The sequence below is a fragment of the Gopherus evgoodei genome, chromosome 3 (assembly GCF_007399415.2).
Source record: "Gopherus evgoodei ecotype Sinaloan lineage chromosome 3, rGopEvg1_v1.p, whole genome shotgun sequence".
Taxonomy (NCBI): domain Eukaryota; kingdom Metazoa; phylum Chordata; order Testudines; family Testudinidae; genus Gopherus; species Gopherus evgoodei.
Window position 1 is genome coordinate 208,899,280 of NC_044324.1, and position 144,179 is coordinate 209,043,458.

Sequence of the window (144,179 nt, forward strand, 5' to 3'; positions counted from 1 at the left end):
GTGCAGGTGGGCAATTCTGAGCAGGCACCACCACTGGCTGTACCTTTTGTTACATGTAGGAGGTGATTCTCTAGACCAGCAACACCTCATGTGGGCGTGCTGAAGTTGTGACTGTCAAAAAAAAAATTCTCTGTATCTCAAAAAAGACATTAAGAACAAAGAGTCCAGTGGCACCTTAAAGACTAACAGATTTATTTGGGCATAAGCTTTCGTGGGTAAAAAAACTCACTTCTGAGAGCCAGATTTCATGGGGGGAAATGGGCAAACATTCTGGTGAACAATGAGAAGTGGCCTGAACCTCCACTCAGATCTCTAACCAAACTGAACCCAAGATATTTTAGATTTGGGGGAGAAGGGGTGCTCAAAAGAGAGCCCTTCCATTGCTTCCTGACCCCGTATAGGCTGAATTCCATCTCAGGGCTGGTTATTTTTGTTTTGCTGGCTGCTCTCCTCAAATCTCATGAGTTTCAGGTTTTCAGAGACAGAGGGAGTGAGGTATAAAGCATTTTGGAGCACCCCTAACTAAGGGAAGCCCTGGAGCAGATGAGGTTTGACTGAAGCAACTAGAGTTCAATAGAGTAAATGCCAGAACTGAGACCCCTCCCCAAACCCTGCTGGATTATCACCAAAGGTAGGGAGCTTGCAAGGACTGGAGAGAAGGAGATGGGAGTCAAGAAACGGGATGTTGGGAACTGGTCTGTAGAGGGGTCACTCAAGGAGCTGTTAGACAACGGGAAGAGAAAACCTTGAGTTAAGGACAAGGAGAAAGTTCTTGGTGAGTTGGAAGGAAAGAGAAAATAAAACTGGATGTCATGAGAGGAGAGGGAGCAGGGTAAAGAAAGGCCCTCAGAAAATTTGGAAAGACTTAGGATGGAAGCAGAGGGGCAAAGAACTCAGCACGTGAATCTTTTGAAGTCAGAAAAAACTTGTACCTAATGAACTGGGATGGAGGCGTTCAACCTCCCACCCTAAGCAGGTCTTGGCATGTCCCCTCTTCGCTTACTCAGAATCCAGATCCCATCCTATCACTCCTAATATATAGCTGCTCACACAACACAACTAATATTTACACCTCATCGCCAAGGATTCCAAATAGCCATAACCCTTAACTAATCCCCACAACACTCCTGGGCAGGCAGTAAGTGTGATTATCTTCACATCACAAATAAGGAAACCAAGACACAGCAACTAAGCAGCTTGTTTAAAGTCACTCAGAAGATCAGGAGTGCTTGGTGTCCTGGCTGGTGCACTAAGAATACAGACACTTTCACCCAAGGACCTGATACCATTTTAAAAACAATCAAACCTCAAACCACTTCAGTGAGGTTACGGTAAATAGGAGTCCCGAAACATTTCCCTGCCCTAACTACTACAGCATACTCCCTTCTCGTGCAGAAGAAACTGAATAGGTGACATTCTACTTACCATGGCATAAGGTGCCAGAGTTATCAGCCTGGTACACAAAACAGATGGATTACGCTGCTGACAAGTTCTCTGTCAAGAGAGAAATTGGGACAGAGGTATCATTCCACTGCTTGGGCAACAGAGAAGCTGAGAGCCTGTTGCATCCCCTACTTCAGTGAATATCAGAGACTGAGACCCTGCCAACTTTCTGTCCTCAATTTCCCTTTCTCCTGCATTCTATTTGTGCCACAGCAAAATCTGCACTTCTGATGTAAAGATGCCCACGCACATTCAAAGAGTTCTTTTTATGAGACTGTATTATAGAGTTATCTCTGCATCTATTAAGGACTAGACAAGTCTGTTGCATTAACACTTGGAAAACAAGTCTTTAAGCTCTAATTAACCAAATCGTGAAAACTCTGCTTTAAGGATTTAGTAATCTGTAAAAAGCAAACCAGATTCTGAAATCAAATAGCAAAAAATTAACCAGAGTCAGAACCTAAATGTTCTATTGAATGTGTTAGAATTTTTTTCTTAAATATCCTCCCCACTCTCAACAATATATTTGAGTCCTCAGGGCTTAAACTCACAAATAAACCATTAAATGAAAACAGCATTATTGATGGTTAGAAATGGCAGCTGGCAGTAAGGTGATGTAATGTACAGGAATTAATAAATTCATAGAGTCTAAGACCAGAAGGGACCATTGTGATAATCTAGCCTGACCTCCGGTATAACACAGGCTATAGAACTTCCCCAAAATAATAGACCATATCTTTTAGAAAAACATCTAATCCTGATTTTAAAATGGTCCATGATGGAGAATCCACCACAACCTTTGAAAAATTGTTCCAATGATTAGTTACTCTCATCATTACACATTTACAACTTATTTAGAATCTAAATTTGTCTAGCATAAGCTTCCAGCCATTAGATTGTGATATACCTTTACTGCTAGATAGACCAGCACATTTTTAAATATTTGTTCCCCATGTACGTACTCTTGCCTGTAATCACCCCTTAACCTTTTCTTTGTTAAGTAAAATAGATTGAGCTCATTGAGTCTATCACTATAATAGGCATGCATTCTATATCACTTAATTTTTCTCAGAGCTCTTCTCTGAGCACTCTCAACATCTTTCCAGAGCTGTGGACACCAGAACTGGACACAACATTCCGGCAGCGGTCACCCCAGCACCACGTACAGAGGTAAAATAGCCTCTCTGCTACTCAAGATTCTCCTGTGTATGCATCCCAGGATTGCATGAGCATTTTTGGCCACAGCATCACACTGGGAGCTCATGTTCAGCTGATTATCCACCATGACTCCCAAATCTTTTTCAGGGTCATTACTTCCCAGGATAGAGTCCCCCATCATGTAAGTATGGCCTACAGTCTTTGTTCTCAGATGTAGGCATTCACATGTAGCCGTATTAAAAGGCATATTGTTTGCTTGCACCCAGTTTACCAAGTGATCGCTCTGAATCAATGACCTGTCTTCTTCATTATTTACTACTCCCAATTTTGTGTTATCTGCAAACTTTGTAAGTGATGATTTTATGTTTTCTTCCAGGTCATTGATAAAGATGTTGTATAGCACAGGGCCAAGAACCATTCCCTGTAGTACCCCACTGGAAACGGAGCTGCTTGATGACAATTCCCCATTTACAGTTACATTTTAAGACCTATCAGTTGAGTAAATAGTTTTGGAACTCTCTAATGGCCCTCACTAGCTAAGTTTACACTGTGCATTAAGCTGTCTGTCTGTGGGATCCAGGCTTGTGGATTTGGTGTTTCCAAGCTCATGCTTGAGCATCCACACTGCATTGTAAACCTGGGTTTACAAGTGCTGGACCCAGGTCTTACAGTTGTGCTAATACATCCATACTGCACTATGTAGCCCTTCTGACTTGGGTCTGCAGCTTCAGCTGCGTCCACACTGAAAATTTACAGGGCTTGGACCCGAGTCTCAGTGGAACGTGGGCTCTGACCCCTCCCACCCAGCAGGTCCTAGTACCAGGCTCCTGAGTTCTGCTGACCCAAGACTGATTTGTATGTGGATGGAAGGAGAGCTTGGACTCAAACCTGAGTCAGAGCCTGGAGCTTAGTGAGCAGTATAGACATATCCACTGTCTTCTGTATTTTGGAAGCCATCAGAACCCTGCCCAAGCAGCAATGTATACAGGCTTCGCCTGTTATTCATGTTTAGTAAACACAGTTATTTGGACCCCACCATGCCTTAGTGATTCCTTTGTATGATACAAGACACAACAGGAGACCTAGGTTCTATTTCCAGGTCTGTCCCAATGTACTCTGCGTTGTTAGGTCAAATAGAACCTGATTTTACAAAGACGCTGACCACATACAACGTTCATTGTAACTGGAGTTGTGGGCGCTGCTCAACTCTGAAAATCAGGCTCTTTGGCTTTCTAAGCCTAAGTTTTCAGTTAGGTGCTTTTTTTAATGTAACAGCTCTTTTATTAATCAGTCATACATACGTTTACCAATGGCTAAGGAATTAGTTCTGCCATCCCACTATAATTACATATATAAAAATCAAACTACCTACTCTTATGAGGGATTAAGCAGGCTATTTTTTCCCCCTGAACATAGACTTTTCTAACTCTATTAAGATCTACATCCAGCAAAATGTAAACTGAACATTTTTGACACTTAAAATTGCACTGTAAAAAGCCTTTGGAGATCAAAGGTTTTTGAAGTTCCTTGAAGTTGTACTTGAAATAAACAACTTAAAAAAAATCCTGCATCTTATTTGAGGATCAATGTTAGCTGATAGACTGTTTATTCTTAGTTGCAATGTGAGGTGTTGTTTTTGGTTTTTTTATAATTAAAAAAGGGTTCTTCTTAACCCCTTCACAGGCCGTTCTTGAGCAGCCTCTATGCAGCATTAGCATGGAACAAGATAGCTACCCAGGGCAGCACCAATGCTGTATGTTGCTCCCTGTCCCAGACACATGAGACAGCACTGAAATATAGGGTTGCCAACCCTCCAGGGTTGGCCTGGGGCCTCCTGGAATCAGCATTGATCTCCCAGTGACTATTGAAAGCAATCCGGGAGATTTTAATAAAATATGTTAAGAAAATGACATTATGTCATGTTGGGGAAAAAAAATCTCCCAGAATAGCTTCAGTCAGAGTTGGAAACCCTTCTGAAATAGTCAATAAAAATACTCTACTTTGCTTTTTTATGATTTATTTCCTTATGCTCTGAGGGCTACTCCCTCTCATGGCAGTCATTAATATCAGTTTCTTTCAGTAGCTCATCCTCAGACTGTAGACTGGAAGCCCTTTGGGGCAGGGATTGTCACTTACTATAGGTCTGGACAGCACCTAGCCCAGTGGGGCTGCAACTTGCTTGGTCTCTAGGCACTACTGCAATATAAATGTAAAAGAACATTGTTAAGGTTGTAAAGTCAAGCACTCAAAAGTTAGGAAATGCCAGAAGTAAGGTTGCCACCATGCAACTTTAGTTTGGCCTCCTTTATGTGTAAGCATTATTTTGCAGTCTTTAATTACATGATCACATACTAATTTTTTCCACCCAGCCCCTGTTGCAGACACTGCCATGGGAAATTTCATCCCAAATGATTTAAATTTGGCAAAGTTATAAGCAACTGAAAATAGCATATTGTTCTGAGAAGTACCAGACAACTTTAACCAAGGCAGCACTCTCAGCTCTGCCTATAACAATGATAATAAAAGTATAAGGACCACATAATTTTCCAGGGACTTCTGGTATGTACGTGAACAGACACCTCTTTGTGTGTACCAGACCTCAGCTCCTGCAGACTCTGTGCCAAGTTGAGCAAAGGGCACAATCTGCACATTCAAATATGGGTGTTTACCTGCACACAACATGGAAATTGTTTGTTTGAAAATTGGTGAAAACAAACCCTGCAAAGACAGAACATACAACCTCTGCAGTACTCTGCCACAGCAGGAGGCTATGACTGGCCAACAAACCTACCAGTGGGTTTCCTGCATGGTAGTACCGAGCACTAATAGGTCACTGAAATTCATTTAATAGCATAGTGTCTTTCCTGGGTCATAAACAAGTGCTGGGGTTAAAATGACATCAAATCACCTGCAAAACAATTTGCCATGTTTACTGGATGTTGTTTGTAGTGTTTTAGGCACATTGGTCCCAGAATATGAGAGAGGTAGGTGAATATGAGGTAGGTGAGGTAATATCTTTTACAGGACCAACTTCTCTTGGTGGAAGGGACAAATTTTGGAGCTTCACGGAGCTTCAGGTCTTGTCCCTTCCACCAACAGCAGTTGGTCCAATAAAAGATATTACATCACCCACCTGGTCTCTCTCCTTGTTATTGAATGGCCAGCGACATGGCTTCACAGAGCTAACAGTAGGTTTCATTAATCCTTTGTCATTTTGGCATCTTCCATTATCTTTTTGCCAGCATTACAGTTTGAAAGTGAAGAAGAGTTGAATCTGTCCTGCCGTTTGCCAGTGTTTACATAACAGTATTCTAAAATGTGAGCTTTGCCTCTTAGTGTAGATTTTTCCATTTAGGGAAGAATCCATTAAAGTCATTATGTGATACTTTATAAACCTCCATCTGCAAAGTCAAATAGTTAAGTGAGTGACATTTCTTAATACAACATATAATTACAATACCTATTTTTAAAATCAGACATCTGGTGATACAGGAGGAATGGATCTTTAGAAAATATTCTCAAAGCTAGGAATGGAATGATTTCCTTCATTCTTGGTAGGGACAGACACAGTTGTTTAGAAGCCGTAAGAACCTAAAAGCCATAAGAACAGTAAAAAACAAGACCACTGCGGCCAAGACTACTATTCTACCTGAACTGCTAAGATTCTTAGATGTTCCATTTTGGCTTTTGCTAGGTTGGGCTACAATAGCACAATGCTGGCTGCTCTGTGGGGCTTAAAATTTAGCCACCAAAGCAGCTTCATGCTTCATTTTTAGCTGTGATTTTTTCTGTACTAAATATATTGAACATTTTTTAGAAGGCTTATTGTTTTCCTCTTGCTTCTCTCTTGCGTCACTATTCTCTTTGGCCTGATCTACTCACAGCTTTTGCTGCAGTATAGTTATTTCATTTAGGGATATGGGTTTTCAACCAATATATTTACATTGGTACAACCCCAGTGTGGATGCCGTAACACCAGTATCAGCACTTTTATGCCAGTGTCACTGGTCCACCCAACCGGAGTATACTGCTTTAATCATACAAGTATAGTTAAAATGGTACAACTTTTGTGTGTAGGCAAGATCTTAGCCATTGTTTCTCCCATGAATCTGTTTTCCTTCGGAGTTTCTTATTGGTTCCCCCTCCCCTCCGCTTCTCTCCCCTTCCCATTCCCCATCCTGCCCCCAACCCCTCCTCCTTATCTTTTTAGTGTTTTCATTTTAGCTCTTAATGAGAGATGAACTTGATCAAAACCCTGGTTTCATCCCACTGGGCATTTGAACATGGAGCCATTCCATGTTTCACCTCTGACCCCTATCTGTATCATGGGCCAAACCGAAACCCAAGAGCCAAAAAAATCTCTCAATCTAGCTCCAGCCATCACAGGCTGACTTCATCCTTACTCTGAATTGTATTGCTTGGCTGGTATACACAATATCTCAGTTCTAGGCTGAGAGAGCAACATAGAAGGTTTGTGTTGGCGTCTGATGAACAAATGATTTTGGTGGCTCTGAGGTGGTTGGTTTGAGCAGCTGGATGGGGCAGAAACAGTATGTCCCCAAAGGTGAGGTGGAAAAAAGCAAGATCAGCGGTGGGTGACTTCTGGCTAAGGTGATCACAGAGCAGGGGGTAAAGAGTGTGGAAAGGTGACCAGACTGGTCACTCCTGCAGCGAATGGTGCAGTGTGGGATAGCAGTGGGACAGCGCTGGTTCCATTACCTCAGAGCTGGCCATAACCTCAGTGTGGCTTTGCTGCCACTGTGCAACCATGAAGTGAAGATTCCTTCCCTCCCTGCCCCACTTTTTGGGGAATGTCCCTGTGCCAAACCTGGGCTTAGCACGTGGGACAGGATTTCGTCCTGAGGCCCTGACCCTCCACTCTGTATTACAATGTGCGTTTTGCTTGAACACAGAAGGGCCTACACACTTGGACCCCTATCTGAACCAAACCTGAATTCCTGCCTTTTGAGGTTTGCCTGTCGCTAATTCTTAGCAATCCCGACTACCACAGAACACACTCTCCCAGAGTCCCACCCCGTTTGGGGTCAGTGAGGGCGACTGGTGTTGCAGATGTTCAACCTCTCAGGCTTTAGCCCTACATAGAATATCTGGCTGTTGCCACACACACACATACACCCGCATTGTGGCTAGTGGAGGAAGAATACAGAGGTTGGTCTAGTTATTTTAAAGTGGGGAAGGGGGGGTTGATGGGGGCCTGAAAGCTACATGGGGAGCTGCTTTTCTTGGAGGCCTTGGTGTCTCTGAGGTATCGCCTCTATGAAACAGAGATTATTTGGTATGGGTCAGTAATTCATAGTGCACATAAAGTAGGTGTAATGATATGGGGGAATGATGGGCGGACCATATCCTCTCTCTCTTTAAGTGGCCAATAGCAAGTTGGTTTCATTAAGACAATCACACAAAAGGAGCAAAATATGCAAATGTGGGTTGAAAATGTTTTCTAATTGTCTCCTTTAAAATATCTGGGCAGGATGGGGTGGGGCGGGTGGGGGGGAGAAGGGAGCTTGGATTGTGGCACTGGGTAAATTCTTACACACCAACCCAAAGGCAGAAAAACCACCTTGGCAAGGAAGATATCTACTGCTTTTCCTCACTTGGGTTCTCGGCAGAAGGGCCTGGAAAAATGAACTCCTCTGCTAGAAGGCATGCACTAGTGGGGCTGTGGTTCTGGTGGGCAGCCATGAGACTTCTCAGGGCCACACAGGAGAGATAAATAGGAGAGGTGACAGGCTATTAACAGAAAATATAATTAGCTCAGGATATATTAATCATCATAGTTAAAGTTATTTGTTACTCAAAAATAACAAGATCTAGAGAAGACCATCAACCAGAAAAGGCAGTCTGGAATGTTCTTCAGTTGTAGGTTGGTTTAATAGCTCAGGGGCTCATTCACCTGCACATCTACCAATGTGATACATGCCATCAGGTGCCAGCAATGCCCCTCTGCCATGTACATTGGCCAAACTGGACAGTCTCTATGCAAAAGAATAAATGGAAACAAATCTGACATCAGGAATCATAACATTCAAAAACCAGTAGGAGAACACTTCAACCTCTCTGGCCACTCAGTAACAGATTTAAAGGTGGAAATTTTGCAACAGAAAAGCTTAAAAACGAGACTCCAACGAGAAACTGCTGAACTTGACTTAATATGCAAACTAGATACTATCAATTTAGGCTTAAATAAAGACTGGGAATGGCTGAGCCATCACACACTGAATCTATTTCCCCATGTTAAGTATCCTCACACCTTCTTGTCAAACTGTCTGAAATGGGCTACCTTGATTATCACTACAAAAGGTTTTTTTTCCTACTGACAATAGCTCATCTTAATTAATTAGCCTCTTAGAGTTGGTAGGGGAACTCCCACCTTTTCGTGTTCTCTGTATGTATATATATCTCGTCACTATATGTTCCATTCTATGCTTTCAATTAAGTGGGCTGTAGCCCACGAAAGCTTATGCTCAAATAAATTTGTTAGTTTCTAAGGTGCCACAAGTACTCCTGTTCTTTTTGCAGATACAGAATAACATGGCTGCTACTCTGAAACCTTTAATAGTATTGTGTCCCTAGCCTCTGTTTGTCAGAACTGGGCATGATCGACAGGGAATGGATCATTTGATGATTACCTGTTCTGTTCATTGCCTCTGGGGCACCTGGCATTGGCCACTGTCAGAAAACACAATACTGGGCTAGATGGACCTTTGGTCTGACCCAGTATAGCCATTCTTATGTTCTTATTGCTTTGCTTTTTCAGGTAGAACTGTTGTGAAACAGTCTGTGGAGGAATATAAATATTCATCTCCATTATGATTTCTACACATGAAGAGCAACTGTATTCTTTCAGCCTGCCTGACCTATTCTTTTCAGTTAACCAACAACAAAACAAGAAAGAACAAAAGTAGGGTCTCCATGACAGAGCATGCCGTGTTTGCATCTCCAGCATCTCCGTCAGCTACCACAGTAGCAGTGACGGAACCCTCTCTCCATTTAAAGGCATAGGACCCAGAAAACAAGTCCTTGTAGATACAAGATCGATGCATGAACAAAAATCCAAGAACAATTAGCTGCCTACAGGGCTGTGGGAGTCTCCTTCTGCAGCCTTGCTAGCCCGGAGTGTTAGTTTCAGATGGTGTTAAGGTGGATGCTAGGATGTGAAAACATGATCAGATTTGCCATCTGAGAAACCAAAATGCTAATTTCCTAAAGTGCTTACTCACTTGTAACCACTTATTCATCAACTGTGCTGTGTGTTTATAAGTGAGTCATGCGAGAGGCACTATAGAAATGCAGAAGAAAAGAGCAGGGTGTTAAACAAAACTCAGATTTGCTGGCAAAATGAAGTTGGCACTAGTAGGAGCCTGTGGTATGTAACAATGGCATTATATTTTAAATGATATGATATAAGGATGACTGTTGGTGTAAAAGGCCAGTAAATGCTCATTCCTGTACCTCCTCAGCCTAACTAATGGCTCTGTCATTTTGTTAAGAGTCCAGAATTTAATCAGCAGGCGAGTCGCCCTCGTCCTACTTTCCAGCCCACAGAAAATAGTCCTGTATAAGAAAGATGTGACTCCCAGCTGAGTGTAGTTCCAGCTCCCACAGTCCCAGCCAAAGGGATGCTGCTTTGAGGCACACTAAACCTAAACGAGACAGCAAGCCCCTTGATTTATGTGGGGGAGCGGTACTGAATTGTATTGCAAGCTGGGAATTAGAAGACAGCGTGAGCTGATCACAAAATTGTTTGGTAAGCTACAGTCTTAAGCAGTGTCAGATTAACACACAGGCCCATAGGGCCTATGCCTAGGGGTCCTGGCAAGTCTGGGGGGTCCTGCAGGAGCTCCGGAACTGGTGTAGAAGTGGGGAAGGGCACTGGTGCTGAACACTGGCCCTGCCCCCTGTCCAGGCCAGAAGCTGGAGCCCGGCCGTGGTAAGAGCCACCCAGGGAGCCTGGGCTGCTGTGGGGAGCACCGGACCCTCCACTTCCTCTGGGCCGGGGGGCCTGAAAGCAGCTCCCAACCCATGTCTCCGCCCCCCAGGATGTGCTGCTCAGAGCAGGTAGAGGCTCTGTGAAGAGGCTGATCAGCTTATCAGTTCTCCCCTCCCACCCCCGCCATGAAGTGCAGCCCTTGCCTTTGCCACTCTGTGCCTGCCTGAGGCTACGACATCCATGTTAAAACAAGGGCAGGCATGGCCCTCCTGCCTCCTCCCCCTCCCCACCCCGAATTCCGGCACCCTTGGGCCCCTGGGGTGTGAGGGACCCAAGTGTTCTTTGTGCCCAGGGCCTCTGATCTTAATCCCCATGTAGGGGGCCTCATAGGTAACACGGCCACATGAGCGTGTACACACTAGCGTTCTCTGTGCCAACACAGCATACATAGGTTTCCAGAGAGTGCTGTGAGTGGGCTGGGACCTATGGGAGCTGCTCAGGGAGGATCTATGTTCACACAGCAGGCATTGCAATGGATGCAACTGGCATGCAGGAGATTGTAAACATCTGACTAGAATACAAAGCACCAATCCCATATCTACAGCGTGCACAAGGCTATAGCCCACTTAAGGACATGGCTCAGGTTCCAGCCCAAATTGCAAATTGGAATCATGTTGTAAGTGGGTCTCTGATTTTGTTGCAACTGTAGAATAGATGCAACTACCTCTGAAAAGAAAATAAGTAGCTACCTATCCAAGCTCAGCAACACTACAGAATGGTTTGCAGAAGGAAGAGTGTTTCATGGAATAGAAAACATGGAGGGAAAAGTAAATAATGACTCATTTGAAGTTTGGCCAAATCAGTGGTATTAAGACACCTTTACTGCTTTGTATTACTGTGTAGTAAAATAATAGAACGGAGTGGGAAATAAATCCTCAACTATTTGCTTTTTAAAATATGCAAGTGCTTTGCCATGCTCATGGCCATTGTGTGTTCACTTTCTGCAAACATTTTAGCAGGGCTGCCTGGGGTGGGGGGCAAGTGGGGCAATTTGCCCCAGGCCCCGCAGGGGCCCCGTGAGCCCTGACAGGGCAGCGGTCCGGGTCTTTGGCTGGCATTTTGGTGGCAGGAGGCCCTTCAGTGCTGCCGAATATGCAGAGTGACTGAAGGTCCCCCGCCACTGAAATGCCCTGTGAGCCCCGGCCTGGCAGTGGTCCAGGTCTTTGGCAGCATTTCGGCGGTGGGGGGCCCTTCAGTGCTGCTGAAGACACAGAGCGACTGAAGGGCCACCTGCTACCGAAATGCCGCTGAAGACCCGGACCACTGCCAGGTGAGTACAAGCGCCGCAGCTCCCCCACTTTGCCCCAGGCCCCCTGAATCCTCTGGGTGCCCCTGTGTTTGAGTGAGAGTGTTTTACTGCAAGGAATATTTGAGAGAAGTGAAACACATGCATGACTGATTGATGAAATCAAATTTTAAATTCACACAAGCAAGTATTTGTGCCAAAGGGCTTATATACACTTCCACTCAAAAACCAGAAACAATAACCATGTGATTTCTCTGACCAGTATCAGCTAAACAAAAAGCTTGAATTTCAAATGTCAGCAACTGATCCAGAAGGTAAAAGGAAAAGATAGTTGAACACTGAGTATATGTGAGCAGCTGCAATCTGTTTGGAGATCTCCAAGCAGAAAGAGGCTAAAATTGACCAGCTTTTCATTGGGAATTATTTGTTCAGCTCTAAATGTTCATGATTTCAGATTCAGATTTTTTTTAGGCTTAGTTTATTTTATTCTTAAAGTGCCCTTGGGAACTGTCTTAATCCCTACTGCTTTAGAATGGCATGTATCACTTTCCCCACTGTCCCACTGTCTGAGAACCTGTGCATATTCCAGCATCCAGATTCTCCACCTTGTATTTTTTCAGTGGAGGGAAGTGCAGCAATTGCATTTGAAGCTCAGTAGGATGGTTTGCACGTCTGCAGTCATCCTGAAGCTGGTTACCGTATAATCTTATATCTTTGAGAAGTTATGTACTGTGAAGGAAGACATTGGGGAAAAACAGTCTGTACACCTGCTTGCCTGGTCTTTATACTGGGCAGGATGTTTGAAACTCTAAACAAAACAGAAACAAGGGCACACAGTTAACAGAGAAAGGAGGAGAGTTAGCATGAAGCTGGAGCGCAGCATGTAGGGTGAGGAGCATCATGTGTTGCATTCTATTTACCCCTCTGGCTGACTTCAAAACCATTTCCCTTCCCCCTCCTCCCCTCCAGGTGTTCCCTCCCTGGGTTCCTGGAGAGATATACAGATTCAAGCTCCGTGAATCTAAACAAAGGGATTCCACCCTCTTTACCTCCTCCCAGATTCCCCCTCCCTGGGTACTCTAGGAGATTCCCTGCTTCAAGTCCTTGAAACACCACACCGAGAAACCAAATATTTCTCTCCCCTCACCCAGAGGTTATGCAAATTCAGGCTTACTCAATCTAACACAAAGAGATTCTTTCTCCCCCCCGTCTTCTTCCTCCCACCAATTCCCTGGAGAGCTGCAGACTCAATTCCCTTGAGCCCCCACTAAAAAAAAACCCACAGATCTTAAAAAGAAAGCTTTATATAAAAAGAAAGAAAAAGACATACAATGGTCTCTGTATCAAGGTGACAATATACAGGGTCAATTTCTTAAAAGAAAAAATGAATAAACAGCCTTATCCAAAAAGAATACAATTTAAAACATTCCAGCAACTACACACATGTAAATACAAAAAAACAATATAAACCTATTGTCTTACTATCCTTGTCCTTACAACTTGGAAACAGAAGAGTAGAAAGCCTGGAGATAGAGAGAGCACTCTCAGAGCCGAGAGGGTCACCGAAACAAGACAAAGAACAAAGAACTTACACCCAAACTTCCCTCCACCCAGTTTTAAAAGTATTTTATCTCCTGATTGGTCCTCTGGTCAGGTGTTTCAGGTCACTGTTTGTTAACCATTTTATAGGTGAAAGAGACATTAACCCTTAGCTATCTGTTTATGACAGAAGTGTTAATATTATTATACCAGGCACTGGTGAGACCTCATCTGGAACACTGTGTGCAGTTCTGGTCTCCCATGTTTAAGAAGGATGAATTCAAACTGGAACAGGTGCAGAGAAAGGCTACTAGGATGATCCTCCTTATGAGAGGAGACTCAAAGAGATTGGCTTGTTTAGCCTAACCAAAAGAAGGCTGAGGAGAGATATGGTTGCTCTCTATAAATACATCATTGGGATAAATACCAGGGACCTAAGTTCCCCCTAAGCTGCGTGGCTGCGCAGCTGCCTATTAAGCCCCGTACAGGAGCTCAGTGCTGTGGCGGGGACAGAAGCCTCTCCCCCAGCACTGACCTGCTGCGGCCAGGGGAGAGGAGCCCCTCGCCTAGCCCAGGCCTGCCGGAGCTGCTGGAGAGAGGAGCCCCTCCTCCCGCCCAGCCCCACCGGAGCCAGGAAGAGGCTCCCCTCCCCCGGCACCAAGCTGCTGCTGTGAGAGAAAGCTGGGGGGAGTCCTCTCTCCCTACCACAGCCCTGGGGCAGCCTGCACCCCAAACCCCTAATCCCTGGCCTCACCTCAGAGCCTGCACCCCAAACCTCTGCCCCAGCCCCTTCCCGCACCCTGAACCCCTCATCCCCAGCCTCACCCCAGAGCCTTCACCCCTAGCTGGTGCCCTCACCCATAGGCGCTGACTTCTGCTGGTGCCAGTGGGTGCTCGACCACCCCTCTGCCCCCAGCCCCACCCCAACTCCACCCCTGAGCAGACTCGTTTTTTATCTCTCTCTTTAAATGCTCTTGGTGCCACTAGATGGGACAGAACACCACAGCCAGAAGGTGTGTGGGTTACACAAGGTCATGGCTATCCCATGAGCAGGTGTGCCTGGTAGAAGAGAAGGCTACATACACTTTGTCCCCCGCCACTCCTTTCCCTGCCTTTCCTAGCTAGCCGTAATCTAGTGCATTGTATGCAGAAGCACTCTGAGATACCCATCTCCCCAACAGGATTCCTTGAGCCGGCATTATTAGTGTGTGGCAAGAGCAGTGCCAGTTACCTTTGGAGCTAGCTCCTCCTTATAACCATGCTTTTCAATGGTGCGCCTTTCCCATAACCACCACCACTTCCCCAAAATGAAACCTAGCACATAAATCAGCTGCCTGCCCTTGACTCTGAAAATGTTCCTCGTTTTTCTTTGGTGGAGGCTTGTGATTGGGCACATGGCCCTCACACTAAGTTTGGCAGACAATGAGTTAAGGAGTAGATCCAGTGGGGTGGGAATTGAGGAGGCCCTAGGTATTCTTTCTCTGTCCTGCCCAGGCCTGCAGTGTTCAGCAAGGAAAAGGAGTCAGCAGCTCCTTTGACAGGCAGCTAGGAAGAAGTAGGACACCGACTCGTCTTGCACACTTCTGTAGGTGCCTATATAGGGATTGAGGCCATGGTTACACTGGCGCTTTACAGCGCTGCAACTTTCTCACTCAGGGGTGTGAAAAAAACACCCCCCTGAGTGCTGCAAGATACAGCGCTGTAAAGCGTCAGTGTAAACAGTGCCCCAGCGCTGGGAGCACGGCTCGCAGCGCTGCAAGCTAAACCCCATGAGGATGTGGAGTACGTGCAGCGCTGGGAGAGCTCTCTCCCAGCACTGGTGCTGCAACCACACTCACACTTCAAAGCACTGTTGCGGCAGTGCTCCCACGGCAGCGCTTTGAAGTTTCGAGTGTAGCCATACCCTAAGATGCTTAACACTAGGCACTCCAGTTTGAAAATCCTACCCATTATGGTTAGACAATGTGAGCTGATGGGATATCCCTATAGGCCCAAGGTGGATGCAAGTGGCTAGTGCCGAGGGAAGAGTTCTGAATAAGACATTCCAATAATGTAGAATTTATGGCATGAGTGAAAGAGATGAAAAAATCTGGCTTTCAGCTGCCTCCATCTCCAACACTGCCTGTGATTTGCTAATCTAACCTTCAGTAAGCACTCTGGTATCCAATCAAATCTATTTAATATCTTAGGTTGGGGAAGGGGAGTGGAGTTTACAGGATGTTTCTATTTTCGAAGCGAGATTCTCAACTGCTCCTGTCTCACGCATTTACTCAAATATGAAAGCACTTAACATCTAGACACATCACCACAACTTTTTCTAAACTAGAGAGCCCCAGGAAGCTGAGAGGTCCTAACTTAATAAATGTAATAATCAAAACCACTTGGCAGTGACTTTAATGCAAATAAGCTGCTTGACTTTGCCCTTGAAAGTTTATGGTGTTTAAAACAATTGTAAACATGTCAGTATACATGGATACTGTTTCCATAGCAGCATAGCAACAGTTAGGGGCTTGCTCCCAAACATATCCAAAAGGAAACTAAAAATAGTTTATTGCATCAAAATATGCATATGTCTTCAGACAGTCCTACATGAAACAGGAGTTTGTGGACCGCCATCAACTTTCCTAAAAGGGCATCTGCAAATGGCTATTTTTATTAAATGCAACAACTTCAGAAGTAGTGGGCCTGATTCTCTGCTGCCCAGTATTCCATGTAGTCATTTCAATCAGTGCAAAGGGTGGGTGTCAAATGCTACCAGGTCAGAGTGGTAGTGAGGTTACACCCACTTTGCACTGGTGTAAATGACTTATGTAAAGTGCAAGGCAATGGAGAATCAGGCCCAATATGTGCTGAATGCCTCCAAGGTCCAGGCCAAGAGGCGATTCCAATACATTATTAGCTTAAAACTACTCTTCCTCCATCCCTCCCCCTTACTTTGACTCACAGTTTCTCATCTAAACCCACCATGGAACACTGGTTCCCACCTCAATTGACACAGCTATATGCTCTCCGCTGGTGACACCATATCAACCATAGACCTGAGCTACAGACTAGAGCCAAACCACAGGTAAAAGCCATGGGAGTTTTGCTCCTCTTCCGTGTGTGTGTGTTTTGGGTGGGGTGTGTGTGTATATATATGAGAAAAGCGAGGGGATCGGTTAAGGTTGTACAATTTTTTAAAATTTAAAATAACTCGGTATTTGATACCCTTTGGATCAGAAATTAATTTGAAATGTTTTATTATTAGTAAAGTGCTTTATTGACATGGGATGACAGAAACAAAAAGATTCTAAGAGCTTTGTTACGAAGGATCTGATCCTGCTCTCATTGGCCAAATGCCCATTGACTCCAATGAGTCAGGCCTGACATGATTTTTTACAGTTGTATATATAGTTGCTAAAGTTTATATAGAGGGGTGTGTGTAGGGCCTTGTGGTCTCCTCTTCTACATATAGCAGTGGGAGCAAAATAGAACAGCAAATTCGCCAGGTATGCAGTGGAGGAAAGTGCAGCCAGCCCTGCTTCTGCAGCGTGTCCTCTCTAGCTCCAGAGGTTGTGCAAGCCCATGCTTGTGGGAACTGTGCTGTCAGGGCTCTGTGGTTCTGGAGGGATTAGAGAATGGGCTGAGGCAGGAGGAGGTGAGACAAAGGAGACAGTCATTCTGCACCGCATCATCCCCATGAACTGGGCAGATGTTCCCCACTAAGATTATAACGACGACGTCAGCATTAACTTGTCCCGGTTGTTTCTGCTGTGGTTAAGAACTTCTCAGATGCTGCTGCTGGTTGTGTTCAGAGGCAACTACAAATGGGTAGGCTGTGTTAGCCATGATGCTGAAGGTATGAGCTGGAAACTAATTACAAGTCATTATGGCCTCTGAATGGATAGCTGTTGACTGTTTTCTGTTCCCAGAATAACTGGCCGGTTGCCCTGTGGGTGGCAGGTGTGTGTGTGGGGGAGCTGGGAAAGTTCTCTCCTACCTTTGAAGCATCACTCAGACAATTTTTAGAAGCAGGTTATTGGATTAGTCAGTGCTGTGCAGGCACTCCCTTTGCTCCTATGCAATTTGTCCCACTGTACTAAGTTGCACAGCCATTTTCTAGAATAGGTTCCCTATCTGCCCCTGCAATGAGGTCACCACAATTGCTTGGGAGCCATGAGCCAGCTTACACTCCCAAAACCAAGACATCCTTTGAAGCAGAGGGAACTGGATTAATGTGGTATTACAGCAGGATAAAGGTCTGGGAATGTGACATGTGCTTATCAAGAGGTCCTTTTTTAGACAAAAAAATTCTGGGATTAAATAAAGGATTTGCAGTGACAACATCTTTTTGGCAACTGTACAAAGTCTGTTGCATTGGACAGTCATTCCTAAGAGATAACGTGTTGCATGATGTCACAGCAAATAAATCACACACGGCAATGGGGCAATGCAGCATGCACAATAAGTGATTTTTGGAACCTGTCACAAATAAAAGCATGGAGTTGTGGTGACAAGTTGGGTGAGGTAATATCTTCCTAGACTTGAAGAAGACCTCTGTATAAGCCTGAAAACTTGTGTCTCTCACTAACAGAAGTTGGTCTAATAATAGATATTACCTCACCCACTTTGGCTTTCAATATCCTGGGACCAATATGGATACAACACTGCACACAACAATGGATGATATCAAATTTTGACTTGAGTCATATTGTTCATTTTTCATGCACATTCAGGGAACCGCTTGGTATTCAGGAAAATCTGTGGGAATGTTATAAATTCTAGGAAGAATTAAATCAGAAAATGTATACCTGAAGTGTTGTATTTATTCAGGGTTTCCTTTTTAAAAAGTGTCAGTCCTCTGATCACAAAGTAGAAAGGATACAGTGAGATGTAAGTAACCAACTATTTTACCATGAATAATGGATAGCAAATGGTCAAAGTGCCATTCACAAACAAAGCTAAATCTGATAATAATTCATCTGAACTCCTTGATAAATACTGAAAGAACAATAAATACAGTCAAAGAAAATGAAGATCTGTTCACAAAATATTCACTTGCTCCATGCACCAGGACCACCCTGCGGGGGGGGAGGCAAGTGGGGCAATTTTCCCCAGGCCCCCAGGAGAATATTCTATAATATTGCAAATTTTTTTTTATGGAAGGGCCACCCGAAATTGCTTTGCCCCAGGCCCCCTGAATCTTCTGGGTGGCCCTGACATACACAAGCCATTATTCATAAAAAGTATCTCAACCAGCTCTACTTAGGCTAAAGATTTGCCACTTTGACTATGTAAAAATGCATTTTGAGGTAGGAATGAGTAAAAATCATATACATCTCCACCTATATTTTAGTCAGTGACATACTGTAGTTGGAGAATAAATGGTCTTTGTTAGTAAAATCTGCACAGTAGATTTATTATGGAAATTCATTTACAAAACAATATATAGTATTCATAAAAGTAACATGTGAGGAAAAGATTTTCAATCATAACCAGTATTTGGGAAAATTGCTCACTAGTCAAGCTGAAATTATAGTACAATGTTCTTTCAAGCCTGTAGAGGATGATGATTGGGATCTCCTAGATAAGATTAACAAACATTACTTATTGTTGTGGCATCTTTAACTACAAATCAGCATCCGCCTACTTGTCCTTTCTTCTGCTTTTATTTGCAGCGTTAGCCCAGTATTCTGCTTTGACAAATATCATTGAAAGATTTCTTTCCATGTTTTCTGCATAACAGTGTAACTAGTAAAATGAGAATAGCAGCTTGTAAACAATAAAATAAACCATGAACGGGTTGAGGAGGAACCCTGAATCATAATATCTTACTATCTTTGTGTCTGTGATCTTACTGGGCATTTTTTCATAGTCTCCTTTTGTTGAGAGTAAATTGGATGGTAATGGGCCAGCTGGTCTCTCCTCTCAGGGCTAATCCATAGCCTGAGTAGGCTCATTACTATCCAGAATAAAGCTTTATTGGCTAACAGAGAATGGGCTTGATTCTTCTCACACCAATTTCACGCCAGTGTAACTCCATTAGCATTACTCCTAATTTACCATCCTTTAGTTATTTGTTGCACCGTGGGTGCATGGAGCTCATGACTTGAATAACTACTTGGAGTTTCCAAATAAATCTTGGTTCATTTCTTTAAAAAATCAGGTCCCTAAGGGTATGGCTACACTTACAGTTGTACAGCGCTGGGAGTTACAGCTGTCTTCGTACAGCTGTGTAGGGAAAGCGCTGCAGTGTGGCCACATTTGCAGCATTTGCAGCGCTGTTGGGAGTGGTGCATTGTGGGCAGCTATCCCAGCGTTCAAGTGCCTGCAACGTGCTTTTCAAAAGAGGGGGGTGGGGTGGAGTGTGACAGGGAGCGTGGGGGAGACAGAGAATGGATTTTTGGAGCTGACACTGTTCTCAGCTCCCTGCCTTGCAAGTTCTAAGGACTGGAAGATACACTGCACCTACCTTCAATCATTATAAAAGTTTTGACCCCTTCCCATACCCCTCTCTTATTCACTAAATGCAAATTATGCACTCCTAAATAGACTTCAGACCACATAAGCAGCTGCTCAACATGGACTCCCCTCTCTCCTCAAGCAAACAGCTGTGAACATTCCAAAGCAATTCCCCTGCCTCCACTCGTAGCTCACTGGAGCAAAGAGCAGCTGTGTTTGTTTTTTAGATAAGTAGCTCCAGAGATTGGAGCTCAGCCACTCTTCCGGTTTGTTGTGGACAGGAATTCTGGGATACCTCCTAATACCCTGAAGGCCAATAACAGCTCTTTTGGTGGCCACACTTGATGAGCAGCGCTGCATCACCAGCGCTGCAATCGTTGCACCCCAAGCAGACCAGGTGTACAGCCTGCGCTGCAGCCAGGGAGTTGCAGCGCTGGATGTGCCTTGCAGGTGTGGACAGTTACTAAGTTGCAGCGCTGTAAACCCACCACCAGCGCTGCAACTCTCCAGTGTAGCCAAGCCCTAAATTAATTGGCAATAGGCAAACAACCAGCAAGCAGACCCTAGTCTGGGCTGGGTCCACTTAAAAAACCTTGTTGGCAGACATCCATGCAGGAATGGCCCTAGGCATTTTTTCCGCAGCCTCCCTGGAATGGTTGAGGCTGAAAAAAAAAGGCCCTGTAGCCATGGAAGAATCAGCCCAGACCAGATCCTCTGATGGCATAGAACTGGAGTAGAGGCGCCTGTGACACCCTCTTCCTAGCTGCTGCTGTGGTCGCAGGTGAGGCTGGGGAACGGGCATGTCCTCATGCTTTTTGGCAATCCTCCATTCCTAAATCAGGCCCTCAGGTAGTGGGGACACTTGGCAGCTGGCCCTGGATGCAGGGCCGGCGCTACCATTTAGGCGACCTAGGCAATGGCCTAGGGCGCCAGAATTTTTGGGGGGCGCTATTTTGCAAGGGGCGGCACGCGGGTCCGGTGGACTTACCACGGTGATGCCGGCAGACGGTCCACTGCTGGAAAGGTTTCGGTGGAGCTGCCGCAGTCATTTCGGCGGACGGTGCGCTGGTCTAAAGGCTCCGGCGGACCTACAGCAGTCATGCCTGCAGCAGGTCCACCGGAGCCTTTAGACCAGCGGACCACCACCAGCATCACTGCGGCAGTTCCACCAGAGCCTTTCCAGCAGCAGACCGTCCGGCGGCATCACTGCGGTAAGTCCACCGGGGCCGCGAGGGGCGGCGAAATGGCCGTCCGCCTAGGGCGTCAGAAACCCTGGCGCTGCTCTTGCCTGGGTGGCATTCAGAAAGAGATCTCTTCCTCTCTGAAGCTGACATTAACTACAGTGTTTACCATCAGACATGGATCTGCTGTTTAAGTCTCTTTGGAAGATCTGGCCTGAAGAAAGCACAGTTTACTCATAGATTATTTAAAGAAGACAGCTATATATCTGATGTCTAGGAATTGCAGTTTTAATGAAGGCTGATGTTAGATGTCAGCATCAAAGTGATTAATATAATCAATAGGACAGAGAAAAGCAAAATAGCTGTGACCCAGCAGTCCCATGGCAATGGGTCCCCTGTTCTGTACAAACAAATCTCACCACAGACCTGACAAACTCATTACACCAAACACATATCTTGAAGGGTATTTATGCATAAGAAGTGAGCTTTCTGTAAATACCTTACAACTTATGAGGATTAATAATCAGTGTGAAATGTATGTATGGGTAATATTTAAGGAATAATGTGACTATTGAAAGTGTGCTTTATGGTCTTAGAATAAAAGTTGGTCACCAGGGAATAATCGGTCTCAGTGACGACCCATTCAAGAAGAAGGGAGTTGTCACCCCTCCCTGGTTATCTGGTCATGCAATACAAGGCTCAGTTGTATGGGCGGCGGGTGGAGTCCCCCTTTGGGGAGTCTAGGCCCCCCAGATCCACCCCTTCCAACTGTGACCCCCTGCTTCCCCTGCAGCTGGAATCCTGAGACCCCCTGCCCCCTTTCCCACCGCTGGAACCACAAGCCCTGCCCCCCACCCCTGCCGGAGAAGCCTTAAATGCCCCCCCCTTGGCCAGAGGAGTCCCAGGATGGTTGAAGCCCTGAGCCCTGCCCCCACCTGCCTGGAGGAGCCTGGGCCAGCTGCAGCCACACTGCCCGTCCCCTCCCCAGACCCCAAGCAAGCCTGGGGAAAAGCGTCTCTTCCTAAAGACGCTTTTGATATGCTCCATGCAGGTTCTGGAGTGGCTGAGAAGGCAGTATTTGCTACTCAGCTTCCTGGGTTCACCAGTAATCTCTCTGGAGTCCAAGGAGATTACTGATGTACCCAAGAAGCTGAATAGCACATACCATCTCCTCTGACACCCCAGAATCTGCATGGAGCATAATAAAGCCAAAACTTCACCGCCAAACACCTCAACCGGGAGTCCAGTGGCTGCCAATATTATACCCATCACCCATGCTCAGTTGCCTAGCTTTGCTTCATCCCAAGATTATTAATAGAAAGCCACCGGAGACAACTGCAAACAGTAAGAACCACTTGTATGTAAAAAGAGAACACTACAGCAAACAGGGGATCGTCCTGTCTGTGAACAGAGAAAATAGAGTGTTTCAGTATAACAAGAGGGAGAAGCACTCTTTATCCATTCACTGAGGAAACAGCTTGTGGAATGGGCGTGTTTTCATGAAAGTTTGGATCCTGGTTCCTACGAAGCCAGCCAGCTCTGCAACAGACTTATCTTTTTTTGTGTGGGTGGGGTGGGGCGGAGAGATACTTTATTAGACAAGAAAGATAACTCTTAATAACAGTAGGCCCTAGTTCATGACTTGTGATTTTCGTTTCATATTGTAACCATTTGTTTCCATCACTCTTATTTCTAGTAGAATCTCTATTCTTTCTTAAATAAACCTACTTTTGTTTTATTTTAAGTGCTCTGTGTTACACAGGAGCAGCGACTGAAGGTAAAACTGGTGAACTGAGACACATTGATCATTTGGGAACAAAGGAGCTGGGATTTCTATGAGTAACCCATGTCAAGGGCTGGATATCACAGGGGATCACTTCCAGGAGATTATGGTGCACCTCTTGTTAACCTGCAAGGCAAATACAGGACTGGCTCAACCCAGAGAAGAGTGCATGAGTGACTAAAAGGCTGGTGCTGATAGGGAGCTAATACCTAACTACCGCAGGCAAGGCTTCCTCTCACAAGAGGCAGGAAGTAACATGGTAACTCACAGTCCTGGGTACCCCGGGAACTGTCACAATGGCCAATAGAAAAATCCCTCTGACTTGGAGAACAACTGAGGTGTTTTCAGTGGACAGGACTGGGAACAGGCTACTTCCTTACAGTCTCTGCATATCTTGATTCACTGGTTGGTTGGTTGTTTTTTCTTGCATGAAAGCTCTTCTCTGGTGCCATCTCTGAGGGTGTAAGGCTGGGGCCTTTTCCTGCAGCCATATTGTGAAGTCTGAGGCCCTTTTCTGCAGCCATATTAGGAGAGCAGCAGCCATGAGCCAAGAAGAAGGAAGTCACATCCTCATAGTCCATCTAAATTGCATTAAAACAATGTAATATGAGGCTGTTCAGAAGGCGATCCTATCATAATACCAGATAAAGAAACAGATCTTAAGATGGTTTAAGAAAACTTAGTTTGATAGCATTCTGTCTGGCAAGAAATCACTGCTCAACAGTTGTGGTTGTGAAATCCCTGCTTCTTTCTTGTTTTCTGTTTATGGTCTCCACTTCTCTATTGTTTATCTGTAGGGTCTTTGTGGTTCTGTCATTGTTTCTGTCTGTTACATAATTAATTTTGCTAGGTGTAAATCAACTACAGTGGTGGGACCTGATTGGTTAAAGAACTGTTTCATAATGAGCTAGAATGGGTGAAAAATACTGGTTTGTAGGACTTTAGTTTACAATGACTGGTTAAGACACAGCTAAGCAAGACTCAAGTTTCACTATATAAACTGGGATCCAAAAGGAAGTTCTTTGGAACCAACTCCAGGACACAGCCCCAAGATCAGAGCTGCCAGAACTCAACACCCTGCCACTCATTCCAGGCAGAAGCTGGAGTCCCTGCATGACCTGATCCTGACTGGCCAGCAGGAAAAGTTCATCTGCCTTATTGGGAGTGGTGAGAATTGTATGCTTAGCATGTGCATTCTGTTTTGGTGATTGCTAATAAATAGAAGTTAAGTAGGATATTACTGTGTAAGGCTCTTTCACTGGTAAAAGACCCCATAAACCCGCAGAAGATTACACCCTGGGCCCTACGAACAGGTGTTATATCCTGAGCCCACAGTGGAGTAGAGCCTGGTGCCCACAGAGGCGTAAAGTTGGGTGCCTTATACACATACCCCTAGAAACTGGGAACGGGTGTGGGTGCCTAAATGAACAGGGTTATGGCTTGAGCTCACAGAAGGGTAAAGGTGGGTGCCCTAGGGAGTGTGCAGGTAACAAGCGTTGCTTTTAAGTGTTTTGGCAATCGCTCTTCCAAGGCGGTGTTATTTGCTTCTTTTCTGGTGCTACTGGGGCGGGGATGTGTTTTCCATGAGGTGAAATGGGTAAGCACATTACCTCACTTAACAGGAACAGCAAATAACAAGGATTTCCTGAGGAGGAAAGTTCACAGATGCTACGAGAAGTTTCTTTCTTCCCTCACCCCCCTTCTTTTATGACTACAGTAAGATTTCTCAACTCTACTAATTATACTGTCATCCTGATAGAATCCCCCTCCCCCCAAAATCCTGGCAGCAGAACTATACATCTTTCAGTGTGAGTTAGTTTGTATACATTTTCTATCTTGAATGTATGATAAAAATCAGCTGAAAGACTTCATATAGGTGCTTTCCTGGGGCTTGATCTAAAGCCCGCAGAAATATGTGGGAGATTTTCAGTGAGTTTTGAATCAGCCTCCCAAGGCCTTTTATTATGGCCATGCAGTGGGACAATGTGAGAGAAGCTTGACTTATATATTGGGTGAGAGAAAGAGAAGGAAATAATGGCCTGAACGCACTGCTAGGAACCAGGAGTTTTGGCTTTGGAATCCTAATTCTGATGCTATGACCTTGAACAAGTCACTTTATCTCACTTTTTTCCAATCCATAAAATGAGAATGAAAACATTTAGCTTTCTCCCTGACGGGGTGTTGTGAAGATTAATATTTCTCACGTGCTTTGAAAACAGCCAAGTATTGTTGTTATTACATAACAACTGTTGCTAGGTAGGGAAAACTTATGCTGACCAGATTCTGACTCAGACACTGGGCCTACATTTGATGTCTTTTGACGGGTCAAAGTGGTTCTAGCACTGATATAGAAAGATCTCAATTTTGTATTCTCTGCCTCTTTATTTATATGCATTTTTTTTATTTTCCTGTACAACCATTTGTATGGTAGGACATAGCATGCAGCCAGCTGAACATACAAGATACGCAGTGTACCAGCTAGAATGTGGCCATCTGTGTGCTTGAGTGCAGATTTCAAATAGGAGAATCCTCCCAATGCTCAGCACTTGCTGTCTGTAATCATCTTCAAAGCACTGTACAGACATTAACTAATTAGTCCTCAAAACACCCCTTTGAAATTGGTAAGTGTTCTCTTTTTTCAAGAGCTCCTGCTCCAATCCTCTGTGCAGGTCGCCACTCACACACCCGACTTTTTGGGGAACATGTCAGTTTAGACTCCTTCAGGCTGCTAAGCAACCGAAGTGACAGCTTCCACCAGTGGTAGTGCCCGGGAAGTAGCTAGTTTCACTGTATAGGAGGCCTGCTTCAGCAGTTTGTAGATGCTGATATTCCCTGTGAGGCCACTTCATGGGCCATGAAAGAGGCCCTATCTGCACTGGGAAATTTGGTTGTATTCAGAAACTATTTTTGACATCCAGTCTTGAAGACTTTTTCAGCTCATATAATTGAGCCAGAAAGAGCAGATCAACCTAATCTAGACAGTTTCTTATGCCATCTGAATGCCTCACAAACAGCTCATGGGTGAGATGGGAGGGCAGTTAATTTCTCTCCTCCCTTTCTTCATGGTTGGGACTAAAGTTTTTAAAAAATGATAATTTTTCCCTCTGTTTTTGTCTATTTCCTTCAGTTTTGTCTTCTCCATCTCTCTTCACCCTTGGCTTCATCCCTTTCTCTATTTCTAAGGGTTATAGATTAAGATGAGCATTTAATAGAGGCAGATTTTGCTACATCTGCCACCTTGCACCTCCCTTGGAAGTATCTGGTGTTGGCAACTATCCTGGTAGAGACAGGACATTAGACTAGCTGGCTCCTGGATCTGGTCCAGTACAGCAATACCTCTGTTCCTATGGCTATGTCTACACTGCAGAGTTTTGTCGCCAAAAGTTATGCCACTTTAATTAAAGCATTTTAATTAAACCGCTGTTGTATGTCCACACTATGTTCCTTGTGTCAGCAGAGCACATCCACACTAGCAGCTTTTGCATCAACACAGAGACCAATGCACTCTGTGAGTAGCTATCCCACTGTGCAACTGGCCGCAGGGTGCTTTGAGAAGGGTTTGCAATGCTTCGTGGGGCAGGTACAGTGTCACATGATGCAGGTTTCTCAATTCCATCATTAGATGGGCATCCTATTAGATTGCCAGCCACTTTTCAATTGAAGTGGGGTGGGGGGTGGAGGAAGAGTGTGACAGGGAGCATGTGTAGGAGGGAGAGACAAAGTTTGTGTTGGGGGAGCATGAGCGTGTTGGCACGCTGTCTCTAAGTTCAGAGAGCGTCCAAAAGAAGCCAGTCCTGAGGCAGGGCAGAGGAAGGGGAGCACACCAACATCAGCCCCTGCCTCCTTACCTGGCTCCGCACAGCAAAGCAATCTCTCTCATAGACACACATCCACCCCTGCCTGCCTGTGTGTGTTCCTAGTGCAGGAGAGAGCAGGAGCATTCTATACTGATGATTTGCTCTTGGTTTCCTGAGCAGAGCCACATGCACAGCTGATGGAGCTTTGAAAGGGGAGGTGCGCATGCCTGCATGGCAGCCGAGTTCAAAACAGTGAGCAGAGTGGTCACGGCGGGCATTGTGGGATATTGGGGGAGGCCAGTTCTGGTGATATAACGAATGGCAATGTCTACACCGGGGGTCAGCAACCTTTCGGAAGTGGTGGGCTGAGTCTTCATTTATTCACTCTGATTTAAGGTTTTCCGTGCCAGTAATACACGTTAATGTTTTTAGGTCTCTTTCTCTAAGTCTATAATATATAACTAAACTATTGTTGTATGTAAAGTAAATAAGGTTTTTAAAAATGTTTAAGAAGCTTCATTTAAAATTAAATTCAAATCCAGAGCTCCCCCCCACGGACCGGTGGCCAGGACCCAGGCAGTGTGAGTGCCACTGAAAATCAGCTCGGGTGCCGCCTTTGGCAAGTGTGCCATAGGTTGCCTATTCCTGGTCTACACTGACACTTTGTCATTTTAACTTTGCTGCAAAAAGCCCTATGTCTCTTGTTGAGGTAGTTTTATTTTCTCGCCAAACCTGAAGAGTTTTGTTGCCAAAAATGGCAATGCAGTGTGTACATCTCCACTGTTTTGCCGCCATAAGCTGCCTTTTGCCAACAAAACTCTGCAGTGTAGACAAGGCCTGTATCACTTCATTTTACCCAATTTCAATGTCTGCCTGCTGTCCTTCATCCAAGTGGTGATCTCAGACAAGCTGGGAGATGGCATTGCTTGCATTAGAAGTATAGGAGAGGTAGAGCTGGGTGTCATCTATGTACAGCTGGCATTTGAGGCCCTGGCGTCCCACAATCCATACCCCAAAAAGTCTCATGCTTAAAAAATTAGCAGGATATAAAATTAACATGGCACCCATCAAATGAATTTAAGATAGGGTAACTGATAGGTCTCATAATGTAATTGTAACCGGGGAATTGTCATTTAGCAGGAGTATTTCCAGTGCAGTCCCACAGGGATCGGTTTTTGGTCCTATGCTATTTTTATTTTTATCAATGACCTGGAAGAAAAAATAAAATCATCACTGATAAAAGTTTGCAGATGACACACAAATTTGGGAGGGGGGGTGAATCATGAAGAGGACTGGTCACTGATTCAGAATGATCTGGATTGCTTTGCAAACTGGGTGCAAGCACACAATATGCATTTTAATATGGCTAAATGTAAATACATCTAGGAACAAAGAATGTAAACCATAGGTACAGAATGAGGGATTCTATCCTGGGAAGCAGAGACTCTGAAAAAGATTTGAGGGTAATTGTGGATAATCAGCTGAACATGAGCTCCCAATACAATGCTGTGGCCAAAAGAGCTAATGCAATCTTGGGATGCCTAAACGGGGGACCCTTGAGTATTTTACCTCTGTATTTGGCACTGGTGTGAGTGCTGCTGGAATATTGCATCCAGTTCTGGTGCCCACAGTTCAAGAAGGATGTTGATAGATTGGAGAGGGTTCAGAGAAAAGCCACGAGAATGATTATGGGATTAGAAAGCATGCCTCATAACAGGGGTTGGCAAGCTATGGCACACGTGCCAAAGGCGGCCCACGAGCTGATTTTCAGTGGCACTCTGCTGCTGGCTTGGGGTTCCGTCCACCAGCCCAGCTCAGCCCACTGCTGGCCTGAGCAGAGCTGGCAGCGGGAACCCCAAGTTGGCAGGGGCCGGCGGATGAGCCACTCAGCCCTCTGTCGGTCTGGGATTCCGTCCACTGGCCCCTGCTGCCAGTCTGGAGTCCCATTCACCGGCCCCTGCCAGCCAGGGTCCCATTCGCTGGCCCCGCTCAGCCCTCTGCCGGTCTGGGATTCCATCCGCCGGCCCCTGCTGCCAGTCTGGGGTCCCGTTCGCTGGCCCTACTCAGCCCACTGCCAGTCTGAGGTTCTGTCCACCAACCCCTGTAAATGTAAAATGTATTACTGGCACACGAAACCTTAAATTACAGTGACTTGGCACACCACTTCTGAAAGATTGCCTACCCCTGCCTTACAGTGATAGACTGTAGGAGCTTGATCTATTTAACTTAACAAAGAGAAGGTTAAGGGGTGACTTGATTATAGTCTCTAAGTATCTACGTGAGGAAACAAATATTTAATAATGGGCTCGTCAGCGTAGCAGGGAAAGGTATAACACTATCCAATGGCTGGAAGTTGAAACTAGACATATTCAGGCTGGAAATAAGGTGTACATTTTTGACAGTGAGGGTTATTAACCTTTGGAAGATGAGTAATGGTGGATTCTCCATCACTGAACATTTTAAAATCAAGATTGCATATTTTGCTAAAATATCTGCTCTAGGATTTATTTGGGGGAAATTCTATGGCCTGTTTTATACAGGAATTCAGACTAGATGATCACAATTGTCCCTTCTGGACTTAAAATCTGTGTATGTAGATAGGTGTTAAAATGTTGGTGAGAGAATCAAGCCTTGTGGTATCCCACAAGCAAAGGCGCAGTTAGTTACCCATCACCGGTCGCTGAAAGCATCCTGAAAGGACTGGACCAATTTCAGAGCTTTCTCATTAGTCCCTGCTATAAGTATTATTATTATTTATTTGTATTTCAGTAGCACCTGGAGGTCTTTATTGCAATCAGGGCCTGATTGTGTTAGGCACTGTACAAATACTTAGTAAGTAACATTCCTTGACATAAAGAGCTTCCAATGTACACAGATCAGACTTACATAGGATGGAAGGGGAAAGAAAGGCAGAAAGAAAGGAAATAGCTTGCCCAGGGTCACAGAGCGGGTTAGTTCATAGCTGGAGATTGGCTGGGTTTTCTTAAACCTAAATCTTGCATTTGCAAATTGGTGCAAACTCCTCATTTAGGGCCTGATCCAAAGCCTATCGAAGTCAATGGAAATCTTTCCATTCTGCTCTAAATTACACTTGTGTATCTCTGTCAAAACACCCCAACCACATGTAAGCCCCAACTTGTGGAATCATTGAACCTCAATGAAAAGCTATGGAACTCAATCCTAAGTGGGACTGCGCAGGTTTGATTGAGGGCAGAATTTGTCCATTATGGTATAATCCCATAGGCCTGATCTAAAGACTATTGAAGTCAATGGAAGCTCCTCACATAGAACTGCAAGATCAGTCCAGTACTTGAAGTCATTCCTATTTTTCTTTTAGCTGTTAACATGGCACCAGTGTCATCCCAACCAAATAAGCATGAAGAGCCTGATCTGAAAACCAGGGAAGTCAATTATTTCATTGGGCTTTGAATCAGGGACAAAGTGGAAAAACTTCCATGACTCTTTATTTTATGTTTTTGGCAAGAGAGCCCATTTCTGCTGGAAAAGGAGAAATGCATCCTTACTGGGACATAGATTCTATAGAACAGAGCCCTACGTCTTGGAGTCATTGAGGTTTAGCTGTCTTATCAGAGCAACCTTCTTCAGGACACTTAAACATGAGTATTTTAAATGCTTTCCCTTCCCTCCCACCCACCCACCCTATTGCCTTTGTTCTGACAAGAAAAAGAGAGCTCTGAAGGCTCCCAGCCCCCTCAGCTGAATTAAACTTGCAGTATTTTGTGGGCATTTGAAAGCCCCATTTTCTGATCAGTTAAGACTCTCAGCTTTCTTTTTTTTTAAAAAAAAGTATATTTTAAGCCTCCATGGTTCAGAGAAAAGTTTAGAAATGTGAACTCTACCACCTCAAGAACCAGAAGACAAAAAAAAAGAAAAAGAAATGAAGCCAACGTTTATTATTTTCAAATTTCATGACTGTTAAGCAAATCTCTTAAGTTTTAGGGCCTGCTCATGATTTATGAACCTTTGGCAAAGCTGTGAAATGAACACTAAAAAGCCATGGGATGTGATGTAGTCAGCTGCTGATACCCTTCTCAGTTTACCACAAGCCAGAATTTCAACCAAGCAGCTAGCTCATTCCTTTTCTGCTTTGCCAACCAAAGAAATGCAATGATTCTGTTTATCGGGATTGAAATAAACTAATTCTGTTTTGAGAAACCCATTATTGGCCTCCTTGTCTTTAACTACTTTCATTGTGATAGCACCTCCTTCCCTTTTGTAAATTCAACCAGCCAGAAGATGCCGTGTTAGTCATATTTTTGAGTGAAAAAAGAGTATCACTCTGTTACTGTTCAGTGAACTCACGTGGCTTAAATCATAGTTTTAATAGGTCTTCTGCCATATGAGGTCTCAGGCTGAGTGTACAAGTTTTTTCCAAAACATGAAGAAAAAAATATCGTAGGCAGCTTGTAAATTGAATGCAAACAAAAAACATGTAGAAGTCTGATTTCATGTTTTCTTGGGATTCTAGAACTCAAAAGCAGCTTTGTTTCTTTAACTTTGCACAGAGTGGGCTCCATTATTGTGACACTCTGTATCTCCAAGTAGCACCCTGGAACCTCCATTTTCACCACTGTGATACGATTATGATATGTTTTGTCAGAAGTGGTGCCAGAGCTTCTGGCGTCCTAGGCAGAATTCGGGGGGGGGGCATTTTGTGTGCTCCCCACAGGGCGTGCGGGAGCTTCCAGTTCCATTCCCATCCCGTCGTCGAAGGACCCTCCACCGAAATGCCGCAGGCGACAGCAGCAGTCATTGAGCTGCTCAATTGCCTGCTGCTGTTTTCCGCGGCACGTCGGCAGAAGGTCCTTCTTCGGTGGCGCAACGGGAGTGGAACCGGAAGCTCCCACGCGCCCCGTGGGGAGCACACAAAATGCCACCCCCCAATTCCTGGCGCCCTAGGCGACCGCCTAGGGTCGCCTAATGGAAGCGCCGACCCTGTGTTTTGTACAAAGCATGCCTTGTGAAATATCATTTTGTAAATCTTGATCTACTGTACAATAATCTGTTGGATATGTGCTATCACTGTATGGGAAGTTATGAAGTATTGCTATACGTGTTACTGAAATATGTTAAGAGGTTAGGAACATCCAGAACCAGCCTTTCAGATACAACAAAGGAGTAGCCATCTATAGCCAGACTGTCATTAATGGCTCATCAACAAACAATCCATTATCCCAGAGGCTTCTTGGAAAAGGCACGTACACAATGGAGACTGCTTGACCAATGGGGACTGCCTGACTCCCACCTCACAGCAAGGATCTTTCTAGCAGCTGGAAGAAGGTATAAAAAGGCCAAGTGATGATTTCACCGTCTCTCTATCTCCGCCCCCACCCCAATCTTAATACCTGGAAGAAGGTCTGGAAGAAAAAGACTTTGAACTGAGGGAGTTTGGTCCCAGGCTGGAAAAGGGTTCAGTCTGTGTACTGAAGAACTGTAAGCTTCTTGTACCATCTGTTGGGGTGAGAAAAACTGTTTGATTCAGCTCTTGCTTAATCTAAAAGTTTAGGATTTAGAATGTGTGGTTATTTTTTATTTTCTTAAGGTAACTATCTCTTAAGGTAACCTTTATGCCTACCACTTATAATCACTTAAAATCTATCTTTCTGTAGTTGTTAAACTTATTTTAATATTTTGTCCTTACCAGTGAGTTTGTCTAAGGTGCTCAGGAAATCTGTGATAGTTACAAAGGCTGGTGATGTCCACTTTCCTTTGACGAAGTGGCAAAGACTGAGGAGCCAAGGGGAATTGGTTTGAGCCTCCCTATTGATGGTCACGAGTGGCTGGGGGTTCATTCATGCGACTCAGTTGGGTGTGTCCCTGCCTGTGGATGTCTGTGTGAGTGCAGTGCCTGTTAGAGGCTTGTAGCTTGACATCGGCATCACAGTGTGAGAGGCAGTCCAGGTGAGTGAGTTTGGAGGGCTCAGCTGTCCGACAGTCCAGGCTGCACCTCAGGGATGCCGTCACCATTATATAAACAATGGACCAGTGTCTCCGCTTAAATTCATATGGCTCCCTCAACTTCAATGAAGCTACTGCCATTTATATCATCTGAAGATGAGCCCCCTCGTCTTTTTTTTTTTTGCTATTTTCAAAAACTGAAGGATAAGCAAAGTGAAGATTAAAAATCATCCATACTGTGCACACAGCCCAAATGTCTTCATTAAATTTCATAACATTTTAAAAGACAGATAATACACAGTCTCATAGCTTTAATTCATGATAGAGGCATGCCTAGCCATCTGAACAGAGGAATAGGATCCAGGATCTCCTATATTCTTATCTGGGCTCTGAAACTCACTCACTGTGTGGTATTGGGCTAAGTCATTTCACTTCTGTGTACCTCGGTTTTCCCATCTCTGAAAAAGGGTAATTCTTGCTGAATGTATACTTCATATAGGTGTAAGCAGAGTCAGGATAAGCTCTACACTGACATCTGGTGGAAAGAATTTCAGAGAGTGTATTTGCATAGGCACGCCTACCCTATCCCAGACTGCCAAGCTGTGGGACTGCTTGGTGACAAATTGCTCACCCTCAGTTGGGTGGTACTTGCTAGACAAGGGACACGGGTTCCAAAACCCAGAGAATTGAGAGAGGCTGGGGGCAGATATCTGTGTCTGGTGGTGCAGTCTCCTTGTGGAGCCAGAAGCACCAGTTCTAGCCCCTCCTCTCTCCACTGTGGAATGTTAGAGTTGATTTTTTTATTCCCTTAAGAATTTAAATACAGGTTACTGAGCTGAAATCACTTTGGGCTAATGGTGCACTAGCACTGGGGCTCCCCTACTATGAGCTGGAATCACTAAGAGCTGAAAATCACTAAAAAGCTAAAATCACTGAGCTGAGAGCACTGAGTACTGTGCTAACTAGTGGGGAGCCCAAAGCTATACTGTGGAACAGAGCCACTGGCGGAGTGGAGCAGTTGTGGGGATGGCTGGAGCGGATCACGGGACAGCTGGTGGCAGCGGAGCGGCTGGCAGAGCGGAGTAGCTGTGAGATGGGTGGAGCGGCCTGCAGAGCGGAGCAGTTTGCAGGGACAACTGGAGCAGCTCACAGGACAGCTGGTGGAGCAGAGCAGCTGGCGGAGCGGAGCAGTTTCTGAGGATGGCTGGAGGAGCAGAGTGGAGCGGCTGGTAAAGCGGAGCAGTTCGTGGAGAAGGCGGGAGCAGAACCCACGGAGAGGCAGGGCAGTTGGCCCCGGACCACGTAAGGTGCCCCTTTCTACCAGGCTGGGGGGGGGAGACCTCTGAAGATAGACTCTCGAACTTTGGGGCTGCACTGACCCAGGACAGAGACTTTTGGGACTGTGGGTGATTTGGGGGTTGCTGGACTCAAGAGCCCAGGAAAGAGGACAAAGCCCAATTTCCTGGGGTGGGTCTTTGCTCACAGTTTGGTCTATGAACTCTAGTTGAGGTGTTTTTCCCAATTTAGTGTTTGTTGTTTATCTCATGTATTAAATCTTTTCTGTTACACTGAGACTCTGTGCTTGCGAGAGGGGAAGCATTGCCTCTTTGAGGCGCCTAGGGGTGTGTGTAAGATTTTCCCAGGTCACTGGGTGGGGGCTCGAGCTGGTTTGGCATTGGGTTATTGAAACGGAACCCCTGGATATTGAACCTGGCCCTTGTTGCTGCCAACTCAGAGGGGCAGAAGGGTTACATAGGTATGGTGAGGATTCATTAGGTAATGTTTATGAAGTGACTTGATTATAAGTGCTATGATTACATAACACAGCAGGCTGATATGGTAACTCAAAGGCATAATATGTGGCTTTTATTTCACCCATTATACTTTTTAAGGATGACTTATTGAAGTCACACCTGCCCCTTCCACTCTGCCTCGGGTAAGTGGGAACAGAATCAGCATGTCCTCATCTCCTGTGGCTCATTCTCTGAGGGAGGATGTGTGGGAGTGCAGTAAGTCAACTCCACACATTCAAAAGTCATGAGTCAGGCCACCGAGAAACCTAAGACTGGCTTAAAAATTAATAGAGTTTAAAAGAAATAACCACCCCTGCCCCCATTTATTATTTGCTTTCAGGTATTTTGAGCCTTTAGTGTTTACATTTTCAAGCTTTTCTCTGCAATCTTGAGGGCCAGAAACATACTTTTAAAAAAATGCTGAGTCTCCTGAAATCACATGACTCCAGGAGCTGGGTCCTTAGAAAAACACCAAATCTTGCAGGATTCTCAATAAAATCATGAGCTGGCAACACTGTTTGGTCTGTCTCTAAAGACATATTCTGCTCCCAGGCCTGCCCTTGGGACTCTTACAACACAAAGGTTCCTTCTTTTGAACTGTGAGATATACCTAAGATATGTTCATCAGTGGATTCCTCTGCTGTTGCTGTATGTAAATGATGCTCACCTACTATTCACATGCAAATTATCCCTCCTGGCAGCTGGGTGTTATAGAATCTACACTAGGCACTATGTCAGCCAGGTGACTTGCATACTGACACTCTAGCTCGGGAGGCTAATTGTGGCTTGTCATGGCCTGCGGCATATGTGCAGTTCACCCAGCGCGTGCCAGTGAGGTGCTTGATGGCTAAGCCCCTCCCCATTCTGAATCATTTTTATTTTGTAATGAGTGTAACATACAGATGGTATGAGGCATGCTGACTGTGGGTGATGAGACAGATGGTTCGGGATAAGATGCAGTCCATTGGAAGAAAGTGTGACCCTTGAATAAACTTTAGATCTGTGTCCACGTGCTGAGAAGACAATGAAACATACACGCAGGCCTTTGAGGGTACACTATACACAGCCTGTGACAGCGAGCCTCCCAACCCAGACTGGGGCTTGTGTTTCTGTACTAAAAAGAGCTGTGTAGAGAGCACTTTTAGGTTGCGGCTTGCGCTGGGACTCAGACTCTGAAGCTCACCTCCACCTTCCCAGGTGTCAGAGCCCGAGCTGCAACATCCACACAGCAATTTTTAGCATGAGCAATGTGAGCCTGAGTCTGTGGACCCAGGCTCGGAGGCTCACTGCCATGGGCGGTGTAAACGTACTGCAGTCTGCAAAGGGGCAACCAACATGCCCATTATTCTATGCACTCCTAGGTGAAATTCATCTCTCTGCACAAAGCCGAATAGCCATTTAAGCTCTACTTGGCCCCTATTTCAAAGTGGAAGAAGGCAGCCACTGGATAGCTGCACAGAGTTGCAATTATTCCTGGAAACTTGTCTCCACTTGGAGTAAACTCAGCTGGTACAAATTGCGGCTTTCCATCACTATGGTTGGAGTGTGCACAGACACTGTTTGCTGGCCACCAAGGACTGAATCCCAGGTACAGGCAAAGGCTTAATTCAACCTGATGGGGCTTCCAGGAAGATTTCAAAATAAAAATCCACCACCACCCAAAGGGAGCAAGGTGTGGGAAGTGTGGCTCCCCGACTCTTCTTTGCAGCTCTGTCCCTACCTCCTTCCCTTTCCTCTGGATGTGAAGCCTTGAGTACAGAGCTGAGCTTCCATGGTGCCTGGGCTGAGTGAAGAGAACAAGAGGAGCCACAGCACTCTGCACTCAATGGTTTTGGCGAAGCATCTACCTCAATTTGCTGCCTCCCCACCACACAGAGTGTAGGCCTTTGAGTGTGTGTTTTTGTGAGTGGTTTAGGACATTGCTCAGTACCGTGAGAGCCCAGGCTAGAGGATCCAATGTGTTGCACAATTAACCCACTCACTATACTTTGCAACTGTGTGTGAGTTACAACCAAAGGCCAGTCTTGGTGTTTTTCAAGGAAAAAGATTAGTATTTGACTTATCCATTGTGGGTAACATTTTCAAGAGCACCTAAGTCCCATTTTCAAAAGTGATTTAGGCAGTCAGGAGCCTAAGGCTAATTGCAAATCAATACAACTTAGATGCCGAAGTACCTAAGGGCCAAATATTTAAAGGTATTTAGGCACCTAGTGGGATTTATAAAAGCGCCGAGGCTCCTAATTCCCTTTGATTTCAGCGGGGGTTAGGTGCCCGAGAAAATCCCAATAGGCATCTCTTACAGGCTGGTGTGGCCAGCTAACCCTGCTCTATGGCACGGCCCCTTTAAGGAATAGACGTTTAGGGGAGCAGCAGACAAGCTGGTGAATGGGATCAGGCATTAAGAAGTGAGCTAGTTCCTGAACGGGGTAAAAACTCTGAGGAGAGAGAAGGGAGGCTCTGTGAAGCAGGGTTGGAACGTGGCTACTGCTAGGCTGGAAAAGCTGGCTTCAAACAATACACAGCCCCAAAAGAGAAGGCTGTAGAATACCTTGACCGGGTGAAGGGTCTGGGCCTTAGAGACCACAGGAGACTGCATCATTGTAGAGAGTTTAATAAATGGGACCTCAGGAAGGGGAATATTACCTTGGGCTGGGAACAAGTTAGCTGAGAGAAGCAAGAGGGAATGGAGGGTACTGTGCCTGTAGGGCCATGTTGTGCCATGGGGGGGGGGGGTGCTCTGGGCTAGCACCCTGCTATAGCACCAATCAAATACCTTTAAAAATCTGACCCTAGGGCACTTTTGAAAATGCAATTCATCCCCACCTCCATTTTTATTTTTGCTTGAAAGTGTTTTGGAAGCGCTGTGGTACTGATAAGCAAGGCACAGCCAGCAGAAATAACAGGCACGATCGCCACATGCTGCCATGATGGGTGCTACATAAAATGCTTAAACAGCAGACGTTTCCCACTTCCGCCTTTTCCTCTAAGGATCTATCCTGGGGAGGAAATGGGAGGCATTGTTATGGGGACCCAATATATTCACATAGAATAAATTAACAGTGCCATGGAATGTAGGGATTCTTGCAAAAGAATCTGGTCCTGTTGTGCTGTGCAGTACATGGGATCCTGAATTAGGCCTTCAGGATCATGCCCCAACTTTCTGACTAATGTCCACTGAAATGGCTAAAGTATTATTCGCCCAGCAAACTTACAGTTTCTAATGCAAATGCCAGCACAACTGTAGCTAACTGCTACTGATGGCACAACAGCAGAATATACTTGCACTGCTCTCTCAATCATTGCAATTTTCCATCATAAAGTTACCTTTGAATTCATATCTCTGCAAATAGATGTTGGATGTTTGCTTATTAATTTACAGCAAATTACACTTCTCAGAAGTTGAGAAGAACATAATTTAATCCTCGTTTGTGACCAGACTGGTTGATTGCAATGATTACACATCCACCTACTTACCGTATATGAACACTGCCACAGGTGCAGTACACATCCACGTCTGCTAAAACGTAATGGTAAAGATGCGATTGACTCGGTGGTTTGGTGTGATTTCTAGTTAGGAAGTTGAACTGTTAAGGGACCAAATACTCTTTTGGATTTATAATATACTCTCTGCATCAGAAAGTATCATATTTTTAAACCAAATATCTGATAATCATCATCATTTCTGTGCTCCTTAGCTAGCCTTTTGTTACAAAGCTGCAACTTTACACCAGCAAATTGTACTGTAAATATTGACTTGCATGACGACACCTCTATTAAAGATTCATCTTGGACTCGCAAAATAAAATATTTTCTTGCATCTGAACTCTGACTAATGATTTAATTACAGATCACCATGTAGAACTGGGGTGATTATCTAGTTAAGCATGAACTGCAGAACCTCACTGTAATGGGAGCAGTTGTCCACTACACCAGAATAATTGGTGTTAAAGTTTCAGCTCCTCACAAAATGTTTTCTGTAAAGTTGGTTGACATTTGTGCTGTTTTAAATAGAAAATCAATTAATATAAAATACAGCAGGCAACTCGAAGTTCCCCTTTGGAGCTGCAGGGGTCCCTTTTGCAGCGGAAAGGGCACAGCACACGGCAGAGGCTGGATTGAGGGAGGGTCTGGATTGCAGGAGGGTCTGTGTACTCCCAGGGCAGTGTGAAGTTCAGTTCTACACGAATGACTGGTATACCATTGCACAGGGGGTGAATAAGGGCTGCGCCAGGGAAGAAGTGCGAGATACATGATCTGGGCAGTGAAGTGGAGATGTGTTGAGGTCATACAGGGTTACTTCAGCCCTTAAACTGAATTAGTCTCCAGTGTGTTGCTGTGGAACCACTTAGGGTATGTCTACACAGGGATGATAAACCGTGACATACCCACGTCAGATGACTAGGGCTCTCAGGGCTTGGACTCCAGGGATTAAAAATCACTTTGTACACATTTGGGAGGATGGGAGGTGGGAGGATCCCAGACATCAGGCTCCAGCCCAAGCCCAAATGTCTACATGGTGAATTTTAACCATACCACAGGGCTTTTATCCCCATGTAGACATACCCTAAGTGGTATGTCTAATACTGCAATTAGACATCCCAGTCCCCACCTTGCAGGGTTCTAGAGCCTGGGCACCAGCCTGAGCCTGAATGTCTACACTGCAATTAAACTGCCCCACAGCCTGAGCTCAAGTCAACTGGCACAGGCCAGAACCGGGTTTTTAATTGCTGTGTAGACATACCCTTAGTGACTTGAGATGAGGACTCCTTTCCTCTAGCCCCTTCTGGCATCCTGTGCCTGGCCTACTACTCAGTGTGTGTGCTGGGTCCCAGATTCTAAGTTGCAAAGCAGTTTAGAAACACATAATATCTGAACAATAGTCCTTACTGCTTTTTACTCACCCTCTGTAGCTGCAGAAAGATCATAGAAACATATATTCTTTCCTGGGAACAATAGAGGCTTCCATGTGTCATTTTATGTTGCCTCTGACTCAGAAAGCCTGTTAGACACAAATGCCAGAACAGTATGTGGCTGTCAGAAAACAGAAACTGTTCATTTAAATATCAAAGACAATTTCAGTGCAGTGTTTTCCCATGTAACAACTTTATATTCCAATGCTGTGAGACAAACGGGTCTCAAATGAAATGGCTCAGCAGACACGGTATTTCATATAAGAGAGCTGGTCTAAAATTAGACCCACAGAACCAACTTTATTTTGGTTCTGGGTGTGCTCATCTTGTCTGTTTTGTTACTGGACAAGAAAGATTCTTATATATTATGGCACCATGCTGTCTAGCCAGAGTGGAACAGACTGGGGGGATAATGTGAAATGTACCACGATTACAGAGAATATCAGTCGCCCGGGGTGGGGGTGGGGGGCAAGTGGGGCAATTTGCTCCAGGCCCCGCAGGGGCCCCCATGAGAATATAGTATTCTGTAGTATTGCAACTTTTTTTTATGAAAGGAGCCCCCAAAATTGCTTTGCCCCAGGCCCCCTGAATCCTCGGGGTGGCCCTGAAGCCCCCTAGGCTTATTGCTGGCAGGTAGCTCAGTTAAGAAGCCTGGACTTTAGCAGTGGCTTCCATTGAACTTAGTGGTAGTTTATCATGGACTGCAAGCTTCTCTTTCGGGGGAAGTTGTTAGGTGTTTTTCATGGTTAGGGAGACGTCTTTTAAAAAATGAAAGAAACCCCATTTTGGGGCTGCCAAACTTGACTATATCCTCAGTTTCTTTTAATCCTTGATAGAAAAACCTTTTGAGGATTAGGACTGAAACTGTTCCTGTTAGAACAAGAAAAGTTCTGGAAAGTTGACTGGTTCTTAAGAAAAGGAATAAGCAAATTGCCAGGACAAATGGAATCAAACTGATGAATGAGCAAGGGGTATTTTTAGGCTGATACAAAGGCAAAGGAAAGATAGCAGTGATGAAGGGCCCCTAAAATTTAACCATAAACTATTCATTATCTAATAGGGAATTGGGCCTAGAACAGAACTGTGAGCCATATGATCCTGTGGCTTGTAGACTGAAAACAAAGCAGAAGTTACTACAAAACCTGTCCCAAAATTCTATACACAAGAAGATCATTTTTACTTGGTCTGGCTGCTAAAGCAACTTTCGACATAAAACTGACCCCATCCAGAAAATCAGAAAACTCTCCGAAAGGAGATGTGATTTGAATAAAATGTGCAGGGAGTCTAGCAAAGGCCAAAGTGCCGCTCTGATAAAAACACATCAGTTACTACAGAAAAGTGACAGCAAATTAGTGATGCTCTGAGCAACAGCGTGCGGTCAAAATCCACACTCACTGTGGCAAGATATCAATAGTTAATTTGATGCATGCAGTGGCCATTTGACAATGGTGTGTGTATAAGGGTGCAAACATCACAGATTGGCAGGGTCAAGGAAAAACTTTGTTCCCCTACTATAGACAGTACATGCTGGATCTTCCCCTGCACATGATGAGCAAGTTTCTTTAAATCTCTTCCATGGTTGAGATGCTACTTATTACAGTATCTCAACTGCTAGTTACTATATGGTCTAGTAGACTGAGCACAGGACTGGAATCTGGGATCTCCTTAATTCTTGCTAAGGTCCTGCCCCTGAATTGCCTAAGGATGGTTTTCAGCTGTTTGCCTCAGTTTCCCCTGCATAAAGTGGGGGTGATAACACTATATGTTCACGTATCTACTTCACAGGTATATGGTGAATGATTCATTATTTAAGGTATGTGCAGTGCTTTGGATTCAAAGTATTATATAAGTGCTAAGTATTGTGAATGATTATTATAACAACACAAGCATTATTTTCCCATGATGCATACTAACTTATTCAGCAGATTTTTGCAACTTCTAATCCTTTCCTTACCTTTTTACCACACAGAGAAGCACATAGCCCAATGGAAAAAATGGGGGAAGTTGTCTACTTAATATTTTGCCACTGCCCACTTTTTCCTGTCCCAGTGGCAGCACTTAATACAACAATCTACCCCCCAGCCCCCACCCCCAGCCTCACTGCATCATCAGATCTGATGTCACATGAGCACACACACACGTTCATTCTGTTAGTCACATATATTTTGTTCTTCCTTAGTTGCACATTTGTCTCTCCCTGACAAAAGAGAGAGACCTGTTCACTGTGAAGTTAATGGGAGTTTTGTCACAGACTTCACTGGGAACTGGTCCCATAAAAACAGGAAGTGAGCCCTGTGGAAGATATGGAAGTATATCATCTCCAGGTCTCTCGACCCCTCTTTCAAAAATTCAACACAAAGTAAATTCAAGATCACAATTATTAGGACTGTGTCTACATTAGCTTATGTCCTGAAATATGATCCACAAATGCTAACTCCGGTAGTAGCAAAATAGGAGTACTAGTACGGAGAAGACACCAGCGGTCATAGGTGTTTTTAATACCATGGGATCAGTCCTGCAAGGTGCTGAGTAAACGGGCTCAATCCAGCCAAGCACATAAGCATATGCTTAACTTTAAAGGGACTAATCAAGTGCATAACATTAAGCACGTGCTTAAGTACCTCGCTGGATCAGAGCCAGACTGCTCAAACCAAAGGGTCCCACTGACTTTTATGGGCGTGGATCTAATGTCATCTAATCCTTCTGGTCAGTTCTACACAATATGGTGATAAAAAACATGTGGCCACCATCAACATGTGAATACCAGCTCTCTGCTGCTGCGACATCAATGCTAGCAAAGATGGGACATTTTTTAGGAAAAAGCTCACCATAGACAAGGCCCATGATAAAAGGAACACCTGTATATTTTTTCCCATGTACAATACCAAATGCACAGTGAGTTTCACCGTGTAACTCACATTTATTAAATCATAATTTAGTATAAAATATATAACATATTATATACTATATTAATTATTAATTGTGGTAGCACCTAGGAACCCCAGTCATGGACCAGAACCCATTTGTGCTATAACACAGGGTGGTAAATATGTAGTTGGAAGATAAATAGGTGCTGTATACTGTTTAATTCCTCCCACACACACACATGCCCCCCTTCAATTAGTCCATCAGGAGTTTCCTTCAGACAAAATAAAACATGTTATTTGAAATTAATTATAAAACAAGGGATGTTCCAAGGGATTTTATTAATTTTTTTAATTCAGATTTTGGTAGTGGTTTTCTACACACGAAAAAAAAATCTGGTTCATTTACATTTATTTATGTATATTTAAATATATACAAGAAAGAGAAAATAAGATCAGAGGCCACATTCAGGTCATGATTTCCCGTAAGCTGGGGGAAAAAATAGAACCAAGTAAACTGATGTGTTCTTTTTTTCCATCACCACAAGGGTACTTCAGGTGAAATAGTACTCTAGTCATTCAGAGTATATATTTTGCTCAGACCAAGTGATCTATGAAAACTGATATAATAATCATCAGCAATAATGCTAGAGTAGTGCTGTGATTTACAAAGGCAGAGATCTTTAACCTCTCTCTCTCTCTCTCTTTTCTATATGTATGTCTCTGTGTATACACACACACACACACACACACACGGATTTGGCAGCCTGCCATGGTTATGATAGCCACCATTATTCATTTCACTCATGAAAAGAAGTAAGATTGGGAAAATACAAAACTACAAGCCCCCGTTCACTGTGTCTTAACATGAAATGAGTAAAGCTTTTCATTTTTCATAGTAGTTGCTCTGTTCAGTGTGTAATTTGATTCACAAAATGAACTCTTAACTCTACTACATAACACCGGTTAGGGAAAGATGAGGAAAGTATGTATATTTATATGGTCATAAGGAAACACTCCCTAATTGTCTATGCAAGCCTCTAGTGAACATTTTAATGTAGAATCCATGCAATTTTGTACACAGTAACATCAGTGAAACAAAAGCTCTGCCATGTAAATAGCCCACAGAAAACAGAACCTCCCCCACTAACCTAACCAATGCATACAACAAAGTAGGGTGTAGCATCTGAAATCTAAAGATTTCCATCTACTTTATCATTCTGAGTCTGTCAGCCACCCTCACAGTCTTCAGCCCTCACCCTGACTTCAAATATATCTGCCATATGTAATCCAAGTTCCTCCTCTGCATCTGTAGCAACATGCTAGAATCCTCCCTCGTCCTCCCATCTTTGGGATGAGAGTAAACCAGAGGTCATAACTGTTTATGGTAATTAAAGATCCTAAGGCACTTTTTACACAAAAGAGAGATGTTAACCTCAACCAAATTGCAGCTTGGGTAAGGATAGTCTTCCTACCTACATTTCCCTCTGCAGTTTCAAATGGAGAAAATATCCTTCATTTCTCTCCCAAACTGCTGTGTAGTGTAACACTGTGCTTTGGCACAGTTGACATATTTCATCTGGGAGATAGTTATATTTAACAGGTGGATGAAATGATTCCTATATATGGCGTGTACCAGTTCAGTTCAGTTTGCTCTGGGATGAAAAATGCTATACAAATAGAGGTTAAAGTATAAGGGAATGGGGAAAAATGCTTCCCCACTCACTGTGTGTTTGTACAGCATCTAGTACAATGAGATCTCAACTGGCCCCCCCAGGTGCTACTGTAATATATGTAATTATTAATAATTGATATTCATACATCACTAGTTGGTACGTACATATTTGTGAGTGTGTATCATCATCACCGCTGCAATGAGCAGTTACTTGTCATGTCATACCACCATCTCAGGTGTATCTCATGGGAATTCTCATACATCATTGAATAATCATTTAATAATTTCACTGTCTCTGTTTAAATATGTAAGTCTCTGAAGCTGTAGTTGATGAATCACAGCTGGTGCCTTTTGGATCTGAGTCAATTCTTTTCCTGCCTTCTTTTTCCAATATATCTTTCATTGCTTCACTGTAGGGTGCCTAACCCCTGTAATGCTGAAGGGTCTATTAGTAGCACTCCAGGAGCCAAAGAATCACACCTAATTTTTATATACATATGCATCCATTTAAACCAATTACAGATACACACAATTGTTGTATTTATTTGTATCTTCCTTGATGGAAAAAGGGAAAAGCTAGTTGTTTATGTTCGCCAGGAATAAAAATCTGGAGTTGATCAGCTTTTTATTTTCCCTCTACAACTATAGGGAGCTGAGAGTCGTGATGGGATGTATTTTAAGAATTCATAGACCACACAGGGTCCTTGGGATGCACATTGTGTCTCTGATTAACTGGATGGGGGAAGGAACCTATAAAATCTAATCATAATATTTTGCACTTATATAGGGTCTTTTGTCTGAGATCTCCAAGCTCAAACGTTTACTAAGCCTCATGACCCCACTGTCAGGCGGGAGGTTGTTCTCCCCAGCTGTGGGTGAACTGTGGCACAGATAAATTAGATGACCTGCTGCTGTTCTGGAGGGTTTTCTCTAGAATTGTCCTCATTTCAGCAAAGCAACCCAGGACTCAACAGAGTCCTAAAATTACTTTTGAGTCACACATCATCATCATCATCACATGATTAAGTTTGTATCATAGGGTGGCATTTACCTCAGATGTGACTAGGTTGGTTTACATCCAATCCTTGTGGCTCAGCAGTTGGATTCGTAGCTCTGCCATGGACTTGTTGTATGACTTTGGACAAGTCAGTCTCTCTGTCCGTTTCCCACTCTGTAAAATAGGCATCGGAGCAATAATACCCACATCCAGGGCTAAGGTGACCACCTTTCTTTCAAGGAAATGAGTTACAATTGCACAAAAATATGAACCTGCCACTCTCTGAGGCCGGCCCTCACCCCTGAATTATTTACTTATTTTAAATATGATTATTAAGTCACTTGTGATTTTTTTTAGGCTTGTCTTTTTAGGCGATTTTCGAGTGCTTGAGTTTGGCAATGCTGCTCCAGTCAGGCATCCCCAACTGGTAGTTGCTTCACAGTGCATTGCCCTGAGACTCCCGTAGGCAGATGCACTCAGCCTAGTGTGACATCAGGCTTCCCAACCCATTGCCCTGGCTTCCCTGGGCAGATGCGGCTTGGATACAAACAAGAGGAAGTCTCCTTTTTCACCCAGTGCACAACTAACCCATGGAACATGTTTCCATGCTATGTTCAGAAGTGGATTAGGGACTTGTAGGGCTCTGAGTCAGAGCAAGTGGGGGGCCCCTCCCTACCCCTTCCGCCTGCAATCCTCCCCCGGCCTACCTGTTGGGGAAATGGGGTCAAAACGCAGGGGCTTTCCCCGCCCCATCCCCTCACCCGGCGCTCCGGTTGGGGAGTGGGGTTGGAGTGTGGGTGCTTTCCCCGCTCCCCAGCAGGAGCACTGGGCAGGCAGAGCTGACCACAGGGACACCCATTTTTCCAGGGGCCCCCAATTGGCCAGAGCCCCTGGGCCTGGACCCCGTTGGCCCAGTGGCTAATCCTCCTCTGGTTTTCATGGCCAAAAAGCATAACTGGATTGGGAAAAGAATGAGCTACGTTCACAGAGGATAGGTCCACCAAGAGCTGTTATGGGGAGAGACACAGCCCCATGCAGGGGGGCTGGGAGGCGATTCTGACTGCCAGCAGCGGGGGCAGTGCAAGACGGGACGGATCACCCCAGAGTTGCTCTGTTCTGTAGCCTTTCCTGAAGCTCTGGCACTGGCCAGGGTGGGAGCCAGGCTGCTGGGCTGGAGTCCGGCAGCTCCTGCACCCGCCGCCCAAAGGGCTGGGAACCTGCGCTGGCAAAATCAACCCCCTAGTGAGGGCAAATTAACCACCTCGGGGCGGAAGAACTACAACTCCCATCATTCCTGGCGCGATGGCGCGGAGTGATGAGGTCACCTGGCCCCGCCCATGCCGTGGGGTGTTGGAGCCGCTGCTAGCGCGGCCGCCGACCCAGAGCGTTGGAGGTTCGCTGGCGGTTGGCAGCTCGCGCCCGCTTCGATCCCGGCCACCAAGGGAGCTCCCCGATCCAGCGGGAGGCGCTCTGGGCTCCGCGCCCCAGCCCGGATCTTCTCGCCGGGGGTCTGGACCTGTAGCGGCGGGAGCGCGAGCCGCAAGGAACCGCGACGGTGGGCGCCGCTGGTTCGGGCCGGGTGAGTGTGGGGACTCTGGGCCGGTACCTGTTACCCCGGGCGGGCGGGCGGGCGGGCGGGGCAGACATCCCCTCTGTGCACCCAGCTGTCCCGGGCCGCGCCCCCCACTCTTGGCAGGGCGGCGGGCGCCTGGCTCTGTGCCCACACCTGCCTCTCTGGCTAGTGCTGTTCGTGCCGGTCCTCGCAGGGGAAATTCCCCAGCCGCCCCCCCCCCGAGCGTAGCCCCTTCTTCCCGGCCGAGCGCAGTGTGCCGCTGAGCACGGCCCTTTGTCACGGGGTGCCGCTGAGAAGGCTCCCCCGGTTTTGTTTGATCCCTTTCAAACTTCAGTTAGTTTTTGTCCCCAAAACACGCTGCGTCTCCTGAGCGCTGACTTCATTTCCTTGTGCACAAATCCCTGTTTGAACTCGCTTAGCGGAGTGGCGTGGGGGCAGACGGGTAAAAACAAAACAAAGGGGGATTTTGTTTACGTGTGTTAAGCTGTAGGTCTTTATTTTCCTGTGTGACTAAATATGTTGCCGCTGTTTACTTGGGGAAGAACTCCCATAACCGATAAGGAAGCTTCATTTTCATTCTGTTCTTTCCATTTTTAAGCTTCCTTAGAAAAATAGGTCTGTACACTGTAATTCTGTGCCCCTCTCCTGTATGTTGTGGCTCGTTTACAAAGGATCTGTGATCCAGCACAGCTTTAGTTTGCCAGAAGAAACAAAATTGTGCAGCCTATATCCCCACACTCTTTACAGGGGTAAGCAGTGTATTTGCAGAGGTAAAATAACAACTGGGAGACACTGTTATAAAAAAGGAGAGGAATTTAAATGGCAGAGAGGAAGAACAGCTATGTTTTCAGATGTGATTTGTTCCCATCCCCCACCCCAAAAATCTCTCTTAACAGGAAGAGTGTCCAATACTTCTATACTGATAACTTTCAACTTTCTTTTAAGTAAATATGACCCAAGACATGCAGTTATCTTGATCTCTGCTACACATAGCCCTTTGCGTGTACACATGACCGCTGTAGTTTAACAGTAGTTCTTTGTTTTTTCACATTACTTTCAAAGGCCTTGCAATTGTTTTTGTTTTCTTGATTGGACTGACAGTTTAAAATCTACCACTTTGTAAAATTTTATAATTTTAGTTGGTAATAGACTGAACTGCAAAGGTTGTTCCTGAACATACTCAGCAAAATGATTTCCCCCTCCTCCCCCCGTCCCATCTTGAATTTGCAAGGTGGGGTGCGGGGTGAAGGTTGAGTGGTGTTTTTTTTTTTGTGAACATAAAATGTTGCAAAATAGGAAAGATGTAATGTCCTGTTACGATGACTGGATCTAGTACTTTGTATGCTGTAAATGTGTTTTGCGTAACCTACACTGAAGGTTTCCTGTGCAAGTTTCCTGAATTATTTATTTTGAGCAGTAGAACGTGGTTAAGAATTTTTTTTTAAAAATGTAATTTTGTTTGTAAATGTGACTAGTAATTGTGATTGTCCCAATTTTTGGGTGCCAAACATAAGATGTCTTTTTAAAAGGTCCGATTTTCAAAAATTGCTGAGTACTCAGTCTGAAAATCAAGCCTCTTTGAGGCTCTCAAGTTGGACATCTAAAATCGCTAGTTATTCTTGACGAAAGCATATAATATGGTTGTTAATGAATTTTAATAATCTAGAATTAGTTAGCAAAGAGACTTAGTTTTTATGCGCTAGTTTTTAAACTAATTTTATTTTAGAGGACATAAAGTATTGTTACTGTTTTTTGGGAAGTGCTTAATGGGGGGATATAACTTGATTTGATATCTTCCTCATGCTGCACCTCCTAGACTCGAATACTTTAGCTGCAAGTCAATGGTTGAGGAATTATTTCAGGGAAGCTCTGTCGCCTGTGTTATACGGGAGGTTAAATTAGATGATCACAATGGTCCCTTCTGGCTTTGGACTCTGTGAATTGCACTAGCATTTTACCTCTGAGATCAGAGTTCAAAAATAATTACTGAGGTTCCAAATGAAAATGAGTTTGTTTAGTCTTCTCCTCATCCTGATTTCAGTATATTAGGAAACCATTGTAGAGTTCAGCATCAGTGTTGTTTGCTTCTCCTGTCAAGAAGCCGAAAACTGAAAACAGGACTGTTTAATGTCACGGTTGAGGTACAGTGGTACAGCTGTGTAGGACAACTGAGCACAGCATCTACCTCAGACCAACAATGTTTGTATCTCCCTTTTGTGAGTAGTAAATCGAGTCCTAATAGTTTTTCTATAAAAGAAGCAAAAAGCCTTGCTTAAAAAGAATCGTGGAATACAAGAAGTAAGCTAGTTTGAAAATAAAGGCCATGTCTAAACTACAAAATTATGTCAACCTAACTTACACTGGTTACTAAATCGCTTGTGTGGGGGCTTCTTGTTTTGGTGGTATATGTCCTCACCAGGAGCACTTGTATTGATTGTATTGTTGATGAGAGGTATTGTGGGACAGCTTCTGAAAGCCAGTTAACAGTTGATGTAATCAACGCAGTGTCAGTCTACGTCTGCATCAACCTAATTACATTGACCGTGACCATACGCCGCTCAGGGAGGCAGTGTTACTAAATTGGTGGGAGCCAAATTTAAGGGAAGACACTTCCACAGTTAGGTTGACACAAGGCAGCATACATTGACCTAACCCGGTAGCATAGACTAGCCCTAAAGCTGTTTGCAGATACTGATCTCTTTATTGATTGAAAAATGGGATGGAAAGTCGACATTGATTTCTCTAGTTAGGGGCAGTGTCAAAAATCAAAATCCAGACATTCATTTCAGAGTGCAGTAAAGTAGTATTCAGCAGTTGCTTCAAGGCTGAAGCCTTTTGCAGCACATCAGCTATTATGAAGTACTGTGCTGTTTGTACAAAGAGACTACTCTGGCACTGCGTACCTTATTGCTTAGATCACAATACCATCTACAGTCTGAACTTTTAACAGAGAGAGCCCAGATTGTTTCCAAACTTTCATTCCTTAATCTCTAGATTCACAACTGCATTGACAAGCTGTCTAAGGAAATGACAGTGAAGAGTTGGTGTAGGAACTAGGTCAAGCACTGCTAAATACTGCTGAGGCAGTTTAAGTGGAACAAAGTGAGCATGTTTCCATCTGATATAGTTTGTTTCATTTCAATTTACTTGTCAGAGGATGTGTGCGTATATTGCACGCTGCAACCAGAGGCCATTAGTTTCACTAAAATTGGTGATGCACCCTTGATTTGGTACTTACAGTGTATCTGGGTAGACAGAGTAACGGTGAGGGAGGTAAGACAAATGCGAAAAACTCTTAAGGGCCTAATCCTAAGAGATTCCAAGCACCCACAACTCACATCAAAGTCAGTCAGAGTTGAGAGTGCTCAGCATCATGCAGACTTGGACCATATGCTCCTTCTGTTTCTTCTCCTCTGTGCTGCCACTACCCTTCTCCTTAATGATATTAGATTCTGAAGTAGTTGCGAGGAGGAGGGAGAGGGACAGGAAATTGGCAAATACACACACCACTCATGTTTTCACTCCACCACAAAACAAAATTTATTGATATCTTCGATTACTCTAATATTCTTCCAATAGACCTGACATAATTCATCGGCACAAACTGCTTTAAAACAGTGTTTCTAGTTTAACATACAGCTAGTAAGGAAGCATTCAGAAATCATACCATCTTGTGTTTTTATTCTACCTTTGTGTTTTTGTTTTTTACTGGAAATTCCTGACGAAACTAAAACTCTTTTATGACATGCCCAGAATAACATTAAAAAACTTCAAATGTAATTATAAAAGAACTGAATCTTGGCCTGTTGCATTTTTCACTTCAAATGCAGTAAGAATCCTATGTTCCAACATAGAAAAATGATGGTCTTGAATGAACCCCTGGCAGATTCAGAAAAGAACATGTTAAATATAACTTGAAAATAATTAAATGTATAGTAAATCACTTTCAAAAAGTCTGTATGCTCTGATGGATCCCACTGGTAGAGAGACATATGCCACCTACATTCTAGACATCTTCCCTTCTGCTTCACTTGTCTCAAATCTGAATATGATTGGCCTGTGAGGAAGAGAGTATTTAGGAGTCACTGTCTTGCTGGCTTTATAAAGTCCTACCACACTTTTGATAGAACTGTTGTGGGGAAAAATAGTAATCTCTTTTACAACCCAGCATTTTTCTGTGTGACCTCCAGTAGTGCACAGCCAAATCAGGCCCTTGCTCTCAGTGGGAATGGTGCACCCCAGCCTCACAATGAGGTGTAGTGATGTGATACCCTTCTCAAGGGCATGGTTTACACACACACATGTAATCTCTGATCCCATGTCAATATCTAGCATGTGGCCAGCTATCTGAGATGAACCACAAACGCTCCCCCTCTGCTCTCTAGTGGAGCAGGCTGCAGCAAATTTCAGCTATGCATCCCATAGAGGCCGATGAGACTCTTGGTATGCCCCTCTGCATATTGGCAGTTCAGCAATATCAGCCAAGTTGTGTTTTGTCCGAGTACTAATATTTAGGCCTGTAATTCATTAATCACATAAACCTTCATCTTATCAAAGAGCGGGTTAAGAGGTGACTTGATCATGGTCTGTTAGTACTGACATTTCTGATAGTAGAGAGCTATTTAACCTAGCAAACAAAGGCATAACAAAATCCAGTGTCTGAAGCTAGATAAATTCAAGCTAGAATTGAGGAGCAAATTCTTAATAGTGAAGGTAATGGACTATTGGGACAGTTTACCTAGGGAAGTCTTTAAATCAAGATTGAGCGTCTTTCTAAAATGATATTCTCTAGGACCGTGTGGCAGATGAGCATCCACCGAAATTCCGCAGACAAGCAGCAACGTCAATAGGCATCACCGCCGACAAGCAGAGTCACCCAGAAGCATTGCTGCTGAAATACCACCAAAAATCGGCAGCATTTTGGCGGCAACATCTCTGGATGACGCAGCTTCTCAGCGGCATTTCAGCAGATGCTCATCCGCCAGCCAGTAAACAGGCGCACGCGTTGGGGACTCCTGCTCTAGCTTTGATATAGGAATTGCTGGGTGAAATTCTATGGTCTATGTTATTCAGGAGGTCAGACCAGATGATCATAATGATCCCTTCTGGCCTTAAAATCTATTAATCTATAATGATCCTTCCTAATCAAACTTGTCCCTTTAAGCTGTTCACTGTAAATGATTATAGTCTCCCTTACGCACTAATTCTTCCACTTGGACATATTTAGCCGTTAGTCTTTCAGGTATACTTTTGCAATCATGTATCACTTTGTTCATCTTCAGAATGCTTTACAAACATTAAAAATCCCCCCCTTTCCCTTGAGCTAGGATAGGCACCCCCATTTTACACGTGAAGGGGAGTAGAAACTGAGGCACAAAGAATAGGGGCCTAGTTTTGCATCCGTTAAAATCAGTATGTGCTTCCCCATTAATGTGAGGGGGACTGGTATAGGCCTTAAGTGCTTTACCTCAGGCCAATCATTAAATTGGTGCCAGAACCATTATTAGAATTTAAGGAACCAGAAACTCTAGATCTTGTGTTTACTTCACACCTCTCTGTTGATTTGCACCATCTGTGACTGTTTTTTCTCCACCCTGAATCACTGATCACTGTGTTCATTGGTGGTCAGTAGGCCTCTACCAAATTTGTGATCCATTTTCGTCAATTTCATGGTCATAGAATTTTAAAAATAGTAAATGTCATGATTCTAGCTACTTAAATCTGAAATTTCACGGTGTAGGGGTCCTGACCCAAAAGGGGGTTCTGGGGTTCACAAAGTTACTGTAGGGGAGTTGCAGTATTGCCACCCTTGTTTCTGCACTGTTGGTGTCAGCAGCACTGACTTCATAATTGGGCAGCCAGAAAGTGGCAGCTGCTGAAAGCAAATCTGTCACCAGCAGCTGCGCAGAAGTAAGGATGGCATAGTATAGTATTGCCACCATTACTTCTCCACTGCTGCTGGCATGGTGCTGCCTTCAGAGCTGGGTGCCTGGCCAGCAGCTGCCACCCAACTCTTAAGGCAGCGCAGAAGTAAGGGTGGCAATACTGCAATGCCCCTACAAAAGCTTTGTGACCTCCCATCCTCCCATAATCTCCCTTTGGGTCCAGACCCCCAGTTTGAGAAAGACCGATCTCCCCCGTGAAATCTGTGTGGAATAGGGCAAGAGTACAGAGAAGACCAGATTTCACAGTCCGTGACATGTTTTTCAAGGCCATGAATTTGGTAGTGCCCTAGTCATCAGCAGTGTTAAACAACTTAAATGGTGGGTCTGTAGCCAATATAGCTGTAAACTTGTCTGAGCACTTCACTTAGATCCTCTGCATTTAAAAAAAAAATCATATTAAATTATAAAAGAAGTGGCCTCTAAGGAAGTGTCCCAAGAAGGGTCGTGGGCTTTATTTCTGTTTAGTGCACTTTCAGATTCTCTCTACACATTGATTGCTGCTCTGTTGTATCAGTAATGCTACCTTAATACACCCTTTCCATTTTTCTAATGTTTTTACATTTCACTATGCCATTTATGGAAGTATGTGGATTGCTTTAACAGTGTTTTAACACAAGATTCAACTGGGAAAATATGACAACAGAACTGTCACTTCATGTAGCTAAACTAAATGTCTGGTATGTGGTTAGGAATCTTTTTAAAATGCATCACACATGTGGCTTACTATAGAGTAATTCACTTCCTTTCAAAGAACTTGTAGCTTGTTTTCCTTCTATTATGCACCTCTTGGGATAAGCTGCTAATTCTAAAAATATGTCAGTTCTGCTGTTTCCCATCATTGCTGTAACTTTTTTTTCTTCTCCTTCATTTGGCATTAGTTTACTTTTTCCCTGAACTGCTTTAAATACTCTGAGGAATGCTTAAACATGGTAGAAAATGAAATGCAGCTAGTAGTTCAAGTTTTTGTGATTGGATCATTGTTATATTTCATTGGATAATCAAAGGTAACTTTAAATGTGGGAGTGTACATATTTAGTGCAATAAACATTACTTAACTTAAATGAGGTATATTCTTGGTTCATTTTCTAAATGGACTACGCAATACCTTTTTTGGAAGTCAGGGCTTGACACTTGTTTCTGAGTTAGGGAAGAGACTGTTATGTTTTCCAAAACCACATGAGATTTTTTAAATCTGCAGCATTTGTTGTCATATGGAAGAAAAGCCTTGCATTTCCATGTGTAAAACCAGAATCCAATATCCAGTGGGCCATTGCTTCTGCGTTAGTGTTACTGTGTCAACCATCATTGTAATTCAACTGCAGTTTTAGAAAGCAAACACCACAAAATGCATACAGCTTTCACAAATCTGTGTCGTTATTGCTTGGGCCAAACTTGTTGGTTGCATATTGACTTAGAAGGTAGTCTTCCTATCTCAGAAAATGAATGTAGTCTGGCATTCTTTCTTCTGTAATTTATTGAGTGGTAGGTAGCCTGGCCTCAATCCTAGACGACAGCCTCGTGCACCTACCCCATTTTCTGCCATGAATGATGTGTAATTAAGGGAGTTTTGTGTTTTGGATGAAGGGTGGGTTAAGAGGGAATAATGAATCTCAGCCTCTTGTGAAAGCTCTAGAGTACATGTGCTCATTCCTGCTGTGCCACCTTGAATAAATATGCCTGTAAAGTGACATTTGAAGTGCTTTTCCGCCTTTATTGCTTCATAAGAGTATAAAGAGAACCTCACACACCAAGACTTTCTTTTTCCAGCGTAGTTATTTTCAACTTGCTTTTTTGCCTGAGAAATAACAGGTATTATCTACTCAATTTTTGAGAGAGGATTGGATTATTGGAGAACTAGTGAGATTATTACATCACTAGTGGTGGAAAACGAAGCAATTGAGACATGAAGGGATAGTAGTCAAACCAGTTAAAATCTTTTTAATACCTGTAAATAAAATTTCTGAAATACATCTGAGAGGAAATACATTTTTTAACAATTCACCCAGGCTTCTTCAGTGAAGGGCTAGCAGATATTCTCTGGTCCTCCAAGAAGCCCTCCCGCAAAAACAGTGCCGGCAATTTAACGTTCTCCATATATTTCTAAGATAAGAACTTTCAGCCTTTTTTTTAAGTAGGTATGAAATATCATTGACAAGTCTTATGTTACCTGTTCTTCCAGCGTGGGTCATACAGGAGATCAAATTCTTGAGCTGCCATAAAATGGGCTTGCAGAAAGAATGGATTTGCTTATCTGTACTATGTAGATAGGAGCCTCACCCTTTTCCTACCTCCATCCCTTCCTTGCTGAATAATAATTTCAGCAATCATGCGATTTGAATGCTCACGTTTATTGGATAATGACATTGTTTTATGCCCAGTGTCGTGTTTCTGAACATGCTAGTATAAGTAAGCACATCGTCATATGTAATTGTTCTTTTTATATTCTGGAGCTGGTAGAACAAGTTACATAATGTGTTCGAATCTATAATAAAATCCTAGACAAACAACTGATCACTCATTTCTTTCTCTAGTTTCTGCCCACAGCTTTCTGAGTAGCAGATGTAAAACAGAGTAGATTCTTGTAAACATCACACTGTTGCTGGGGAAAACTATAGGGACTTCATGAAGACAATCTGGTCTGCTTCAGTAAATGTGTTTAAAAGTAACTTTACCTGCTGCACCTGTTTCTGAGTCCTGCTGCCAATATTTGCAGTTTCATAATTGTATTTTTCAGAACAGCAAGGAAATATTATAAATAGGAAAGACCCACACATTCAGCAGGGGAAACCCCTGACTATACAGGGGAAATGGTCTGTAAAAATAGAGAAATAATATCTTTGATCTTTCAGTTACTGAAATCTTGAGTTTTGGAAAGGAGAACTGATTTAAGTTGGCTGTGTCTCTATGAACAGCAGCAGAAATATGTATCTGATCCAAGATGGTGAAGGGAGAGTTAACCCTTGCCTTTTCTTACAGCCAGGAGAGGCTGGGAAGAAGAGTAGATGTGCGTGTGTGGTAGGGAGAGGCAAAGAGCTAATATTTTTCCAACAGGTCATGTGAACACTAACACTCTATGGCCTTAAAGGGCCAGGTTGTGTCTAGGTTTGCAAGGAGAGGGGATGGTTCAAAAAGCATCCTGTCTTGCATCTCTCCCGCGCTGGCCAGGTACAATCGCAGGCCCCGGCCTAACTTTCTAGCTTAGGTTGCCCCAGCTACATTGTTAAAGGATGTGAAATCCACACCCGGAGTGATGTAGCTAAGCCAGCCAAACCTCCCAATGTAGATAGTGCTAGGTTGATGGAAGAATTCTTACATCAACCTAGCTACCACTTGTCGAGGAGGTAGTTTTCCTATGACCATAGGAGAATCTGTCCTGTCAGCTTAGGTAGTGCGTACACTGAAGTGCTACAGTGGTGCTGCTGCAGCTGTCTCCTGTAGTGTTTCGACTGTAGAGAAGCCCAGAGTCTACTCACTTCTAGCACCTCCTGGGGAACAAGATACCCCAAAAGGAGATGTAGCCATGATATTTTCCTGCACTAGCTTACGTTGGCCATCGTGAGAGTGTGGACATGCTCCACTCTGACTCTCTGGGAGCAGATTCCTGTGTAAGCCACATTGAGCCCTACATATTTTTATCTCCATCTTACAGATGCGGAGACTGCAGTGCAGAGTGACTAGGTTGCCTTGCTGTGTGATGACTTAGGTTTTGTCTACAGCAGGGCTAGGCAACCTATGGCACACATGCCGAAGGCGGCATACAAGCAGATTTTCAGTGGCGCTCAGACTGCCCGGGTTCTGGCCACCGGTCTGGGGGGCTCTGCATTATAATTTAATTTTAAATGAAGATTCTTAAACATTTTAAAAAACCTTATTTACTTTACATACAACAATAGTTTTGTTATATATTATAGACTTATAGAAAGAGACCTTCTAAAATGTATTACTGGCACTCGAAACCTTAAATTAGAGTGAATAAATGAAGACTTGGCACACCACTTCTGAAAGGCTGCCAACCCATGGTCTACATTTAGAACGGTTAATGCTTCGGAGTAGATACTACCTATGCCAATGGGAGAATTCTTCTATCGGTGTAAGTAATCCACCTCTCAGAGAGGCAGTAGCTAGGTCGACAAAATAATTCTTCCATGGCATTGTCTATGCTGGGGGTTAGGTCAGGACTGAGGTATGTAAACTGAGGTACAGATGCGTGAAGCATGATATATGAACTGATAAAGCACTTTGAGTGTCTTAGGCTGTGTCTATACTGCCACGTTCAGCGCTAAAACTTTAGTCATTCACGGGTGTCTAAGCGACAAAAGTTTTAGCGCTGAAAAGCACCAGTACGGACAGAGCTTTATAAAGCTGCTTGTTTGGGGTGGGGTTTTTTATTGCTGGGAGAGCTCTCCTCCGGCGATATAGAGTGACTACACTGCCCACGTCACAGCGCTGGGCACAACATGGGCAATGTAGATATATCCTTACATTCCAACTATCTTTGTTTGCTCTGTTTTTCTTTTATATGCAGTACTAAACAACGGGTGGAATTTGTGTAAGTGGGAGTGCAAACTAGAGGTAGACACTGAGCTTCTGTTGAGTATGGAGTTGACATTGGGAGGGAAACTGCATTTGTAATGCAGTGAAGTTTAACATCTGTATATATAAACTTTGTCACTAGGGGAATGGATTATAAAATTCCCTTCCAATCAGCATGTATTCATTACAGCGTTTACTGAAGCATACCAGTTAGTTCCAATGCAGTCTTGCCCTCAGAAGGATCACCTTGATTTAATTTTTTTTAAAGTGCATTGAATGGAAACAGAGATGCTATTTGTTCTTCAAAGCCTAAGTGCTATATTTCTAGCTCTTGGCAGACATTGTCCACAAGTACTTCATGTTCCACTGGATTTATGCCAGAAACATACTGCATGTACTGGAAGCATCAAAACCAGACCTCCTTTAATTTTAGACTCTGCAGCTTACATTGATTTTTCTTAGAATTCCTACATCCCAACTACTATCATTTTAAATAGTCTTTCCTTGGAAGACTTTGGGAATGTTCTGTCAGCCCTTACTCATGTGACTTGCTCGAAGAAGGCAGTGGAACTACTCCTGTAAGTAATAGCTGCAGGATTGGGCACCAAATTACCTGCATCTCAATTTGTAAAGTTAAATGAACACAGTGAATTATTTTATTTATAGTCCTGAAGACATAAGCCCCTCAGCTATCCTGCATTCTGAAAATCTTGAGGGACCATTCTGATTCCTTAATCTGACCCCTTTTTTCATTATTTTTGTTTATGATATGGTAGTGCCTAGGAGAGAACCAAGAACGGGGCTCTGGGGTGGTACATTCATGCACTGTACAAATGTATAATGAGAGCCCCTACCCCAAAGAGCTTGCAATCTAGATAGACAGGAGAAAGGGATAGCACATACAAGTGGAGTGAACAGGGATTATAATGGGAGGAGATAAGATGGATGGGCAGCCAAAGGTTTTTCCAATTCTGCTGCCCTTCCCTAGACAGCCAGTCAGTGCCAGAGGTGATATGTTCTGAGTGAGAACTGCAGTCATCCTCCGTGACTACTGGTCCCTGCTTCTCCAGCTGCTACTGCCGGTTGTAGTCTCTGACTAGTTCATCCCCACAGTTTCATTCCGGAGGCCATGTGGCTGGGGGAAGTGGGGATGCCACCTGGCTCCTAGTACCCCCAGGAGCAGGGGATCTCCCCTCCACAGTTCCAGGTCTGGTGGGGCTGTGGGGAGAAGTGGCTCTAACTTGACCCCATTTTACAATGATCCCTCAGTGCAGCAATACCCACTTTCATGTATTCAGAGCTGATGTGCACCCTCAACTCTCACTGATGGAAAATGAGGGTGCACAGCATTTCCTATGAGCAAGCCTTCAAAGAGGAGGCAGTTCAGTTTCTCAGTGCAGTGGTGGCCACAGGCCTGAGGATCTGACAGGCCTTATGAACACTAGTTATTCCAATTAAAGGGCGTGGGACTGTATTGGCAGGAGAAAGATTGCAATTTGGCCCCAAAAATTGTTACAGTGTACCATAGAATATCAGGTTGGAAGGGACCTCAGGAGATCCTCAAAGCAGGACCAATCCCCAAACAGATTTTTGCCCCAGATCCCTAAATGGCCCCCTCAAAGATTGAGCTCACAACCCTGGGTTTAGCAGGCTTATTTTAAGCTATGCGGCAGTTTTATTAAGCTAACTAGAAAAAGGTCCTACTATGACAGGTTTGTTAATGTTAGTGAACAGATTCAGCTTAGACCAGTTTTCACAATTAGTAGCTTCCAAATAATTTCCAGAAGTTATTTGTCCCCCTAAAAAACAGAACTGCTGTTGCAAGGTTTCAGAACTGAGTAGGCTGAAAATGATTGTTCGCTGCTTCCCTCTTTCCCTTCCATCTCCTAAATCAGAAGTGGGCAAACTACAGCCTGCGGGCCACATCCGGCCCATAGGCCCCTCCTGCCCAACCGCTGAATTCCTGGCCTGGGAGGCTAGCCCCCGGCCCCTCCCCTGCTGTTCCACCTCTCCCACAGCCTCAGCTCACTGCACCACCGGAGCAATGCTCTGAGTGGCAAGTCTGCGAGCCCCTGCCTGTCCTGGCACTTTAGGTTTGGCTGTAGCGCTGCCAGCCACCAGTGCTCCAGGCAGCGCAGTAAGGGGGCGGGCGGGGGGGTTGAATAGAGGGCAGGGGAGTTTGGGGTAGTGATCACGGGATGGAGGTGTGGATAGGGGTCAGGGCAGTCAGAGGGTGGGGAACAGGAGGATTGAATGGGGGCAGAGGTCGGGGGGGCAGACAGGAAGGAGAGAGGGTATTGGATGGCGTGGCAGGGGGCAATCAGGAGCAGAGGTTCCGGGGCGGTCAGGGTACAGGGAGAAGGGGTGGTTGGATGGGGCAGGGGTCCTGGGTGGGCTGTCAGGCGATAAGAAGCAGGGGAGGTCGGATAGGGGGCAGGGCCTGGGCCGGGCCTGCTGTTTGGGGAGGCACAGCCTCCCCTAACCGGTCCTCCATTCAATTTCAGAAACCTGATGTGGCCCTCAGGCCTGCCCCTGTCCTAAATTGAGATTTCCTTCAGAGCATCTAGTTATTCTGAGCATGGCAAAATTTTAACAGAATAATTAGCATATGGAAAAGCTTATAGCAAATGTCTGAAATCTCTGGACGGCAGACTAAGAGTCAAGGGGGAGAGATAGCTCAGTGGTTTGAGCATTGGCCTGCTAAACCCGGGGTTGTGAGCTCTAGTCCTTGAGGGGGCCACCTAGGGATCTGGGGCAAAATCAGTACTTGGTCCTGCTAGTGAATGCAGGGTGCTGGACACAATGACCTTTCAAGGTCCCTTCCAGTTCTCGGAGATAGGTAGGTATAAGATGCAGCAAATTCTGCATTTTGACTGGGAGTTAGACTAGATGACCCTTGCTTGTCCCTTCTAACCCTATGGTTCTGTGATTCTAAGAGAACATTGCGATTCCACTGCTGTAACCTAGAAACTGAATTCAAGATTTTAGTTTACTGCAATACGTGAGCATCTGTTTTGTTTGTTTAATTTTAACACCTTAACGCTTCAGGTAAACTACGTATTAATCTTGGTATGCATCTGACAGTCTTTTAGCTAAGTTCTTTACTTTGTTACTTGTTAAACTGCTAATAGAATATTTATATTTGTACAATGAAGCAAGTAAAAGTAAATTAGAGTTAAGTTTACAGGCACAGCCTTGACTCTTTCCCCTTGTATGCAGACTTGACAGCAAGGTTTATAATTACATATTATTTCTCAAATAATGCAATAGAATATTTATGTCCTTGCACTATGTGTTACCCGCATACATTTTAAAGTCCAAAACCAAAATGTTAAAAATATTTGATTGCAAAGTCAAGCAATTAAAAATTGGAAATGTCAGATTTATGGTTGCACAAAGAGAGAGAGGGAAATAGAGACTGTTAAGAATCACTATCTCTGTCAAACCTGAACAGAATTTCATAGTACAAAGAAAAGGCACTATTCCCCTGCCAAGAATGGAAAACTTCTCCCCTGAAATTTTTTATTGTTTGTTTTTGTTTGCGGATTGGTTATAATGGAAAGTGTTGAGCAAGCTAGGTATAAGACCTTATCTAAAGACAAAAGTTGCACTGATTTAATTAATGGTTAAATTTGAACAAAAGTTGTATAGACAAGGCCTTGGGCAGGGTCCCCAACACGGTGCACACAGGTGCCATGGCACCCGCCAGGGCATCTATGTGCGCCCACATACTGGCTGGCGGACAAGCATCTGCCGAAAAGCGTCGTCATCAAGAGACATCGCCACTGCTTCTTCTTTGCTGCTTCTTGGTGGCATTTCGGCAAGTGCTTGTCTGCCGGCCATAGTCCTTGGTGGTGCCTGCCACCCGGAAAAGATTGGGGGCCACTGCCTTGGGGTCCTCTATAATGTCAGACCAACTCAAATACGTGTGGTAACACTACTGTCACAGTTGCAGTTTATAGAATGTATAAGCGTTACTACTACACAAGAAGGGATGCTTTCCATGTGACCAGCATTCATTCCCACCCCAGTTGTCCAGCACCTTGATGCTGTCATATTTCCGTTGTGTGCCAAGCTTCTGTCAGGCCTGTGTATTGAACCTGGATCTCTCGCATGGCCTTGCAAAAGCATTAGGCTATTGATTCTGCTGACAATATCTTAATTGTAGTAATTTTGTTGCACTTTCACGTGTGAAACTTTAACATGCCACTATTTCCCATCTTTGAAAACCTACTACTTATTGTGGAAACTGGAGTAGAGTGGACTGAATTACCCAGCGTTATTAGGATTGGCAATTATTTTATGGCAGGGTTTGGAAGTTCCAGAAATCTGTTTGTAAATTGTTAGCATGTTCCAACTGTTTCATCAGTTGAACTATTTTGGATAACTGAGTATTTGAGTTGTAGAATACCACTGCACTAGAATATTGATCGAACACAAAGCATACACCATGTTGGAAAAGACAAACTAAGTACCAAAATGAAGAGTTTATTTTCAGTCTGTTGTGTTTTTATTGGAATAGTGCAGCTATAGACAGTCTGCCAGCCTTTGATTTTGGGAAATCTTAGGCCCCATCTACACTTAAGAGAACAGCTCCTTGCTCACAGTTTTGAACAACAGGCACCCCTAGCTGAGGGTACTCTCAACTGGTGGTTCTGTTTAGCTGCTAGAGTGGATGGGCATAACAGTGCTTCCTGTCATGGTCTTGAAAATTACTTTCTCCTGTCTACACTAACAACTAAACTGAACTCCGCAATAGAGGAGACCTATAGTTCACATTTTTCATCAGCAACACGCCATTTTCCCAAAGCAGATGGGGTGTCAGTCACGTACCCTAGATCCAAGTGCAAGTGCAGTCTCCAGTCACATTGTTTTTGGACATAGTGAGTTTACATTCCCATGCAGCCTAGCAGTGTGTGGTGCTATAACATGTCAGCTAGCACCCACACTTTTAATCTTTTTCTTCATTCAGGTTTTTAGTTTCATGTGATAGACGTTATTGTATTCATCCAAGATCACCAGTTTTGTCCATGAACTGCTGTCCAAGTACATATTAGGAACAATTCTCTCTGATTAAATGCACTCCTACAATTCTGTTGGCAACAAGTCTTTCAGTTACCTCCTAGGATTTTAACTGAGATGGTATCATTTGTATACCAGTATAAGCGTTAGATCTACATGTATTTGTATTGCCTTATTACCTGCAGTCTTTACCCATACTTAATGCTGGGCAAATATTATAATCCTGTATGAAAGGAGGGTGGGCAGGGAGAACTAAATGGAGAAGCCAGGGGAAGTATCATTAAAGTTTATTCCTTTAAACTTAGAAAGCTAGTATAATACAGCAGCTTCTATAAAGCATACAGTGTACCTGCAAGTGGAATACTCCCCCTGCTGATCTACCCAAAAGATGAAAAGGGGAAGCATACTATGCTGAATAGGACTGACAACCCTCTGCTGCCCTCCTTCGTGCTTTGATAATGGACTGCCACCTAAATCTCCTACACTGTTTGACTATGCAGTGGATCCCCTTTGCCAGCCATATTAGGTTCAGACTTCTTGCCCTTGCCTTCAAATCCTGTGACTCTCTGCCTTTTTACTTTCATTTCTTTCCATATCCCTCTGACCTCCTTGCTCTACCAGTGATGCCAGCCCTCTATCCCATCTGTTTGCTTATAACTGCTCCATTTGCTGTGGTATCTGAGAGCCTCCCAAGAGGGAACTAAAATCCCAGTTGGTCATGGGCCTAATCTGCATCCTTAATTCCACTGTGGAAGTTGAGGTTACGTGGTGGTTTTGCCACCCTACGTGTGGAACTTGGCTCCAGCCTACCAGACTCCCTTTTCTCATTATTCAAATCACTCCTAAAGAGTCACTTCTTTTTCAAAACCCACAAACCATAACCCATGTCAGTCAAAGAAGGAAGCAATAAGAGACATGCAGATGACAGAAAATTACCCTAGTGGAACCATCATGGTAGGAACACAACAACTTTAGTCAGTGTGGTCCTTTTTTTAACCCAATCCTTTGCTTTCACTGTCCCTTTACCTTCTCTCCATCATTCTTTGCTCTTGCACAAAATAAGCTCCTTGGAGAAGGATCAGCATGTAAAGCACTTACCATGTTTTTGGTAATGTCCAAGTATTAGGGCAGGGCCAAATTGTGCCCTGGGTTTCTCTGGTTTTACATCCATGTAGCTGAAATCAGAATTTGGTTCACAGTGATCCAGTTAAATACAGTGGGCCAGATTTTGCTATCCTCACTCATGAGTAGGATCTTACTCCACGAGTAGTCCCATTGCTCTGGGTAAAGAAGGGTATTAGAATCTGGCTCTTAATTATAAATGCAAAAACTTCAGACACTATCCTTCAAAGTCCAAGAAACTTAGTTATGGCTGGAACTCTCCGTTCACCCTCTTTTATTCACTATGCAGGGTATCTGGTACGTACAATGACATGAGATCAGAGATACCCGAGCTGGTTTTTTACCTCAAGTTCCTATTGAAATAAATGAGTTGTCTAGTAAGAACTCAATACATGCTGTCATCCATTATTTTTAATATGGCTCTCCCCCTTAAGATGCTTCTGCAAACCTCACTTTTCCCAATTCATGTTCCATCCCCTACCCTTATGCCTCTCCAGATAATCATTTAATTTAGGTCAACTGTGATTAAACATCATTAATTGATCAAACAAGTAAAATGATGTGGGACAAACAAAACAAGTGTCATGTGTACCTTCCATGTTCTCTTTGTTGCATATTGTGTCCTTTCGCTGCTTTCTTTGGTACATTTAGGACCTGATCCTGCAAGTTCCTGCTGGTGTGAGTATTCTGACTTAAGTCAGTCCTTGTGTGAGTAAGGACTGCTCATCTAAGTAAGGGCTTGCAGGACTGGAGCAATGAGCTTGTCTGTAAAGCTATATGTACACCAGTGACCCTGGATAAATGATACTGTAATAAGATGCTTCATGAGAATGAAGGGTGGAGTTTTATGCCTAACTATAAATTTCTCTGCTAAATGGCCCCGCCTCCCTATTTCTAGAACACCCTCAGGGCAGTGCTCTCAACGTGACCCAGGTTCTGCCTAAAACTCAGGCACAGCCGATAAAAGGAAGGTGAGGTAATGTCAGGAGCACATGCTGGGTATAGAGATGCCTCCTTAGGGTGGCATAACTGGAGGCTTTGCAAATTTGGCAATAAATGAGAGGCCAGGGGCTCACTGGGAAGGGTGGGGTATCTTCCTGTGCTTTATAGGGACGAGGGTAAGGTGGCAGAGCCTGTGTTGGAGTACACGGCTCAGGCACTGAAGATGAGTGGAGTTGTTTTCAGTATTGGAAGGATTTAGTTATGTTCCAAACCCTTCTCCCTCCCATTCTGTGGGCATGCAGGGCTCACATGGCAGCAGAGTTGTTTCTGCCCTTCTGCAGCATGCTGTCTCCGAATCCCAGATATGGAGGGTTGCACTGTGCACGGTGTGGAGCTGTGCTTCATGTCTTCTCCTTCGGTGGCAGCTCTGAGGGGGTGGCTTGGTGGATGGACCAATGAATCAGTGACAGTCTGGTTCCACTGACCACATGCTAATACACAGAGGCTACTGCAACTATTGAGCATTCCAACTGCTCCATCTTGGAGGGGGACAATAGGATTTCATCACCAACTCTTGTGGAGAAGTTCACCCACCCAGGGTTTGGGGAGGTTGAGAGGCTTTGGACCTACTGGAAAACAGGAGTAGATTGAATTTCAGATACCTCTCAGATTAAGAGTTACAGGTCAGTTTTGTCTCCTGAAACCTAGGGAAACCACTGAGAAGTTGGTGAGGGGACCAGATAGTGACATCAGGCCCAATTCTGATTTCATTAGTGTGAAACGGTTGAAATGTTAGTGTGATCAGCGTAAGGCTTATCAGCTACCCTAGGAGAAACATGGAAATCAATGGGTTGGAGGTCAGGTTAGGGAGGTAAAAATCCTTTTAGTGCATTATTTAAAGTTTATTTTTGGCACCAAGTTAATGGAAAGGGATATCGTCAGTAGTTCTCTTGAACTCCTTTTTTACACTTGATTTAATATTACTGAAAGTGAGAGAAGAATCATGCCCATTGTATTTGATCTCTTCATCTAGGGTTGAAAATCTGTTTTGGGACACAATTTCGGAAACATGTTTTTGTTGATAGTTAAATTATATGGATTGCCCAAATCTGTCCCAGTGCAACCTCCCTGAAGTCAAGTGGCCAGATAGTGATCTCACTTAAGGTATGTCTACACTACCTGCCGGATCGTGTAGACGCAATAAATGGATCCCTGATTGCTCTCCCGTCGACTGCTGAACTTCAGCTCGGCGAGAGGCGGAAGCAAAGTTGACGGGGGAGCGGCGGCCGTCAATCCCACACCATGAGGAAGCAAAGTATGTGATTCTAAGTTGAACTAAGCTACATTGACTTCAGCTACGCTATTCTTGTAGCTGAAGTTGCGTATCTTAGATCGATTTCCATCCCCACCCCTCCACTGTAGACCAGGCCTTAGTCGCTTAATTCCATTGAATTCATAGAAATTAACTTCAGAATTATACCAATTTGGCTCAGTGAGATTGCAAGAGGGGTAAGGACAGAACTTTACCTGTAACACACACTCCCTAGTCCAATATGCTTTTACTTGAGAATTTATTGGACAATATCCCCACAAACGTAGACTCATCACCGGCTGATCACATGGTCTTCAAACCCCTCAGGTCTGGTTTTCATAACAGTAAGTCCAAAAAACCCTCAGCACTCCACTACGTTACTCCACCAAGAAATGCTCCTTCTCCAACTGGTTCCATGGCTAGTCCAGCAATAATGAGATGTAGTTTGCTTTTTAACCATGGCTTTAATTATATTATTCAATTAAATAAAGTAGGCCAAATCCATTGAAAAGCCCCAGAAAAAGGGAAATTTCACTGCAGCATTTCTACCTTAGTTAACTTTTATAGGGTGTCAATAAACTCTTTTATGGAACATTTTCAGTGTGTGCCAGAGCTACATTCACATCTTTGGAAACATGATAACAAATAACTATTCCAAAAGGCTGAGGTTCTATGTAAGGATGCGATCTTGGCAACATATTAGCTGTTGTAAATTATTCTGTGCTTTACTGGTAGTAAAATGATTCCACATTACATCTAGTTCCCAAAGAGGCTTTATTTGTGATCCTTGATTTCTATCAGCTGTGGAATGAATGGGGACTTTAAAATTAAATTTTTACTGCCTCTTTATATTCATCTATCTGTAGCTGTATTTGCTTTGGTAAGGCTCAGTCTGTGGCCAGGTCTACACAACCACTTACTTTGGTATAACCTCAGGGGTGTGACTAAGCCGCCCCCATGAGCAACATGAATTACACCGACCTAAGCACCGGTGTGGACAGTACTATGTCGGTGGCTGAGATAGCTACCACCTCTTGAGGAAGTGGATTTATGTCAATGGGAACTAGTTTTGGAACTAAGCCTTTGTGCATCTCGGTTAGAATGTTTATACACTACCTTTCAAGTACTAAAGTTGGATATGAAATAATCCAATGATTATGATTTAAGAGCGACAAAGAGTCCTGTGGCACTTTATAGACTAACAGAAGTATTGGAGCATAAGCTTTCGTAGGTGAATACCCTCTTCATCAGATGCATGTGGTGGAAATTTCCAGAGGCAAGTATAAATAGGAAGGCAGGAATCAGTCTAGAGATAACAAAGTTAGTTCAATCAGGGAGGATGAGGCCCTCTTCTAGCAGCTGAGCTGTGAACACCTAGGGAGGAGAAACTGCTTTTGTAGTTGGCTAGCCATTCACAGTCTTTGTTTAATCCTGAGCTGATGGTGTCAAATTTGCAAATGAACTGAAGTTCAGCAGTTTCTCTTTTGGAGTGTGGTCCTGATTTAAGACAATCACATGGTTGTTTGGGGCCAGATTTATGGGGGGAAGGATTGTTTGTGTTTTTTTGTTTGAAGCCTTGGGTTTGGCAATTCTGTAAAAAAGGGCTTCATTTTGATCCCTTTTACTTCAGATTTACAACCATGGAATGCCATTAACTTCAATCTAGTTACTCAAATTTGCACCGGTGTAACTAAGACCAAATTTGGCCTCAAGGGTTACTACTAGCACCAAATCTCATACTGGGCATTAAATGAAACATGATTAATGATTTATTTCATACCCGAGCGGACAACTCTGTTCTACAGCTTCTTCCACGCTGTGGATCACTTCCTAAACATAGGCCCTTTGTGGAGGATCTCCTTACCCAATCCTATACTGATCCCCACACCTTTCTTGTGGCCACTATAAAACCTGTTTATGAACAAGAAGTAATGTTTGCGTGGTCTGAAGGCCAAACAGAAGGAAGATAAACTTGTTTTACTGTGACTGTGTTTACAGTACTGCAGTTCCCCTGGTAACCTGCAGTCTCCACTGCTCTAATCTCTCTGGATCACTCAACAGTTTAGTTCTGCTCCTGTTTATTTTCTACCTCTGCAGTTTGTGTCTTCTTTATGTTGCAATATACACAGAAGAAAAGCAAGGAAAACAGGAGCACCAGACAGCATGCAGAGAGGTGCTATGGGTTTGTTTTGATTTTTAAAAGCTTTTGGGGAAAACAGGAATCCTGGACTGGACTCTCAGTATCAGGAAGCACCCTGTTTGCGGACCTGACTGTTCCTTTTCCCCTGTAACAGAAGCAGCTCAGTGGGCCAGTATTGTTCCATAGACCACGGCTTTGAGAGCCACTGTTTTTAAACCAGAGTGAGTTTTCTGAGTTAGTGGTATGTCTGGAAATTGCTCTAGTTGTTGCCGCTTTGTTCAACACAGTACAGGGCAATATATATCATGCTCTAATTTAGGCCACGTCCAGACTAGGGTATTAAAATCGATTTTAGATACGCAACTTCAGCTACGTGAATAACGTAGCTGAAGTCGAATTTCTAAAATCGAGGTACTCACCCATCTAGATGGCGCGGCATCGATGTCCGCGGCTCTCCGTGTCGATTCCGGAACTCCGTTCGGGTTGATGGAGTTCCGGAATCGATGTAAGCGCGCTCGGGGATCGATACATCGCGTCCAGACTAGATGCGATATATCGATCCCCGAGCAATCGATTTTAACCCGCCGATGCTGTGGGTTAGTCTGGACGTGGGCTCAGTTACGGTACTTGGAACATAACCTCCCCGCCCCCCAAACCATTATTGAGAGGAGGTGAGGTGGAAGGATTTGCAAACCTGAAAGTGCCTGCCGTTATAGTCAAATTGCTTGCAATGAAGGCTTTGTCTACCACAAGGTTCCTGGTGTTGGTAAAGCAGAATGCGTTTATCAGTAATGTTTATTCCCCATACAGGAAGGGGAATAAACTACACTAGCATAAGGGAGTTTGTATCAGGATAACTACATCAACAATATAGTTATACCACTATAACTATACCATTTAAGAAAAAAAAATCATTCTAGCCAAATTTGTTTTTAGCACTGCAAACACTGTGTGTAGGCTAGGTCTCAGTATGAGTGGTTCTTACTCCTTCTGTTTTTTTCCCCATGCCATAATTTAAATGTGCTGTACTGCACTCATTAAGGAAAAAAAAAAACACCAAACTTATTTAAGGCTTTTGATTAATCACAGTTAATTCACATTATTAACTAAAACATTAATCTGAATTAATTGCACTGTTAAACAAAGGAGTATCAGTTGAAATGTATTAAATATTTGTGGATGTTATTCTACATTTTGAAATGTATTGATTTCAGTTACAACACAGAATACGAAGTGTACAGTGTTCACTTTATATTTTCAATTACAAATATTTGTTCCGTAAAAATGATAAAAGAAATTTTATTTTTCAGTTCACCTCATACAAGTCCTGTAGTGCAATCTCTTTATTGTGAAAGTGTAACTTACAAATAATTATTAGATATGTTCATGGAGGATAGGTTCATCAATGACTGTTAGCCAAGATGGTCAGAGATGCAGCCCCATGCTCTGGTTGTCCATAGTTCTGAGTGGCAGAAGCTGGGAGTGGATGATGGGATGGATCACTCGATAATTGTCCTGTTCTATTCATTCCTTCTCAAGCACCTAGCATTGGCCACTGTCAGAAGACAGGATACCGGGCTAGATGGTTTATTGGTCTGAGCTAGTGTGGCAGTTCTTATGTTTTTATGAGTGAATATTAGTTTTCATAAGAGTAGGCATTTTGCAAACAGTTTTGCACAAATGTTTGTGAATAGTGAATAAAGATGCAAATGTGTTCAGAGTGAACAGCTGTTCGTGTTTAGAAATGTTTTCATTTCAATTTACATATCATTCGACCAGCAATGATGCTAAATTATCCCTGACAGAGGTGGCTTATCAAAATGTATTCCTCAAGAGCATGTTTCTTGTCCTTGGAGTGGATCAGACTGCAAGAAATGGCTGACTTTTTTTTTTTTTTTTTTTTTTTTTTTTTAAGAATTAATTCCTAGGAGGAGAAACCTCCCCCAAACTCCTACAAGATCTACTCCTCAGCCTTTCCAGGTATACAACTTGGAAACCCTGCTGTTCTATCGATTTATACTTAATGCAGTTTTCAGAAGCATAATGTAATCGTGTCTGTCAGAGCACCTTAATGTTTGCCTAGTGGTTTTGTCTGGTCCTTGGTGAGGGGAATGTATAGATTTCCCAGTCATTGGCAACCCCCTTCCCCCAGCAAAAGTCTCCCTAGGACACTGAGCTCTATCACCAGCAAAGAGGGAAATAGTGGCAGCAATCCGTTGTGCTACCAATATTTTAACATCACTGGGCCAGATGTAGTGTTGACAAGTGCTCTACAAACTTCATCACGCATCTCTGCTGATAAACTGCACGCCTAATCTGTAATATGCCTTGGCCTCATTTTTTTTGTGATACAAGTGGATATCCATCAGGGCTGTCAGATTTAGCCACCTTGTGACTTAAATCATGTCTCAGTGGACCAATAGCCTAGTGAACTATCCTTAGGCGTGACAGAATAAGATAAGAATTTGGTTTTTATTTTTTATAATTTTGATGGATAATATGGATTTATAGTTTAAGCATTTTTTTCTATTTTTATCTATGTAAACTTTCACAGTTGTGTAAAATTATGGTGGTAGGGGGTGTCAAACTACAATTATTTAAAAACAGTAGACACTAAGATTAAAAATGTTAAAGCTTTATAACCGTTAATACAAAATGTCAACATCACATGTCAAACAATATTAAGTAAATATCCTTAAATCAAACTCCGTTCTCAAGCCATATTTTTCTATCTGTGTATATTGATTATTATTATTATTATAGATGGAAATATTTTTGCAGTTTGTGTGTATGGTGAAATTGATGCTGACCAATATTTACCAATTTAAAAATCAAATTCTTCCAAGTTTAACTATTCACTAGTGCCACACCTGAAAACTTTCTATGGGTAACATAATTTGTAACCTATGGTGGTGTGAAGTGTCATGTATTAGATGTTTGAAAAAGGTATTTATTTGATGACTGCAACACTTTTTTTTTTATTCTGAGGGCCAAAGTGAGGTGGAGGAAGCATTTGGGCAAACCTGTTTGCGTTAGGTTCTTCACTGGGACTACATTTGCAACATGATCAGCTGTTCTCATGAAAAGAACTGAATTCAAGCTCAGAGTTCTTAAAATTTACTGGCGTCTAGGTCAAATCTTGAAATCTTCACTAAGGCGAAACTCCCAGTGAGTTCAATGGACTGAGTAGGGACTTACATTATTTTTCAAAGAGAAAAATCCTGATGTTAAATGGCTGTTTGAAAATACTAAGGGCCAAATTCTGTTTTCATTTTGGATTTATGCAGTGTAATGCTTTATATTTACATGGGTAATGGGAGCAGAATTTGGTCCTCATTTGGGCTCATTAGGAAAAGAGTGCTCTAATACAGTGGACTTGAACATCATAGTGTACTGTTGCCTAAAATGTCCCTCCATCTTAACATTCTGCAGTAAGCATTTTCTGACTTGCTCTTCCCACCCACATATCCATGAAGACAGCAATGAGATTAGTGGATTTTGAGAACATGATTATTTAAAAAAGAAAAAACGTAATTTTGTTGGAACAAAAAATACTCACTTTTTTGTTGATTACATTATTCCACTGTAAATGAAATGAGTACTCTTCAGTCAGTAACGGGTAAACAAACCTTTGAAAACAGGAAAGCATCTGGAGAGGCCTTCCCACCAACTACACAAACACAGGGGCCTGGTCTCCATGGATGGTCAGTGGGGAACCTGGAATATCTGGTCATGGAATGTTTGGGTGTTTTTTATCAGCTGTCCCATACACTTCTGGGATAAGTCTAGATTTGTGCCTTAGTGGTTTGGTGGCTTGAATTGCATGTGGAAGGTAACCATGAATTTTTTTTTTCTAGCATTGACTGTAATTGGAGATGGAGGACTGGTGTCTGATCTGTATATGGGTGAAGGGGGATCCTGAGTGGGGCCAGTGCTGTCTCCTCACTTGGTTGCTGCCTCTTGGGTTCTGGCTGCAAGTGAACAGGGGGAGCAGCAAGAGAATCAGCTGTCTATTTGGCCAACATCACTGCACCACTGATGGCCTGGAGGATGAATTGCGCAGGGAATCATTGTTGGATGCATGAGATCCTAGCTGGGATATGGCCTGGTATAATTGGGGCCCTGTGTGTCATTTGAGTAGCTGGTCACTTCACTTGGCATCTCTGAGTAAAAGTTCACAGTATAAGAAAAACATGGATTGTCAATTCCCACTTGAAACCCTAAATTCAGTTGTGAAAGTGCACAAAAAGTTGTATGTAACTGATTTAAACAAGAAAAATTCGTATTTAGTTTTCAGAACTGGATTCCATTCTCATAGCTATTTGATGCTAGAAGATTTGCACCCTATGTAGGCAGTATTTGTTGTGCTCATTTTTCATTCTAAGTGGCTGTTACTGCAGAAAAGTTTGAAAATATTCAAAAATTTGAATTGTTTAAGCTTGACTGCACTAAAGCATTAGGGGAGTGGGAACCAACTCTACATTACTGAGTCTCAATATGCATCTGAAAACGACTGGATTTTTGTCCTGAGTATATAATATAATTTAGGGTTAGAATCCTCTGTTAAGATTTTCTTGCTACTGTTTGGTAACTTTTTAATATTTTTTTTCTTATGTTTAGATATGACTAGACATTGTGTATAGGTGAACAAGTGGTTGCCACATCCTCTAGAATTCAGTGGTCTATAAATTCCTATAGGTATCAAACTTCTTATCCAAATCAGATTAGAAGAGTGGGAAATAATGTCATTTTTCTATACATGTGGTACATATAAGTCTGTTGCCCATAAGGCAATAGAAGTAAAGGACAAATGAGATTACAGAATCAGAGGCACAGTAGTTCTTCTCTAACCCTTAATAGAAAGGGAGAAGATAAATAATTGAGGGAAACATTTAAAACATAGGTACAGTGCTGTTTGTAATCTGTTGGAGTCAATGGGTTGCCATGGAATGGTGGTCTGTTAACGTGGTAACTTCAATATGCAGTTTAGTCTTCACTAGTTAAATAATTGCGCATTATATAGACACAGTGGATGCTGTACTAGAGACCGTCCTTGTTAAGTAATGTCCTGCCTCGAGAGACAAATACTTTATCGAAAGCCACCTCTGTTAAGAAGTCCATTTTTATTGCTCTCTGGAGGCGTTGCTTAAGACATACTTCTATGTGTGTACATGCACACAGTGTTAGAACCGCCTTAAAAATATATGAATGGTAGACAATTAAATATGTAAATATTCAAAGAAACGTGGACAACAGTTTTAGCTCTGCATTCAGACCTCTCCACACTGTGACCCAGTTATATAGGATGTAATCTACATATGGATAGCTAGTAGCAATAGAAACACATTTGCCTTTTGTAGAGAACTGGGCACTCTGTGGCCTGCAATGTGCAGTCAAGATCATGGTATATATCTGGAGTTTATATGGATAAATGGGTCCTGCACTTGCATGTGGAGGGTGAATGAGTAAGTATGCTGATAGTCTGTACAAAAAGGGTGGGTGATGTTTTGGATTATATGTAGAAGGTTATTGGAGAAATGTTGCCTGTTGCCGAAGGTGGGATTGAGGAGAACGGTTCTTTGGTTTACATACTGGGGGGAGATGTATATTTGTAGCCATCTCATAAAAGGAGAGTGAATTGGAGGAGGGTATGTGGTTGGTGAGTGGTTCATGTAGTGAACTGATAGTTCATACATTAGTATCTAAAGTGGGAGACTGAGTGGTGGGATATCTGGCTCCTACTGGAAATACACTTTCTCTCTCACTGTAGTTTTTTGGTAAGGAGAATCTCCAGGGTGCCTACCCCATGAGCAGTCAGACCATCTGAGCTCTTTGAGGGTGCCAAAACAGCCGTGGATGTTTCTAAGACAGAAGTATCAAACACATTCAGCGGAGAAGGCCGTACTCCATTTTTAGCTATGCTCTGTGGGTGGGGTATAACTTAGGATGAAACACTAGCTTTGATCTACAGAGGCACCTCCACTGGTGTCGCTGGGAGGAGTGCACAAAGAGCAAGGGTGGAGCAGGACTTTTATGTAGCAATTAAAGGTGAGACTTTAAGAAGTTCTGACTAAGTGTTGGCCTAACTCTGCAAGACTACAATCATTGGCTTCAATGGGAGTCTTACCATTGACTTCAGTGCATACAGGGTAAGTGCACGGAGCTGTGGAAAATCACATCCTAAACTTCAGTCATGTATGGTTATTTCTGTACCTTATTGTCGCACTCAGTATCACTCAATGTGAACGTGTTCTCCTTCAGGCCAGTGCAAATTCTGCCCTTTCTCTCATTTCCTTCTCCATTCTCATTCCTCTAACATCTCCCCCACCCACCTTCCTTCTCCATTTCCTTATCTGCAGCAACTCTCAATTCCTGCCCCTGAGGCTTTGTTCCACTCCTTGTCCATCCATCTGCTAACATGCTCAGCAGTGAAATAGTTTATCATTGGATTTTAGAGTTAATATCTCAATGAGATTAATGGTGGGATAAGTAGAGTTCATATCTCTTGGAACTATTGTTTTCCTGCTGTCTGCACACGAGGGGAGATAACTGTATTGGTTTGCCCTTGGTTCAGATAGTCAAGGTTTTCTTCCGACCGTGATGGCTAGAAACTTGCTACTCATAAAATGAAAGCTCCTATTCTGAATTGGTCACACAAATCACAAAAGCAAATTTAAAAAAAAATAAATAAATAATTCAGCCTGAGCCAGGTGACAAAGCGATGGAGTCAGAACAGCAAGGGTGTATATCTGAGAGAACTATTCAGTGTCCAGGTAAGACCCTTCCTCTGCAGTTAGGATCCACTCCACAGAATGGCAGAGAGATCTTGTGGGAAGATTCTCCATTGTCCACATCGCAAACAATTCACAGATTCTGGCCCAGTTAGCAGCATCTCTGCTCAGGGAAAGGTTCAAAATATAAACAGGGCAGGAGTGTGAAAAGTGAGGGCTGGTATTATCTGTGGGGAGTGGAGTTGCGCAACAGAATTGCGCTATGCTTGGCTCCAACTAAGCAGTGCTGCAAATGGCCCTGCTTTCATGAGTGCCAAAATAATCAAAGCGGTGGTCTAAACACAGGTGTTGTACTGCTTTAACTATATCATTTTGAAACTGATACTGTTAAAGCTGTACAACTCGTTAATGTACATGAAATTACATCAATATAAAGGTGCGTTTAAGCTGTATCATTATAAGGTGCCTTTGTACCATGTAGCAGCATGCACACTAGAAGCAGTCCTGATGCTATTTTGGTTTTTTAACTAAATCACGCACAAACATTGTATACAACTTCTGAGGATAGTAATGAACCTGTGAGATCAGTTGAAAATGGAATTGGATTTTTTCACCCATGTCTCCTCCTGCCAGAGGCAGACAGATTTATAACCATCAGTGAAAGATTATATTCATTTGATCAGGGAAGAAAGTTGGACTGTTTTTTCCCAAACAGTTAAGAGATGTTGGGCCAAAGTCTGATCTCTATTACCCTAGTGCAAATCTGGTCTAACTCATTGGGTCTGAATCTTCCCCCAACTTTGCACCATGTCTAGTCATTTACACATGGGCAAAGCGACAGCCAAGTGAGTGTTGAATGGTAGAGGCTACCATTCTGATTTGGTTGGCAGTGTCTTACACCCACTTTGCACTTACTTTGCTCAGATGTTAATAATCACTTGAGATGTAAGACAATAATGAATCAAGTCCATTGAGTCAACAGGAGTTGCTTCACAAGTACTTAAAAAAGCTCCCCCCCTACACCCACAAAAGACAAATTTTGCCTTCGCAAGTGGCCACGTGAATCCAGCTTTGTAGTCAGGAGCACTCTCCTGCTGACAAAGCTAATGACGCTCACCAGGCTGGAAGTATTTTGTTGACAAAAGTGACGACAAAGAGCATTTACACACGCTGACTTTTTTAGCGACGAGGCTGACACAGCCTTGTCACTAAAATCTGCGTGGTGTAGACAAACCCTAAGAGATGAGATCAGAACCTGGCCTGACATACAATGGGAGTGAGTCCGTAAGAAGCAGCTGGCTGGCGATGTCTGGTGTCCGAAAGTGGATAGACACAAGTGGCATCTATAGGTGTGTTTAGAGCAGGTAAAGGTCCAAATTTATCTAGAAACAGGATTGTCAATGCCTACAGACTGGTCTACACTGCAAAATTAGGTCAACTTAACTACATTGCTGAGGGCTATGAAAAGTTTCAGGCCCTGTGTGTTGTAATTGAGACGGCCTAAGCCCAGAGTAGACACCACTAGATAGACAAAAGATTTCGTCTGTCGACCTAGCTACTGCCTAACTCCTTCCCTAGCAGTAGCATCTAAACCACAGTGGCACAGCTGCCATGATTCTGATGTAGATGTACCCTGAGGAGTTTCCATTGTTGCTATCTTAGTAGGTAATATTAGGGAATTGTTTTAGATGTGGGAAGTGAGGAAAGCTAATTTGGTTAATAAGTACTAATTTAAAAAAACAAAACCCCACGCTGTAGTCTGTATCGATACAGTTATGTAAGACTGACAAGAAATAGAACAGTCTCTGAGGTGCCAATACAGAAGAATTGCTAGGGTTCAGGCTTGTGTTTAAAATTTATTCTATACCACCTTCTTCCTTTTCTTCCTTTTGGGGCCACCAGTTAATTTTGTAGAGGGGTAAGTGAGATGTGAGCTCTGATTTCAGCCAATGATGTGTTGGCAGTGGAGTGTTTCCCTAGATTGCGTAGCTCTGAGCCAGCCCCGGTTTCAGTCAGCAGGCATTACCAAGTGCTTAAGTAACCGAACACACAGCAGAGGCAGTCAGAGTCTACAAGTTGCTGCGGTTTGAAGGATACTCTTGAACTCTGTGGATTTCATCTTTATTTTAAAAAGCCTGGCTTTTTTCACCCCCGTGTTCCCCTTGTATACGGTGTGGAAATACAGGAAGAATAAAGAGGTACTGGTAAGTGCCTGGATGTAGTCATGTCTTTTGTTTCAATATCATGTTTCTCTGTCTTGTTGGACTCAATAGGCATGTGTTGATTTATTTATTTATTTATATTTTTTAAACAAGATTAACAAGTGAGTTTCCTTCTGTAAGTAGCTGGAGAAAAATTCAAAGCATTTTATGTAACGTTTCTTGTTCTAATTGATTTGAGGGAATCTGAGATAACAGGCAATGTGGTGTTTGTAGGCTTCTCTCCCACCCAAAATAAGGAGCGGCTTTCGAAGTGAAGGTTATACACTGCATGTCTTGTGTTTTGAAAATAGCTTAAGATGATTTGGGGGCATCTTGATCTACAACTTAGGAATGAGATGTGATTGAAGCAGTCAGTGTGTCTAATCAAATGACTACAAACTGCAGTCTCTTACCAAAGTCTGATTATTTAGCTGCTTTATCCTGTGCATTAGTCTAACCAACAGTTTAAATTCATATTAAAGGTGCTCTGAATATGTCCTATTGCTATTAGAACATCTGTTGTCTAAACAATCTTATGTTGCCTTGTTAAATGTCAGAAAGCTTGTCAAAAATCAAAGCTTTCTGGTCCAAATCTGCAGAACAAGCTTTCAGAGGTGGTTTTGTAGTGGGGCAGGATCTGTCTTTATCTATTTTAGCTAAAGGTGCATTATATGGTAGGATATCCCTTCCCCCCAGTGTGTTCAGTCACAAAAACACTGGAATCTCCATGCAATATGCAAATACTTTGATAAAAGGTCCTTAAAAAATAAAAATGTATACATCTGTATTTTTGGCAAGTGTTTTAATAAACATGGCCAAAACTATTGTGTACAGGAAGAGAGGCTTCTGTCAATGACACACAAACTGAAGAATTTTTTCAGGTGATATACTTGAATTTCTTGGGTGTTTTTCTCTTGCCTCACCGCAGAAGACTCAAAGGTGGCTATAAAAGGCACTATCCTGCACAGTATGGAGTTCTTCCTGGGCTTTACCTCTTGGAGAACCAGTCCCTAACTGTTAGTTTGTGCAAATGGAAAAGCTCTACTTTTTAGCTGTTAGCTTTCTGCCTAGGGTAAGGATATGTTAATATCTTTATAAGCATGCCACCTGATATGTTTTTATTTAAAACATTCATAAGGGATCATAGATTTGTCTCAGTTTCACAAGTTCAATTAAGTCTGTTGGGTAACTGGTGCAAAGGAGAGAGCTTCCCATTTTTTTTGAAATTGTATGAACTAGATTACATTACAAGTGCAACCAAGGACTGATGCAGAAAGCTGCAAGTTGAGAACCTGATCCCATGCTCTTTACCTTCACAAGTCATTCATGAGTAATTTTTACTCTTGTGAGTAATCCGACTGAATAAGGTTTGCAGTATTTGGTTGCAGAAAAAGCTCCATAGCCAACTTGTGGGCTTTGTGGAAAGGTGGTGTGGTTTGTCATCATTTTATCTTGAGACTTAGGCCGTGTCTACACTAGCAACCTTACAGCAGCACAGCTCTCCCACTGACATAGCACTTTTCCACAGCGGCACTTCTGTCAGTGTAACTTGTGTTGCTCAGGGGGCTGTTTGTGTCACTCGGGTGTGAAAAAAGTTATACACCTCTACCCCGCTATAACGCAGTTGTGGGGGGCCAAAAATCTCTACTGCATTATAGCTGAAACCCCATTATATCGGGGTAGGGGCGGCAGGTCTCTGGCAGTGATTTAAAGAGCTCCAGGCTCCAGCCGCTGCAGGGAACCCCAGGCCTTTTAAATCACTGGTGGAGCCCCACTGCCACAGCCCTGGGGTAGCGGCAGCGGGGCTCCAGCAGTGATTTAAAGGGCTCCAGCCACTGTGGGGATCCCAGGCCCTGTAAATTGCCAGCAAGCCCTGGTGGTGGCAGCAGGGCTTCAGCAGGATTTAAAGGGCCTGAGGCTCCCTACAATAGCCCTGGACCCTTTAAAGCGCTGCCCGAGCTCCACTGCCACAGCCCCGGGGTAGCGATGGGAGGGCTCTAGTAGTGATTTAAAGGGCCCAGGGCTTCCTGCAGCAGCTGGAGCCCTGGACCCTTTAAAGCACCACCGAAGCCCTGCTGCTACTGCGCTATACGCAGACCTGTGTTATATCAGGTCACGTTATAGCGGGGTAGAGGTGTACCAACAAAAGTGGTGATGTAGACATGGTCTTATCTAATGGGCATGGGAAAGATGGGGTAAACTGCATGTGAATATTCCACCTTGCGAGTGGCTAAGACTTTTCCTAATTAATGAGGTTAGATGGCAATATCAAAATTACAGCTTTAAAATAGCCATCATGTGCTAAAAGATAATGTTCTCAGCTTCCCACACAATGTCTCTGAATTACATCACTTATCTGTGGGAGGACATCATGGTTTCCTCAGAGGAGGATCAGCTGTTACTTTTCATAACAAAAATATGCTGGATTTTTTTAAATATTGCAGGGACTATTATGTAACTTTTTTCCTCCTGAGTGTAGTGTTCACATAGTTGATCAGGTTCTGATCTCAGTGTAAATGCAGAGTAATGCTGATATGATTGTGAGCAGAATCTGACCCAGTGTGCTTAACCATCTTTTGAAGAGAAATGATATTTTGACTTATATATCTCATAAACAAGGTGCAGATTTTTTTTAAAACTAGTTTGTAATTCACATCTGCTAAAATGTTTGTCTTGTTCATCAGACAAAGATGTTTTGTTCTTTATGCTGTGGTTCCTGAAGCCTCAGAGGGAATATCTGCACTGCAATAAAACAGCCTGCAGCTCCAACGGGGAAAGGTCTCAGAGCCCTAATGTCTACACAGCAATTTTTAACCCTGCAGCCTGAGCCCTGCAAGTCTAAGTCCTCTAACCCATGCCATGGGTCTCTTAGCGCAATGTAGATGTACCCAAAGACACTGATTAGCATTTATACAAATTGTGGGGCTATGGCACAGATTTGTCAACTCTACGGAAATTAACGCTTAAACTGGAGAAAGTCAGATGTTCTGATCAAGACCAAGACAATAAGTTTACTCTTATGTGTAAAGCCACTTGTCTTTGTGTTTGGAGGTTTGGAGCCTTTGTTTGTGGTTTGACCTTTTGTTAGCCTTGAAACTATGGTACAATTGACTAATAAATCTGTTTTACCAAAGATTATTTTAGGTTTGCTACTCTAATAAATGAGATTGTAGTAAAGAGTCTCAGGGCATAGAAACTGTCATGTCTTGCTAATATCATGTTATGTTTGGTGACCTCTGTAAGAAGGACTACACGCTGCCTAAGTTTGGCCTTGTGGTTTTTTATTGGTGGTTTTTTTAGGTTACTAATATTAAAATATTTGAAACTAAAACTGAAATCTCTCCTGTGTGTACAATGGATGGTTAAGCTTTTTTAGTGCCTCGAGGGGAAGGGAATATGTAGCACAGACTTTGAGAAAGGGGATTAACTATTTGAAGAAAAAAACTATCACTGACTTTAAAAGGTGTACACCGAACTTTGGAGCTATGTTAGGTATTAAAAAGAAAATTAACATTTCCATAGAGAGAAGAATGAAATTATTCTTCCTTCAGAACAGTAAAATAATGCTACCAGTGATGTCACTTCACACTTAACACCCCCATCTTTACTCCCTATTATCCAACACAATCCCCAATGGTACTCCCTGACTACCTAATACAATCCCCTTTATACCATCCCCGATGGGCATTGTGCTTTACAGACATTGCTGCCTCAAGGAGCTTTGTAGTCTAGGGGCCTGATTCTTCTGTCACTTACAGCAGTATAGATCAGGAGTAACTTTATTAACTTTCATGATCAGGTTTGTGATATAAAACAAACTGTCATCTTCATGAAGCAAAGCATCAGATGAAAAGATAAGTCTGTCAAACTGGAATTAATTTTTTTTTAAATGAATGCATGGTATCATAAGTGGCGTTGTGCCTTCTACAATAAATATATGCTGACAATCTCAGTCGCATGATCCAGTCCTTTGGTGTGTGTGTAATAGAAAGTTATACTACGCACACCCTCCCTCCTCTCCAAACCACTCATTGGATCTAGCAAATAGACTGATGGGCTTTTTCTGTCAACCAGGAAGGCAGGTAGTCTGCAGGGAATTAAATTTTTCGTCTCACTAGGCCTGCTTACTACTTTCTCTGCCTCTCTTCCTCCTAGATTTCACATTAAAAAATGTCTTTCTGCTGAAAAAAGACCCGTGGTAGCATAGGGAAAAAACTCATTTGGAATCTTAATCCAGGTACATGGACAGGAGAGTAATAGCCAGTCATTTTTAAATCCAGAAAATAGGACTGCTGCTTCAGTGATTAGGGATGAGGACATGAGGGCAAACACTATATTGGACTCCTTCATAAGAACTACCGGGAAAATGTGGAGTCCTGATCCTATAAACTTTAACATCACTACTCGTATGCACAAAGTCAATGGGACTGTCCATGAATTTAAAGTTAAGCACGTGTGTAAGTGTTTTGTTTGCAAATTTGGGTCCTGATTATGGGGGTTTTTAGTCATGCAACCACATCACTGAACATGGAATTCCCTTTGTATTAGAAGACCCTTTGTATTTTGGGACTGAGTAATTTTGTTTACTAAAAAGTAATATATTAATTTGAGCAAGATTGCGGTCTCATTTATTTTACACTAATGAAACTCCATTGATTTCCATGTAATTGTCACCATTGTGACAGAACAGAATCGGACTGGTAAGTGTATAATTCACCAGTTCAGTTTCAATTTAACTGGGTTTGCTGCTTGTAAATAAACCAGGATACCCGAACTGATTGACTGGCCTGTTGTCCTATTCTAAATGAATGAGAGGAGTGGAATATGTAAGGGCTGCATGGTTTCCAGATACAGAATTAACATTGCACGGAATTTATGGTGCTTGTCAATTGTAGGGTCTGTGGGCTTTGTTTCATCTTTTTAGTGGGTAGAAATAAAGATTTAGAGCTTGTAGGTAGAACATGAAGAGGAAAATATTGCAATGCTGAGTGACATCAGTTAAAATATTCTGCTTTTGCTTCTGAATCCGCATGTTTGTTTATTTATTTTTTTTAAAAGAAACCTCTGTCAATGAATATATTGTGTGTGTGGTGGTTCTTTAATCGCAGTATTTTAGAAAAGCCTGGTCTGGCATGAATTACAGTTGCTAACAGCCCATAATGCTAGCTCTGTGTTTAGAAAATGATGGTAATTTACTACAAAGAGACTTTTATTCTAGTATTTTTAGCTCACAGCAGAGTATTTAATGAATCTCTGCTTGGGCTTATTGAACTCACCATTTTTTCCCTGCACGTTAACCATTAAGATGCTGCCAGTTCAATTTGCATGTTGGAAAGCTGAGTTTTAAGTTAGTAGTTCAGTAGACTTCATTAATTTACTTCTCAAGGTGCTGTGTACCAATCAGTTCTCCCTCTGGTATCAGAATAAACCAAAAAATCCCAACCGGGATCTATAGACTTATAATAGCAGTCACAGGAAAGACTAATGTGTACATGGTCCCTTTGGATCAGAAAATACTGAGATAATCATGTGGCTGAGAACAACATCAAAGTACAACTGGTAGAAAAACCTCAACACTTGGTTGTGCTTTTTCCCCAACAAACCTGAGTTTTCAAATAAAAGCATTGTCAAATTTGGCAGCCTTCAGCCAGCTCCCCTTCAAAAGCATTTGTTGTATCACTTACATTACAGCCAAATTCTTCTCTCAGTATAAACGTAGTCAGTGAAGATGTTGCAAGTTTCCATGGATGTTTGCTGCTTGCATATATATTGCTTGTTCCCACAACATATGGTTTGATATAAGTATGTTAGTCCTTACGTGGTTTGAAGTATTCCTAAGTGTATGCATTGTCTAATTAACAGAAGAGATGTGGAAATAACCTCTTCCCCTGTCCCTTAGCCGAAGTATAACCAATAATCTATGGGGACAAAGTGGGTGAGGTAAGAGTTTATCAGACTAACTTCTCAACACCAACAGAAGTTCGTTCATTCGTTCTCGTGTTCTCTCTCTCTCTCTCTGTCTCTCTGTCTTTGGCTCTCTCTCTCTCCCTCTCCCTCTCCCTCTCTCAGAAGTTAGTCTAATAACAGCTACCTGTCTCTTTAGTATCCTGGGACCAATACATCTACTACAACATTGCATACGAAAATCTCACTCTCTCTTCCTGTCACGGCAAGAGACAAACATTTCCATGATTGAGATGAAGATGTAAAGAAGGGGAGGGGGAGAGAACTCTTAGGAAAGGAAACTTTGTCTTTTCTAGACTACATTTAAAAATATTCCAGTTTTGAACTTGGTCTATTTGACAGCTGTTGGGGCATGAGGTCCACAAAATACATACAAAATCTTTCCACAATATGCATACATTCTGGACAGCAGCAGTGAAAACTACCCAACCCTCCTGACTCTTCCCTGCTCTGGATGGACCAGTTCTGAGGGTGAAAGTATCCTCCATTCACCATGACTGTTCAGTAGTTAGGTTTCTCTGCTGAGACTGCCAATAGGAATGCAAATTAGTATTCATTGTGATGGTATCTTTTGTGGTAGTAACAGCTGTCCTTTAAGAGCTGACTGAGATCACCAGCTCATTACATGTAAATCACCAAACAGCCATAGAATAATGATTTTCAGCCACTGCGAGCCTAGCTAATACTTATGCATGAGTCACTTTGCTTATATGAATAATCACATTGAGTTTAATGGAACTACTCACAAGCAAAGGGGCCAAATCTTGCATACTCCTGTGCCGTATCTGAAGCAATGATCTTGAGGTGAAGGACATGTACTCTGTTCCCAGTGCTCTGAATTATCAAGTCCTCTTCCCTTCCGATCTTGCAAAAATATAAATAAAACAAGGCTTTTGTTTTTGGAGTAAAAATTTGAGATCAAAGTTCTGCAACTGAGGAAGGAGCATGGCTGGTGAGGAAGACACTAATTTTAAAGTAGCTTGACATTTGTCTGGTATCTAACATAATGGGGTTGAACCAGCCTTTAGGCACTACTGTGTTTATAAATGGTTAGATTGGCTGGCCTAGTGGATTCTGTCCTAAGACAGTGGAGCTCCACCTTTTCAGACTACTGTACCCCCTTTCTCTTGCCTACCTGCCAATCTCACCTCCCTTTAAAACGTCTTGCTAACAAAATCAGACATAAAAATACAAAAGTGTTGCAGCACACTGTTACTGAAAAATTGCTTCCTTTCACTGTATAATTGTAAAATAAATCAATTGAAATATAAATATTGTGCTTGTATTTCACTGTATAGTATATAGAGCAGCATAAACAAGCCATTGTAAGAAATTTTAGTTTGTACTGACTTTGCTAGTTCCTTTTATGTAACCTGTTGTAAAACTAGCAAATATCTAGATCATTGTTGTACCCCCTGGAAAACCTCTGCATACTTCCAGGGGTACATGTACCCCTGGTTGAGAACCACTGTCCTGAGAGCTGTGTACGGCATATGTCCTGACGATGCCTTCTTTTCAAAGGAGGAAACAAGAGGAGACTTTGAGAAAGGTGTTCAGCTAGGAAAGCTTCATAACGTACTCTTTCCAGTCTGATTAGTTGTTGAGCGTCTGAGAGGCTGGATCACCTCACAAGAACCTTTTACAAGCTTAGAAAATAGAAAATCACTTTCAGTTCCTTATTGAACTGTTCTAGATGATAAAACTGAAGAAAGTTTTCCTGACATGGAAAAATTACTGACAAGGAAATAGGGGCAGGAGATCTGATAACTGAGTTTTCAGCTGCCTGTGCTGAAGATTTTGACTATCATTGTGCCAAGATAATTCATCTTTTAGATGTGAGATTTCAAGGAGACTACTGAATTGTATCTCTTACATTAACCTTGTTTGACTCTTTAAGACTTACTTGTCTTCTTATGAAAGATTAAAAAGGCACATTATACCGATCATAGAAATGCAGGAAATCGAGAAAGAAAAGACTTATTAGATAAATCCAGTCTATCCTGCCAGATCAGGAAGGTTTCCTACAGTAAATCCTTAAGTACTTTGTCCATTTCTAAATGATTGATGCAAATAGGCCTCCACCACTTCCCTAGAAGATTCTGTATAATGAGTGTAATTTTCAATTTTGTGAAATTCCAGTAAGACTGCTTAGAAATTTTATTGTAAGACTTTCTTTAGGCATGATTAAGGTTCTTGCAGTTCTTGGTGCGGAGTCCACAAAAGGTCAAGGTAAAGGATTTCTTTTTAAAAAGTCATAGATGATTTTAAGAAAACATGATTGTCTATAACACTAAAAACAAAGACAAACCTGACAACGGCTTTGTCTATACTTTTCAGCCATTGATGCAAACCCTCAGTGTAGAAATGACTTGCACTAGTGTGAATCATGCTAGAGGACAGTAGGGGCTTAAACCAATATGGTTGAAATTCCAGTGTAGAGCATGCCCAGGTTTCATTGCACAGGCTTGCGGGGAAGAGACCTATTCAGAGCTGATATAAATGGTGGTGTGTCATTTCAAAAAATTGGGTGTAATGACATGTCAAGGGGATAGTGTCACAAGAAATGCAACTAACAAGAGCAGTGAGAAGGTGCACGAAGAGACTGAAGGCCTCCCCCTTGGCTTCCTTAGCATGAGTTACACCCACTAACACTGACTTACCCACGTGTAACATATGTTAACATGTATGCCACCTCTGAATTTGTCACTGAGGGCCTGAGCTTTGTAGGTACTTGACTTTGATTTGGAGTTGTTGGTGTTCAGTACTTCTGAAAATCAGACCTTCCGTGTGCAATTGACAAAAGCGTGTAAGCTTGAATTTAGCATAAAAAGCTAGAGAATTTTAATTCAAAAACATTCATGCAAATTACTGCTTTCCCCTGGCAGTGAAGGAACAGTTGTTCCCATGATCACAATGATTGGATTTGTAATTCTTGAGTTTTCCCTGGGGGAATAAAATCTTAATATGGTTGTGTACCCACAAAATCAGCTTGATTTGGATTCCTCTTAGGAAAAAAATGAACTAGGGCATGTTTTTAGATTTAAGTGTGAACAAAATCTTGTTGTATTGTGGCTTCCAAGTTAAAAGATAACTTTCTTTAGCAATTTGAAGTGATGCATCAAAAGAGGCTGTTGTCCTGGCTGAACTGGTGTTTAACATGAAACGTGGTCCACCATTTTGGTCAATGGTAGGAGTCTCTTTGGTCTCTGTTCTGTAGCGCTCTTCTCCAGAAAGAGGTTGCTTGGCCATCAGTTTAGGTAATTCTTTAAAGAGGTTTATTCTCCTCCTATCGGTGTGCATGTATAATTCCCGCTACAGCTAGTGGAAGGCAGAGCATCAGAACCTGACTTTGGGGCTAGCAGCCGCATTTTTCCAGGGCACTCCACAGAACAAATAATTTATGACCTGAAAAATAGCAAGGGGAGAACATTCCAGACCTCTTCCCACCAAAACCAAAACTACTCGCGCTCGGATCTTTTCCCATATCCTCTGGTCCTGCCTGCATGAGGCAGCTTTAAGTGTACTGCTCAGTACTCTTACAAGTAAGCAAGGCACAGTACCATTAAAATCCTATTTACCACCCCAGTCTAATAATATTCCCTAATGGGCAGTGTTGCAGATCCCATGGCAGTTAAATGACTGAGCAGCAAATGTCAAGATTTTAATGACTTCCAATGTGTACTTCAGAAGAAAAAACGCCAAGTGCTGACTATGAAATGTGATCGCTAAGACAAAAGTGGCGGTATGCAGAGAAGACTGAACTTTGATCTCTTCTGCAGCCTCTATTCTTCCTATCTGCATTTTACAAATGGGTTAATCATTAAAGAGAAGACTAGAAATGTAGGGGTGTCATTTTTGACTTTTAAAGGCGATGAATAGTTGCTTGTAACAGGCTTTTGCCCAGACCAGCATGGAGGTAAATCCATTTTATATTGAGCAATGCTTCGGTGTACTTGCATGGAGAAACACGAGAGAAAGCAAAACAAGAAATGCTGTTACTACAGTTGTGACTAACAAAGATGGTGACAGGCTATTGTCGTAAGCCCATATGCTTCAAGGCACCCAATACAGGCGCAAACCTAGAAGCTCTGAGTGCCTAGGCTGTATCTTGCTAGTGAACCCCTCATAGGGGAAGATGTGGCCCCAAGGATTCCTCGGTAGTTTGTCTCCAGTGGAAGTGTGCTGCCAGGGTGTAAGAGCAATCCCACTGGGGAGCAGAGCTGGTGTCTAGGCATAGTGCCTCTCCATGGTGTTGGCTTTTGCATTCCTGGGCTCGGGTCACCCTGGGTGGTGTAGGGGGCTGGTGATCTGGCTTGTTGATGTGATGTTTAGGTAAGTACTGTTCAGTGAGTAAGGGTTTCAGGACTGAGCCCTAAACGTGTAGGTTATTTTTAAAAATGAATCTTCCTTTTAATCTTTTGAGATAACAACAAACACTCCCCACATGCCTGTACTAACTTTGATCATCAAACCAGCAGGCAAGTTTTCTTTCTGGGTTTTGACTTCATTGCATAGGAATTCCTAAGGAGTCATGGCCAATGGACTCAAACCTAAGTGCCTAAAGTCAGCTCCTAAATCCATGCTTAGGCTGCTAAATAAAAGTGCCCTGATTTTTCAAAAGGTGCAGCGCACCTGTAGCTCCTGTTGAAGCTAATAAGAGCTGCTGATGGTGCAAATTACTTAAGCACTTAAATGTGAAATGTTTTGCCTTAAATTGTTTGGTCTCCATAATTGGAGGATTGACTCTTTCAGTATGTTACTAGATATGACCCCGTGTTACTAGGCTGCATGCAGATAAAAATCAAGTAATGGATTTATAACCTTACCTTAATATTTTTCAATTATTTGTATATATGGAGAAATGGACTGACTTTAATTTGACTTCTCGCTCCCACCCCCAAAATAAACAAACACTGGATACATTTCTCAATCCCAATTACCTGCAACATAACTTATGACATATAGTAACAGGTGACTTGTGGGACTATGTTAATTGGGCTTAATATCAAGGGCATCTAAATATTTTCCAGTAAACTGAGACAGGCACTCAAAGCTTTGTTTGGTTAGGGCCCAATCCTGCATTGCTGAGCATCTCCTGTTAAGTGCTGAACACCTGACTCCCATTCAGGGTTCATGGTGTTTTGCAAGAGACACTAAATGGCTACTGTGAGTGTGTTCAAACAAGTCTTGAATTTAGCTGGATTTGTAGCTACTATGTATGTTCTACTTTGGGTCATTTTTCCACCCTGTGTTTCAGATTAAATATTCTGTCATTTAAAATGTTTGCCTTCCTTAGTATTTTTTTCAAGTGAGAGATTTACCCCCAAGTATCACCAAGCATATCTAGTGCAGTTCTACACCACTTATGTTAAATAATCAGGAGGGGTAAATGAAAACTATTGCAGATCCATTCTGCCATGGCAACACTATACCCTATTACCACGCTTAAATTAGCCTCTTTATAGGCTGTATTTTGATGATTCCAGGAGTTACTTGAAGGCAGTCTAACTGGAATTACTGTGTGCGCTTTTATATACTGTACGTGGCAGAAGCAATTATTCAAGAAAAACTGAAACATAGGACAACAGTGTATACAAAAAGATTCCGCTACTGCAGCAGGTCAGGCAGACCAAAAGAGAGACACGTGGAACAGTATATGGTTATGCTGGATGTACAGGTTCACTTAAGCCATTGTGTGTAGCTGATTTGCCGACAGTAACTAATTTCTTTGCCATCTTGCTAATTTGTCTTACCTTTATTGTTTTACAGGAAATAATGAAAAAAGTCTGCCAAGGCTCTTGATCAGAGAACTGGAATCTGAGAATAAGTACTAACTAAGCTCATGTTTTCTCCTGATCAAGAAAATCATCCATCTAAAACACCAGTAAAATATGGTGAACTGATTGTATTAGGGTAAGTGTCTTGTTTAGCAATGAGTGCATAGGAGCATGGTCAATGCTTCTGCAATGAAAAATAAGCCCATCACATGGGGCTTTGATAGGGCTTTGAACTGATGTGTGGAAGGTCTGGGTTTGATTTCCAGCTCCATTCGCTCACTTTCCAGGCCAGGCGAGCTATGTGGCATTAAACCCCCAGCATACTAATGACCTCTTCAGAGATCCCAGTCTGTGGCTGGAAAGACAGGATCTTTGATAGCATAGAAAGAAATCCTCCTTTTTAAAGTCTTGTCTAGACTAGGATAAACAGGGTTTTATTAAAAACACACTAGCTAACATATTTTAGAATCCTAGTGCAGACTAGGCAAATTGTACTATAACACATTAGCTGATCAATGTGATCTGTGGGAGCTGCTCCTGTCTACAGTAGGGTGTTAAAACATGTTAAACACACTTTATGAAAACATTTTTTTCTCCTAGTCTAGGTAAGCCCTAAGTAGAGGAAAAGAGTGTTTGTTATTTATCTGAGATCACCTCTGGAAAAAATAGCCCTTTTGCAGTGAGAGTTTCGCATCGGAGCCTGCTTCTGTTATACAAGCAAATTATTGAAGATAAAGCTACTTGCAACCATAAATCTTACACATTTAGCAGGTTAGGGCCTGCTCCTGCTCCCTTGAAGTTGGTGTGAGCAGGATTGGGCCCTAAATGCGCATGTGTGGTTTTCTCCATCTGTTTTTCTGATTGCACCCTTTAATTCTGTACACCCAGAGAGATGTCTGTATACCATAGTCATCTATTCTCAGGCTTGTAGTTCTGTGCAGCTTTTCCAGCTGCTTCTTTTCTCAAAATACATTAGTTAATTACCACAAAGACTGTTCACAGTGAAACTTGGTTTTTAGATCTACAACACAATAATTAATTATTTAGCAATTGGTCCAAATGAATTTAAAAACTATTATTTATTTCTTCATATATTTTATCTTGCATAATGGCTTTTGTCACAGGTATAATGGCTCTCTGCCAAATGGAGATCGAGGAAGAAGGAAAAGTAGGTTTGCTTTATTTAAAAGACCCAAGGCAAATGGGGTGAAACCCAGCACTGTGCATATTGCCTGCACTCCTCAAGCAGCAAAGGTAAGTTTGACAGCTTGTTAGTTGTAGGCCAGGTTCTGCTCTGACTCCGATGTAAATCTCCTGAGTTCAGTGTAGTTACACAGACATCGGAAGCATCAGGCCCTGTGTGGGAAACAGTTGAGAGGTGTCTATCCCAGGCCGCTGGTGCCTTTCACTTAATGAGAGAGAAACCATTTAACACAAACAAATCCAGTGCCCAGTCCTCACCACATAACACAAATAACTACTGAGAGTTAAGCTGGTTACACAAAACTCTTTGTTTGGTCTTCCTCCAGAGCATGCCGCCAAGGTGCTTCAGATTTCCTGTTTTCTCAGGCTGCGTAACTAGAGCTAGGTCTGTGCTTCACGTGGAGCTGTGCTTGCCACACTCCCTCACTAGAGCACTCGAGTACACTTGCTGCTCAGTCCACTGGTGGTGGTGGTCGGCCACAGATGGGGCAGGGGGTGAAAGGAGCTGTGTTTCACAAAAAGTATTGCAGGGGGCTTAAAATCAAGTGCAAGATTCTCCCTAGGAGGGAGAGAGGGGAAGGTTTTAAACCCAGGAACGAGCACCGCTGAAGCTTAAAGTGTAAACGGTGATTCTGACTGGAGCTGATAACTACCATTTCTGGGCTCCGGGCACACTTGCACTGGAACCAATCCTGCCAGATGTGGAATATTTTTAGTGAGCTGCCAAGTGCCCGCAGCTCCCACTGAAATCTATGGGAACTGAGGATGCTGAACAGTCTTGCAGGAGGTATTTGGCACGTTTCAAATTCAGGCCCATGACTAAACAGATTGGAGCCAATGCAGTCACACATTCAGGTGTAAGGGCTATTGGAGCTAACTCTGCTAATGTCTCTAAATGCTCTGAAAACGGGAAGTACCAGTTCATACACCTTTAGCTCAGGGAATTGCATTAAATAGCTGAGTGCTTTTTTAATCTGGGAGAAGTGTAGAAAAGGGGTTTGGTTCTGATGCTGTAATTCAGTTGATGTACTCACAGCTCCTAGTCTGAGTTCACTATTTCTCCAGCTTCACAAGTACTTGATTCACAAGCAGACTATGAAGACATACTTGTTCAGTTATAGACAACTAGCCATTGTTTTGCAAATCAAAAATGACGCACACCTCCAAAAACCCCACAGCCCTGGCTGACAAACTGAAAGTTAACGTATTTTGCTAGATAGCTTGCATCCTGTGTTGCGTATATTTCCATTTCCTTGCTTTGCTAGCAGCACTTACTTCTTTTTGTCCAGGTAGCTTACTAATCACCCCATGATAGCACAGTGACTAAAAGGGCTGTTAAAATAAAATCCACTTTTTTTTTTTTCTTTTTGCTGTTGCAAAAGGTCAGGATGGGGAGGTTTTACTAGCATTGCATTTGTATTTTTAGCCTTTGCCATGCTTAATCATTCTTTGCATCTTTTGTGTCTAGGCCAAAGTATGTCTAACACTAGCCATGCCTAATGTGTCTGTCACATAACACGTTTCTTGTTGCAATGTGGTGAAGGGACCAGTTGGCTCTGTTTCTGGATCAGTCCTGCATTATTTTATTTTTTAACTCTAGTGTCTGAACAGGTTTAGCACGGCAGTGACACACCTTTAACAGATTTGCACCTGTGAGTTTGTGCAGTCATCAAGCACAACAGAAGGCTGGCTATATGCCTAGACCTGAGCATAGTGTTTTTGTATCCTGCCCACCAATGAGGACAGTGCCAAGCTGCAGCAGGAAATCCTGGAGGGATTGGGACTCAGAGCCACCGCCCATTCTAGAGTTCTGTAGATGTGCAGGAGGCATGTACGCAGTGTGCCATTCTCCATCGTGGATTGTTCCCCAGGGCTGCTAGGAGGGAGCAGTCTTGCAATTCCCAGATTGCAGTGACTGTGACTGTGTCTGGAACTTGAGAGCTGTGGAGGTACATGGTAAAGAGAGTGCTTTGAATCCTCACTCCCCATCCTCCATGCACCTACACAAAAGCCTCGCATAGCCTGGCCCTTAATATTTGTTGTAAGCTACATAGCTTATTTGCTATCTCTACAGTAGAGCTCTGAAGTGCCTTTCTGACACTGGCCTCTATTGCAAGATGTGGCAGAATTACTAATCTGCTGGGGGAGCACCTCCTTATGAGGAGAGGATAGTATGTACTTTCTTCCGCACTTGGCTAACTCCACTAGATGAAGTGGAGGAGGAGGATCAGGGCCCCACCACTTGTAGCAGTGGTAACAAGGGACTGCAACTGTCAGCAGCCATTGAGAAGGAGGAATTAAACCGGGAAGGCTCCTTCCACACTTACGTCTGTACATATCCCCGGAAGGGGTGGCTTCAGTGTGCCCCAGAGATATTGATGTTGGTGTCTTGCATAGCCATGTAGCGAGGAGAGCATTTACCTAATGTCTCATTTTGATTACAGTAACTCCTTGCTTAACATTGCAGTTATGTTCCTGAAAAATGCGACTTTAAGCAAAACAATGTTAAGCGAATCCAATTTCCCCATAAGAATTAATGTAAATGGGGTAGTGGGGGTGTTAGGTTCCAGGGAAATTTTTTTTCACTAGACAAAAGACTTATTGTTATATATACACACAGTACAAGTTTTAAACAATTTAATACTGTACACCACAATGATAATTGTGAAGCTTGATTGAGGTGGTGGAGTTAGAGGGTAGAAGAAAGAGGGTGGGATATTTCCTAGGGAATGCCTTACTGCTAAATTATGAACTAGCACTAAAGGGTTAACACATTGTTGTTAATGTAGCCTCACACTCTACAAGGCAGCACAAATGGAGGGAGGAGACAGCATAGCAGACAGAGATACACACCCTGTGTGTTAGGGAGTTGTGCGTTGCCCCTTTAAGTACGCTGACCCCACTCTAAGTACATTGCCTTTTTAAGTAGATCAGCAAGTTGACAGCAGCTGCTGCCAGCAAGCTCCCTCTGTCCTGAGCCCTGTCACGCGCGCCCCCCTCTCCCACCCCGTTGAGATGGGGTAAGTGGGGGGGCAGGAGCAGGGGGGAGGGGACACACTGACATTAGCCCCCCGATCCCCCAGCAAGAAGGAGGCTCCTGGGAGCAGCTCCAAAGCAGAGGGCAGGAGCAGCACATGGCAGTGGGGGGAGGGACAGCTGGACTGCCAGCTGCTGATAGCCTGCTGGGTGGCTGCCGCACAGGGAACTTAAGGGAGCAGGGAGCTGATGGGGGTGGAGGGGCTGCCGATCCACCCTGGTTCCAAACCCTCACCAGCCAGCTGCAACAGGCTGCTCTTTCTGGAAGCAGTGGACAAAGCAGGCAGCTGCCAAACAATGTTATAAGGGAGCATTGTGCAACTTTAAATGAGCTCGTTCATTGATCAGCAACGTAACAAAAGTCACCCCAGTTAATGTTAAGTGAGGAGTTACTGTACTCCGCACTCTTGATCATGGCTTGAATAAATCTCAAACTCTTGTTCCAAAGCTGAATGGTATTTGAAATAATAACTAAGTCGGTTGCTGGTGATAGTAAAAAACTTTGAATTTTCTAGTTTGGGGGCCAAATTCAGCTCTCATGGATTTAGTCTGTGTTCTGTGAGCAGCGCTGATGCTTTCCATATTCCACTCACATTCTTTTTAGGGTGCCAGGTCTGGGATATCTGAGTTCTGCAGTTTTTACCAAGATATCCTTGATACCTTTTAAAATGCAAAACCTCTAGATTGCTAAACCCAGCCCATTAAATTAAGACGCTGATGGTGTACTGTGTGAGTGTCATGTTTAAAATCCATATCTATCTACAGCTAAGCCACATAATTTTTGTGCCTTTTTCTTGCAATCTTTAAACTTACAAAATCACATGAGCATTGACTTATCACTACTGTAAGTCTACTGTGTTTAACTTGAGTTGTTCCTCTCTGTCAATTGACTAGTGTTTGTTTTCCTTTGTGATGCTCAAATATTCTTTATTTTTAATAAATTTTAATTTTCTATAGGCAATAAGCAACAAGGACCAACATAGCATATCATATACCTTGTCTCGGGCCCAGACAGTGGTGGTTGAATATACACATGACAGCAACACTGATATGTTTCAGGTATGTAAAGCATGTGCAGTATATATTTTTCTTTCCATTATAAGAAAATAGCACAAGACATGCTCTTGCTCAATATTTTTAAATGTTTGAAGGTGAAACATGTGTTTGTGACTAATCCACCAGGACAAGGAGTAGGATTCTGCTCTTCATTCTGCCACAGACCATCCTTTGTGTCTGAGATTGGTCACTTGACTCGTCTGTCTTCTATAAAATGGAGAGTAAGGGATAACTGTCTCTCAGGGGGCGCCTGAAGCTAAGTTCATGCTTACAAAGTGCTTTGCGAATCAGCCACTTGTAGGTGCAGTGGAAATGCAAGTGTGTTATGAAAAAACAGCACACACTTTTTTTCAAGAACATCTAGTAATATTTAAGAGTGAATTCTGTACTGTGAAATGTTGGCATATAGGGTCCACTTCTGATACACCATTGTAAATCCGAAGTCATTCCATTGCCTTCAGTGGAGTCTGCATATAAAAGCAGAATTGGGCCCACAGCATACTTCTCATATCTCTTATAGCTTTCCTCAAAAGGAAAGGGTTTTTTTTTTTAAATTAGGGTTTGTTCCTTCTCATCTCCAGTGACTGAATCCTGTGTTGAAGTTAAACTAATTTGCCACGACTGAGCTACCAAAAATGGTTTTATTAGAACATAAGTGCAGCCATACTAGATCAGACCAAAGGGCCATCCAGCCCAGTGTCCTGTCGTCCGACAGTGGCCAATGCCAGGTGCCTCAGAGGGAATGAACAGAACAGGTAATCATCAAATGATTCATCCCCTGTTGTCCATTCCTAACTTCTCACAAATAGAGATGAAGGACACCATCCCTGCCCATCGTAGCTAATAGCCATTGATAGATCTATCCTCCATGAATTTATCTAGTTCTTTTTTAAACCCTGTTACAGTCTTGACCTTCACAACATCATCTAGCAAGGAGTTCCACAGGTTGACCGTGCATTGTGTGAAAAAATGCTTCCTTTTGTTTGTGTTAAATCTGCTGCCTTTTAATTTTATTTGGTGGCCCCTAGTTCTTGTGTTATGAGGAGTATATAACACTTTCTCCACACCAGTCATGATTTTATAGACCTCTATCATATTCCCCCTTAGTCGTCTCTTTTCCAAGCTGAAAAGTCCCAGTCTTATTAATCTCTCCTCATATGGCAGCTGTTCCATAATCCTAATCATTTTTGTTGCCCTTTTCTGAACTTTTTCCAAATCCAATATATCTTTTTTTGAGATGGGGCAACCACATCTGCACGCAATATTCAAGATGTGAGTGTACTATGGATTTATATAGAGGCAGCATGATATTTTCTGTCTGATTGTCTATCCCTTTCTTAGTGATTCCCAACACAGAATCATAGAAATGTAAGGCTGGAAAGGACCTCCAGAGGTCATCTAGTCCATCCCTTTGTGGCTGAGGCAGGACCAAGAAACCATCCCTGAGGGGGTGTTTATCTAACCTGTTCTTAGACTTCCAATGACAGGGATTCTACAACCTTCTGACTCTAATCCAGTGTTCGACTATCTTTACAGTTAGGTTAGACATTAGGAAAAAACTTGCTAACTTTCCCTTGCTGCTGCAGATTAAGCCCATTACTTCTTGTCCTATCATCAGTGCACATGGAGAATGATTGATTGATTGATTGATTTTGATCATCCTCTTTATAACTGCTCTTAATATGTTTGAAGACTGTTCTCAGCTTCCCCTTCATTTGTCTTTTCTCAAGCTAAACGTGCCCAGTTTTTTAACCTTTCCTCGCAGGTCGTGTTTTCTAAATCCTTCATCATTTTTGTTGCTCTCCTGTGGGTTCTTTCCAGTTTGTTCAATCTTAAAGTGTGGTTCCCAAAACTGAACACAGTACCCCAGCTGAGGCATGACCAGTGCTGAGTAGAGAGGAACAATTACCCTCAGTATCTTAGATATAACATTCCTGTTAATACCTCCCAGAATATTTAGCCTTTTTTGTGACTACATCACATTGTTGGTTTGTATTCCATTTCTGATCCACTATAAGCCCTAGATCCTTTTCTGCAGTATTACTGCCTAGCCAGTTATTCCTCATTTGTATTTATGCATTGATTATTTCCTTCCTACCTTCCTTGCACTTTTGTTTATTGAATTTCATCTGGTTGGTTTCAGGCCACTTCTCCAAGGGCATTTTGAATTCTAATCCTGGCTTGCAATCCCTTCCCAGCGTGGTGCCATCCACTGATTTTATAAGCATACTCTCATCTCCGTTATCCAAATCATTAGTGAAAATATTGACTCGTGCGGGACCCCACTAGATGCATCCTCCCAGTTTGATAGTGAACCATTCATAACTACGGAATGTGATTTTCTTTTTTTTCCAAGTAGATACCTTATAGTAATTTCCCCTAGACCACATTTCCCTTGTTTGCTTATGAGACTGTCATTTAGGACTATAAAAAGCTTTACTAAAATCAGAGAATATCATGTCTACACCTCTCCACTAGGCCAGTAACCCTGTTGAAGAAGGAAATTGGGTCAATTTGGCATGATTTGTTCTTGACAAATCCATGTTGGCTATGACTTATTACCGTATGATCCCCTGGATGCTTGAACATTGATTGTTTAATAATTTGTTCCAGTATTTTTCTGGAATTGAAGCTTGTCTGATTGGTCTGTAATTCCCCAAATCTTCTAAAAAGGGGGAACAAATAAGCTATCTTCATAAAAATGTTCTTCAGGCAGGCTTCTTTAAAACCACCTGTGGCAGTCCATGTGGACTGATGGGTGATCCTGCCTAGAAAGCAGAGTAAATGCAATAGAAGAAATATATTGACACCTCACATCCCCTACAGCAAACCCCTCCCTCCCCCACCAAAAAATACCCAGAGTGCTTAGTCTCCTTTCTCTCACTTTTGCAGTGTCGTTCTGCATAGCAGTAAATTAAAGGTACTATAATCCACTATACCATGAAAATTGGGGGAGAAGGATTGTCTGTCAGTTACATAAATGGGTATGGAATTGGAGAGCTCAGGCAGCAAGTTGTTGAATTCAGTAGCACCCCAGTCATTTAGATCTGGCTATCTGAATATCCTGGATGGAATGGGTAAAAACTTCCCTGTACACTCTTCAAGCATTGTAACATGTCCAACTGAAAAGGCAGTCAGTTTCATGTAACCCCACTATAGTCAGGCATGTTGAATGGGTCTGCACTGAAGGCATAAGTCAGCCAATTGTTTGCAATCAGAAGAGGGGGAACCATCTTGTCAGCAAATGCCCTGAAGGTAGATATCCCCCTGCCCTTTCCCCCCCACAGCCGAGTGTCTTGATTACAGCAGGCTGCTATTTTTCTAAAGTTGTTCTGTTATAGGCAGGGATATTTCATTGTAAATGCAAGCTTCTTTTATCTTGTCTCTTAACAAGCAGGATCCTGCTTTCCATCAGAACTAGAGGGCTAACTCATATGTCCCAGGTGTTCTTTCTAATTGTACTTCCAATAGGTCCTAAACCTGATGTCAAGAACTGGAATGTGTGCTGGGCTCATGCAGCCACTAGGGTCTCAATCATTTTTCCCCTCATGATTAAAGAGGTCACTTTCCCACTATTTTGACATTGCAGCTGCTGATCTCAGGCTGATTTGAGATATTGGGGCTCACCTTTCTGATGCAACTGCCTCCAGGGGGGCAAGTTCTGTCACATCTCCCTTCCCTACAATTATTTCTTCTATTGGCTGCTTTCTGCCTCCTGAATAAACCAAATTTTAGAGGTTGCCAAGGAACCATCTCCTGCATCTTATATACTGCAGAAGGGACCACCTCAAACAAAAACACAAATCACACATTGGAAGGAGAAAAAACCACGAAACCCACCTGAAGATCATGTAGAAAACCCAAAATAATGATAAAGATGAAAAAGCTGACAGCCATCCAACACAGAATCAAAAGTGAAAACTACAGCAACAACTCTAGAGAATCCAAGACATCAGGTCCACCACGTGGATGCTACACAACACCTCAGCATCCTCCACCTAATTGGAACTAAAGTATCGTACTCTGCCCCACCGCAGAACCTGATGCCACACTAACATGTGGAGAACTAGAAGAATTCTTCCACTGACTCCGCCTCAAGGAATTCTTTCACAATGAAGATGACGCCATCCACAACTACCACATGCCCACCGACGAAGATGGGGGAAAAAAAAGAAATAATCTGACTGGATGTCCCCCAGCAGAGAAAACCACACACTAAATCATTAGATTGGTTGATTCAGGGAAAGATACTCTGAAATCCTCAACAAATATTACAGTTCACCCAATCTTTCTACTACTGAGAGGATAGTAATATGGTATCTGAAATCCAACCATCAGAAAGTGATCAACCCTGCAAACAAAGGGGATGCCATCATAGTCTTTAATTGAGGCTAACAGACAACTCTGACACCACTTACTGTAAAGAACTCTAAGATGCCACATCTCAATTCACACAGGAAGTTAAAATTACCATCAAATCCCTCCCCAAACAACTTCAAGAAAAACTCTGCAACCTCATTTCTCATGAACCACCCCAGGTTCTACGTGCTTCCCATGCAGACCCATCATATCAGGCCACAGCACTGTTACCAAAGAAATATCAGGACTCATAGAAACATCCTTAAACCACACCACACACAGAGCCATCTTCCTCCAAGACACTACAGACTTCCTCCAGAAACTCCATGACATTAACCACCACCCCACCCCCAGAACATTCTCTCTGTCATGTAGATGTCACCTCCCTGCCCACCAACATCCCTCACCATGATTGCATTGCTGCCTGCTTCAAATACCTTGGAGATAATATACAACACTCAGAAATCCGCCCTGAACACATTGTCAAATTCATCCTTTTCATTCTCACCCACAACAACTTCACATTTAACAAACATGTTGCCCAAACCAGGGGAGCAGCCATGAATACTAAGATGACTCCCCAGCATGCCAGCCTCTTCACAGGCCACCTTGAGGAAGAATTTTTGGAATAATATACCATGAAACTAACGATATACCTGAGATACATTGATATTTTCATCTTCTGGACAGATGATCTCAACTCCCTCATAAATTTCCCATCATCCATTGCAACACGGGGCCCATTTGTGATTCACTACTGTCAGCAATTCTTGTCAGGCCTAACATATTCACTAAACCTCCCACACTGGTGTCGCAATATTTATTTTAAAAGATGATGTAATATATTTGAAATTTAACAACACATTGGTCATTTAATGTCATTGGTGTTCATAACTGAGGTTCTTCTGCATTTCAGAGTTACGAACTGACCAGTCAATCACACATCTCATTTGGAACCAGAAGTACACAAACGGGCAGTGGCAGCACGCACACACGCACACAAAAGCAAATACAGTACAATATTGTTAAATGTTAACTATAAAATTATTTTTCTGCGTAGTATAGTTTCAAAGCTGTATGAAATCCAGTGTTCAGTTGCAAACTTTTGAAAAAACAAGCATGACCTTTTGTGTACAGTTACAAACGACTTCCATTTCCGAGGTGTTCATAACACTGAGGTTCTATTGTGTGTGTATTATCACTATATAAGAAATTATGGGTAATTGCTGATATTTGGCTTTACAGTCTGTGCCCAAACAAACGGAGTAACAAGCCTCTCCCAGACAAAAGGCAATGTCAGAACTCTTTACCTATCTCCTGTATAAATTAAGCATGGTGGAATCAAAACAATGGAAGCCCCATTTACATACAGGGGGTTCAGAAATGCATAGGAAGGGGAAACAGCATGAGGTCATTCTGTCTGAACTGTGGAAGATTATAAGCAAGACAGAAGTCATCTCTGGTATCTATCACTAGACAGACACAAGGGGCCAGGCTCTTGCAAGCCAAGAGAGATGGTTCCTTCAACCAATGACGAGTTGAAATACCTGAAAACTTAATGTAAGTCAGAAACCTGCTTAGATAAAGATCTTTTATGAAGGTAGACAAGGGAAACGAGCCCCTTGTGTTTCTGTGGATGGTCCTGATTGATAGAAAATCAGCCACCTGAAATGTGACACCCATCCATCAATCTTTCTAAAACACTCCCACACTAGCATCAACTTTCTGGACACCATGATCAGCTTCAACAATGGAACCCCCCAAATGACTATATACAAGAAATCCCTGGATTACCACACTTGCCTTCATGGATCCAGCAACCATTCCAGACAAATTAAGAAATCTATCTACAGCCAGGCACTCAGATACCATAGAACTTGCACTCAACAAAGTCTGGGATACACACCTAAACGCACTTGAAACCTTCACTTTAACAAAGGCACTCTACTGAAGAAGTAGATTTTCTCATGGAAAGCGTCACCCAAATACCCCGGGAGGACCTACTTCAGTACAGGGAACCCACTGATCAGATACCCTTAGTTGTCCCCTAAAACCTTACACTAGAATCCATATGGGCTATCATCAAACGGTTACAACCTGTATTTGTTGGGGACCACATCGTAATGAAATATTTCCCAACTCCCCTCTTCTGGCCTTCAATCAACCATCCGACTATCTTGCTTATCCAGTAGCTAGCTCCCCACCAATCAGGACACACCAACTCAAAGCGACTACAGATGCAAAACCTGCAGACATATCTCCACTACAACAGTGATTAATACTGCCGACAGTACACCTGTTAAGATTCATGGGTTCTATACATGCCTATCACGCCTTGTGATGTACCTCAACAGTTCTGTGCATGAAATCAGTTGCTATGCTCTCACATGAACTCCCACATTAAAATAAGACAAAAATGCCATATCATCTGTGGGCAAACACTTTTCATAAAGCAGTCACTTCATATCTGACCTCTCAGTCCTCATCCTCAAAGGAAACCTGCACACCTTCAAAAGGCAAGCCTGGGAATTTAAATTCATTACTTTCTGCTAGACGCCACGGATTCCGAGACACTGCTTTACAACCATTTGTAACACACCTCACTGCCTGCCAACCCTTAACTGCCTACTTCTTTTTAAGTGGTCGTCTATAGCATGTGTGAATCCATTATGCTTAACAATCTGCCCCAACTTGTATTTAGGTTAGCCACTTCTGTTACCTTCCCTAGAACTGAAGATGAGTTCTGTGAAGCTCAAACTCTTATAGTCTGCACTAACAGAAGCTGGTCCAATAAAAGATATTACCTCACCTACATTGGTCCCACTTTACGAGAGACACAATATGGCTACAACAACGCTACAGTAAAATAAGAGGTGGAATAACTTACCAGTTCAGAGGGGGCTAAGGTCTCAGGTGGTAAAATGCCTTTAGCCTCTGAAAGGTCATGGTTTATTCTTGACCACTTTAAAATGTTAAGTTTAAATATTTTGTACTGTAGCTTCTAAATCCTGTGTGTTCTTCCCTCCTCAGATTGGCCGGTCAACAGAAAGCCCTATTGACTTCGTAGTGACAGATACAGTTCCTGGAAGTCAGAGTAATTCAGATACACAGTCTGTACAGAGCACTATATCAAGGTTTGCTTGCAGAATCATATGTGAACGGAACCCTCCTTTTACAGCAAGAATATATGCTGCAGGATTTGACTCCTCAAAAAACATCTTTCTTGGGGTAAAGAGACACTCTTTTTTCCCAGCTCACTGCAGGCTTATATTTAAACTAGTTTATACCTCGGAATTTCAGATGAATGGAAGTTCTGTCATTGTCATTCCTCATAGGAAAAAGCTGCCAAATGGAAGACATCCGATGGACAGATGGATGGGTTAACCACAAATGGAGTTCTTGTTATGCATCCGCGCAATGGGTTTACTGAAGACTCCAAACCAGGGGTGTGGAGGGAGATATCTGTGTGTGGGAATGTGTTCAGCCTCCGTGAAACCAGATCAGCTCAGCAGAGGGGAAAAATGGTAAGTGTAGTGAATAGCACTTTATGCTGCATGTTATACAGGTACATTGTTTAAGGCTGTACCTAGGGCTACATAAGGGCCAGAGAATGCTTGAGTGACTTAAACAGTGTAGCACCTTACTCTGTATTTAGTCACATTCATTTAGTCAGTGCTCATGGAGAAAAGTGCTACCCAACCTGAGTAAGACTGACTGATTTCGGGCCAGATTCTGCCATTTATTGCATGTTTACACTGCTGGGCTAAACTTAGTGGCCCAGTCTAGCATGTTGGTCTGTGAGCAGTGGAAGCTTTGCTACATCATGATGTGGGCTTTTTAAAAGTTTTTAAAATTATTTCCTAACCCTCCCTTTTCACTTGCATCATTCTTCAAGGTTTTCTCCACAGGGGGGCGAAGGGGAGAGAATTTCACAGTCATTGGCTGTTTCAGTCTAATGTAATGTAAACCTTGCTCTCGAAAGATTCATGAGATATAAAACTAGACCTTGTCTTGATATGACTTTTTCCTGAGTAAACATTTTTTTAAATCAGATGTTTTACTTGTTTTAAGTTGTGGTACATTGGTTTGGGAAGGATGGTGTGCTGGTTGCTGTGTGTGTGTGTGTTTGCATACATTACTACTAACTTAAGACTAATGTTGCTTGCTCCCATGGCAAACTAATGTTCTTTCTTTAGTTGACTTAGCTGGATACATGATCAGGAAGGAGCTGATGATGATTAGGCATATGGGTGCTTTTGGTGGCTTCAGTTTTAGGGTCCCAAACTTGAGACATAGTTAAAGGTGCCTGATTTTCGAAAAATTCTGAGCACCCACTCTCTAAATATCAAGCTCTTTCATGAATCTCAGATTGAGCACCCAAAATCACTGCTAGTTGAAACTCTTGGCTGGAGCTCCCTAGCAGGGTTTTACAGTTGTTTTCTTCAAAATCCTGTACAGACAGTTTGAGTAACTTTGTGATCTCTATGCATTTCCATCCTAGGTTGAGAATGAAACCAACCAACTCCAAGATGGCTCATTAATCGATCTGTGTGGAGCAACGCTGCTGTGGCGTACTGCCGAAGGCCTTTCACGCACTCCCACAGTGAAGCACTTGGAAGCTCTAAGACAGGAAATAAATGCCGCCAGGCCTCAGTGCCCTGTAGGGTTTAACACATTAGCATTTCCTAGTATGAAGAGGAAAGATGTTGTTGATGAAAAGCAACCATGGGTGTATCTCAACTGTGGCCACGTACATGGCTATCACAACTGGGGAAACAAAGAGGAAAGAGACGGGAAGGATCGAGAATGTCCCATGTGCCGCTCTGTTGGCCCCTATGTGCCTCTGTGGCTTGGATGTGAAGCTGGATTTTATGTAGATGCAGGACCTCCGACTCATGCATTCAGCCCCTGTGGACACGTGTGCTCAGAAAAAACAACTGCATATTGGTCCCAAATTCCTCTTCCTCATGGTACTCACACTTTTCATGCAGCCTGTCCGTTCTGTGCACATCAGCTGGCTGGCGAACAGGGTTACATCAGACTCATTTTCCAAGGACCTCTTGACTAATACACGTGTCACCAAGGACTTCATTAAATTTATAAGCTAAGCAATTCTGATTTTAAACAAACTGTCTATTTCATATTCTCTGGGCTTTGACAGCTTGCATTAAAATGAAGATCTTTTTTGTTACAGCAGCTAAATCCCTTTCTAGATGAAGAAAAGCCTGGAAGCAACAAGATAGATTATGAGGAGGAAAGGGAAAGTTCCCATCGTTGTTTAGTGTCTGCTTTTGGAGAGGGGAAGGGAATTTATGCATAGTGAAATTCAATGCCTTCAATTTAATATTTTTGAATGACATGCCCTTGGTGTTCAAAAGTTGCTTTTTTTGTATAACTGAGGATAAATATGGTCAGTTCAAAGGACATTAGTTTACAGCTTGGATGCAAACATTGTAAAATATAGCAACATGTATATTAACTTTTTCTATTTATCTTTATTATTGAAATGATCTTATGGCATTTTGATAGAGGAGCAGCATGGTGGTAGTGTGTTAAATCCATTGACTGGATGCATAGACTAGTTCCTGATGGGGAAGGTTAGAAGAAAACTGTAGAAGTACCTTTTTAAAATCTAGAGTACTATTGGGTTCTTAGAGTAGCTGAATGCTTTTTAAACAAAACTAATGCAGATTACAGTAGTGTAAAAATATGCTTTAACCTCACAAGATCATTATAATGGACTTTTTCAAATGTCTGTCCATTGGGTAGGACTATAATAAAAGAACTGGTCACAGGAAAACATTTACCTGATTCTTTGAATATGCAATTTTAAACTAGGTTAAGGATTTTTCTCCTTCCGTTAACTACTCTTTTGTTTACCATTAGCAATGTTTGAGGTTCTTTTATTTATTTAAACAACAAAAAATGAACAGCCAAGACTCATCTGTTCTTCACTGTTAAGAAAAAAGCTGTGAATTAGCCAGAAAGCTGAGTGTTCAGTTTAAAGAAAATTATTCATTCTGCTTTTAATCTAACCCCTTAACCTGTATGTGGGATGGGTAGGCGCACACTGGCTTCATACGCTTTGCCTTTCAGCTCACAGAGCTGAGTACAAATATGCATGTAGGTGACAAGTGAAGACATTGCAGCCTTGGAGCTACAATGTTTGCCCCGTCCCCAAATCATCGTGTACATTGGCACAATTGGCAGTCTGTGCTCAGGAAAAGCTGAGATTGAAATTGTGTATTCATGGCCTTGAAGTGGAGGAAGCTTGCAGAAAAGTTATTCACACAGTGGTTGATTTTAGTCAGTTTTTAGTTTCTCTTTCAATATCCCTGCCCTCAAATGCTCCCCTTTCTTTGCCCCTCTACCCCCGCCCCCCGCAACCAATCCCTTACCAGAAAAGGCCAATTCGTTACATGGAGCCTGAGGCTAATCCACCATGCTTTGTGACAAATGTTCAAATAATCCTTTTAGTATCGAGGTAAGCTCTTCTTCTTTTTTTAAACTAGCTTTTTAAACTGGTTTCCCTACTTTGGATTGGAAATATGTACTATGTAAACTGATAGTAGCAAATTCCTGTACTCTGTAGCATAGCTTTAATTTATCCCTATCACAAAGGTGTTCTGAACTTTCCTTGGTAAAAACAAACTGAACTGTGTTCTTTAGAAGTCATGAATTATTTACTTCAACTGTCAAGAATTCTTTCTCCATTTAAAAAAAATATATATATATATTGTTGGTTCACTCAGGAAATGTGTGTGTCAGGAAACCTGTATTATACGTTCAATTAGCTGTCATGTATAAGTAACTGCTGTTACTCCATTTCAAAGAAATATAATTGATTTTTGACATTTTTTCAGGTTTCGTGCATTAAGTAATGAGACTTATGCAACAAGGAATCCCTGTATTGTAGTTGTTCTAATCATTTATATTCAGACTATATATACTGTAGTTTAATTTTTATTTTCAAATTAATTTATTCAAACTATGTGAGTAAACACTTTTCAAAAATAGAAATTAGAGTTGCCTATTGCTCTGTTCGATTTATTTCTGCTCATATGGAAAAGATTTAACGAAGATGGAAAGGTTATGGTACTTTTTAAAATGATTGTTCTGAAAATATCTCCTTCGCTTTAAGCATGTTAGTTTCACGTGTTCAGAGCAGCGAAATATGATGACATGGCATCAGGGGTTTGAGTTTTGGTGTGTTCATGGCTTGGCTAGCCCCCACCTCCCACTCTGTGGAGGGGGTCTCCCTCCAAATTTTGGCAAGGAGGGGAAAGAGTGATGATTACTCACCATCTTCCCTCCTTGGCACTTCATTCAGAAGAGGACAGTATGGGCGGTACAGCTCTGCACTACACCCAGACTTCAAAGTGGAAATCCAGGCAGAGGTAAAAGAGCATACCTCCCTCTGCATCTCCTTTCTGAGCCTGATCACTCTGGCAGCTCTTCTTCCCTGGTTTTAAATAAATGGAATGTTTGCCAGCTCCAGTGCCTGTGCTAGTTGGAGCTGCTTCAGTATCACTGAGGGGGGGTGAGGTGATCTCTCTTGGATAGTCATGGTCCAAACACCACATGGCGTTAGAGCAAAACCAGCCCCTGAAATGTCTAACTTGCAGCCAGTGTAGGTTGTGTTGTGCACAGTTGACATGAAGCACCAATTAGTGATCCTGCGGCCACATTCTGTGCAGGCGTAAGATTGAGGGACCTTTTAAGGTATAGCCTGATCCCAAAGCCCATTGAAGTCAGTAAGCTCCTGTTGATTTCAGGCCTTTAGCATGCATTATGATAGTCTGATCTCAAAGTGACAGAGCCATGGATGGGTAGGGCAAGATCTGCATCTAACCCATGTAGTTACATTCTCCTGAATCCTGACCATTGCTGCTCCCTGGGCATGTCCGACTGCTTCTTACTTACCCAGTGTGGTCCGAGTAAAAACTAAAAGCTTAATTACAGCAAAACCAGCTTTTAAAATAAAACTGATGGGTTCCACCTGTTCCACCAGCGTGGGCTCCCTTATACTGTCCTGCTGAGCCAGGCCATCAAGCTTCCTCCAGCACACTCACAGGTAGACACACACCCAGCTTCAGAAAGACAGACACTGAAATCAGCTCTGCATAGGAAGGCTTCAGCTAAGGAACTGCCCAGACACTCAAGTGCACCACCCCGCCCCTGAGTGCAAACCCAAAATTGCATTGTCTTGTGCTTTATTTTCCAGTGCCATGTCTTCACCCACCCCCCGGACCCTGTGGAAGAATACTGGTATTCTATCATGGAGTCCGGTACCAGGTGACATGATCACATGACCCTGCAGTGTCAAAGGCTATTTGTTGTATCCCAGGAAGATGGGAGATTAGCATTTTCAAAGACCTATTGTTCTTCCTAATGGTCCATTGACTGATCCCCAGGTAGTCAGCCAGACATTGCATTCTGTCTGGTGGGCATTCCCCAGGTGCAAACACTTTTGTAGACAGATGTATTGTCCATATTCCTAACTTTAGATACAGAAATGATACATGCATACAGATAGGATAATCATATTTAGCAAATCATAAACTTTTGCAATGAGATCTCTCATGCCTTATCATGCACAAAACATCATAGTTTTTCTATAATCCTATTATAACATTTCTGTGAAGAATATAGGGTGTAGTGTCCCAACAACAAAACTCATTTTCCACATAATCAATCAAGAAGGCTGACTGTTCCCTCTAGTCCTGATTCTAGTCCTGGCAGTGAGGATATGAAAATCCAAGAAGGAAACTATTAAAACAGGTGCATTAATAATTTGAAGACGTTTGCCACTAAATCCGTTTGCATAGGTTCCTTTTTCAAAATCCATTCCAAACCTTCCTATAAAGGGAGCTGAGGGCATCCTGTTCACCTTTGGTGGTCCAGCAGTGTGGAGGATATGTGTAGCTATACACTGCAGTGAAAAGCAGGCAGTAGCCACACTGGTATGCAGCTGCACATGGCAGTGAAAGGCTCTGGCAGGGGGAGGCAGTGGGGAAAGGGCCCAGCCATGGGACTCTACACTGCTAAATATAGCAGTGTGGACAAGAGAGGCATTGCTTGGATGTGTAGAGAGCCCTGTAGGCTGGGGGCCCTGTGGTTCTGGCATGTCTTTTCTTGCCTGAGCAGTGCCTCGCCATCTATACTGCCATTTATACCTCTGCTAGCTAAGTGTGCAGTGTCTGTACTCTATATGCTGCCATAAGCATCAGCATAGCCTTTGTGTTGAGACAGCAGCAGGGTTCTGGAAGAGAAGCTGGCAGTGGGGGCATTCACGATCACAGTAATGCTTACATATGCAATGAACTTTAATGTGTTTTGTTTGGTGCTCTGAATGTTACACGTTGGCAGCAGCTTAGTTATGCTGATAGCTTTAAGAAGATCGCGTTTTTATTCACACTGCTCTTCTGGTCTTGGGAGAAAATACTTCCAAACGAGGATGAGAACTGCAGCCTGGGTAGAACAAACGCTTGCAGTGCAGCCTTATATTAAAATCTATCGGAGACCCTGGAATAAGTTGCATGCTCTTTCCAACCTCCAAGAGTGTGTTGGCTTTTGCCACTCCTATTCATATAAGCAGGCGACGTGTTGACGTCCTGTTCTATGACAGCAGGATTCTTGTATGCTTCAGAACAATGAAGCAGATGATGCAGTGCCCTAAATCTCATGCCTGTGAATCAAAACCTAGTTGGTTGCTCTAATTTTAGATGGAGCAGCCTTGACTGGTCTCTCTTTAGAGTCCTTTCAGAAGGCTTTACATTGTCCTTTTGAAACCAGTTTCTTAAGGTTTCACGTGCTGTGTAATCAAGTTGTAAAATGAATGTGGAATTAGACCTGATTCATTGGGGGTAAGAGTTTCATAATATATATATGGAGATATGCCTATCTCACAGAACTGGAAGGGACCTTGAAGGGTCATCGAGTCCAGTCGCCTGCCTTCACAGCAGGACCCAGTACCGTCCCTGACAGATTTTTGCCCCAGATCCCTAAATGGCCCCCTCAAGGACTGAACTCACAACCCTGGGTTTAGCAGGCCAATACTCAAACCACTGAGCTATCCCTCCTCCCAAAAAATGCCTAAGTGACTTAGAAGCCTTCAAAGTGCATATGGGCACCAAGTCCCATTGACTTGAAATGAGATTTATGCTCTGAAGTCACGTGGGCACTTTTCAAAACTTTACCCCCTGGTGCCTTGGTTCTTAACACAGTCGGCTTGGAGGCGAGGGAATGCCTTTGTTAGGCCATGTCTACACTTACCTCCGGAGCGATCGATCCAGCAGGGGTCAATTTATTGTGTCTAGTGAAGATGTGATCGATCAACCACTGAGCGCTCTCCTGTCCACTCCAGTGCTCCACCGGAGAGAGACGCGTAGGTGGAGTCGATGGGGGAGTGTCAGCAGTTGACCTACCAGAGCTACTTACCACGGTGTCTTCATTGTAAGTACATCGACTTCAGCCATGCTATTTTCGTAGCTGAAGTTACGTAACTTAGGCCGACTTAGCTCGCACCCCCTATCCCCCCCCAATGTAGACCAGGCCTTAGTAACAGCCAATGGCGTGTTGTTGTTAAGGGTATGTCTACACAGTAATTTAAAAACCAGCAGCTGACCCGTGCCAGCTCACTTAGACTTATGGGGCTCAGGGGCTGTTTCACTGTGATGTTGACACTCTGGCTGCAAAGTGGGAGAGTCCCAGAGCTCTGCCTAATCCCAAACATCTGCAGTGCAGTTAAACAGCCTCTTAGTCCATGCCCTGCGAGTCCAAGTCAGCTGGCATGGGCCAGCTGCAGATTTTTAAACACAGTGAAGACAAATGCTTAGTTTCATGTTTGGTGTTATCCCTAAACCAATCCCTGTTGCCCATCACTTCTTGGCCTCATGGCTAAAATCAAGTGTCTTGATGTTTTCGGTCTTTTGGCCTCGAGATGAAAACCTTGTCTGAGGCTCAAATTGTGTGGGTCAGTAGCTCTGAACCTATTCACACCACGTTACCCCTTTTCAGGAGTCTGATTTGTGTGTTTCCAGAGCAGTGGGGCAAACTCCTTATACCCTTACACTCACTGCCCGTATGCGTCTAGCCTGCTGCTGGGGAAGTGGGGGAGCCTTCCTCTGGAGTTGCAGCTGTTGATTCCTCTGAGGCAGCCAGGTAGCTTAAAGCATGGTACCAGGTTTTGATGTGGGAACTGGAAGCGAAACCCAGCATGCTCAGACCATGTAGGGGCCACTGAACGTCCATTACGCAGGACCAGCTTTTACTCCTTTCTGAAGTGGGCTGGATTTGTTCCACCTCCGGGAATGTACACTCCAGCGTGTACCCAGGCAGCATCTTCTGTACTCCATGCAAGGTACTCAAGACTCCTGCAAATACTGTGTACTGTCAAGGGCCCCCCTGTTCTTAAAGGGACAGTTCCCAGTAACAATAATAGAATTTCAAGAAAAATCCAAATTCCCCACCAACTACCATTTTACAATATAAAACCATTTCAACAATTACATTTGTTCTACAGCTTAATTTCTAATATTTGAATGGACTACACCATATTACAGATGGGGGGTTCTGTTCCTGAAATGACCTTGTGCAGCCTCTGTTCCCTTACTTGCAAAAATAGTGAGAATGCTCGTTACCTACATGCCTGTAGAGTAGCCATCAGTAATAAGGGTTGTGAAATACCTAGAGACAGAAATATATAGCAGCACAAAGAGGAGAGACTGGTACATAGCTCTCAGCCCACCTTCTGCTTCCCCACACGGCATTCTGTGGGTGTCACTCATGTTATGCATGAGATTTTTCCTGATATGCAGGGAGGTGTGACAGGGCTGTCAGATGCATAAGCATTGCAAGAGATGTGTGATCCTTGACAGGTCTGTTTGCACAGCAGCAGTATGCTTCCAGCTTGAGGCTAAGGTCAGGCTCAGACAAGGGAAAGGCATGGGGCCTGATCTCCCCACAACAGGGTCAGCACACCAAACACTGTGAGTGGCTAGCCAACTACAGAAGCAGTTTCTCCTCCCTTGGTGTTCACGCCTTAGCTGCTGGAAGAGGGCCTCATCCTCCCTGATTGAACTAACCTCGTTATTTCTAGCCTAATTCTTGCTTGCATATTTATACCTGCCTCTGGAAATTTCCGCTACATGCATTCAACGAAGTGGGTATTCACCCACGAAAGCTCACGCTCCAATATGTCTGTTAATCTATAAGGTGCCACAGGACTCTCTGCTGCTTTTAGAGACCATGAGTGTGTATTCTCAGTAACCATCTGAGTAAGTCTGCCAAAGGTAGAAATGGGGACACTCAAACCACCCTAGATTATTGTAAGGGGATCTGGAAAAACACGCGCACAAGCCCTATTTATGCCTATGGTGGTTAATGCAACTCATGGCTTGAGCCTCCCTGGCAGCATGGTCCTGCCAGAGAACCAGCTGAGGTCATTGCACAAAACAGAAGCTAGTCTGCCAGCTCTCCTGTAGAGTGTTTTCTGAATGCTAGTTTCAGGGTTATCAATCATGGGCCACTTTACTCAGTACATCTCTATACACAGCCCCACTGATTTCAAGGGGACTATTAATGTAATAAAGTACTACTCACTGAGAGTAAGGCTGGCACAAGGGAGGTAATATAGGGTCTCACATCCCACAACAGAATTTTCCAACAGTCCTTTCCCTATCTGTACTGGGTGCTATCAGTTGCACTTGGGTCCCCTCTAAAATGGCACACATCTCAAGAATTGAGGTAGCTGTAGGCTACAAGAAATGGTTCCAGTCCATCAAATACACAGACTTCTGTTATACTAAACACCTCAGTAAAGTCATAGTGACACAGAACCCAGGCATTTGTCATGAGTCTGACATTCTCTAGCCATCTAGCTTTGAGAATGGAGTTTGAGGCTGGGGATCTATGTGGTGGCTAGATTCCAGATAAGTAGTGGGATCCATCTTTGAGAACTTGTGGAGGATCAGAGAGATCCCAGAGGACTGGAGAAGGGCAAATATAGCACCTATCAATAAAAAGGGGAATAGAGAAAGCTCAGGGAATTATAGACCCGTCAGTTTAACATCAGTACTCGGGAAAATGGAGCAAATAATCCAGTGTGGAAGCACCTAGCAGAAAAGATAAGTGATCCTCAGTATGAAGATGGCCAGACCAAATCATGTCAAACCAAAGTAATGTCTTTCTTGGAATGGGTAACAAGCCTCAACATTAGTAAGGCTTTTGATAATATCTCAGATGACTTTCTCAACCTAGGGAAAAATAGCCTAGATAAACCTAGATAAGGTGGGTGCACAACTGATTAGAGGACCATACTCAGAGCAGTTATTGATGGTTCACAGTCAAGCTGGATGGGAATATCAAGTGGGTTCCATCAGGGCTCTGTCCTGGGTCCAGTTCTGTTCAAAATCTTCATAAATGATTTGGATAATGGCAGAGTATGCTCATGAAGTCTGGATGATACCAAACTGGGAGGGGTTGCAAGAACTTTGGAGGACAGAATTAGAATTTAAAATGATCTTGACCAACTAGAGAAATGGTCTGAAATAAATAGGATAAAATTCAGTAAGGACAAATGCAACATACTCCACTTAGGAAGGAACAATCAGTTGCACACATACAAAATGGGAAATGACTGCCTAGGAAGGAGTACTGTGGAAAGGGATTTGGGGTCAGAGTGATTCACAAGCTAAATATGAGTCAACAGTGTAACACTGTTGCAAAAAAAACCAAACATCATTCTTGGATATACTAACAGGAGTGTTATAAGCAAGACACTAGGAGTAATTCTTCCACTCTACTCCACATTCATTAGTCCTTAACTGGAGTACTGTGTCCAGTTCTGGGCACCACACTTTGGGAAAGATGTGGACAAATTGGAGAAAGTTCAGAGGAGAGCAACAAAAATGATTAAAGGACTAGAAAACATGGCCCTTGAAGAAAGATGGAGGAAAAAACGGGTTTGCTTTGTTTGGAGAAGAGAAGCCTGAAGGGGGACATAGTCTTTCAGTATGTAAAAGTTGTTATAAAGAAGAGGATGATAAATAGTTGTCCTTACTGTAAGGCCAGGACAAGAAGCAATGGGCTTAAATTGCAGCAAGGGAGGCTTAGGTTGGACATTAGGGAAAACTTCTTAACGCAAAGTAGTTAAGTACTGGAGCAAATTACCTAGGGAGGTTGTGGAATCTCCATCATCGGAGACTTTTAAGAACAGGTTAGATGAACAGCTGTCAAGGATGATCTAGGTAATACTCAGTCCTCCCTCAGTGCAGGGAACTGGACCAGGTGACCTATATAAGGTCTGGCCTACACTAGCAAGTTGTTGTTTTTTTTTTGCCAAAAGGCAGTTTTTGGCGATGAAACAGTAGAGGTATACACGCTGCAAAGCCACTTTTTTGCACCAAAGCTCCTATTGCAGCGCTGTAATAAAACCACCCCAATGAGAATCATAAGCCTTTTTGTGCCGAGGCTTTAGCGCCAGTGCCAGTGTAGAAACCATGCTTGATTTTAGCGCTGTTATTGGTCTCTAGACAGTGTCCCACAATGCCCATCTGACCGCTCTTAGCAGTTTCAACTCTGCTGCCCTGACACCAGGTAAACAACCTTCCATCCCTCCACCTGTTTGCTTGGCCTGCGGAGCTCAGATCACATCTTCCTACATCCCCTTGGTGGCTTCACACAGCAAACTATCTCCCACTTGGACCACTGCAGAGCTCGTGGATCTGATAAGTGTTTGGGGAGCGGAGGCTGTCCAGTCCCAGCTGAGCTCTAGCCATAGGAATTTTGATGCCCTGGCCAGATTGCACAAGAAGGGATATGACTGGGACACGCTGCAGTGCAGAGCAAAGGTGAAGGAGCTGAGGAACATATACCACAAGGTGAAGGAGGCAAACCATCGCTCCAACGGTGCACCCCAAATCTGCCCTTTTTTATAAGGAGTTGGATGCTATCCTAGCTGGCGACCCCACCTCCACTGAAGAGGACCATGGATATTTTGGCGGGTCTGGAGCCAGTGGAAAGTGGACCTAGTCCAGAGGAGGAAGTCATTGATGAAGATGTGGATGCCAAAGAAGATGTGGAGCCCCAGGATGTGTCCAGTCAGGAGCTGTTCTCCACTCCAGAGTTGTTTAGCCAGTCTCTGCAATCACTCTCTGGCGAGCCAGAAGCAGGAGATTAGATCCCTGATAAATGGTTTTGCTTTGTGAAGTTCTGAAGCAGGTTAAGGGCAGAGAAATGTAGAAGGCTGGCTTTGTTTCTGTGTGCTGGGCGTTTTCCCGCACAGCTAGTCAGTACGGCAGAACAGGGAGTTGGTGCACTCCAAGATTTCACAGGATTCTTCCCAAGAGATCTCTAGGAAACTTTCCTGGAGGTACTCAGCAATTCTCTGTCAGAGGTTCCTTGGCAGAGCTGCTTTGTTCCTTCCCCCATTAAGACACTTTCCCACACCACTCGGCAATTACTTGGGTAGGGACCAAAGCTGCACACAGGTGAGCAACATAGGAACCGGGTCAGAAACCGTAAGTGTGTAGCAGATGCACCCTTTCTTCCCTGCTTACCCTCAAGAGTGAGAGATCTTCCATAGTGACCACTGCCTGTGGAAAGCAGTGGGACAGTTTAGAGCGTTGCTCTCCATAAGTGCCCCACGATCTTTTCAGGTTGCTTTTCTGCAATACACAAGACCCCTGCCCCTGGGTTCACTCGCCATTCTTGGGGTCTTCTGCCTCGTGTGTGCTTGCCTAGGGTCACAGAGAAAGTGATAGGTATGTTACCAGCAGTGTATTAATGTTACTATTTCAATCCTCTGTGTGTAATTGACACTAGAACGTCTGTTTATTGTGAATTATGCCTCTCCAGACTTCACCTTGAAAACCAACCCCCCAACAGCAGCAGAGCATCTGCGCAAGATAAGAAAATGGCCGAAATGGACCAAGGAAGATATGTTTTGGGTGGTGCTGCAGCAGTCAGAGGTAGAAAACCCTGAATGCAAGACGTGGAGCGAAAGCAAAAAGCAGGAAAGAGAAGAGAAGGATTCTTACAACAGAGATGCCACAGAGAGACTGATTAAAGTTCTAGAGCATCAAACCGACATGCTCCAGACTCTCAGAACACTGCAGACTGAGCAGATGCGTGCCCGCCTGCCCTCCCCTTCAGTGCATTCCCTCCCCAAACTACCCCTGTGCATTCCTTTCCACCTTCTGGCACTTCGCACTTTTCTCTACACCTCACCCCCGCAGACAGCTTTTCAAATGAAAGCTGGACCTATACTCAGCTATGAAAATCAGCTCTTCTTCCCCCCCTCACCCTGTACCTTCTCCCCCACCAACTGTGTGTATTTGTCCGTGTGGTGTTGTGGTTTATTTGGCAATAAAAGCAAAGTTTTTTTTTTAATTATAACCTCTCTTTATTTGTTTCCACGCAAGGTATGTTATCTCATGGCACCTGCAAATCAATAGGCACTTTCATTAGTTGCTTACATTGAATCCTAGGCCTTAACAATCACAACTGTTTCTAGCCTACAAAACGTAATTAACCATTGCAGTCCCAAGCATAACAACAAACATTACTGGTTTTCATCTTCGAAACATTGCCTCAAAGCATCCCTGATTCTTATTGCCCCACGTTGCACCCCTCTAATAGCCCTGGTATCTGGCTGCTCAGAATCAGCAACCAGGCATTGTGCCTCAGCAGCATACATCCGAATAAACCATTCGCCCTTCCCTTCACAAATACTCAGCATACAACACGCGGCTATAACCATGGGTATGTTTTCCTCATTCAGGTCTAACCTGCCATATAGGCATCACCAGTGCACCTTTAATTGGTCAAACACACATTCAGTGATTATTCTGCACCTACTCAGCCTGTTGTTGAATCGCTCCTTACTGTTAGCTAGGTTTCCTGTGTATGGTTTCATGATCCATGACATAAAGGTGTACACAGAGTCTCCCAGGATCACTATGGGCATTTCGATTTTGACTTTCCCTATGGTGATCCCCAATGGAAAGAAAGTTCCCCTGCTTGCAGCTTTCTGTACAGGTCAGTGTTTCTAAAGATATGTGTGTCATGCACCTTTCCAGATCACCCCACATTAATGTCAGTGAAATGCCCATGGTCATCCACAATTGTCTGCAAAACCATGGAGAAGTACCCCCTTCCAATTGATGTACTTGGTCGCAAGGTTGTCCGGTGCCAGAATTGGAATATGCGTGACATTTATCACCCCTCTGCAGTTAGGGAAACCCATGTCTGCAAAGCCATCCATAATGTCACGCACATTGCCAAGAATCATGGTCTTTCGCAGCAGGATGCGTTTAATGGCCTTGCACACTTGCATTAATGCAGCCCCAACGGTCGACTTCCGCACTCCAAACTGGTTTGTGACTGATCGTTAGCAGTTTGGAGTCACCAGCTTCCACACTGCAATTGCCACATGCTTCTCCACCGAGAGGGCAGCTCTCATTCAGGTGTCCTTGCACTGCAGGGCTGGGATGAGCTTAGCACACAGTTCCAAGAAGGTGGCTTTCCACATCCAAAAGTTCTATAGCAACTGTTCGTCATCCCAGACTTGCATAACAATGTGATTCCACCACTCTGAGCTAGTTCTCCAAGCCTAAAATCGACATTCCACTGTGTTCATCTCCTCCGTGAATGCCAAAAGCAATCTAATGTTACTGCTTTCCATGTCAGATGCCATGTCAGGCAACTGTGACTGCTGTTGCCTTTGTAACTTCAAGAATAACTCCATTACCACTCGTGATGTACTACTGAGAGCTAGCAGAGCAGTGGAGAGCAGTGTGGGATCCATTCCGGCACATAGATGTGGTGGGAAAACAAAAAACAAGGGACTTTGAAAAATGCCACAAACTGAAGACGGAAGCACATAGAAGATCTATGATGCGCCGTGATCCCCTCTGCCTTCCCACAAGACCTAGTGGCAGAAGGGAGAGAGTAGCACTGTGCACGGCTCTCATTGGTGATGCAAGTGCCGCAAGTGTGAACATACGATGCCACCAGTGGAAGACAACATGAATGCACAACAGCAGTTTTCTTTAAGCACTTTTTTTTTATCAGCGACTAAACTCTTGGCGAAAAAATTCTGCCAATGTCGACATACTCGAGACAAGTCCTTCCAGTCCTACATTTCTACAATTCTGTTACTGTCTTCAGTCCCTACCTAGTAACTGTGATGAAGCACTAAACCAGAGCTGAGGCCCATGACCACATCATAGTGGAAAGGCATTAGTACCTAAGTGTCTGTTTCTTTATTCAGTTCCCTGGGAGCTGCTGTATCCTATGCTGTCTGCTGTGTTCTGCATGTGCTCAGCCATGGCAGACATAAATCTGTTCAGCAACTGCAGCTCCCAGGAAATCATTCAGAGGCGCCTCTAGCTAGGTCCCCATCTAGTTTGTCTTGCCCCTCTACGTGCTGCAGGGGGCCAGGTAATCCAGATGATTATACAGCACCACCTGAGGATGTGCCTGTGGGATCGTGAGCGGCTGGAGGCAAACTACCAACTCTGGCAGTAATGAGCTGCCAGCCCGCTCCCTGATGCCAACCCTCTGCTCCCAACCCCCTCCATAGTGCTCCTGCTGTCAATTATAACAGGAAGCAAACAGGGCAACTGGAAAGGTGAGAGAACAAGAATGAGAGTAATAAACATCAGCTGGGTAGAGGCCAAGGAAGGTGGGAAAACACCTAATTCTTATATGCTTCAGCGGAAAAAGCAGCCGAATCCTAAAAGCTCTTCCTTTTCCCTCTGTGTGTCAGTATTTATCTGATGCCCATAACTTACCTTCTGGTGCCTAGGAAGAGCACTGTAGCTTACAGCAGGGGTTTTCAACCCCAAACACCCATCAGAGGGTTCCCATATTGTTAAATGGGAAGGAGGTGGTGGTGGTGGGCGTCCTGGTATGGAGAAGGGGGTTGAGTACAGAAAGGGTTGGAAACTAACACATTTAGAACTTCAAATTGTACCAGAACTTTCTCAAAGTTCAAGCCATTGCTTTGTCTTGCCCCCAAGGTGAGGGCCTAACTGATCGCCATATCTGGGGCCGGGAAGGAATTTTCCCTCAGTAATTTGACAGAGATCCTGGAGGGTTTTCACCTTCCTCTGCAGCATGGGGCACGGGTCACTTGCAGGTTTAAACTAGTGTAAATGATGGGTTCTCTGTAACTTGATTCGAGGATTTCAGTAACTCAGCCAGAGGTTAGGGGTCTATTACAGGAGTGAGTGGATGGGGTTCTATGGCCTGCAAGGTGCAGGAGGTCAGACTAGATGATCATGATGGTCCCTTCTGGCCTTAAAGTCTCTGTTTCTCTGAGCTTCCCTTAGACAATCTTAGAGTGGGCAACAGGACAAACACTAAGCTGTAGAGGTAAGGAATGGCTCCCTACTGGAGAAGTGCATAAATCATACCTCAGCATGTCCTGTAATATTGTGATATTTTTCTTTTTAAAATCTCCAAATATCATTGCTGTTAATGGCACCTAAACTCTTGGTCACTGGTAATCCATTAGTTCCCTTTCCTTTACTCTTCCACATCTGTAACTATAACAAAGATTGTCAGACAGCCCTAAACTGAGTATATGGCTACTTGGCAAGCTTCCTAGGAAGGATCTGCTGCCTTTCATAACAGTGACAACAGTGGGGCCCCTCTAATGAGTTATAGCCTCGTATTCACACCAGGACTGTCTGTTTCCTGGGTCTAAGAGAAAAGGGAACCTAGTTCTCAGCAAAAGACTAGCTTCTCCTGACGCATTTACACTCCCGGAGAGAATCCTTAGGAGGGGGTACCGTGTTTCATATTATGTTAACTAGGAGAATTCTATAGAGCAATAGTTGAAGCAGTGGCAGATTAGGCCCAGGGACCCCAGCCAATTACCCACCTCCCCTGGAAAAATGGGTTCCCCCACATCCTGACTGACTCTGCCTGCCCATCCAGTGCTCCTGCCAGGGAGTGGGTTTGGGGCACAGGGGCTTGCCCTGTTCCGCACACCAGGCTCTCATGCTGGGGAACAGGATCAGGGTGTGGGGGCTTGCTTCACTCTGCTGCCGCTGTGCCCTGACCTGGCTCCCTAACAGGAGTGCCGGGAGGATGGACAGAGCGGGGCAAGCCCCTGTGCCCAACCCCATTCCCTGGCAGGAGCGCAGGGCGTCAGGGGATGAGATTGCAGGCAGAAGAAGTGGGGAGGGGTCCCCACTTGCTCTGGCCCAGCATCCCACAAAACCTTAACCTGCCTCTGAGTTGAAGGGGCACCCTCTAATTAAAACCTCTACAGGTAACATTTCATCTGTAACTAATACCACCCTAAATTATCCAGTTTAGTGTCTATTTACACTGCACTGTTCACTGTGCTGCTTGCATTTCTGTCGCTGATTTTATTTGGCCAAGCTAAGCTGGTTTCACTTTGGTCTGCTATCTATATAACTGTCAGGTTCTCCCTTGCACACATTGCAGGGAAATGTTTGTTTAAAAAAATGAAACAAATAAGTTTTCTTCGGAACATTTTATTTTTAAAAGCACGGAAACACATCTATTGAACGTAAGAATTGCCAAACTTTTTTTTTTTTTTTTTTTTTAACATGAACAACATTTCAGGCCAAATTGAGATGTTTTTTCAGGCTCGAGTGGGTAATGTTGAGCATTATAGAAACATGAGTGAACAAAGAACATATGCTACTGGGAAATGGCTACATAAAGGTCCAATCCTGTGAAGTGCTGAGTATCCTTATTTCCCACTATCTTCATATGATGAAGTGGCTCTCCAGTTATTTCAAGGGGAACTGAGGGTGATTAGGAGTGACTCAGCACTTCGCAGGATTGGGCCATAAATAGGGTGACCAGATGTCCTGATTTTATAGGGACAGTCCCGATATTTGGGGCTTTCTCTTATATAGGCACCTATTAGGCCCCCATCCCTTCCTGATTTTTCACACTTGATATCTGGTCACCCTAGCCATAAAGCAATTTTAGTTACCTCTTGATGTAAATAACTTTTAAAGTAGCCATATGTGACCGAGGGTACAAACTCTGTGCTAGGTAGGAAGGGGTTAATGAGAACTTGTGGGCTCAATTAGCTAGGCCCCTCTCCAGCTGCAAGGTGCCAAGCCTGGAGGGGGGATTAAAAGGCTCAGCAGGGGGCTGAGTGGGAAGAGGAGAGGGCCTCTTATGTTAGCCTCTTGGAAAGATGGACTAGCTGGGGACCCTGGGGCCTATCCCAGGACTGCCTGAAGAAAGGGCTGGCCGGGGCTGGATGACAACTGGACACCAGGGCTTCTAGGGGCAGGTAGGCTCAGCAAGGGACTTTTATATGTACTTTGTTCCCCGAATCTCCAGGATGTTTCCTTTTGGGGATCTGTGAAGGAGCATGCCCAGGAAGGGGCTGGTGAAAGGCCTAGAAGGCAGCCTGTGATAGGAAGTGACCCAGGGAGGGAGCTTCTGGAACCCACAGAGAGAGGGCCTGGGTTCCCCTATTACCAGCCCCCTGGCGAAGGGCGTATGGCAGCCCTGGAGATGGGGCTGGAAAGAACTTGTGTGTGTTTGTGAAGCTGCTGCATGCCAGACATATGAGGCTCAGTTCACCCCTACAGGGGTGAGGCTCTGTGTGACCCTGTGGGAGGGTCACATCCTGAGAAGAGGCAGAGCCGGACACCAGATGAAGAGAGCCACTACACCACGCCCAGCCATGAGGGGACGCCAGCGAGCTGACTCACTGACACAGAATTACAAGTTACTTAAATTTTCATCTCTACTACTGGCTAATGTGATTTAGACTTAAACATTTACATTAGCCCTTTGCAATCACAAAATCCTTACTTAGCGTTTTATAGTTGCAACTTTTATGGGTTTTTTTTTTAAACTGGGAAACCACGTCTTACATGGCAGGGGCAAGAATTTGGATACAGACACTGATCCTTGACACCTGATTAGATGGCAAAGCTAAAAAGTTCACTCCAGTGCAATGATAAAGAGAAAATGTTTCAGTGAAATCATCCTTGCCAAAACCCACGGTTTGCTCTGTACCGTGGGAGGAAGAGAGAATTACTTAGTCAGAGGAATGAATGTGACTAAAGCAGATGCAGCCTCTAGCAATGCTGTCATCTCTTCAGCAAACTTTAAAGAACATGTAGAATACCTTGCTTAATGGGTCGATGTTAATATCCTTTATTTCCAGTTGGCTTTATGGATAAATGTTTCAAAAGCACCTACATGATTTAAGCTCCTAAATCCCATTGACCTCGGCTCCCCACCCTATCAGATTTAGGAGCTTAAGTCACTTAGATTCCAGCTAAAATTTTCAAAAGCACCTCTGACATTTTAATATTTATTAATTTTGAAATGTTGTAGTTAATTCTATTAAATATAGTGTGTGTGTGTGTGTGTGTGTGTGTGTGTGTGTGTGTGTGTGTGTGTGTGTGTGTGTGTGTGTGTGTGAGACAGAGAGAGAGAGAGGAGTGCTTGTGCTATCTCCCAAGAACACAGGGTGTGTCTACACTGTAGCTAGGAGCGAACCCTCCAGCCCAGGGAGACAGACCCGCACTAGGAGGGCTTGAGCTAGCACGTGGCAAATAGCCATGTGGACATTGTAGCATGAGCCTGAGCTGCAACCTCCAACTGCTCTTTTTAGCCCACTAGCTCCAGCCCCCCTAGCATGAATTTGGCTACCTGGGCTGGAGGGCTCGCTTCCAGCAGCAGGGTAGACATACCCCAAGAGGACAGCGCAGCCCATGTATTTTTTTTTAAATGTTGCTGCTGAAATGGATGGTGTTTAAAGCTGTGAGCGGTTTGCAGCCTGCGGAGGCTGGGATTAGTATCTCCATGGGAGCACTAATATATTCATAGACTTTGGGAGTCTGCATGCTATATTTTTATCTTTAGAGGCTAATGGTTAATAAGTCAAGTATATTTATCTTCCTGCAGTAACAACATGTCTAAGATAAATAAATCTGTTACTCTTTAAGGTGCCACTGGACTCCTTGTTGAATATGTCTAAGACTATGTTGCATGAAGTTTAGATCACTGCTAGCCAAAGTGTAACCCAGCAGTGGTTAGTACTACAGTGCAAGTTTTCATATGTAGGGTCAGATTCTGGCTGGTTCCTACCATACAGGGTGGTGAGAGGATGTCGGGAGCCCTCCCCAGCATACACAGGGGGTGACCAGAATGCTAGTGCTTCCCCTGGGGTGACCTAGAGGTTTCTCCATGGAGCTCGGGTCTATGCAGGGAAGGCTGTAAAGATTGTGTGGACTGGAGAGGAGTGGGTAGGCTAAGAGTTGAGCCATTAGGGGGACATGCGCATCTTCTCTGTCCCTCAGAGAAGGCCCAGAAAAATTATTCTCTTTAACCTCTGAAGATAGGACAAGAAGCAATGGGCTTAAATTGAAGCAAGGGCAGTTTAGGTTAGACATTAGGAAAAACTTCCTAACTGTCAGAGTGGTTAAGCACTGAAATAAATAGCTAGGGAGATTGTGGAATCTCCGTAATTGGAGCAAATTAGGCAAACACCTGTCAGAGATGATAGTCTAGATCAGGGATCGGCACCCTTTGGCATGCAGCCTATTAGGGAAATCCACTGGCAGGCCGGGATGGTTTGTTTACCTGCAGCATCCAGAGTTTCGGCCGATCGCAGCTCCCACTGGCTGCGGTTCGATGTTCCAGGCCAATGGGAGCTGCAGGAAGTGGCGGCCAGCACATCCCTTGGACCACACCATTTCCCGCTGCCCCCGTTGGCCTGGAAAGGGGACCCATGGCCAATGGGAGCTGCGATTGGCCAAACCTACGGATGCTGCAGGTAAACAAACCATCCTGGCCCACCAGCGGATTTCCCTGATGGGCCATGTACCAAAGGTTACCAATCTCTAGCCTAGATAATACTTAGTCCTGCCTTGAGTGCAGGGTACTGGATTAGAAGATCTTTCGAGGTCCCTTCCAGTTCTGATTCTATGAATACAGCTGTGGCTCTTTCACTTTTTCTGTGGATCTTCCTTTCATGATACCCTGGGGAAAGCATCAGTCAGAGGGAGGCCCTGGTCACACACATCCCACATCTCCTTCCACAGGGGGCAAACTCTGCTGCGGCCCCACCCCAAATGGATCAATTGGGAAGAAACTCAGCTCATAGACTAATAGAACTTAAAGACAGAAGACACCATTAGATGATCTAGTCTGAGATCCTCTATACAACAGACCATAGAATTTCACCCAGTCACCCCTGTATTGAGTCAAATCACTTGTTTGGCTGAAGCATATCTTCCAGAAAGGAATTCGCTCTTGATCTGAAGACATCAAGAGATGAAGAATCCACCATTTCCCTTGGGTGTTTGTTCCAATGGTTAATGACCCTCACTGTTAAAAATGCATGCCTCATTTCTAACGTCCAGCCATTGGTCCTGGTTCTGCCTTTCTCCACTAGGTTAAAAAGCCATTTAGTACCTGGTATTTCTCTCCATGCAGCTACTTCTACATCGTAATCAAGTTGCTATTTGGTCTTCCTTTTGATAAACTAAAAAATTTGAGGTCTTCAAGTCTCTCACGGTGAAGCATTTTTTCTAGCCCTCAAATCATTCTTGTGGCTCTTCGGTGCCCAGGCTTCAATTTTTCAACATACGTTCAAAAACGCAGGCACCAGAATTGTAGTCAGTATTCCAGTATCAGTCTCACCAATGCCGAATACAAAGGTAAAAATCACTTCCCTGCTCCAATTCACTACTCCCCCATTTTTACATCCAAGCATCGTATTAGTCCTCTTTGCCACAGATAGCACTAGGACACATGTTGACTTCTTTGTCCACTATGATCCCTAAATCCTTTTCTGAGTTGCTGCTTTCCCAGATAGTATCAGAGGGGTAGCTGTGTTAGTCTGGATCTGTAAAAGCAGCAAAGAATCCTGTGGCACCTTATAGACTAACAGACGTTTTGGAGCATGAGCTTTCGTGGGTGAATACCCACTTCATCAGATGCGTGTATCACCCACGAAAGCTCATGCTCTAAAACGTCTGTTAGTCTATGAGGTGCCACAGGATTATTTGCTGCTTTCCCAAATACATTCTATAGGAATGAACTGAATTCCCTGTTCCTAGAAGTATGACTTTGTATTTGATTGCATTAAAACCTTGTTTTAAGCGCTCGGTTTACCAAATAATCCAGATAACTTTGTATGACTCCCTGTCCTCATCAATATTTATCAGTCTTAAACAGTCTTTGTATCAGCTGCAAATTTTATCAGCAGTGATTTTATATTTAATTTCAGGTCATTGACACAAATATTGAATAGGATCAGGCCTAGAGCCAGTCCTGCTGAAGTCCGGCCCATTTATGATCATTCCCCATTGTTAACTACTTTTAGATCAGTCAATTAGCCAGGTCTTAACATCATGTAGTGCTAATTTCTTAATCATAATGTCATTCAGTACTAAGTCAAATGCCTTATAGAAGTATGAAGTATAATACACTGTGATGGGATGTTCACCCTACACTTGCCCTGAAGGGTTTAGTGTAGGCTAAGAAGGGGACCAATTCACCAGACAGGCCACAGCTGAGGTGAATTAGGTGGTTTAAGTAGTCCCCTGACTGAATAATGAGAGAGCCCAGCTTAGGAGGAAGAGCGGGGCCGGTTTTATAAAGACAAGAAGTTAGCCACTGAGAGGGGGACTGTAGGGAAGAAGTCTGCAGTCACTCCATGGGAGAAGTGAGGTGTATTTTGGGGTTACAGGACCAAGGTAGAAAACCAGAGGAAGGGAGGGAGAGTCAGAAGCTCAGGAAAGGTCTGGGAAAAGGCAGTAAGGCACAGACTGGGACAGGCCTTGGCTGCTGATTAGAGGGTCACTGAGCTGGAATCCTCAACAGAGGGCAGGCCTGGCTTCCTCTAGCCACTGGGGAAGTGGCACCATCTGGGCTGAGAATGAGAAGACTGCCTGAGTCCGTTCATAAGAAGAGACTTTGATACCCCTGGAGGGATAAGCCATGAACACAAAGCATCTTGCCTCTCTGAGAGCCAGGAAGAGAAGGCAGGGTGGATGGTGAGAGGAGGAAAGATGTCTGACCTGGAATCAACTAATCCTCAGAGCAACCAGCAGGAGGTGTGCTAGTGGTGAGTGGACCTTGTGACATGTAGATTGCCACGTACTTTTAGGGGCGAAAGAAAAATGCAGACCTGTTATTTACCAGGCTGCACATGGCAATAGACTGTATAGGTAAGGGATGCAAGGAGGGTCTGGGTCACGATGCAAACTGCAGGCACGCACACAACTAAAATTAATTAATTCAAAGTTTTATTGGGGATAGTTACAAGGGGTAGGGGAGCAGCGTATGATTAGCTAATAGGGTTAATGGAACTTAAAACATACAATGGCTAAAGTATTTACTATTAAACAATATTTATAAACAAAGATGCAGTAAACAATATTTATAAACACGGATGCAGCATTTAGTAATAACCAATACTTACGAATACAAACCAACTCATAACGATCGGCAAACGTAGAAACTCTGCTTAAAACACGTGAGCTGAGAGAGGCTTCGAGGTGATCAGGCTCGGTTACGGGTGTGTACAAGGTACACAGGATTCGTTTTTCTTTCTCCTCTTCTGCCTGCACATGGCAGAGCAGCCTAAAATACCCACTATGACATCATAGAAGTGTCTTAGGGGACGGGGCCCAAAAACTGTGTGTGTTCGTTTCTGATTGGTACAAGCAAAGTTTACACCAAGTAGGGGAGCAGGTGCCTGAAAGTCTGGCTTTGCCCCCAAAAGGTGAGGAAATGCATATAGTTCAGAATGCCTTTAACACTGACTGACAAAGGAAGAGGCCAGGGCAATACCGGTATGGGCAAGTCTTTTAGGATGCAGATAGGAACTTATCTTAACATGACATTTATCAACTAAAGTTGTATTCTCATCAAAGAATGAAATCAAGTTGTTTTGAGATGACTAACTTTCCATATAACCATGTTGACTGGAAATAATTATATTTCTATCCATTGGGTTTTTTTTTTTAATTCATTTGTTTATTTAATCCTGTATCAGCTTTTCCATTATTTTGCCCAGGATTGATGCCAGGCTAACCAGTCTATAATTCCCCTGGCTGTACCACTTGCCTCTCTGAATAGTGCTATAACATTAGCTCTCTTCTGATCTTCTGGAATTTCCCTGTTATTGCCAGGTTCTTTAAAAATTAACATCAGTGACCACCGAGAGGCCACTTTTCTATGACTCTTGGGTGCAAACTATCTGGGCCTGCTGATTTTAAAATGTTTATCGCAAGTAAATGCTGTTCAACATTCTCCTTAAACTACTTCCAGTCCTTTAGTAATTATCACTCTCATGTGATATGAATATATCAACCTGATTCTTCAAAATATCAAATAAAAATATGTACTGAACACTTCTGTCTTTTCTGCATCATTATTAACAGTTTTACCATATCTATCTAGTAATGGGACTATCCTATGGCTAGGATTTCTTTGCTTCCTGATATACTCAAAATATTCTTTCTTATTGTTCTTAGCCCTGCCAGCTATGGACTTTTCACTGATGTCTTTAACTTCCCATATCAATTGTCTACACTTCATAAATTCTCATTTCTATTCATTGCAATCTACTTCACCTTTGTTTCAAATAGGGCTGTCAAGTGATTAAAAAAAGTAATCATGATTAATGGCTCTATTAAACAATAATAGAATACCATTTATTTAAATATTTTTGGATGTTTTCTACATTTTCAAATATATTCATTTCAATTAGAACACAGAATACAAAGTGTACAGTGCTACTTTAATTTTTATTAAAATATTTGCACTGAAAAACAAAACAAAAGAAATAGTATTTTAATTCACCTAATACAAGTACTGTAGTGCAATCTCTTTATCAAGAAAATTGAATTTACAAATGTAGTTATGTACAAAAAATAACTGCACTCCAAAAAAAATGTAAAACTTTAGATCCTACAAGTTCACTCAGTCCTACTTCTTGTTCAGCCAATTGCTAAGAGAAATAGGTTTGTTTACATTTACAGGAAATAATGCTGCCCACTTCTTGTTTACAATATAACCTGAAAGTGACAATAGGCGTTTGCTTGGCACTTTTATAACTGGCGTTGCATGACATTTATGTGCCAGAGGCACTAAAGATTTATATGTTGCTTCATGCTTCACCCACCATTCCAGAGGACATGTGTCCATGCTGATGACAGGTTCTGCTCAATAATGATCCAAAGCAGTGCTTACTGACCCACGTTCATTTTCATCATCTGAGTCAGATGCCACCAAGAAGGTTGTTTTTTCTTTTATGGTGGTTCAGGTTCTGCAGTTTCCACATTGAACTGTTGCTCTTTTTAGGCTACGTCTACACTACAGCATAAAATCAAAATTACTAAAACCGGTTTTATAAAACCGATATTATAAAATCAATTTTATGCGTCCACACTAGGGCACATTAATTCGGTGGTGTGCGTCCTTGGTCCTAGGCTACCATCGATTTCCGGAGCAGTGCACTCTGGGTAGCTGCATTAAAGGAATGAGACCAATAACTTTGATTTCCGTCCACACTAACCCTAAATTGATATAGTAATATCGATTTTAGGGTTACTCCTCTCGTTGGGGAGGAGTACAGAAATCGATTTTAAGAGCCCTTAAAATCGATGTAAAGTGCCTTGTAGTGTGGATGGGTACAGAGTTAAATCGATTAAACACTGTTTAAATCGATTTAACCGTGTAGTGTGGACCAGGCCAAAGACTTCTGAAAGCATGCTCTATACCTCATCCCTCAGATTTTAGAAGGCACTTCAGATTCTTAAACCTTGAGTCAAGTGCTGTAGCTACTTTTAGAAATCTCACGTGAGTACCTTCTTTCTGTTTTGTCAGATCTGCAGTGAAAGTGTTGTTAAAACAAACAACGTGTGCTGGGTCATCATCCGAGATTGCCATAACACGAAATATATGGCAGAATGCAGGTAAAACAAAGCAGTAAACATGCAATTCTCCCCCAAGGAGTTCAGTCACAAATTCAGTTAATGCATGATTTTTTTTTAATAAGCATCGTTGATATGGAAGCATGCCCTCTGGAATGCCAAAGCATGAAGGGGCATACAAATGTTTAGCATACCTGGCACATAAATATCTAGCAATACCATAGTGCCATGCAAACACCTGCTCGCCTTTTCAGGTGACATTGTAAATAAGCAGGCAGCATTATCACCCATAAATGTAAACAAACTTGTTTGTCTTAGTGATTGGCTGAACAAGAAGTAGGACTGGGTGGACTTGTAGGCTCTGAAATTTTACATTTTGTTTTTGAGTGCAGTTATATAACAAAAAAAATCTACATTTGTAAGTTGCACTTTCATGATAAAGAGATTGTACTACAGTACTTTTATGAGATGAATTAAAAATATTTATCAATTTTACAATGCAAATATTTGTAATAAAAAATATTAAGTGAGCACTATACACATTGTATTCTGTGTTGTAAATTGAAATCAACATATTTAAAAATGTAGAAAAACATCCAAAAGATTTAATAAATTTCAATGGGTATTCTATTGTTTAACAATGTGATTAAAACTGCAATTTATTCGTGATTAATTTTTTTGAGTTAACTGTGTGAGTTAACAGCGATTAATTGACAGTCCTAGTTCAATGTACTATATAAACACTGATTAGCTAATCCAGAAACACACCTATGAGGAAGGTAAACTGGTGCTATTGCCTCCTCTTTAAAAATGGAGAAATTCAGGCAAAGCAGTAACTTCCCAAGTCCACACAGCACATCAGTGTCAGAGCCAGGACTAGAAATTCAGGGCTACCTGATTTCCAGGTAGAAGTTCATTTCCCAAACTCATGTTGCCTCCCAGTAAGATGCCATTCTCTCCTCCTCCCCCTCCCCCAATTTATTTTAATAAGAGAGAAAGCCATGTTGCAACCTTCACATCTGGATCCAAAGTTTGGGGGCATTGAGATCTGGTATTTGGTTTGAGGCACAGCTCTGCTTTTGATAACTGATGCTTGTGATTTTTGTTTGCATTGCTCTGAATTCTGGGGTGAAGAATATGGCAATAAGGCACAGACGTGCTTGCCATTCTATTTCTGTGCTACAAAAGATCCATAGTTAATTTTATGATAAGAATAACTACACACTTGCTTACCCATCCCTCCAGGGGTATTTGTGTAGTTTAGTTAATGTCTTAGAAGTGCTTTGAAATTCCCCGATGGAAAGACAAAGTAGCATTCTGGTGAGACAGTTGTCTATTTATAATTAAGCCTGGAACTAGCTTTCGCTTAAAAAAACCCCAGTCTCAGAACTCAGACTAACCCCAGGCAGTAAGTGCTTAGCAAGAAGCTTCCTCCATACATATGTCATTGCTTAATCATTCATTATGCATATCTTACCCCCGCCTCTGAAGCACGAGGTATTAGCCATTACTGGAGACAGGATAGTAGACTAGATGGACCATTGGTCTAATCCAGCCTGGCCATTCCTACGGTTCCTGTGAAGCTAGCTAGCTAAGCAATGCTGTTCTAAATGAGAGACTTTCTCTGCAAAGCAGAATAGACAAATATCAAAGAAAAACAGTATGAGCTAGAAACAGAGAGAGAGAGAGAGAGAGAGAGAGAGAGAAACAACCAAGCTTCATATTCAGTATTCTTGAAGAGTTTGAAGATAAAGCTTTCTGCAAAAGATGCTACCATATCTCCTCCCACTAGACCAACATCTTTCTCCACTCAGTTGTGAGAGAGCGCACCCAAGAACTGCACCTGGAAAAATGAAAGTGTTTTACCAGCCTAAACCTCTGGTCTTTAATTGATTAAAATTTAATGACAAGCTATTAATAATGAATGCAGCCAGGAAGATGGGAGAAGTGCATTATAATGGCCTCGAGAGTTCTATTTAGCTAGAGTTCTCAGCGGAGCTCAAAAAATAATGAAACAAAGCTTCAAAGGAACAGATGTAAGAAGCCGTCTTGGGCAGAAGCAGCCTGGCTATTGAACAGTGGGGCCTGGGAAGCAGTTTTTCACCTCCTTTTCCATTAAAAACTTAGCTGCTGTGTAATATAAGGAAGGATGATCTCGTGGTTAAGACCCTGCATTAGGATACAGGGAATCTTGGTCCAATTGCCAGGTCTGCTAGTGATCTTAATTAATTGAACTCTTTGCCTGTTTCTTATGTCAATAGAGAGAAATCTTCCCTACCTTGTGGAAGTATAGTGAAATTAGTTGTGTTAATGCTTGTGAGGTACTCAGAAGTAATGGCAATGGGGGTTGTAGAAGGGCCAGTATGATAAGTCTATGGGACATCCCTTTCCCTAAATATAATTAACTCTCTAAAAAAGCTGGATGGGAGAATCTTGAAGTAACCACCAGCTGCCTGTTCTTGGGTCTACACAATCTTGCCAACCCTGTTCTTCGGTGCCTCAGTTTCTGAGTGACTGATTTAAAACACCTTGGGCTTGACTGTTAGACGTCCTGCATGCCACAGCTCCAGATGAAATCCATTGGCACAGCAACTAGCACTCAGCTCCTCTGAAAACCAGGCTCCTCTTCAATTTCTCAAGTTGGGTACCCTAAAGTCAAAGCATCTACAATCCGTGGCCACTTTTGAAAATGTGGCTGCCTACACTAGGACCATAGCATCCGTTAAGATCCATGCCCTACTCTCCTTCTTTCCATGTGGAAGGGAAGGCAGGCGATACTGCCTCCCCTCTGCTCCAGCCCCCACAGTTAGGGTTGCCAACTGTCTAATTGCACAGACCCAAACACCCTTGCCCTGCCCCTTCCCTAAGGCCCTGCCCTTGCCCTGCCCTTTTCCCGAGGCCCCGCTCCCACGCACTCCAGTCCCGCCTTCCTCCATCGCTCGCTCTCCCCAACCCTCACTGACTTTGACAGGGCTGGGTTGGGGTGCAGGGTGGGGCCAAGAGTTTGGAATGTGGGAGGGAGCTCTATGCTGAGCCCGGGACAGGAGGTTGGGGTGCGGAAGCAGATTCGGGATGTGGGCTCTGGGATGGAGTTTGAGTTCAAGAGTGGGATGGGGCAGGGGGTTGGGTTCTGGGAGGGAGTTCAGGGTGCAGGCTCCGGCTGGACGGCGCTTATCTCAGGTGACTTCTGGAAGCGGTGGCAAGTAGGCTCACTGGTGGCACCGCCCCCGCCTGCAAGCACTGCCCCGCAGCTCCCATTGGTTGTGGTTCTCCATTTCTGGCAAATGGGAGCTGCAGAGTTGGCGCTCAGAGTGGGGCAGCATGCAGAGACTCCCTGGTTGTGCCTCCTCCTAGGAGCTACTGCCAGATATGCTGGGTGCTTCCAGGAGCAGCATGGAGTCAGGGCAGGTAGAGAGCCTGCCTTAGCCCTGCTGCGCCTCCAGACTTCTAGCAGCATAAAATCTCCCTGATTGGCTTCAATAGCCTCTTGGACATCGAGCCTGGTTCCAGCAGGCTCCCGGCCAAACCGAGAAGGTTGGCAACCCTACTCACAGTGTCAGGAATCAATATATGTGGAAGAGAGCAGGCAAAAGGAAAGGTATGTTAAGGCACAGTTGAGTCTGACTTCTACTGGTAGTTGTGGGAGGCAGCCAGGGTCTCTCCTGCCTCTCCCCTGCCCTGCTTGTTCCGTGCAGAGCAGGAGTCGGCAACCTTCAACATGTGGCCCTTTAGAGTAATCTGCTGGCGGGCCACAAGACATTCTGTTTACTTTGACCATCTGCAGGCACAGCCCCCACAGCTCCCAGTGGCTGTGGTTCACCATTCCTGGCCAATGGGAGCTTCCTGCAGCTCCCATTGGCCGGGAATGGTGAACCGTGACCACTAGGAGCTGCGGGGAGCCGTGCCTGTGGACAGTCAATGTCAGCAAAATGTCTTGCGACCCGCCAATGGATTATCCTGATAGGCTGCGTGCTGAAGATTGCTGACCCCTGATGTCAGGCAAACCGCACTGCCCGGAATGAAATAATTTGGTAACAACCAACTCTGTATAGGGATCCTCACTGTCTTCTTCTGGTCTGGCCCCTTCCCACCTGGTTTTCCGTAACAGCAGACAATCTGGCCCAGAGATCACACCCCCTCTTTCACTTTGTGTAAGCTCAAAGTGAGCTGTTGGTCCAGTAAAAGATAGTCTCACCCAGCTTGTCTCTCTCATAATAGCTTTTTGAAGATGTCTTGGAGGCCCAAAGAAAATGCAATGTCCATCTGCCACTTCTTCCCCTACTGTTTGAGCAGTATATCAATGAAGAAGGCAACTAGCTAACCTTATGAATACAGGTGACACATGAAATATTGACCTGCCAACAGGTAGTATTGTAACTTGCAAAGCTTGAGCTGTTCAGATCTGACAAGTTACTCAATTTTTTTTATATTTCTGCATACTGCTTTGCAACTACTAATCATACCTCATGAGTCAACTAGGCCCTTTGACAATGAGAGATTTCACCAACAGTACGGCCATTTACTGTGACTGAACTAAGACAAGGCGCTTCTTTCTAGCGTGCCCAGATGTCCTGATTTTATAGGGACAGTCCCAATATTTGGGGCTTTTTTTATATGGGCTCCTATCCCCCCACCCCACCCCCATCCCGATTTTTCACACTTGCTATCTGGTCACCCTACTTCTTTCACATCATCAAATCAGACTGTGGTGTAAGGGACATCTTCCCTTCTCCTTGTTAGCTCTGTTTTTGTTAGTGTCTGGAATGAAGGAATGAGCTGCAGCTCACTAAGAGCTTCTGGTGCTGGGTTAGAGGCAAGCACAGTGTGAACATGTCTAGCTGTCCCCTTGCAAAGTGTTCAGCTTGTTTGTGTTTTGACCCAAAAACATTCTGCTCAGCAAGTGAGACAAGTACTGTAAGATACTGAGCATCAGGAGTTATGGATGTCATGTGGTTTAGCTATGGTAACAGTGAAATTTGACACTGGCTTGCCTGGGACTTTGCAGCCAGGTGCATGATAACACAAGTCCTCAGACACCGCTTTCTGTCTGGAATGTGAGTGGGAATTTCAGATTTCCTTCCTCAGTGGAACCAGCAAGAGGAATTTCTTTTCCCTGCTGGAGCAGAGCAGCAAATAGCTTTGTTTTATTTAACTAGAGCATCTTAAATGGAGAGATGGTAACCGTGGCTCAAGACACTGGTAATTGGATAAAGAGCTTTTCATCTCCATATTAAAGTGAACTGGGTATGAAGCAATAATAGCTACGTTATTACCATCTAATTGCTGATTTGTGGTCTGGTCTGTGTGAAATTGTTTAGTGATCTCAGTGAGACTGCTACTGGACAAGTGTCCAGACTACATGGTTTGCCAGCACAGTTGTTAGCTCTGTTGGCAGTCTCAGGAGAATTGACACGGAAACAGAATTACTGCTATATCCACAGAGGTGGAGTCCCGTCAGATCATGGATGATGTGGAGAAGCAGGAGCTTTGTTGTTTTATATCTACGGCTTCGTCTTCCAGCCCTCCTACTTCTTTGAGCACTCAGCTCACTTTATTTTATGAGACTGCTGAACAAGATTTTTAGCGATAATAAAAATAATGGAGCTAGTGAAACCGTAAGTCTGTAAAATTGTGTAGAAAAGCCATATGATTTAAGGTCACTGTTGAGCAATCCAGATGCCTTCTCTGATATTGCTCATATTGCAAATTGTTAAGGTACTGGATGTGTATTTTGATACTGATTACAGTGCACGACATTTGTAGTCAGATTATCTGACTATGAACCTGACGAACTGGGCTGTATCTCTGAAATCCTTATAACAGCGTTGGGCTGGAAAAACAGTAAATGCTTGCCAAACTCCATTCACTTGTGATTCCAAAATGCATTGCCACTCACACTAGCTCTTCATAACGTCGTCCATTTTCTTTTTTGTACGTTATGATCAGCAGTGGAAGAGTTAACAGTTAACTATAGTTAATAGCTGCCATTTTAATGATCATTAGATTTCAAATTAATAAGGCAGTTCACACCTCTCAGACCAATTGTTTCAGGCGGTCTGCAGCCTCAGCTAGACATGACTGCATCCATGTATATCTGGTTCGGATTTTGAAGATTTATTTTCACAACTATAATAGCTGTAGCCTTTTTTTAAAGAAACAAATAATGAAAGCTTTGACTCTTGAGAGTAAGAAGTGGCACTAATCTGCCATAAACCAGGCTAACTTGACCCCTGGTGTTTGTATGTAAAGCAATTGTTATCTTCTTCAACTGTCACTCAGTAAAATTCAAATGATGGTATTCATGGCTAATGTATGGAATCTGAGTTTGAGATTAAAATCCAGTCATTCATGCCCAAGCTGGAAGTACCGGAGAAGACAGCATATTCAACTCCATGTCCGTCTGGCCTAACTAGGAGCAATATTAATATGCTCTACTATGGAGAATCAATAATTGCTAGGACAGTCAGCACAAGATAGGACTGGAGGACCTCACCCTGCAGTGTAACCACCTCCCCACCATCACCACCGTACTCAGTCTTTGTAAAGTAGTTAATCTTGATGATGATATATTAGATCCTATGCCATTGCACTAACTCTGTCCATAGAAAGTTCCTGCATGACGCCCATCAGAAGTGGAATACTAGTGTGGAGTGCTGTGGGAAAACCATAAGTGGTTGGATCACAGAAGTGCCCTTCAGTCTAGTTTGCTACACTGCCCACACCGTCTGTGGCCACAGAGTCAGAAAAACGATCTTTCCAAATCTAATAGACCAACTTCTAGCTTCATACGCAAAATCTTACCATAACTGGCTAACTGTCTGCTCTGTATTTGGCCAATTTGTTAAAGAAAGCAGAGGCTCTGATGCCATCTTTCGAAAATTGTTTCTTTAGCTGTCCAGAGGACTAATCAAAGCCATTTCTCAACCTCAGAAAACCTGGAGAGAATTAGCAGTGCATTCAGCTATTGTTAATAACATGCCACATACTGATACCTACCATTTCTGAGAAATCTATAGTTCACCTGTAATACCAGCATCCCCGCCAGTTACTGTAGAAATAGTCTTCAATTTGATGGGGGCGTGTGTCTAGTGTCAATGGGATAGAATTATCAATCAGATAGAATATGCTCCCAATTGATCTCTTTAGAAGATGTGTAAATGTTGTGTGATTCTAATATCATTTACACGATCATAACTCCACTGATGATGCTCCTGATTTACACTGATATAAATAAGATAGAATCAGGCCATTTAATATATTGTCCTGCCCTGACTAAGATTTTGCTATGCTGTGTCATGTGTGCCTAGCAATTAGTCTAGGTGTTGTGGTAGAGGAGAAACTCAACTAGAGTGAGTATGTCCAGGGCTAAAAGAATTGAATGCAGTGGTAGCTGGGGGGGGGAATTGAAGAAACGTGCAGAAACTGTGTCCTCTCGATAAGGACCAGATTGTTAATCTCTTAACCATATTGGTGAGCATTTACTCATTCAAGTAGCACTACACACAGGTGACTGGCTCACCAGTGGATGCATGGCATTCAGAACCAAGCCCTAACTGACGCTGAATTTAGAAATCACGTTATCTTTGTAGCAGTCCCTCTTTCCATGTCATTCTTCCATATCTGAGCACTCACTTTAGTATGTGCTACTGTAACTAGAATTGCAAAACAATTTCAGTTGTTCTCATGGACTCACGATTTTCTGAACATTTCTTCTTTTGGGCTGAACATGTCCAGGTTTAGTCTTTGTCTAAAGGTGATTTTTTTTTAAAGTGTTTGAAGGTAATCGGGTTGGTCTCAGCTCCCATGAAGGTGAGGAAACCCACACTTTACTGTAAATTAAATATTATAGCCACATTGTTTTCACACTGCTCATTCAAAAATGGACAGACTTTCAAACATGAAATGTGATGTGTAAACAACTGTGACCAAGTTTGAAAAGAATTGTTTGGATCATTGTTACAAGTGATTGATTGGAAAAAATCACACCTCCCCAGGTACACCTTTGTAAAGTCTACCCTTTGGGCTGGCTCTGTGGACACCAAACTAAGGGCATGACTAGACGTAGAGCGTCAGGAGTTAAACCAGCCCTCAGAGACAGCAGCAGGGAAAGTATTGCTGTGTGTTTACTTTGTTAGCTGCAAGCACAGCAGCATGGCCTCTTTGGCAGCTCTTGCAACGCCACAAAGAGTAGTGCATTGTGGTAGCTATCCCAGTGTGCATGTGGCTGTAATGTGCTTTTAAAATGGGGGTGGCGGGGGGCAGTGTGACAGGGAGTGTGTTATGTGTATGTGGGGGGAGACACAGTGTGTTTTGGGGGCAGAGAGTGTGTCAGCATGCTGTCTTGTAAGTTCAGATGGCAGCAGGGGGAAACCCCGACATCAGCCCCCCCCACATGCATATACGCCTGCGTCTGCAGCAGCAGCATTCCACAGTCATGGCTTGCTTTGTCCCGGAGCAGATAAGCATGCCGGCTGTCAGAAACGGAGCTTTGAAAGGGGATATCCGCATGCCTGCAGCCAAGGTCAAAACAATGACCAGACTGGCCGCTTGACTTCAAGAGATTATAGGATGTTCCTGGAAGCCAATCACAGTGCAGTAATGCAATACTTTGTCCACACTGACACCTGGGCATTTCAGCCAGGGCACAGCAAGCTCTATGCTTCTGATGGAGATGGATTACCAGGAGCACTCCAGCTGCAGAATCCAGGTGCTCTAAGTGCCTTGCCAGTGGGGACACCTCAGGAGTTAGGGTGCCCAGGGCTGATTTAATGTGCTCTAACTTGCAAGTGTAACCAAGGCCTAAGAGGATGTGGGTCTTTGTGCCCCCTCCATCAGTGCTGCTTCACATAACACATTTGAGTCTGCTACTGCTTCCAGCCAGAGGACTTAGGGACAGATTTTTCAAATGTACTTCGATGCCTAAAGATGAAGGCTTTCAAAAGAGCCTAGGTGACTAACTCCCATTGAATTCTCCATTAAATGACCCAAGTGTGGTGAATAAAGGGCAGTTGGCGGGAACACGGTGCCAGTTACCATATCTCTATGCATTGTAATCAAGGAGACATTCATAGAATTTGTCCAAGGCTTAATTTCCAAGTGTACATAATCAGCTGGGGGCAATTGTGGTCTTGCACCCACAATTAGCTGAGCCAGCAACTGAAGCTCTTTAAATCAAGGTACTGTATATTATGCCCACAACTCCCTATTAAATCCATCATTAAAGAATTTCACAGGGGCTAATGTGCCATCCGAAAACGAAAATGTATTTCCGGTCCTACACTGAAACTAAGGTGAGGCAGGTTAGTCAGATCTGATTAAATAGTCAGGAATGGTAGCTTTGAGGGTGAGGAAAACAAAATGCCACTCAAACACAGAATTGGTTCAATATGTGTTCAGTCCTCTCTTGGAGACCGATATCCTGCACTTGCAAGCAGACAAACTTAGTCAAGTGGTTTTTTTCCCCCGTCTTTAACTTCTACGATCCCATATTTCATTCCTATCTGAAACTCACCTACAGGGAAAGTGGAAGCTACCAGACAGGAAGAGGGGAGGCTCTTCTTTTGTTTCTGGAAATTTGGGGAAAGGCTGCCATCTGCTGTAAAGTATGGTTGTTGCTGGAGATAGAATAAGCAACATCACACATGTACACTGAGCCCCATCTACTTCAGTCTCCAAAATTTCAGGCTTAAAAATCAAGAAGCCCCATTCTCAGAACAAATCGTAGGAGAAGGGAGAGGAAATGGTCATAGTTTATTTTGTTAAACATCAACAATATGTTCAACACATAACTCCCGAGACAGTGTTTGCCCTGAGGAGATTGTAGTCAAGAGAAAGAAACACCATCCCCACTCCTTGTCTCCCAGTTTCTTACTTAACTTAATCTTGGTATCTATGGTGCCTACTCTGTTGATGGAGGCCACAGAGCTGAACAGTCACAATCATTAATGTATTTATCCTCACAACGCCCCTGTGAGATAGGGACATGCTATTATCTGCCTTGCCCAGATGGGGAACGAGGTACAAAGAAGCTAAGTGACTTGTGCAAGGTCACACAAGAAGCCTTTTCCAGAGCAGGGAATTAAACCCAGATCTCTCAAGTTTCTGGATAACATCATAACTAATGGACCAACCTTCCTCTCTTAAGACATTGCTGTTTTTTTCTGTTATCACTCTCATCCCTCCCTCAGGTCTATCCCATTGGAACAGAGAGGGCATGATGGACAGGGGCCTTGCAAAGGTCAGGCTAAGAATAGCTTGAATAAGGAAAAGGTGGGGGTCATGGAAGATTGTTCCATGAAGAAGGGTTAGCATAGAAAAAAGTTGAAAGAAAGGAGTGTGAGAAAGAGAGGTGGCTGACACTACTGGGCAGCAACAGAGGTGAGAGGGGCAGGAAGTGACCAAGATTTGGATGAAGGCTTAAAGCCCAGGATGGGGCAGACCTCCCTCTTCACTGCTTGAAGCGAGAGAGCAGCTCCCACCCCCTTTCCCTGGGCTGGCTAAGCAGCAGCTCCCCTCCTGGTTCAATCTCCTTTAACACTGGTCTAGACAAGTGCTTTTAGCTATGAGCGAAGAAAGGAAGACGTGGCAGGGCTTATTAATAGTCTAGATTCTCCCCTTTCTGATGGCATCATGTGGGGCAGGAACTCACATCACCTTCTGGGGCAAGGCAGAATCCTCCATAAACAGGGACTTCCCCTGGCTGCAGCCAGAGTAGCTGTAACGCAGGAAGTCGGCTTTTAAAGGCCACACAACCATCTCTGCTGATGGCAGCAGCGGTGAGAGACCAGGGAATTCTGACATCAGGAGGCCTCTGCTCATGTTGTAGTGTGAAACTCTTGCTGCGGGGTTGGCCGGGTGACAGAAGGGCATGTGAGGTCAGCGGTGGCAGAGAAGATTGGCTGAGACACCTCAATTTCTTGGGGAAATTAATAAACAAACCCATCCTCACAAAAAGGAAGGAAAAGATGCACCTAAGAGGGTTTGTACTCTGTAACATGCCGCTTGTATGTTTTCTGTTGCTGTTTGCTTATCTTGGCTGTTTGGACTGTAAGCTCTTTGAGGCAGGGGCTTTGCGCATCTCTCTGGCATGCGGCACCTGATAACTGGGTTCCTATTAGAATCAGGGCATTTAGATGCTATTTTAATGCATTGGCAGGAAGAGTGAGAGTTCGAGATACCTCCAGGAGGTTAGGAGTCAGAATGATGGGGAAGATAATGGTGGCCACAGCAATGGAAAAAGACTGTAGTGGAAAGGGTCTGGGAGGAAAAATAAGGAGCTTGATTTTTGTCCTTGTTTTGCTTCAGCTAGTGCCAAGCCATCCAGAATTGTCAGTTGGAGACAGGGTCAGATATGTGGGACTGGACAGAAGGAGCCAAGCCAATGGTAGAGAAGTAGATTTTTTTTTGAGTCATTAGCATAAAGATAATGATTGAATCCATGCTAATGGTTATGTTCACCCGGGGGTACAGTGTGGGTGTGGTGACAACAAAGGAGAAAGCCCTGACAGATGCTGACAGAGAGAGAGCGAGAAAACGCCATCTGAGACTTTGAAAGAGCAGTAGAAGAGATAGGAGAAGGGAACCTACCTCACAAAAGGATATGGTACTATTTATAGCTAACAAAGCCAGACGGTTCTGCTAGTGCAACTGAATCCATGTTTAGAGGCTGGAGCAGATTCATAGCTGGGCTTCATAATCAGCACGCTTTCACAGCTAGAAATCTATTTCCTTACTGCAGAATTCCCAGTCCAAGTCTTTGTCAGCTTCCTACATTTCTACTGAATTCAACAAAGTATACCATAGCACCATTTGTATGCATGTTTGACACTTGAGCTGTCACTCTGAACTGACCATTTTCTGTTCTATTTCCCCCAAAGTACTCTAGTAGAATCCTGCTTTTTGTAATGACTAGGCTTGGGGGTGAATGAATTCAGATATCGCCCTGTGCAGAACAAAACCTGGCAAAAACAGCTCGTTCCATGAGGACCATGATGACTCGCGTATTAAATTGCTCCACTTCATCAGACTAATTAGTTATCCAGTCAAATGTATTCACTTTAAATACAAAACCAAACTTTCGTTATTCTTTGAAACCAGATAGAAGACAGTGCAAGGGAACGTTTTAGTATACAATACACAATATATCTGCACCATGTCTAATATGCTGAGAATTGAATTACCTGCCAAAAGAAATAAAAAATGAAACCTAGTTCAGCTTCAGACATGGAGGACTAAGTGCTACTTAACATGCTAGTGACTTGGCATCCTGTTTTTCAGGGGAGATCCTGATTTTATGGAGACGTCTTGACTGACTGTTAAAACCCATGTTTGTCCAAGATCCATAACAATCAGCCTAACATGCCCTATCCAATGATTCCCACCTCAAATCCCACTTTATTATCCTTCCCCGCGTTAAAGGCAAACTCAGGGCTCAATAATCTCTGTAATGGTCACAAAACAGTGCCTCATTGTTGGACTCTGTGTACTTTGACATGCAATAGTGTCCATGATCTTCCATTTTTCATAATAGGAACATAGGAGTTGCCATTCTGGGTCAGACCAGTGGTCCATCTAGTCCAAGGTCCTGTCTCTGAATGTTGGCAGAACCAGATGCTGCAGTATTCCACAGTAGGCAGTGGTGGGATAATCTACCCCCCCCTATATTAGTCCTCATCCTGATCTCTAATAATTAGGGATTGAATTACGCCTTAAAGGACAAGGTTTAATATCCCTTCCAAAATGTTTATTGTCATTAATTATGACAACTCTGAATACGCTGGATATCTATATACATATCCAATCCTTTTTTGAATTTTGTTAATAATTTTTTGGCCTCAATAACTTCCTGTGTCAGTAATTTCCACAGTTTAATTACATGTTGTGCGGGAAAGTGTTTCCTTTTATCAGTACTGGACTCCTTACCTTGTAGTTCCATTGAATGTCCCTTTGTGCTGGTGTTAGGGAGAACAGAAGCCCCTTCTCTCATCTCTCCCTTCTCTAGGCCATTCGTTGTTTGGTATATCTTTATTATGGCCCATCTGACTCATTTCCTCTCTAAGGTGAACAGTTTTTTTTTCCAATCTCTCATCATATGACAGTTTTCCAAGCTCTTGATCATTCTTATTGCCCTTTTCTGAACCTCCTCCAGTTCTACACTGTTCTTTTTTTGAGATGGAATGACCAGTACTGCATACAGTATTCCACATCACTGATTTATATAAAGGCATTATATTTTCAGTGTTATTCTCCATCCCATTCCTTATTGATCTTAGCATCTTGTTGATTTGTTAGATTGTAGTTGCTTATTGAAAGGAGTTCTTTATTGAACTGTCTACAATGACTTTTTCTTGGGTTGATTCAGTTAGGTGTGGAGTAGTTTAATTTTTTTTCTTCCAATGCATAATATTTTGCACAGTAAACAGAACCCTTCTCAACAATCAAACCCTCCTATTTTTATTCATCCACTTCCACATTAGTCTACTAATTCTGCCATCAAGCTATTAACATAACAGAGGAAGGAAATTTATCTACTGCGTTATCAGGTAGACAGGAATTGAAATAACATGCAGATTATCATAGGTTACTTCCTGCAATATTTCAAGATACTGTTTTATTTTCTTTATAGATTACGTGCCTTTTTTTCTTCACTATTATGTATACTGTGAAGGCCTAAAAGCTTTATATTGTCTTCTGTTTACTTACTACATTATCAAATTCATTCTTCTCTTTCCTGTTTTTTCCTGGAAGACTCTATAGAGGCTGAGAAACTGGCAAGTTTATGATATCAGAGCTATCATGCAAGCAAAACTGGATGAGTAGGAACGGCTTTTATTCAAGCAGTTTAAAATTCTTTGTTTTTCTTGTTTTGTGTAAACACCAATTTAACTCAACAGCCCTACTAAGTAGTGGGAGAAATGCGGTTTCTATTAAATATTTAACATCCTACCGCTGCATTTAAGGGATGAAGAAGTGGATGATCTATGTCATAAACCTCCAGGAAGTCTTCCAGTAAAACGCGGAAACATCAGACATGGCTATTTCTAAAGTAAAAAATAAAATAGGGATGGGAGCTTTACCGCTCTCCCCGCCCCTCCCCATCCAACACAATAACTTTCAGGGCTTCTTTAGAAGCAAAAGTCAAAATAAACAAGAAGGCATGAACCATTTCTTTGGTTTTCTTGGGTCTTTAACCAAAATGCAAACCATTTTACTACTAAAATGCAACTGCCTCTGGATGAATACCTAATGCAATCGAAATTGGATGGGGCGGTTAGATTGGCAGACTGTGACTACCCAGTTTGGAATTTTGGCTAAGACGCTAGGTTGCCAAAAGTGCCCTGGGATCTATAATAATCAGAAGTAGTATGGACCTCTGTTTTGTATTTGATCCAAAAGTTAGCATGATGTATTGAAGACAGCAACATAAAAACTTGACATCTTCTAAGACTTGAAGCAGCTGCTTTGTGTGTCCTGTTGGGACATTGGGAATCTCTCTCTTTGTACTGTACAAAGATCATCTTTGCCTCTTTGTGGTGGCACTCTGGCTGCAGAGCACCAACACAAATGCTGCTGTCGTGGCCTATCCTTGAGCTCCCTCCCGCCATATATTTGACTAGTAGATTTGTGCAGTTGTGGATCAGCTTGCTTGTGGTTCCCATGGCCACATAGACGCTGACTCCATGGGTGCTCTGGGGCTGGAGCACCCCTGGGGAAAAATTGGTGGGTGCTTGGCACCCACTGGCAGCTCCCCGCTCCGCTCACCTCCACCTCCTGCCCTTAGCGCGTCGCATGCCCGCTTTTTCCCCCTAGCTCCCAGCACTTGTGCAGCAAAACAGCTGTTTTGTGTGACTGGGAGGGAGGGGGAGAAGGGGGAAAGTGGTGTGCTCGGGGAAGGGGTTGGAATGGGGGCAGGGAAAGGGGCGGGGAGGGTGCGAGCACCCACTGGCACTGGGGAAAGTTGGCACGTATGCCTGGCCACCCCTAAAATCTCCCTCTGCACTGTCATGGAACAATACTCTGAGGCAGGCAGGGGCTGTTGCAAAGATGCTGGAACTAGGAGTGCTGGGGATCCTGCAGCACCCCCTGGCTTGAAGTGGTTTCCATCATATCCAGTGTTTACAGTTTGGTTCAATGGCTCTCAGCACCCCCACTGTACAAATTGTTCCTGCACCCCTGGGCTGCGGAAACCTCTCCATGGCTTGCCCATGCCCAGAAGCCGCCCTCCTCCTGATATGAAACCACAGTGGTTCTGTTGTGTTTAGGGACTTCTGCATTTTGAGTGGGAGAAGAGCAGATTCTATCCAGGAGAAATAACAACTCTTAGCTCTTTATAACACCGAAGCACTGTACAGAGCAGACAGCATGGAATCACACGCTCCAGCTGAGCAGGACACTTGAAAGTCTGTGTCTTGGATGCCAGGATAACTATAGCATTACAATCAGTAGAACTACTGAAAACAGAAAGCCAAACGGATCTAAACTGCAAGCATTGTGGTCCAAGAAATAGACAAACAATTTATGAAATGAACTATGGTTTATTGACTTCAGTTTCCATGCCAACCGTTTGCTGCTAAAGAATGTGTTTATATCATTTTTATCCCCAGTGAAGAACTATTGCTACTGTCAGAATTATCACCAGGTTGCAAATACAACAACCGATTGACGAAAACCGCCAATCGAGGCACCCAGGAGAACTCTGATGCTGACAAGAACAGCATCCTCTGCAAAGCTGCTAGCGGGCATTCCTTTGAGAATCACAGTTTGTGGAGAAGGAAAATATTTTTGTTTGGATGAGATTAGTTACTGCTGCAGTGATGCTTACTCAAATAATTAACAGAAAAGTAGATAAATTACATACAATCAATCCCTGCTCTGAAAATACAGTGTAATTATGAGGCAGTATCAGGGCCAGTGCCAGGATGTTTCGCGCCCTAAGCGAAACTTCCACCTTGTGCCCTCCCCCGTCCCCAAGCCCCAGCCCTGAGGCGCCCTCCCTGAGGCAGCTCTCCGCCCTGAGGCACCCGCCCGCCCCAGCTCACCCCTGCTCCGCCTCCTCCCTGAGCACGCCATCGCTGCTTCACTTCTCCCGCCTCCCAGGCTTGCAGTGCCAATCAGTTTACGTGCCGCAAGCCTGGGAGGTGGGCGAAGTGAAGCAGCCACGGCATGCTCGGGGAGGAGGTGGGGCAGGGGTGAGCTGGGGGGGGAGTTCCCCTGCGTGCCACCACGCCCCTTACTTGCTGAAGATCCAGCCGCCGCGGTCGCTGCCGAAGAAAATGCCACCCCCCAAATCCTAGCGCCTTAGGCGACTGTCTAGGTTGCCTAAATGGTTGCACCGGCCCTGGGCAGTAGACACACCTGCATGTGCATCCTTCACCCCAGCCAAGCATTGCTTTGGGAAGTGCTCAATGCAAGAAGTCTGATGGAGATCAGCTGTGGACTGGCCACATAATGAACTGGCTAGTGAATTTTGGGAAGCACTATAGAGCTGAGTGGCAGGCAGTGCAGTAGTGCAGTCTACAAATAATATTTAAACATTTGTTTAGTTTTTATATTTTACTGAGAGGTTGTTTTGCAGATACTATGAAAATGTGATGTACCATTAAGCCAGCCAATTAAAAGATAATGTCATTGGAACACAACGTAATCAGAGAATAATGGTTGTTCGTTCATTATTTCCTTCTGTGTAGAAAATAGCAGTATTACCACTGAAAGCACTAGCTAAAAGTTACTTGAGGATGTGCCTATCCCATACACCTTTGGCTGGTGACCATGGATCAGACCATATTTTTTGTTGAAGGAAACCTAATAGAAACAAAAAGCCACAATACCGACCCTATTCAGTACTCTTCCTGTGTAAAGTTAACCTTAGAGACCAGATCCTGCCCTATATAACTGTCACTCTGTGCTACTGGACTGGTGCAGTCACATGTAAAAGCTTTCCTAAATGGGCAGAATTCCCCTGGAATGGGAGACTCTCCAGCTGGCATCAAGCTGGCATAGCCTCCTGTCCTCACTTTTGCATAACTGGTGGGCACGGGCAGGAAGTATCTGCCGTATGCCATGCCCCAGCCAGCCAAGCTTGCAGACGCATTACAGGCCAGCACAAGTTGGAGCAGGGGACTGGTTCAGCCTCTAGCTAGTCCCTGAAGCAGGAGATGCAAAAAGATGGCGTGTGCCCAGATCTTCAAAGGAATTTAGGCTCCTAACTCCCATTGAAATCAATAGGAATTAGGTGCTTAAATACCTTTTGAGAATCTGGGCTGTAGAACTTAGAGGATAACAATGAAAACAAAACAGCAACAGATGTAGCAAGCAAGCAAGCACAGAGCGTGGGTCCTTATCCCACCCACTTCATTTCTGATTTCAGAGTCTAGCTTAGTCTCAGCTACAAATGCTGCCAGCTGACAAATCTTTTGAATTTCATCACACCGAGTGTTCCAACTCCAAAAATTTCAGTAACCATCCCACCATTTTAAAGCACCATACAACACAATCTGCAATCTTCATTACATCCAGGGACTTCCAGTCCAACTTTTCATTTGCATGAGAATGTAGCTCTGCCATAAGGTGTTGTCAGGACGCCTTTTGCATTTCAAAG

At 43.5% G+C, this 144,179-nt stretch overlaps 1 protein-coding gene across 2 annotated transcripts; it reads left to right on the forward strand.

The window, feature by feature from the left end:
* Positions 1-46,108: 46,108 nt before the first annotated feature.
* On the forward strand, positions 46,109-104,531 carry PELI1 (pellino E3 ubiquitin protein ligase 1). 2 transcript variants are annotated; one of them, XM_030557909.1, is made up of 7 exons: positions 46,109-46,336; positions 88,012-88,155; positions 89,144-89,273; positions 93,216-93,317; positions 100,704-100,901; positions 101,009-101,197; positions 102,175-104,531. In XM_030557909.1, exons 2-7 carry the CDS (start codon positions 88,085-88,087, stop codon positions 102,739-102,741), a joined length of 1,257 nt encoding a protein of 418 aa, XP_030413769.1. In that variant the 5' UTR covers positions 46,109-46,336; positions 88,012-88,084; the 3' UTR covers positions 102,742-104,531. The 2 variants fall into 2 exon arrangements, with proteins under 2 accessions (XP_030413769.1, XP_030413770.1); XM_030557910.1 differs by lacking the exon at positions 46,109-46,336 and adding an exon at positions 76,157-76,281.
* The last annotated feature ends 39,648 nt before the right edge of the window (positions 104,532-144,179 follow it).

Excerpts from the sequence above, each read along its gene's own strand:
- PELI1 (XM_030557909.1), top strand. The coding sequence starts at position 88,085 with ATGTTTTCTCCTGATCAAGAAAATCATCCATCTAAAACACCAGTAAAA. Across the intron at positions 88,156-89,143 it reads GGTGAACTGATTGTATTAGG|GTATAATGGCTCTCTGCCAA; the intron begins GTAAGTGTCTTG and ends CTTTTGTCACAG. Across the intron at positions 93,318-100,703 it reads GCAACACTGATATGTTTCAG|ATTGGCCGGTCAACAGAAAG; the intron begins GTATGTAAAGCA and ends TTCCCTCCTCAG.